Consider the following 144,179-nt stretch of genomic DNA (forward strand, 5'->3'; position numbering starts at 1 on the left):
TATATTGATTTAAAAATTTTACGACGTGTTTTGTGTGATAAAGCAATATGCGAAGGGGCGGATCATCTCATTAATATGAAAGCTTTCCACACCTGAGAAAGACAAAGAACCTCCCTAATGGCCCTATTAGGAGCTTATCAGGGCCCATCATTCTGACCACCCTTGCACAAAGAATGATGAGATTTAAAAAAGAATGGCTTTTAAAATTGTTTGGATTTATTTACAACACAACATAATCCAAAGATACACAACAAAAAGTACCATGTTCATGTACAGAGACATGTACTGTGAACGTTGAAGTCAGCAGGACTCAGTGGCATCTAGGCCCTGAAAAAAAAAAAAAAAAGTGAACATACTGATATCAAGAGAAAGGCCTGCACGATTTTGGGAATACATTTTAGATTTTTCTTGTTAAAATTGCTTTTTAAAATTCACAGAATACACACACACACTCACACAAATGTTTCCAACAATATATTATACAGTATAATGAACACCAGGTTTGTTGTGCCTTGTAGGTATAGGCTATGCGCAGTGCTGCATAAAATAATAACAATATAGCAGCCTATATATATTTTCAAAAAGATTTCAGTAACAACTAAGCTAGAGAAAAATATATTGATTATCATGTTACTTCAAATGTTTCCATCCGTTATGATGATATGAAATGAGATAATAATAAAAACATGAAGCCGTTTGGTGCGTTTTGCTTTCATTCAAAATATGATGTGTACATTCAAACGTGATCGCGCAGGAAAATATGATACATTCAAACGCGATCAATATCAAAAATATGATACATTCAAACGCGATCGCGCTCAAATATAAAACATTATGGTTACCATATACATATCTACGTTTGAGCAGATATCCACAAACACAGTAACAGTAAACACGGGTCTAAATATTATAATATTCCCCATATATCTAGCAACAGTTCAACTGCAACGTGACATTTATGCAACAATAACAAACTAATATGTAAGAATTTCTTACCTTACATCTTTCTTGTCTTCAAATCGCGTTCTTCTTCTTCTGAGGTAGCCTAAATCCAATGTAAGCTCAGGCACGTCTTTCAAACTCGACGAAAAGTGAAGTGAAGTGTTTTGTTGTTGAGGTAATGAGCGAGACGCGGTCCATGTGGAGATTTGCATGTGAATATCTTTTACGCGAGTGGGCGTGGCCAAATTAACTGTAATGAGGAAGCGTTTGAGAAGCTGGACATCTTGTTGGTTTTATACAAATTACTTAAACAGAGAATATTTGTTTTCGTTTTGAATCCGATCATTTAAAAGTACACACTTAAATGTTTATAAAGGTGTATGGCTCATAAATGTGTGACAAGTATTCGCTGAGTTTTGTTTCAGTTTATAGACGTGCTCAAGAAAAAAAAGTTCACCGCGACGGAGAGGCAGAACGCACACCCTGTTTATTTTCTTTATTTTACAAAAGCACAATGTTTTGGTTTGATTGTAAGTGGACACATACAAAAGTAGAAATATCACAGATTCTTTTTTTATATTTCTTTTTTCTGTATGACTATAAATGACTGAGTAATTTAAGTTTATAGTGCTACAATGTGGAGAAAATCCAGCAAAACGCGCCCGCGTGTTTGTCGACCTCAGAGGGTTAACTGTAATGATTTTACATTTGTTTCGCTGGACGAATTAAATGTTGGTCAGACCAGTTACAGAACAAGGTAATCTCGATAATTGATAAAATAAATGTACATGCGACTTATGAATTATGACCATGAGTCATAAATATTAATATTCCCAAAATTCCCCATATTCTTGAGCTAATTCATATTTACCCAGAGTCGTATACGCTACAAACTTTCACCAAAAACTAACATCCCAAATGAAGCTAACACAACTGGCAGGACGGTGTCTTGTTACAGGGAACACAAAGAGTTTTTACGATCGAAAGGTATGTGGCTGCATGTACAAGAGAGGGACAATGGGAAGAAACAACCTTCCAAGCAGACTTCGCTGCATTAATCAGAGACGAACTGAGCTAGAAATGAACGTGCATCCCAGAAACTGTGTGAATGAGTGTGATGTTTTGTGCCCCATTATGTATACACCATGGTATGTATTTTATTATACAACCAACGGTCAATGTAACCTTACCTGTTTTATGTCTCCAATCTAATTAATCCTCATTTGATGACTCACGCTTTGATGTACATCACCTTCTCTTAGAATGCAGTGTGGATTTGTTATATCTATCTGAGTATTAATTAACAGAAAAGAGGTAAGGCAGATTTGAGATAGCGTCATAAATCTTCACCACAGAGGAAACTCCCGCCAGACAGTCCACCCTTCTCAATGGTACAGCAAACCCAGAGAGGGGTGGCCATTATCAGGCTTTATAAGAGACATACCACAGTGACCGCCCTCTCTTCTCAGCGCTTCTCATCCGACAACAACGCAGTTTATGCTGTTACTGCCCCCACTGGGGCCCAGCTCCCTGGGCCCAACAGGCCTGAGCAATGCTTTCATACTCCCAAAAGGGAGTTAGACTTTTCTTCAATCCAGAAAACAACTGCAACTTTACCATCACTGACGCAACGATCCACTCCTGGTCTTCTCGGCACTTGGGGACGCCGCGCCGTCCCGTCCCGCGTGCCCTCAGCAGGCCAGGGCAGCAGGCTTCGACTCACAACAGCCATGTGCTCGAAGCCACCATGCTCTTCTTCAATGCCACAGACCCATCAACGAATTCGATCTTCAACCACTTCAAGAATTGTCCACAATTGCAACTGCCATGAAGGTATACTTTAATGAAGTGCTCTGAAGATAAGCTTATGGTTCTTTTCAATGTTAAATAGATATTTTCCATATTTCTATTTCCTGCTTCCAGTTCCACATCACTCACCCCTTTACCTATGCATGTATGGATGAATGTATGTATGTTTGTTTGTTTGTTTAGTTTAGTTTAGTTATGTTTGTGATTTAGTTAATAAAACTTGTGCACAATTATGCATTTGGTTTCTGATCCTCTGTTTGCATACAAAGTCCCTTTTACGATTTTGATTCTGTTACATGCTAATTGCTGTACACGATAAGAAATAATTATTTTTCAGTGACCCTGAAAGATACACTTTTCTTAGAATAAAAGAATAATCGAAGAGTTCGTTGGAACTGATTAATTGATTGTAATATTAATTTGGCTTACCTCAAAGTTAATCTAATTAACTGACCCAAATATTAACAATTAATTATAATTGGTAATTATGGATTTTTATTAATATTTCCCCTTTGAGCTAATATTATTACAGGTCGCACTTGGCCTTGACCAACCTCCTTACCAAGGTAAGTAACAGTTCCTTTGCCAAATTCACATTTTGCTAAATTAAGTGTCAAATTTGCTTTAGCAAGTCGCTCAAACACTGTTCTCAACAGGCTAATGTGTTCTGTCCAACTCAACGAATACAACACCAGATCATCAAGATACGCGTTACAATTTGGTACATCATGTAAAACGATGTTAACGAGGCGCTGGAAAGTTGCTGGGGCATTTCTAAGCCCGAAAGCCATTGCCGTATACTGGAGGAAATTATCTGGAGGTGACAAAGGCTGAAATCTCTGAAGTTTTTGAGGTGAGTGGAACTTGCCAATATACTTTTAGCATATCAAGCTTCGTAACAAAACGTGCAGAACTGATGTTATCTATACAATCCTCCATCCGAGGTAACGGGTAACTGTCTGGCACAGTCACGGCATTTACCTTACGGTAATCTGTGCAGAATCTAAATGTGCCATTGGATTTGGGAACAAGTAGGCATGGAGAACTCCACGGACTGCAACTGGACTTGGCCAAACCATTTTCCAACATTTCCATTTTCCACTCTACCTCTTGACTCATAACAGATTTTTTCATTGAGTTTACACGATAAGCATGTTGCTTAATAGGACAAGCTCCATTCACATCAATATCATGTTTCAGAACATTTGTTTGTGTAGGAACATCACCAAACAGACATTTTAAATCAGAAAGTAATTTTACATTGTCTATTCTCTGATCCACAGTCAAATGATTAAGGTACGAGTGAATATCTTCTAAAATCTCAGAATTTGCCAACCTTACACCCTGCTGAAAAGCATAGCGAAGCACCACACCATCCGTGTCCTCCAAGATACCAGGAGATGACTTCCGGTCCACGGCTATCGCAACAGAAGAGACAGCGGGCCCTGCTGTCTGTTACGCAACATTCGCCATTGACGACCCTCTAGTATGATAAGCTTTCAACATGTTTAGATGGTAATTACAGGTTTTTCGTTTTCGATCAGGTGTACACAACATATAATCAGTTTCACTCATTCTCTTTTTCACAACATAGGGGCCAAAGAAACGATAGGGGCAGATAAAGATGATCCTGGGACAGGTAACAACACAAGCACTTCATCACCAGGTTGAAAAGATCGCGCTACTGATCGTTTATCATATGTACTCTTCATATCTTTCTGAGCATTTGCAAGCCATTCTCTAGCTAGCGACCAAGCAGTATGAAGACGATCTCGAAACTGGCTCACATAATCCAGTACACTAGTGTTTGTATTCGAATTAAGTGCTAAAATTCGTTCTTTAAGAACTTTCAACGGGCCTCTAACTTGGTGTCCGAACACAAGTTTGGCTGGACTAAAACCAAGAGATTCTTGAATGGTCTCTCTAACAGCAAACAGAACTAAGGGAACTCCCTCATCCCAATCGTTAGCAGTGTCATGGCAATATTTCTTAAGCATCGACTTAAAGATGAACTGAACTGGAATTTTGAGTAAAGGTGATATAACAGATGTATTTTATTTATTCTCATTGGTACAATTTTTAAAGTGGCAGAATTTGTTAAAAAGGATAAAATGGTATGTTGAAAAAGTTGTTGTTGTTACACGGGCGCCGCCATGTTGGATTTCAACATTCGGCTACGTCACTGGAATGGTAAGCTACTCCGTTGCTAACCAACACTAGCAGAGCAGCCATTGCATGCAGCCCCTGGATTTCGAGTCCGTAGTGAGCATTTTTTTAGCGACAGACTATTTAGAGAGTTGTACTTTCAATACAACCGGTTCACTGGTGAGGGTTAGGCTAAACCTGAGGCTATCCCGTCAATGTTAAACTTTTCAGGCTTTAGTACAGGGCAGACCGATAGACCAATGGCAAGTTCTAACACCACCGATGCTATCTATGTTACCGCAGAGACAGGCAGAGGACAAGGCAAGAGGACAGAGAAGTATGTTAACTGTTATGATAGCAAGTTATGGCAAGCTAAGCAAAGGGCTGGATGTAACGTTGTCACACACACAAAACATAGGCTACATATTCACTTACACGCACATATAACGTGTAACGTTAGGCTTTATAGCGTTCAACAAAACTGAGACACTCATTAATTGAAATTGAGTTACAAAATCAAGCTAGATACCAAACGATCCAACCTAGGGAAAGAGCTAGCAGCTAACGTAAACACGTTGGAAGCATTTTTGTCAAACTCCACAAGCTAGCCACCACTCCTACCATAAACTGTATAAATCATGACTCGTCTCGATAATAATGCGTTTACTAGCTGCTAATTAAACCACAGCAGGTCTGTAAACAGATTCCAATACCTACCCACCCTGAAGCTAGCTGATGTCATCGTCTCAGGACACATTGTTGATACAGAGGGAGTTCAGTTTTTATTTTTATTTTTACGTTTCTTCATTCGGATCCATTTGCGATCCATTCCATTCTGAATAAACAAACAGCGCAGTTTACATGCTTCATCCTTGTTGCATTATTCATTAAGATATTAATTAATAAATGCACGCACAATTATCCGTTGACTTGATAAATGTTGCAGATATGTTTTATGCACAAACAAATGCCTTTCAACGTGCACAATTCAGAAGTAAATGAATGTGCAGCAAATTGTACAAATAGAGAGTGTAAGCCTACTATACGTGTTGTAGCCATTAAATAAGCTCATTTAGTTTCATTAAAATATTATTCTTTTTTATTATTATTATTATTTTCATCTATGTTGAATATAAAAAGTTAACAGCATGAGTAAGATAGGATGCGCAATATATGGAGAGATATGGAGCGGGTCAGACATGATTTTGACCACTTAATTAAGATTTGCATTGTAGAAAGCCTTTCTTTAAAGTGAATTTCGTTTTGTATAAATTGTATCTTAATTTTAATATTTTTTTCATCAACCAATTGCCTGTATTTAATAAGCAAATATAGCAGACATTATAATCATGGAGGCGTCTGCGCGGTCACTTGCATTGCACGTGAACTGGAGTGCATCTCATCCTAACTTAACCGAAACTCAGTGTATGCCTTACAGACATGAGAAATATAGAAAGCTTGAAATGTCTTTAAACGAAACAATTCAAAACGAAAAGAAATAGGCTACTCTCTGATTATGTAATTATGTGCATTTCTCTCTATAGGCGCGTTCACTACGGAGATGGTGATCGTCAACTTCATCTTTGCAGCTGACACTGTTTATTAATAAAAATCAATGCATGCGCATCACCGGATTTACAAATGCACATCTTGCTTGTTGCACGCACACATATTATGTAGGCTACATATTACGAAATAACGAGATATTATGTTGAAATAATTAGGCTAATTATTAATTATCATTATTAATAATAAATCTATAAGAATATTTGATTGAATGCTGAATGTTGCTTGTTCAATTGAATAAAATTAATACTTTAATTGTGATAATTAAAATAATTGATTATTAAATATATAAGTGGCCTATGTTTGCTCATTTATTAATACTATTTGTATATAATCTATCTAGCACCCCCTCAGCACCTGCGTTAAAAAATTATCTGGCGCCGCCCCTGGTTATAACGGCCCACGTATTAAAAAAATGGTAGTTTTAAATCGGGCTTGGGTTCATAATTACAGTTAATGTGTCGGGCCGGGCGTGTGGTGGTAGTCAGATACCCATGCCATTAAAATGACTCATTTTCGTCTGTGTTTAGGACCTGCAGCTGCAGCTGCCTATACATAGTTCCCACAGGCCGATTAATGTCACGTGACCTCCCCGGAGGCGCCATCTTTGAGGGCAAAAGCTGCTGTGTTTACATTGTTTTACCATACTGTCTATGAGTTTTACAAGCAAATTTCGAATATTTCTTTGCATTTATAATGTTACGAAAATCATGAAGAGACAAAGTGACAGAGATTATAAAGAGACTCTATTAACACAAGACAGAGAGAGGTACAATGCGAAAATTTCAGTCATAAATGGTGTGGATCCGTATGCGCTAACAAAGGAAGCACTGAGCACTGATTATGCAGCTTTGCCTCAGATACAGTATTATCATGTGTGGCATTATCTGGTATTGGCTAGGAGTTTTAATTCATGTGAGCAATTCCGAGCCTGGAAATATGTGCATGAATATGAATATAACGTATGAAAATAAATAAAACTCGCGTGCAAATTAATTAATGTAAGTTAATGAGGAACTACTTTATACGCGGGTTCTTTAGGGACATAATCTGAGATTGCCGTGCTGGAATGTGTGTGTGTGTGTGTGTGTGTGTGTGTGTGTGTGTGTGTGTGTGTGTGTGTGTGTGTGTGAGTGTGTGTGAGAGTGAGAGAGTCGCGGGCGCGATCGAACAGTGGAAACAATGTTCTTTTTGTATGTTTTTAATATCTCGTCATTTTGTTCATACAGGACATAATGCCCGTATGTTGTGACGTCATGTGGGAACTATGTATATACCTTCGCAGGTTCTACCATGCCGGTGACGTCATCGGAATTGCCAGCGTTCTTATACTAACAAACGCAATTTTTGTGTTGCTTAAAAAAACAGCTATATTGATATTTTTAATTCAAATTTTTTGTGTAATTTACTTTTAATTGTCATAAACAACACGTTATCAACGTTGATTATTTCAGTTCAGTTCATCTTTAAGGGTTTGGTTAAACCGCTCAAGTGCGTCCTGGCTCTGCGGATGGTATGCACTTGAGACTCGATGAGAAATTGCTAGTGATTCAAGTACTTGTTTAAAAAGTTTGGATAAAAAATTTGTACCTTAATCGGTTTGCACTACTTTTGGAAGTCCAAACGTGGAGAAGAATTTCACCAATGCCTTGCTGACTACAGGCACAGTGATTTTTCTTAAAGGAATCGTCTCTGGAAATCTGGTGGCCACACACATGATAGTTAGCAAAAACTGGTTACCAGACTTAGTTTTCGGTAATGGACTGACACAGTCAACCATCACATGTTCAAACGGTTCTCCAAATTGGAAATTTGTACATATTGGTTGTGGCTTTAATAATTTATACTTTTGTTAATTTACTTTATAGTTTAATGGTTTCCTTTTCTTTTTGTATAATAAATCATTTTCATTGGCAGTTTGTGGTTTGTGATTGTTTCTTGCCGCCTCCTATTATTCTTACAGATTTTGCCATATTTTTTAGTGTTACTCCTCTTGCTCCTAGACAAATCTTAGAGGGGTCGTAACAATAAGCAACACCAAATGATAGGCATGTGACCAAAAGAGCAAATCCTATTGGTTGACCAGTTTTCTTCACAGTTCGATGTAAAATAAATCAGATCACCTGATTTGATGACTGACAAAAATGTTGCATTTACAGTATGGCATGACATGCAGATGTTTGTGTTGTCCTGCAGAGAAGCATTCATATTTAAATGTTTATAACTCTGAACTTCCGCACCGAATAATCATCTCGGAGGATAACTATAACTAATAGGTTAACTAATTTGAGATTTTTACGAAACATATCCCAACACCGATTTTGAATCGGCGGTTTTCACACAAATTCACAGCATTGAACAACAGAAAGCTAAAAAAGGGTAAAAATTTTAAATAATAGATATCACCATGAAACTTCCTCAGTTGATTACTTTCACAAGTATATAAAAAAAATGTATTACAAGTTTTAGAAATTTGTATGTTTAATTATGCAAATTAGGCATTATCTCATTAAATATGCACGATTTTGCATATATTTTCGGTAGATAGATCTGAACATATGATAAAGCCAGGTGAAAAATTATTTTTTCATTTTGTTTACACACAAGATGAAAATAAAAACTCAGAGGGATTTCAGGATATATACTTGCATTACCTATAAAATCAAAATATACTGTCCATAGCCATAAAACATAGATTTTCACCATATTTTTTTTATTAAAATGTCACATAAATCAGGCCAGGAATGATTTATTAACAAATCCCTCTGAAAATATCTTCAGAATACTGCTAAGTGTATAACTGGAAAGTTTGGTGTACATAGGTGCTACATAGGCTGAGATGTTTCTACTGGAGAATGACAAAAACTCATTTTGAGAAAACGGCAGTTAAAGATTTAAATACTGATAGAAAGGAAATGCCCATATTTGGGTTACATAGCGTTGTGCAGGAGAATCAGAGCTTCACGGTGATACCGGTCAATACAGACTTCAGTAAACAGACGGAGCTCGGCGGCGTCGTGTTGTAATGCTAACTTCCTGGTAAATTCGGGAGAAACTTACAGCCGCAAGTAAACAAAATGTAATAAAATAAACATCTTAATGTATATTTTCAACATTTTCTTTATAGCAGCTTGAAAGAACACATATTGAAGGAGTAAACTAGCCAAAAAAACCTCAAAATTGACCACTGCATGAAAATCGATGTTTTTGCCTGCCGTGTCTCGCCTTAATTGTATTAACTGCCCTAATAACGTTAAAACATCATGAAAATAAAAAAATGACATGACAACTAATCGTTATAAAATCATTATTTATTTTATTAAAAGTTAAGAATCCAGGTTTGTTTATCAGTACCATAGCAACGCTAACTTCCGTTGGGATTTTCGGATAGAAACCGTCCGTAGCCTTTCGCAAGAGTTCAATTTTTTGAACGCATCCGGATGGCCAACGGACACGATTTTTTTCGCACCGCACTCGTTCGCACCTGGTTCGGACCCATTCGTATGCGGTCTGCGAATCTCCATAGGAAATGAATGACTTCCGGTCGTTTCGCTACCGTATCGGAGCTGATTTCAACTGCCAGTGTGAAGGCGGCGTTAGTGTTGTGATCCCATGACGTCAGAAAATTGCGCTAAAACACTCACTGAGTTTTTATTACTTGTTTTTTTTTTTTGCCTGAAAATTCTCACAGACATTGCTCTAATATGACATCGTCTTTACACTGAAGCAATTATCTGAGCCATATCTAGACACCAGAATTTGGGGTGGGCTCCTTTTACTTGGGTTAGCAAGCAACCATCTACTGTAGCAATTCCTTAGAAACCATCCAGACCACTGTAGATCACATCCAGAACTGTATAGCAACATGCTAACAACCCTTCAAACACTTTAACAACCACAATCATGTAACAATAGCCAGCAATCACCTACAACAACCTAGCTATGGCAGCATACCACTCACATTTTCTTTAGAAACTATGACAACCTCAGTTAGTTTGACCCATAATATTAGGCATTTTAGCATTTGTCACTTTCTTCTTGAGAGAGACCTTTGGATAGCTCTCTGATCCAGTTCAAGAAACAAAAAACAGAAAAGAACAAAATTTAAACAGGAACATAAAAATGAAAACGAGATCAAGTTTAAACAATCTGAACAGAAACGCTTACTAGAAATTACCATTAACCGGTTAATAACAATATTTTGTGGTTCTGTGTAAGATTTTTGGCAGTCAACCAATCATGATAGATAGATAGATAGATAGATAGATAGATAGATAGATAGATAGATAGATAGATAGAAAGATACTTTTATTCATCCCGAAGGAAATTTAAGGCATCCAGTAGCTTAGACAGCACATATCACACATTTAAAAATAAAAGTAATAATAATAAAACATACATAGGCTATATATATATATATATCTCCTCCTTGAACTGCCACCTTAACGTGGTGGAGGGGTTTGAGTACCCGAATGACCCTAGGAGCTATGTTGTCCGGGGCTATATGCCCCTGGTAGGGTCTCCCAAGGCAAACAGGTCCTAGGTGACGGGTCAGACTAAGAGCGGTTCAAAAGCCCTTTATGAGAAAAATTATATCAAGGACCGTGACGTCACCCGGTATGGCGCAGCCGGGGCCCCACCCTGGAACCAGGCCTGGGGTTGGGGCTCGTATGCGAGCGCCTGGTGGCCGGGCCTCCCCCCACGGGGGCGGGCCGGGCTCAGCCCGAAGGAGCGACGTGGGGCCGCCTTCCCGTGGGCTCACCACCTGCAGGAGGGACCGTAAGGGGTCGGTGCTGAGAGGATCGGGCGGCAGTCGAAGGCAGGGACCTCGGCAACCTGATCCCTGGACACGGAAGCTAGCTCTAGGGACGTGGAACGTCACCTCGCTGGCGGGGAAGGAGCCTGAGATTGTGCGTGAGGTTGAGAGGTTCCGACTAGAGATAGTTGGGATCACCTCTACGTACGGCTTGGGCTCTGGAACCACACTCCTCGAGAGAGGATGGACTCTTCACTACTCTGGAGTTGCCCATGGTGAGAGGCGGCGGGCTGGTGTGGGTTTGCTTATAGCCCCCCAGCTCAGCCGCCATGTGTTGGAGTTCACCCCGGTGAACGAGAGGGTCGTTTCCCTGCGCCTACGGGTCGGGGATAGGTCTCTCACTGTCGTGTGTGCCTACGGGCCAAACGGCAGTGCAGAGTACCCGGCCTTCTTGGGGTCTCTGGGAGGGGTGCTGGAAAGTGCTCCAACTGGGGACTCCGTCGTTCTACTGGGGGACTTCAATGCACACGTGGGCAACGACAGTGACACCTGGAGGGGCGTGATTGGGAGGAACGGCCCCCCCGATCTGAACCCGAGTGGTGTTCAGTTATTGGACTTCTGTGCTAGTTACAGTTTGTCCATAACGAACACCATGTTCAAGCATAAGGGTGTCCATCAGTACACGTGGCACCAGGACACCCTAGGCCGTAGGTCGATGATCGACTTTGTGGTCGTTTCATCTGACCTGCGGCCGTATGTCTTGGACACTCGGGTAAAGAGAGGGGCGGAGCTGTCAACTGATCACCACCCGGTGGTGAGTTGGATCCGATGGCGGGGGAGGAAGCTGGACAGACTCGGCAGACCCAAGTGTACTGTGAGGGTCTGCTGGGAACGTTTGGCCGAGTCTCCTGTCAGAGAGATCTTAAACTCCCACCTCCGGCAGAGCTTTGACCAGATCCCGAGGGAGGCTGGAGATATTGAGTCCGAGTGGACCATGTTCTCCACCTCCATTGTCGAAGCGGCCGCTCGGAGCTGTGGCCGTAAGGTCTCTGGTGCCTGTCGAGGCGGCAATCCCCGAACCCGGTGGTGGACACCGGAAGTAAGGGATGCCGTCAAGCTGAAGAAGGAGTCCTATCGGGCCTGGTTGGCTTGCGGGACTCCTAAGGCAGCTGACGGGTACCGGCAGGCCAAGCGAACTGCAGCCCGGGTGGTTGTGGAGGCAAAAACTCGGGCCTGGGAGGAGTTCGGTGAGGCCATGGAGAAAGACTATCGGCTGGCCTCGAAGAGATTCTGGCAAACCGTCCGGCGCCTCAGGAGAGGGAAGCAGTGCCCTACCAACGCTGTTTACAGTAGAGGTGGGGAGCTGTTGACTTCAACTGGGGATGTCGTTGGACGGTGGAAGGAATACTTCGAGGATCTCCTCAATCCCGCCGTCACGTCTTCCATTGAGAAGGCAGAGGCTGAGGGCTCAGAGGTGGACTCGTCCATCACCCGGGCTGAAGTCACCGAGGTAGTCAAGAAACTCCTCGGTGGCAAGGCACCGGGGGTGGATGAGATCCGCCCTGAGAACCTCAAGTCTCTGGATGTTGTGGGGCTGTCTTGGCTGACACGTCTCTGCAGCATCGCGTGGCGGTCGGGGACAGTGCCTCTGGGATGGCAGACCGGGGTGGTGGTCCCTCTTTTTAAGAAGGGGGACCGGAGGGTGTGTTCCAACTATAGGGGGATCACACTTCTCAGCCTCCCTGGGAAAGTCTATGCCAGGGTTCTGGAGAGGAGAATACGGCCGATAGTAGAACCTCGGATTCAGGAGGAACAGTGTGGTTTTCGTCCGGGCCGTGGAACACTGGACCAGCTTTATACCCTCTACAGGGTGCTGGAGGGTTCATGTGAGTTTGCCCAACCAGTCCACATGTGTTTTGTGGATTTGGAGAAGGCATTCGACTGTGTCCCTCGCGGCGGCCTGTGGAGGGTGCTCCGGGAGTATGGGGTCCGGGGTCCTTTGCTAAGGGCTGTCCGGTCCCTGTACGACCGAAGCAGGAGCTTGGTTCGCATTGCCGGCAGTAAGTCAGACTTCTTCCCGGTGCATGTTGGACTCCGGCAGGGCTGCCCTTTGTCGCCGGTTCTGTTCATAATTTTTATGGACAGAATTTCTAGGCGCAGCCAGGGGCCGGAGGGTGTCAGGTTTGGTGACAACACGATTTCATCTCTGCTCTTTGCGGATGATGTTGTCGTGTTGGCCTCATCAAATCAGGACCTTCAGCATGCATTGGGACGGTTTGCAGCTGAGTGTGAAGCGGCTGGGATGAGAATCAGCACCTCCAAATCCGAAGCCATGGTCCTCAGTCGGAAAAGGGTGGCTTGCTCACTTCAGGTTGGTGGAGAGTTCCTGCCTCAAGTGGAGGAGTTTAAGTATCTTGGGGTTTTGTTCACGAGTGAGGGAAGGATGGAACGGGAGATTGACAGACGGATCGGTGCAGCTTCTGCAGTAATGCGGTCGATGTACCGGTCTGTCGTGGTGAAGAAAGAGCTGAGCCGCAAGGCGAAGCTCTCGATTTACCGGTCAATCTACGTTCCTACTCTCACCTATGGTCATGAGCTTTGGGTCATGACCGAAAGGACAAGATCCCGGATACAGGCGGCCGAAATGAGCTTTCTCCGCAGGGTGGCTGGGCGATCCCTTAGAGATAGGGTGAGAAGCTCGGTCACTCGGGAGGAGCTCAGAGTAGAGCCGCTGCTCCTCCACATCGAGAGGGGTCAGCTGAGGTGGCTCGGGCATCTGTTTCGGATGCCTCCTGGACGCCTTCCCGGGAAGGTGTTCCGGGCGCGTCCCACTGGGAGGAGACCCCGGGGAAGACCTAGGTCACGCTGGAGGGACTATGTCTCCCGGCTGGCCTGGGAACGCCTCGGTGTCCCCCCGGAAGAGCTGGAAAAAGTGTCCGGGGAGAGGGAAGTCTGGGCATCTCTGCTTAGACTGCTGCCCCCGCGACCCGGCCCCGGATAAGCAGAGGAAGATGGATGGATGGATATATATATATATATATATATATATATATATATATATATATATATATATATATATATATATATATATTAAAAAATGTTAACTATTACTATGAATATTAACTATTGGCTGGCTATGAATAGGACAATACATGACAGAAAATAAATAATAAAATGAAGATGTTCATTATATAATTGACAGATAGCTGAGCGCCACAGACTCTTGCTTAAAAGTCCATCTCTCCCCTCCCCCTTTTTGTGGAATTGAAGAGCTGGATGGCCCTGGGGACAAAGGACCTCTTCAACATGTCTGTAGAGCATGACAGTGACAGAAGTCTGCCACTGAACCTGCTTGTCTGTTTAATGAACGTGCTATGTAGTGGGTGCATCCTGCAGCATCCTGCTCATTGTCCGTTTCTCTGCAGTAGCTGTGAGTGCTCTAGCTCAATGCCGACAACAGAGCCAGCTTTCTTTACCAGTCTGTTCAGTCGCCCAGCATCTCTCTTCTTAGTACTGCCTCCCCAGCACACCACAGCATAAAACAGGACACTGGCAATGATTTACTGGTAAAACATCCTGAGTAGCTTACTGCAGATATGGAATGACCGCAGTCTCCTCATGAAATAGAGCCGATTTTGCCCTTTCCGATACAGCGCATCCGAGTTGGCTGACCAGTCCAGCTTATTGTCCAAGTGTACCCCCAGGTACTTATATGTGCTGACAACCTCCACATTGACCCCCTCAATGGAGACTGGTTGCATGTGTGGCTTCGATCTCCTGAAATCCACCACCAACTCTTTGGTCTTTGTTACATTCAGCTGCAGATGGTTGAGCCTGCACCATTGCACAAAGTCATTAACCAGGTTCCTGTACTCGAACTCCTGTCCATCCTTGATACACCCCACAATTGCTGTGGCATCCGAAAACTTCTGCATGTGGCATGACTCCGAGTTGTAGCTGAAGTCAGAAGTGTACAGGGTCAACAGGAACGGTGAAAGCACAGTCCCCTGCGGCGCTCCAGTGCTACATACCACAGTCTCCGAGAAACAGTCCTTCAGCCTTACGAACTGTGGTCTCTCTGTCAGGTAGTCTGTTATCCAGGATACCAGGTGAGCATCAACCCCCATCTGCACCAGCTTATCCCTCAATCTGGCAGGCTGAATGGTGTTAATCCTCTGGGGTCTAAGGTGTTTTTGGGGTCCTTGAGATGTTCTGACATGCTCTTGCATTTGTGCTTTTTTCAGCTGCTTATAAACATATTAATGGCAAAGGTGTAATTATACTCTATTTAGCACAAACAGGGCTACCATAATATGTGTCAATAAGACTTCTGAATAATGCATTTTGTCGCCTAAAGTTTTTTCTTCAAAATTATGTGAAAATCATCCTTCCTAATCATTCACATAAAACAATACATTGATTTAAATTTTGAACAACACTTTTTGTTTGGAAAGGCAATATGCGGGTGGGCGTGATTCACACCTGAGGAGACAATGGGCCCCCGCATAATGAGGCTGCATACTTAATGAGCCTTTCATTCAGGTGTGTGACTGAGCCACAAGAAAGAATGCAAGGACAATATATATATATATATATATATATATATATATATATATATATATATATATATATATAGGCTTATAGAGAAGGCTTATATTGACCTTTTAAGATTTTGTTTACATCTATCTATCCTATATATATATATATATATATATTTATTTATTTTTTTGCTTTTTTATTAAAAAGGTTATACAATTACAACAACAATTAAAATTGTAACAATATTTCCAGTGTAATCTTTCTTTGTAAAAACTAAAGTATACATTTTATTATACGTAATTCAACTCATATGAGCAGAAATTGGCAACATTATAAGCTTATTTGATGTAGCAGTATTTTGCAGTAAAAACTATTTTTACTCATCTCAGTATAGCAATAGAGTTTAGTAAAAGCTGTTCATTCATTCACACACAGAAACGCGATTCATTTTTAAACAGTATTTTTGCCAGCTGTAGCTACATAACAGCGCGCATCTGTCCGTTCATTCATTCATACATAGAAACACGATTCATTTTTAAACAGTCTTTTTGCCAGCTGTAGCTACATAACAGCGCGCATCTGTGTGTTCATTCATTCATAGAAACACAATTCATATTTAAACAGTCTTTTTACCAGCTGTAGCTACATAACAGCACGCATCTGTGCGTTCATTCATTCAGCGTGTACAGACACTTGCGATTAGAACAAAGCAGATATAGAACTGACCTATTCCTCAGCCAGATCCCTTTGCTCCTCAAAATGAAACTTCCAGCACTTCTGAGGTAAATTTTCCAGGATTATTATCAAGATAGTATTATTCCTCACAGCATCGTAAAGTACATGAGTCTGAAAGTAAACTCGCTGTGTGTGTTATCCAGCTGATGTGGGCATTCACGGGTTTGCCTGGATCACCTCAGATTATTTGCGTTTGGGCGGAGTCACATTAAAACTTAATGAGCTGACATGAGAACGACTGACATCTCTCTCTTTTCATACATATTACATAAACTGAGAATATATTTTTTATATGAAATTACTTCATTTGAAAGAAGAGAATTCAAGCTTCATGCCTGTGTGTCTGTATGCCTGTCTGACTGAGAATTTGCTGAGTTACAGTTTATTTTCGGACGCGTTTCAGAATGGACTACACTGACAGAGAGAAAGCAGAACTCGCATCATGTTTATTTTTCTTTATTTGGCAAAAAGCACAACACTTTGTTTTTATTGTGAGTATACACAAAATAATAAACACTTAACAGGATCGAGTGATGTAAAACACAAGTATGTAAGATCAAAATCAACAGAGTATTTTTCGTCTCTGTTGCAATGATAAGGAAAAAAACTAGCCTATCGCGCCGGCGCGACAGCCGACCTCAGGGGGTTAAAGGCGCTAGAAAAATCAAAGAACATAATTCTCACAGCACTTCTCCCCTTGTCCAGATGAGAATGCACTATGTGCAGTAGGTATATGATGGCATCATCCACGCCCACCTTCTCCTGGTATGCAAACTGAAGCCGGTCAAGTGAGTGGTCTCAGGATGCGAAGTAGCAGTTGTTACATCGTCTTCATCATGTGTGAAGTTAGAGCGACTGGCCTAAAGTCATTTAGCTCACTGGGAAGCGATTTCTTAGGAACTGGGATAAGACATGATGTCTTCCACAGTGCTGGTACCTTCCCCAGACGGAGGCTAAGGTTGAAGACATGCTGTAGAGGCTCTGCCAATTCCGCCACACAGGCTTTGAGCAGTCTGGGACACACTTGGTCTGGACCAGCCGCTTTCCCTGGGCGAAGTCTACTCAGCTCTCCTCTAACCTGATAAGCCGTGATGATGGGAGGAAGTGGGGTCCCTTTGTTGAGTATTGGGGGGAGTGGAGCATCAGTGAATGCTGGTTGGTGACTATAGGCCGAAGTGCATGCATAGGGGAGGGGTACAGTTGATCGTGAAGATGAGCGAGAGGGTGGGGGGGCATGCTGTGAACAGATTAAGGTAGGTGGGGGGGAGGTGCGGTGGGGGGGTTGGGCAAGCCATTGCAGCGGTAACAGGGCAATCAAACCTGTTGTAGAACTGGTTGAGCTGGTTTGCTCTCACCACATCCCCTTCCACTATGCTACTTTTCTTCTTGCAGCCAGTAATAATTTTCATGCCCTCCCAGACCTCCTTCATGTTGTTCTCCTGCAACTTCTGCTCTACCCTCTTTCTGTATTCCTCCTTTGCCTCTTTCAGCTTGATCTTGAGTTCCCCCCTGTACGCACCTCAGCTTCGCCTGGTCCCCCTCTTTAAACGCTCTTTTCTTTTTATTGAGGAGGTCCTTGACATCACTGGTGATCCAAGGTTTATTATTTGGAGAGCAGCGTACAGTTCTTGTGGGAACTTTAATGTCCATACAGAAATTCAGGTAGTCAGTAGTGCAGTGTGTGACCCCCTCAATATCATCGCCATATGATTCCTGCAGAATTCAAATGGTACGGCCTATGCAAATGTGACATTGACGCATCCAATGAGAGAGTGCATCCAATGAGAAATGCCCGCGCTCAGTTATCAAGTCTTCCTTTGCAAGTCGCAAGGCAATGTGCTGGCATTAGTTGTTGGATCGCAGGAGTTTATCCAAGGATATGTTACCATGGCAGGATATATCCAGCGTGGTGTGTTTTGAAACCAGCGAGAATTGCAGGTTACTGTAGAACCACTACTATTTATTATTTTCCAGAAAAGAGAAAATATTTTTGTGTCATTATATTATTCAAATTTGTCCAAAATCAAGCAAAAAAATTGGGCTGCACGCAACAGTGTGCGTTGACATCCACGGACCTTCCTGATAATGAAAATTGCGTCACTCGGACACAGCCCGGGGCTTATGACAATCTTCTCCGTACCTCAAATTCAAAAACATTAGCCTTTTTTACACATTGTGTTTTGAATAAAGAAAACCCTGGACTTATTCAAAGAACCAGTTTTCTTATTTACCCTTGCACTGCAAACAAGCAGAGACAGTCTCCAAAATGTGTGCAGGACTTCATTCATGTTGAGGTGGATGGGAACTAATGTATGAGTTTTTGCCGACAGCTTAGTTACGAGTTAAGAGGTTAAAGGAACACTCCGACTTTTTGGGACTTTAGCTTATTCACAGTATCCCCCAGAGTTAGATAAGTCCATACATACCTTTTTCATTTCTGTGCGTTCTGTAAGTGTTATTTGACGCACCCACCGCTAGCCTAGCTTAGCAGAAAGACTGGATGTAAATGGATAAGGTAGCATACTAATCCCAATAAGTGACAAAATAATGCCAAATAACAAGCCTATATGAGACAGAGACCATTTTTAATCATATAAATACTGGGAACTATATTCTCACTAGGCGTAGGAGCACAGCTACTTGGGCGGAGTGGCTACTTGGGCGGAGTGATTAGCGCAGCACACGAGACGCCCTGTTGATGGTTCCGTAAACAAAGTAGCCACTCCGCCCAAGTAGCTGTGCTCTTACGCCTAGTGAGAATATAGTTCCCAGTATTTATACGATTAAAAATGGTCTCTGTCTCATAGCCTTGTTATTTGTACACGCTGTGACTATACAGATCACAACATGTAAATAGGAAAATGTTTGCATTATTTTGTCACTTATTGGGATTAGTAGTGGTGGGTGCGTCAAATAACACTTACAGAACGCACAGAAATGAAAAAGGTATGTATGGACTTATCTAACTCTGGGGGATACTGTGAATAAGCTAAAGTCCCAAAAAGTCGGAGTGTTCCTTTAAGTGAAAAGAATTAGTATACATTTTAATTCAAGCTCTGGTATAAAATATAGGCAAAATAACAATAACATTTTAACCGGTATTTTTTCTAATCAAACAATTTTCAAAACTATTATGTTACAGAAGGAACACATGCACAGAAACATTAAAATACTGTTTTTGCTCAGAGTGAACCAATTGATTGTTATTTATTTTTTCGTTTTTAATCCCTGCCTTTGAAAGACATTCATGGGAAGTTAAAAAAAAATCTTTCCATTGTGCCATTTTCTAATCATGATTTTCTGGTTGGCATAAATGAGGATATATGGGTGTCCAAAGCCTAACCGTACACTGCAGCCAGCTTGGTCTGTCTCCTCCAATCAGTTAGCAGGAAACTGCTGATTATAGGCTATTTAAGAATGACATCATCCCAGAAAATGAATAACCTCATTGGCTTTCATGTCTTCCTCTGGGCAGAGGTTGAGAAGCGCTCTGTGATGCCGTGCCTACCAGCTGCCTGCTGTGAGCACTATATAACTAACGACACCGGGCATGAGATACTAGTTTAGAAACAGATCAGTTGATTAAGGGCTGGCAAAGACATGGGAGGCAGACAGCACCGCTATGCACGGTAAACCCATTTGATTACTGTCATTAGCATCTAATGCAAACTTGTCTTGCTGAAAAACACACACACATACGCATACTTACACATCTTCGTACACCGCACAAGAATCCTTCAAATTTTTCCAAGGACCACAGTAGTTAACAGGGTTTGTTTTGATTGCCCAAAATCCTTACCATGTGTGTGAAAAAGGGGAATTGTGGGATATTTTCTTTAGCTGCTGAAGACTGTTAAACGACCCACATTGCTTGACTTTCATACAGGAGCAACAAACATATTCTAGCATGGACTCTTCACCTCTAAGGCACTCAGGGTTGGTTGAACCTCATCTTTATGCCCGAGTAACTCCCCACTGCTTTCCACTGCATTGACCAGAACCACAAGAGGGGGAACAAAACATATGTTCCAAAACCTAGCAACCTGCCTTGCTGTCTACTGCATACATAGGAAAACTGATTTTGAACACTCAACATAGATAGCAACCAGACAAAACGGCACTACTGCATGTGGCAAGTTCTAAATACTGTACTCTTTATATCATGTTGGTTTCAATGAAATTACTCTAAAAATGACATGTAGTGTAACCATGAAGTAAAAAAATGTGATAAAATGGAATTATGTAGCGATGCATACAAGTGTAACATGTTTTTAAATAACAGCAAATATAGGGTAGAGCCTTGTTTCTGTGCACCGCTTTTTTATTGGATGTTGAGATGTGGGCAGATGAACCTGTTCTTGCAGGGGTAGAGTTTAGTGGACTAAATGATTGGAGACATCCTGGATACGCCACCAGAGAGAAGTCTTTAATTTCACCGGAAGTTCCAGTTATGATATTTTGATACAAATACATAAATACATGGATGAAAAGGGAGTCGCACCACATAACATTTTAGGATAGCAGTATCACCCTGAAGTTTCTGACTTCATGTCTCCCCAAAAATCTAAAAACATATTTTTTTATATTAAAAATTAATCATTGTTTGATGTTTATTTTTATTTTATTTTTATTTGTAATGCATTCTAAAATAAATTAATAGATTTAGACCAAAGAAATGAACATCATGTCATAGACCCAGATGCAAAATTTATGCTTGGGGTTAGCATGCTGCTAAGCTAATAATGTTATTGTCAAACAAGCATATAAAACACACAGAAACGATAGGTCAAATAGCAAATATTAATATTAATAAAATATTTTAATTAATTCGACTGTGTTAATAAATTTTCAATATTTGAATATCTGGGAATACTTTCTCAATAAAGGATACATGGTAAGGTTCGATCACAAGAATGTGTGCAAAATAAGTGTCTATTGTCAATAGTGTACAGATGTATGCAGCATAGTTTAAAGTCATTTCAAAACAACTGTTGGTCAGTGAGTGAAATTTGTATGGGGATCTTCACATGAAATTCCTGATTGTGCAGTTACCTATTCAAATGAGTGAAATTCACCCATGGAATTAACAGAGCAACTGTAAATGTGACAGCACGTTAAGAATTTAGTTCAAATAACATCTATTGGACAGGTTTAATGTCAGAAGCACAACTATGATGTCTTGGCTGTCTTAGTTTGGAGCAGAGCTGAAGAGACAGACACAAGAAGACAGTAGTCTGCGAGTGGGCGCTGAGCAAGCGTGATATAATCTCCTATTCCACGCTACAGAAAAAGAAATTAAACAGCAGGAAAAAAGTGTAGTTTTATAGCTACCTACCTAAAACAGTTAATTACATATGGGAAATCTTTGCGGGATCTTTTTCGGCAGGCTGGTCTGTGAACAAACTCTGAGGTTTTTCGCAAGCTGCCTATTTTACCTTCTCCTCTGGGGCCGCTGGCACACACAGCAATACTATACATTGACAAATTCTCCCAAGTCACAGAGCCAGGAACACACAGAGCATGGACAAGAGTCTGCCAGTGCCTGGGAATAAAAGAGCCCTTCACCAGGTTCACCCCTGCCGCTCATCACAGGCAACTGGGTAAGAGAGAAACTCTCCGGGTGGAGCAAGGCCCTCTCTGTGCTGCTTAACCGACACAGCCCATACTTCCGAATTGCATGATAAACTGCCAGACCAAAAATACTGTGCTGTTTTTACAGTCTATCTGTGTGGGGTGTGAAGAGACTCAGTGTATGTGGACAGAGTTCATATAAAAGTGAGTTTGTTTCTCAGCCTCAATGCTTTCAGCAATAGTCCTCTCACAGATTCCCAATAAAGATGATGGAACACAGAGCTTAAGTGAAGTGCATTGTGTATGTAGGTACCTAAGGATGTGATGCAAGTTGTCATAAACAATGACATTATATATAGTCAGATTTGCATTTGTATCCATGGACTTTTAGTTATCTTTTCCTAGTTTCCTACATGTGTTTGTTCCCTGTTGTGTTGTTTCTCTCCTGTGGACTCTTTTCTTGTTGAATTACGTTCTTGTTTTTTTAATAAAGTTACTATGGTTGGTATTATATTCTCATCACCTCTTCCTTGCCTTTACCATATAAATATATCGTCACTGTCGCCGTCGGAATCCTCACATCTCCAAAACCATTATTTTTCAGGAAATTAAACATTGTATCATTAAAGTTGGTATTATACCTTATATTGCTATCATATACTGTTGTGTACCAACATTAACACAACATTTCCCCAAAATCATGTTTAATCGGAGATACAATATTTATGACTTGGGAGCAGGGAGATACGAGATTACGCTGTCATTGATAAGAATGGTAAGGACATAGACGTCGCTGCTGCCAGCAGTGTTCATCAAAGTCTGCGGATGCGTTGAGTCTTTTGACAAGTGACAAGGCTTTAAGAGCTAATCAAAGCTAATGATTGTGGTTACATACATCTTCCTAAACTCTGTTTTTAAACGTTTAAGTGAGTGATGCCAAAGTGAATACCAATATAAAACGATAAGCTGACTAGGCTGTCTAATAGGCGGAAATTAATCTGCACGCAAACAAAGTCGGTGGACGCGTAGAGCCTTTTGACAAGAGAAAAGGCTTCAATAGATAACCAAAGCTAACAACTGAGATTTAGTCTCCTAAACTCTTAGGAGAGTGTAAGAACTGATTTTCCTGTTAAAACAAAACTCACCCTGCAATAACGCCATAAAATGCACCCTGGACAGCGGACAACAAAGGCAGAGCACAGAACCTTGTACTGCCCAAACTTATCTCATTGTTCCCCTGTTTGACTTCAACTCATCCCCCCTCTCCCTCCTCAAGGCACTGAAAGTTCATTAAGAATGTCTATATATCACATATGATGTATCTTGTGAATATGTTGTTTTTCCTTTTCATGTTTGGTGTCATTTTAAAGGGCACAGTGCGATTGGTAAAATGGTCTTAATTTCATTGCAGTCATTGGTTTAATGAAAAAGATTGAAGAACTTAGGAGAATCCTGTATCTCCTCTCTGGCTGATATCTCTTTACGATATCTCAAGAAACCAGGTGCTACCCCCCTGGGGTACATGGATTGGCCCAACCAACTCTAAACAACATTTGTTTAACCCCTTTTGTTCTGGTCTGGTATTTAAGGTGAGGGGACAGAGCAATCATTGGGAATCTTTTACCGGGATCATCCCCCACACAGTAATGCATGGCAGTATTTTCCTGTTGGAAAATCCTGACACATTACTGTGTGTCTTTGTCAGGAGAACATTGCTTACTTTTAGATTCATCTTTGAGTAAATGTATATTTGAATTGGCTTTTAATAAATTACTTCTGTAATTGGCATAATACATTTTTACCTGACAAATAAATGTTACATCTTGATTTATTCTGAAGTATTCTGAAATCATTATTTTAATATATTTAAGGAGGCTGGTGCTACCGCAAACTTAGTTAAGGTAGGTCAAACTACAGGCACATGAATGAACGGAGCAGTAGGCACGTCATCTTGGAGACCTGTTGATTTCTGTCTATCACTGGTTTAGCAAGTTGTATGGAAATGGCTAAAATAAACTACACTCTCTAGTCCGTAAGCAGTAGGCGACTGACTTTAGGGGTATATTAGCAAACCCTACATCCTCTGACTCAAATCAGAATTAACAAGTTTGTGTCCGTGAGAAACACGAATTGGCCGACGTGATCTCTGTGCGGCATTCGGGTCCATAACGTATTAATAACTGAAAGTATGGGATAATCAGGATAATCAAAGATCTAAATTAATTCATAATCGATGTTTATGATTAATTTCTAATCAGAAATACGATCTAAATTTGATTATCATTTGAAATTGGAGTCAGATCAAACGTAGAGCTAAAGTAATACTAAAACTAAGTTCCAATAGATTAAGTAAACTTCACTGGAGCGCTGAAAAGACATACACGCTTTAAACCTTCGCCAGGCCGTTGGATTCCGTCGTTGGGCCAATGGGTGGTCCTTACAAAGTGGTGACCCCGACGTGATTCTCCAGGTTGCGAGTGTCTTTTCAGCGAAATATTGGGACTTGCAACAAGTAAGAGAAATAAGATGTCCTTCTCTTTCTTCAGCCGTTTGGTAAGTCAATTCTCTTTTGCCTTTTAGAAGTGTTGAGGGAAAATTCAGACGCACCTCATATAGACACATTTGTAGAATGGGTCGGCATACCCAGTTAGACCGGAGAACGCAAAATCTGGTGGGGCTTGAGAATTAGATAAAACCACATATCAGGGACATGATAGCGGCAGTGTAGATGAGAAAAGATATCCCTTGCTTTAACTTTACCTCCTTGTTTGCCAAAGCAACAAGTGATGAAACCTAAATTGGGATAACATCATCCAAATTTTATTCTGGTACTCAACAGAGGGTTGAAAACTAAAAACTTAAATTCTGAGGTAAATAATGTTGTTACATTTAATTATTTGCTTTGTTGCAACAACATTGCAACACTGGAAATAAGAAAATGGTCACGCTAACTTGTGAAAAAATCTTGTGATTTGATGAGCTAAAAGATAACAAGTAAAATTGTCTCACTTGAATCCTTTGTGTGTGAAGTGTAAAGTTGGACAAAACAGTGCAATGCAATTAGAATATTTCAAAAGAAATTATCTGGGAAAATGATTCCAGTCCTAGAGAACAGCTGCTATGCAGGAGTCCTAGGCTGAAATTTGGAAAAATACGCTAAATTTTAAAACTGATGCATATAATGACAATTATTGTGTTACTAGAGGCTTGTAACCAGGCCTGATAGTGTCAGAGGACATGCACAGCTTGTCCTTATCTTATGAGATAATTTAGACAAAGACCTATATGAATTACATCAAAGTAATCATGGTTCTTTGAAAATCTTTTAATAGTGTCAAAAAGTTCATGACTGATGCCCCATATATGGTTTAAACAACACCATTTAAGGCTCAGTCTTATAAAGCATAGCTTATATAAGACTTTGCAATCACTGATTTCTTGTATGTTTTTGAGGTCTCAAAAGAGACTGACAAAAGTAACAAACCATAAAACAATCTTGGCGCCCTCCATGAGACCTGTTTGTCCAACCTTTCTTTCATATTCAAATAAGATTCTTAAAAGAATGCAACTGATAACATCTCAGCCTAAAACAAGATAATTGTGTCCAATTCTAAATTGTAGTCACAAAAATCTTTAAATTGAGCAATGATTTGACCCATGTTTCTCAATGCCTGCAGTCCATTGAATGTTCACAGCATCGAAGCAGCTGTAACTGGTTTCCAGTTTGGGTTGTTGCTGTGTACACAATGCTAATGCCAGCACAGCTGGAGCTGCAGGGCCAATCACCTTCTAAAAGATCAGTGAGAAGATAACAAGTCAGTTTGGACAAATTACTCAGTAGAAACCCCCGAGACCAGTAAATAAAATTGGTTTGATTTATACAATTTTATAAAATATAATTTATATTATGACCAGATTGTAATATATATTATATTGTAATGGCCAAGAATGGCTTTAATCTCGTGATGATTCAGCATTGGGTTAGAAGAAAAAAGAATGTTTAATGAGAATTAAAAGAATCAGAATGTAGAAAGATGGTACGTGTATGTAGGGAACAAGAAGGAGGAACACTACTAGTGTTGGGAGGAATGAGATAATAAATGGTTAGAGAAAGTATTGGTAAGAAAGGAAACTGAAAGGAAGAATGAATCAGAAAGAATTTCTTTACCTTCTATTTGTGCAAGAATCTTTAATGAGAGAAATTAATGCTCAGTATATACCAACTAAAATGATCAACCTGATTACCATGTCTTAAATGTCCATCCAAAGCCACAGGATGATTTAATTTTGATCTAACAGATCTTTAACCCAGTAACAAGGGGAGGTACAAATTTAAATTTTCTCTTGCAACAAAACCACAAACGAAGTGGTGCAAGTGTTAAAAAAAAAACTCCTCTCTGGGAGCTTCAGCTCACATGGAATCTGATCAGGGAAGGTATTTTACTGGACATGTAAGAACAGTTGTGTGAAATGTAAACATCAGGCAGAAAATCTACAGTCTTTATGGACCACAGAGATCCAAATGGTCAAGAGTTGAATGGCACCATAAATTCCAAAGGCTAAAACAAACAAGCACAGCACCACACCTGGTGATCTAATTGCTCTAAACACAGATCTGGCTAGTGTAAATAAACAGCAACATGTAAAGAGATTTCCCTGGCAGACCTGAGGGTCTTAATGCTCACAACACAGCAGACTGTGTGAGTTTAGATGCAATAGCAGTAAGATCTGACCATTATCACTGTTTAATTGACCTTTTCTTTGCAAACACATGATCATGAGAATGATACATGTCTTTGTAAACAAAAACAAATTTTCTTCTAATGGCGTAAAATCTTAACAGATCAAAGCCATCAGTAACAACTGTCTGGCTAAAGCCATCAAATAAATATTGAGATAGACCATCTATCTTAAATGCAATTTGTATAAAGGCTCAAGATTAAACTGTGTTTTCCTCTCTAGGTCTATTTCCCTACAGGCTGACAAATGACTTTCTTTAGAACCAGATTCCACAAGGGTCTGGTTCTGCCTGCCTTAAGCAGGACACACAACTTTACATTAGGAGATGGGGGTGGAGAAACTTCCAAGGGGCCGCTCACACCTCACAACACTACAGAAGCAGCTCCTGTATGTGGCCTCCCGGTGTAGCACTGGAACTAAATTATGCAACACAAATTATGGTAGGATAAAACACCACCCATCTCCTGTACACAAACATACACAATACACACCATCACTATGACAATCTTAGAACATCTCTACCTGGCATAGATCATAAGACTATCCAGGCCAAAATTATTCACATCATGCAATACATCATTCACCTTCATACATATAGGACAAGGGAAATTATTTTAATAATTTCTTTTCAGCATTACATTCTTGTCAACTTCCTGTATGTAAATATTGTGCTGTGCATAGGACATGCATGGCTGTGGTCACACATCAATTGATTTAAATCCACATAAAAAATCTAATTGAGACCCATTAATACAGCTGGTCTTTGGACAAAATATTTATTATGTCCAGTCGTTGGCAATTGTTGAAAACCAGGAGGGCCCCCTAGTTTCCAACAAATGACTAATGACAATCTAAACAGCTAAATCTAAAATGCAGGCATTTATATCTGTCAACTAAACGATTCCCAGTCAGACCTGCACTATTGAGTGTGACCTAGTCTGTACATCAAATGCACAGAGGATAATTACAAAAGTTAAACCAGAGAATTTAAATCTCTGTTTCTATACATTTCATTCTCTAATTGAATCTATTAAAACATTAAGTTTCATTGATGATTTGCACTTATAACAACTAATGTAGACAATTTTATAATTATGAAATTGTGTATTTCCATGTTTAATTATGTGATATACTCTAATTACTCTAATTATGCATAACACTAGTAAATATACTAGTTATGGTGACTTTCTGCTACCCGTCCTTGATTCATCCAGACCAAGTCTAAATCCCACTACCAGATCATTGCGGTAGTGAAGAATTTGGTGATCAAATTACACATGTTCATTAAATATATGATTTTGAAAAAGAGACCATATTTACCACTCGCACCTTTGACTTTTGGGTTTCATATTTTTGAGTACATCATGTTTTGTTATCTTGTGTTCTTGTGTTTATCCAATAACTTTTCCTCATCTTACAATAACCACAAATACATCAGTGTTCAATTATTGCATGGTCATTCAAAAGTTGTTCAGGTGTCTTACACGCAGTGGAGCGTCATCAGTGAAATGATTCCTTCAACAATGGAGTTCTGATCTACCCGGCAAATGAAACCTTCTGCTTGAAGGTGACCGAGGACTTCTCAAATGGTCAGTTAAAACATCCTAGGGAGGACAAAGATGTTTCCGCAAAGCGTTATAATGACACTTTCCAATGACACTTTCTGATCATGCTGACCAAAGCAAACAGACTTGATACAACGAGATCATTCTACAGACTGAATACCAACGCAGCCAAGTGCAGGTGGAAGCGAACCCGGCCAAGAGGGTCATGACACCCAGTCCGGCTGCTGCAGCATCCACGAATTCTGCCACGCTTTCATTTTAATGTTCAACCTGTCTTAATGCTGTTATTTCAGGTGACGACTGGATTCCTGCACCAATCGACGAACGCTGCAAACTACAGTGGTCAGCCCTATATGAACACTCAGAGAATAACACTGAAAATGTGGCAACAGGAAAATGTCCAAAACATGTCCCCTTAGGCCTGATCTAAATCTGTCCCAAGGGGCCAGGGGCCGTCTGTAAGAACTGATTTTCCTGTTAAAACAAAACTCACCCTGCAATAACGCCATAAAATGCACCCTGGACAGCGGACAACAAAGGCAGAGCACAGAACCTTGTACTGCCCAAACTTATCTCATTGTTCCCCTGTTTGACTTCAACTCATCCCCCCTCTCCCTCCTCAAGGCACTGAAAGTTCATTAAGAATGTCTATATATCACATATGATGTATCTTGTGAATATGTTGTTTTTCCTTTTCATGTTTGGTGTCATTTTAAAGGGCACAGTGCGATTGGTAAAATGGTCTTAATTTCATTGCAGTCATTGGTTTAATGAAAAAGATTGAAGAACTTAGGAGAATCCTGTATCTCCTCTCTGGCTGATATCTCTTTACGATATCTCAAGAAACCAGGTGCTACCCCCCTGGGGTACATGGATTGGCCCAACCAACTCTAAACAACATTTGTTTAACCCCTTTTGTTCTGGTCTGGTATTTAAGGTGAGGGGACAGAGCAATCATTGGGAATCTTTTACCGGGATCATCCCCCACACAGTAATGCATGGCAGTATTTTCCTGTTGGAAAATCCTGACACATTACTGTGTGTCTTTGTCAGGAGAACATTGCTTACTTTTAGATTCATCTTTGAGTAAATGTATATTTGAATTGGCTTTTAATAAATTACTTCTGTAATTGGCATAATACATTTTTACCTGACAAATAAATGTTACATCTTGATTTATTCTGAAGTATTCTGAAATCATTATTTTAATATATTTAAGGAGGCTGGTGCTACCGCAAACTTAGTTAAGGTAGGTCAAACTACAGGCACATGAATGAACGGAGCAGTAGGCACGTCATCTTGGAGACCTGTTGATTTCTGTCTATCACTGGTTTAGCAAGTTGTATGGAAATGGCTAAAATAAACTACACTCTCTAGTCCGTAAGCAGTAGGCGACTGACTTTAGGGGTATATTAGCAAACCCTACATCCTCTGACTCAAATCAGAATTAACAAGTTTGTGTCCGTGAGAAACACGAATTGGCCGACGTGATCTCTGTGCGGCATTCGGGTCCATAACGTATTAATAACTGAAAGTATGGGATAATCAGGATAATCAAAGATCTAAATTAATTCATAATCGATGTTTATGATTAATTTCTAATCAGAAATACGATCTAAATTTGATTATCATTTGAAATTGGAGTCAGATCAAACGTAGAGCTAAAGTAATACTAAAACTAAGTTCCAATAGATTAAGTAAACTTCACTGGAGCGCTGAAAAGACATACACGCTTTAAACCTTCGCCAGGCCGTTGGATTCCGTCGTTGGGCCAATGGGTGGTCCTTACAAGAGTTACATCTTCATCATACATCTTCCTAAACTCTATTTTAAAGGTTTAAGAGCTATAAGTGATGCAATACAAAAAACGATGAGCTGACTAGACTATCTAATAGACGGAAATTAGCCTTATCTGCATGCAAACTTACCTTCATGGCTCACAGGACTTCTACACCGAAGCATTATAGCTATTGATTTTAACAAAACAGTCCTACTCAAATGTATCTAACCTAACTATTTTCACTCGTTATTGTCTAAAAAACAGACAGAGTTATCTAAAGATAGGCTTACTTGGTGCCAGTAGACAGCCCTTTTTACTCCCATAAATAAAAAACCTTGCTACTGGGGGTATTTTACATGCACAGTGCCAAGAGAGGCATAGTCTAGAAGTAGGCCTAACAGCTGAATATTCGAGTCAGTAAAATAATAATAAAAACAATAATTTAATGGTAGTATCCAAAACATTCAATTCAAGTATTATATTAGATACATTTTAAAACTTCAATGCACATGTATAATAAGCCTAGTAATAAGTAGATATTTAAAATACATCAATAACTGATATCATAGTTTAACAATAAAATCATAGTTAAAGGGATGGTTCGGAGTAAAATCAACCTAGGGTCCTTTGCACCATGACCTCAAAGTCAAAAAAGCACGTAAAAGTCCTGGCAGAAAGCGATGCATAAGGATGTAGAGTAACGGCGCCCAGTTCCAGGAATGCACTAATATTTTGTTGGTAGTACCAGTTTGCAACAATTATTAGTTAAAACTAATTTTAAGTTAAAACTGTTAGTTGTCAACACTTAGGAAAAAATAATAATTCGTTGTTACTAGGGGTGTAAGAAAAAATCAATACACATGAGTATCGCGATATTTTATTTTGCAATACTGTATCGATTTTCAAAAACGCAATATCGATTTTTTTTTTGTTTTGTTTTGTTTTTTTTTACGTCCAAAAATATTCATGGTAAGACGGTGGTTCACGTTTATGTTGTTTAAAAGGCTCGCCGAACGGTGCGTGTCCACTAGCACGGAGCGAGCGGAGCAAGCGTTTTCAATTCATTCCTATGGAAGTCGAGCTTCACGCTCAGCAGTGCATTTTGGGATTGACAGCGGACCGGAGAAAGCGTTGAGAGCGACTGAGAGCGTCAAAAGGTTGGGCAGTTCTCGACTTTATGCAAATATCAAGCGAAAAACGCGGTCGGCAGTTTATGATGGAAGTAAATCATTTTGTTTACAAATTAGATGCTTTGCAGTTGTTTATATGTTAAAGATTTTATTTTGGATGTGTTTATTGTTATTATATTGGCTGGGTTTATAAAATTGAAAGGATCTTTGCTTGGTGCATTTGGAAACAAAGCTTGTCTATTTCTAAATGTAATCGCGTGCATGATGATTATACTGTCCGTGTGTTGAAAAAACCAAACACACTCGTAACAGACACACCCCAAAGCGGAGACGTTACAGCGTTGCCAGCGGCACCGAGCGTAGTTTTGCCGCTGTAGTGGACGCGCACCGTGAAGCTGCGTTCACACCAAACGCGAATAGACGCTAATTCGCCTCATTCGCGCGTCCAGTTCTTTTAAAATCTTTTATCACATAAAAACTTGATTTCAATAGGCCCATATGACACATTCATTTTGTTCACTTTCATTCATTTTCGTCCAGTTCACGTTGTTGTTTTGTATTGTGACAGGGGCTATGTATTTTCTTTTATTATGGCCTACTTGAGAAATATAAAAATTTGCTCACTAAGAACCTGTGAAGCACAATACCAAACTGGCAGTCTGATTTTCTGTGAACTGAATTGTTTACCTAAAGTAAACTTCTTTGACTTTTATGCACATCATGTCTTTTTTTAAATATTATTTTTTCTAAAATTATAGTCCTACTTTAAAAAAATCCCAATATATCGCCTTATGCACAGTATCGAAATATATTGCAATATATTGAATCGTGACCCATGTATCGTGATACGTATCGTATCGCCAGATTCTTGCAAATACACAGCCCTAGTTGTTACACTACATCCTTATGCATCGCTTTCTGCTAAGACTTTTACGGGCTTTTCCCAAATCACGGAAGTGACCTCGACGTCCGGGTTAGCGGTAGCATGAGCCATCAGGCAAGTGTTTTTTTAAATAAACTCCTGATGTACTTACAAACTTTAAAATGCCTCGATTTATGAGTACAGAACCTATTTGTACTACTGTAGAAGTTTGATACCATTCTGGGCATTATTAGTGGGGTAATTTACGAGATACAACCTTGGATCCATTAGCGCTTGCACTAAGCCATTCGGCTGATATCTCTAAATAAGCTCTAACTTTAATATTCTTTGACCAATGGAAATAAGGCTTCTGGTTGATTTTACTCCGAACCATCCCTTTAAGGCTTGCTTTACTAAGCCCATTGCTGAGTGTATTTGTGTTTGTGAGTAGGGTGAGCCCTTGTCTGTGTGTCTGTGTGCATGTATCTGTGAGGGTCTGTGTGTGTTGTTACATTGCCATCATATTGACTGTGTTAATACTGCATCCTATATTAAGCTAGTGAAGCAAATTGTCATTAAAGCTATGAAAGTCCTTTGGGTGACTTCCTTCAGGTCTTGGAGATGTTTGAATTTCAGCTCTTTGATCTTCAGGCAGTCTGAATAGAGTGGGGTGACTGTGTGGCTGTCTGAGGTGGAGTTTCGGAGTTGGTGACTCGGATGTGGATGCCAGTCATCAGAGAGGTTGATTTTGAAGTCTATCGTTCCATTGCTGTTGTACCTAATAGCACAAAATATAACACAACAACATAATCACTGTAAGATTTCATAAAACAATATGCAACATCATAATGTCATGCCTACAGTATACTGGTAAGACATAAGATTTACATTGGTAATTACCTGATGTCTCTGATAGCATGGACAGTTGGGTAACCAGGCCTTACTCCAGGGTGCAAAGACTTGCAGAGCCTCAGTTTGGTGAAGTCCTGGAAGAAGGTGTGTTCGATATACTTGACTTCATATGGATGAGGCTTCACACGGCCCTCTTCATCAGGTTAACATACTCCGCTGGGAGCTGCACATCCTGGTCCCTCAGACGCCTCTCGATGACGCTGTGAACGGAGTCGCATTCCATCTGAGTGTAGCCTGTGGGCCGGGTTAGGATTAGGATCCTTCAGTTCTCTCTCTTTCTCTGACTCTTTATGTTCATGTTTAATCACGTCACTAACTGGGGGGTGGAGCAGGCATTTAGTAAACCACTTAACGTGAGGGAAGCAGGCTTATATATAGACACCTGGGGTCCTTAGACCGGGACCGTGTCAATTTACTGCTGGCTCTGGTGTGGTGAATCAGTGATTCAAGTGCTGTCTTTGAGTGTTCAGGTACGTTCAAAAGCATTTTACTTGTCTGTCGTTTTTCACTGTGGTTTAGTATGTCAAGCGAATGTTTGTTTTCATAGTGAGTGGATGAGCTGACGCTGATTGAGCCGCGGTGCAACATTGTTTCCTTGGGAGACCATGAATGGGCAAGCGAACTATGGCAAAGTAATGCCCCCACATGGAAAGAACCTATATGAGGATATATGAGCATATATGAAACCTATATGCAGTTTATATGCACATATATGCTGCATATATACAGCATATATGCACATATATGATAATATATATGCGTATATATGCCACATATAGGCAAAATTGAGGTGCATATATGTGCATATACAGGCCATATAGGTCTCCTGTATTGCTTTTTTATATCCACATATAAGCCCCATATGTACATACAAGATATGTCTCCTATATAGCTCATGGCAGGATGGTAATTATGTAGCTCATATCTCACTTTGGCAACTGTCATACATGATGCCTAGCTCATATAGGCACATCTATCAATTCGAAGCTCACGGAGCTGAGAAGATCAAAAAGATAATTTTTTTTTCTGTTCATTTTTTTGTCTTATTTTTGTTCTTGTTGTTAAGTAAATAAATAATGTAAATTTATGTATTTTGGGTTTTTATTTATGTTGCCTATAGCTATGGATTTTAATAATTTTACTAATATATAGGTAAACAAATAGGTGCATATATAGGTGAACATATAGGTGCATATATACGTGCATATATGCACACATATATGTACACATATATGTACACATAATATAATATAGGAAAACGGCCAATTTTATATATGTCACATATATTAAAAACCTATATCAAAACCTATATTAAAACATATATGTTTATATAGGTTCTTTCCATGTGGGCCAAACTACTTCCGTGTTTAACAAGCGTCGGCTGGATACTGTGACTGCAGTGGGATGTTTACATCCAACTTAGTGTTTCCCATTCACTGTTAATGCTACGACAGGTATGTTTAAAATTTCCCTTTGTTGTTTTAACTAATATGTATATAGGAGTGTATTTGTCTTGTATGCTTAGTATATGAAGACAGTTCAATGTAATATTGACCACCTTTGTTTATGAGGCCATTTTGTCATGTAATGTGTGAAGACTGCATCTAAAACGTGATTTGTGATTTGATTGTGGGGTGCTGTTTATAGCATAGGTAGTTATTATTATTTATTTTATTTTATTTTATTTTATTTTATTTTATTTTATTTTATTTTATTTTATTTGTTGTTGTGTTCTTCTAGTCTGTTGGCTATAGCTGTTGTTGTATGTGAGTGCATGAATTGTACGTCACAGGCTAGAGTGGGTTTATTTACTTATTTCTTTTTTTCTTTTTTCTATTTGTATTTTGTTTATCCCCAGTTCCTTTGTTTGTCTTTTTTTATATTTTTGTAAACAGCCTCTGTGTGGGCAGAGACAGGGTAGTGCAAGAGACTTCACTGGAAAGTGGGTTTTGGTTTTTCTTTTTTTTTTCTTTTTTTTTTTCTCTTGCTCAAGACGTTTGCTGTGCCGTGTAGTATGAACCTTAATGTCTTTTAACCATATTTATTCGAGTGCTGTGAGTTTACAGTGTGTAGACGTTGAGCTCTAGTGTGTGCTAATTAAAAGGCTCTGTGCCTCTGTTCACGGGTGGTAGTGAGAACTTAGCCTTCTCTTAGTGCTATCTCAAACCGCTCTACTGGCTCCCATACTGATGGCCTGGTGAATTCTAGTTCTACTTATTTGTTTGATTTATTTTTTGTTTTCTTTCAGGCCAACCAACACCTTCAACTATTTATTAATAAAGATTGTATTTTTATACTTTTCTACGAACCTGTGTTTGTACATTTTATTGGGGCAGAGTTCCCCTTGCTCTGACACTTGCACTAACCAGCTAAGCTCAAGGGGTGGCGTAGTCAGTTGTACAATTAGGGGGCGCTACATTTTGGCACAGTCGGCAGGGTTTCTTTTTATTCTTTGAAGTGTTGTTGGTGGGTTGGCCATATTGAGCAGCACCGTTGTGTGTGTGTGTGTGTGTGTGTGTGTGTGTGTGTGTGTGTGTGTGTGTGTGTGTGTGTGTGTGTGTGTTTAAGTGTGTAGTGTGTGTGGAGAACAGCAGTTGGCAGCATGATGGACCCGGATGACGTCGGTGGAGGATTGGATGTGGAGCTGCAGCAACTGCGGGAGCGTGTGGCCCAGCTTCAAGTTGAAAATGAGAGACTGTTAGGTGCACAAGGAAGCGATGCTGGCGGGAGTGGTCCCCTGCCAGTACGAAGAGAGCAGGCCGTATATCTGCCCAGAGAGAGGCGGTGCTCTAAATTCTCCGGCTCTGTAACAGCTGGGTCACTTTCTATTGAAGAGTGGAGTGAAGAAGCTCAAAGTTGCATTAGGTCGAGGTACATGTCTGATTTGGAAAAGGCAATGTTTTTGTATGACCATTTAGAGGGCGAAGCCCGAAGTGAGATTAAATATCGACCTGTAGCTGTAAGAGAAAATCCTACAGAAATCATTTTAGTCTTAAAAGAGGTGTATGGATGTTCTAACTCATATGTATATTGGCAGCAGCGTTTCTTTGATAGAAAACAAAGAGAAAATGAGTCATTATTTGAGTTTTCCTATGCATTAATGGAGCTTATGGAAAAGGTGAAACAGTCCAAGGGGGATTCAAATACTAATCCGGACATAGTGTTAAGAGACTAATTTTGTGAGAATGTGCGAGATCATATGCTGCGAAGGGAACTTAAAAGACTGGTACGGGCTGACGGGTGTTTGTCTCTCCTGGATGTAAGACGGGAGGCCACTAGATGGGTGGAGGAGGGACAGACAAATCATGACAGGAGTCACCGCGTACTGGGGCGTAGTAGCGAAACATCTTATATGTCTCAGTTTGACTCCACTGTTGCTCAACCCTCTGAAATGGCGGAGTTAAAGGAAAAGCCCAACTAGATATGCTGGTCCAACATTTGGGACAGTCTACTGGTAAACCTTACGCCCCTCAGTTAAATAGGGAAGGCCGTTTTAAACGTGCTCCTTATGGTCAGCCTATCTGCATAAGATGTGATCGACCTGGACATATAGCCCGGTATTGTCAGTCTGCTCCTTCTAGCAACAGACGACCTACCTCTCACACGTTATCAGATTCCACCAGTCAGCCAGTGCCCCTTGCAAGTAGTTCTAATAGCCAGCTGGGAAACTAGAACCCCCCAGTGTGCAGAGCCGCACACTGGGAGGGGAGGGTTCTGGCTCTGTATGTCCTTCCTTTCTTGGACAGTTAGTGGGGAAATGTCCTGTGTTGAGTATGGTTATGGGAGGTGTGGCAGTTCATTGTTTAATTGACACTGGATCAATGGTTACAACTGTAACAGAGTTTTTTAGTAAGCATTTTAGTCATTTACAGAGGAAAGATTGCAAGTGGTTAGGCCTTAAGGCAGCTAATGGGCTAGACATACCTTACACTGGCTATATTGAATTGGATGTGGTCGTTTTAGGACAGCGTATTCTGTGGATGGGGATATTGATTGTCAGGGATCCACCAAATGGGACCCTCCAAGATCACAAGGTACTGTAGCTACCCCTGGTATATTGGGTATGAACATACTTTCAGAGTGCTACAGGGTTCTCTTTGAGCAGCATGGTTCGCAGCTCTTCCACTCCCCTCTAGTTAAGTCGGAGGCCCCAGCAGCTCTACGGGCCCTGCGACATTGTGAGATGGTCCAGACCCTCTTCAACGCCCCTAAGCTGTTTAAGATTAAAGTCCAGGGAAGGTCTCCGATCTGCCTTGGGGCCGGTGCCCTGACTATGGTTCCAGTTACATGCCCTCAGCTGGAGACCGCTGAGTTCTTGCTTGAGCCGTTAGGTTTTGAAGATGGACAATTGCCTGAAGGTCTTCTGGTGTCTCCCACCCTGGTCTCTGCCAAAAAAAGGCCTTTTGTATGCCCCTGTAGTCAATGTTGGGTGTACTGTAGTGTGGCTTTCCCCCCGTCGTGTTGTTGGGACTGTGCAAGCAGTGGTGGCGACCTCGGTTGGAAACAAATCTGTTGCCGTTGAGCCCTCATGGGAAGAGTGTTGCGCTTATGTCTTTGCCCAGGAGGCAATCACTTGTTCCAGTGTCCCTGAATCTGTTCTCCCTGAACAGAGGGGCTGACTCCACAGCAGGTTGTCCCTCTTTGCCCGGTATGAAAGTATTTTCTCCACTGGTGATGGAGATTTGGGATGTACCTCCCTGATTGCTCATGAGATTCCGTTAGTTGATGATGCCCCAGTCCGTCAGCCCTATCGACGAATTCCGCCCTCTCAGTATGAGACCGTGAAGGCACACATCCAACAGCTCCTAGATAGCCAAGTTATAAGAGAAAACAGCAGCCCATACTCTTCCCCCATCATCCTGGTAACAAAGAAAGATGGGAGTCTTCGTCTTTGTGTGGATTACCGGCAGTTGAACTCCAAGACCCGTCGTGATGCCTACCCTCTCCCCAGGATAGAAGAGTCCTTAGATGCCCTGTGTAAGATATTTGTAATTTGTAGTGATTACAATTTAGCTCAAAGGAATTATTAATTAATTTATAGGGAATTCAAAAGAGTCACTTATTACAACCGAGCAAATGACTCGTTCGCGGTTCATTTGAACTGGCTGCAATTATCAACTCTGCAACGGATATAAATATCCGAACTATAGTGAAACACTATATAGTTAGCAAGGTAACTTAGATCAGAAGTTTAAGACATTAAATTTGTAAGCACAATAACACAAGTAATATTTCTCTTTAAAATACAAACAAGACTTTATTGATTATTCTAACACATACAACTAATATCTAACACAGACACACACATTCATACGCGTTGCAGAAAGAAAGAGAGTAAGGAAAGATTAAGTTTTAAGAGTGAGTTTAGGAGTGAGATGATGTAATCCCAAGTTTCTATGCACTTATAAAACACAACCTGAATGAACCATCAATCATTAGTTTAACCCTTTTATCGTTTCCTAGGTTATTAAATCAGTATCAAATACACCAGTTCAGTTTAAGAGTCTGGAGGCAGTACTTGCTTGTTTTTGCTTTTGGGGATTCCCTTTTGTAAAGGGTTTTCCCGGTCCGTTCGTTGGCTGGTCTCCGCGTGCCTGATGTCTGGGTCACGTGGTCAGTCACGTGCCGTGCTGGCGGAATGAAAGTCTTTGTTTGAAGCTGGCTTTGCAGAAGAAACGTGGCTCGAAATCTTGTCGCAAAACTTAACTTAGAACCGAGACTCACAACGGAAAAGAAAGGAAACTAAGAAAATAAAGGAAATTGAGAAGAGTAGATGATGGCTTGAATGAAGCTGTTTAACCCATGTTCTTCAGATCTTGATTTGGGTTATTTCGTCTGCGCGTTTTACATGGTTACTGATCTGTCTTAGATCTTCATCTCCCGCTGCATTTTTGGTTCTGCACTGAAACTCTAAACTTTGTTCTGGTGTTAAGATTTTAAACTCAAATGTCCGCCCAGCCTCCTGGATCAGTTCTAACCAATTAGACACTGTCTTTGTTTAGGAGGTGGCGTTCTCTTCACTTCTTATCATAAATCAAGCTTATCTGTGCTCTCCTTACTCTCTAAGCTCTAGCAAAGAGTACAGAGGCCACAGCTAAGACATTATTACTATTATAAGAATCCGAAACATTTTCCACAGATTTCAATCAAGCCATCCTTTGAATTAAGAACATATGATAATATCGATATGAAACACAACACATTTTCATTAAAAAATCTAACAATTATAACAATTACATGAATTGTATGGCATCTAAGCATATCAGATACACCCATCTATTGTAGGAACAATATAGAATCATGTCGTTGCATGATGCTTGATCTATAAGTCCATTGAAAATTGTTCTTGAATGATTTTATTTATGTTATAGGTAAAATCTCAGCTCTGTGGTTTGAAACGATTTTACACCCTGAGGTCTATCAGAGGTCCTTACGGAGGGGGTAGTCTGGAATGTTGTGGGCTCGAGCAGCTTCTGCTGTTATCTTGATCGGGCTGAATTGTGCTATCTCTGAGCCAATCATTCTTTTCCAAGCTATCTTACATTGACCAGTTCTTTCTTTAGTTAGGCTCATCTTCTTTGAAGCTTGCATGGCCATAAAGTTCTTAGCTGGGGGTTTTCGTTGGTCAACGGAGACTGGCTGGCTGGAGCCTTCTTTTATGGCTCTGGGGTTGGTGATTTGGTGTCTGGAATGTTCAGTTCTGTGAGAAATTATGTTTGAACAATTCACCTGGAAGATTCATTTGTGTTTGTTTCGCACTCAATCCTACACCTGTCTGGGGCAAGATGGGTTTCCACCCTTGATCTCGCAAGCAGGTATAACCAAGTCCCAGTGGCAGATAAAGATAAGTCGAAGACTGCCTTTTGCACCCCATTTGGCCTCTTTGAGTTTAATAGGATGCCATTCAGGCTCTGCAATGCTCCAGGCACCTTCCAGCGTCTTATGGAGCGCATGTTTGGAGATTGCCGTAATAAATCAGTTCTCCTGTACCTTGATAATGTGTATTCTCCACTACGGTGGAACAACATCTTGAGCGGCTAGGAGAAGTGTTCGCTCGCCTTCAAAATCAGAACCTGAAGGTCAAGTTGTCCAAGTGTCGATTCTTCCAGCATCAAGTGAGCTATTTGGGGCATGTGGTCTCTGCTGAAGAGGTGGCTATTGATCCTGCAAAGATCGAGGTGGTAAAAGAGTGGCGGCGCCCAGGCCACCTGGCTGAATTGAGATCTTTTCTTGGCTTTGCAAGATATTATCAGCAGTTCGTGGAAGGCTTCTCTAAGCTTTCAGCCCCATTGCACCATCTTGTGGGGAGGCTCAGTGGACCACGGCGGAAGGGGAAGACTCCTCCAGTTCCTTTAACAACAGCATGGGATGATGGTTGTGAAAATGCATTTCAGTCTTTGAAGGAGAGACTTACCTCTGCCCCAGTCTTGGCCTATGCTGACTTTAAAAAGCCCTTTATTGTGGAAGTAGATGCCAGCCATGGGGGTTTGGGGGCGGTTCTCTCTCAAGAGTATGACGGGAAGGTTCGCCCGATTGCCTTTGCTAGCCGAGGGTTGAAACCCAACGAGAGAAATATGGAGAATTATAGCTCCATGAAGCTTGAACTTCTCGCAGTGAAATGGGCAGTGACAGAAAAGTATAGAGAATACTTGCTGGGGAATCATTTTACCATTCTGACAGATAATAATCCTCTGAGCCATCTGCAGACTGCCAAGCTGGGGGCGACCGAACAGAGGTGGGCCGCTCAACTTGCATCTTTTAACTTTACTATCAAGTACCGCTCAGGGAAGAACAACCAAAATGCTGATGCACTATCCCGGCAATACCTGGACCATTTTGCTGTTGGGACAGACGTTCCATTGCTGGGAGCCCTGGCTGGTATGGGCCAGCCACCTAAGCTCAAGGGGTGGCGTAGTCAGTTGTACAATTAGGGGGCGCTACATGAGTATGCCCTTTCTCAATGTACTTCTGAATGATGACTTTGTTTTTCTTCATGGAGAACAGAAGAAGTGCATTGCTTAGGACTGAATTCCGGTTCTGATACCCGCAGCCGTCACTCTACAGAATAAATGTGTCAGGCTCAGTGTGTGCAGAGAGGTAGTCGACAATGCATGAAACAAACTCACTGGCAGACAGGGATCCCTCGCCTTCATGCCAGACATAACATGTGGCACTGTGTGTCAGCATGTTGTACACGGTGAAATTGTGAACTGCAAGCTTTGTTTTGTAACACAAGGCAGAGGCTTTTAGCTTTGGGCACAAAAGGAAGGCTTGTAAGTCCATGCATACGACAATGATGTTGTTGCTGGCCTTGCTTTTGTCGGACAACTTTTTGGCGTGGGCCTCTTCTTTTTGAAGGAGGTGGTGCTGCCACTCCTCATCAGGTAAGTTGCTGGTCTTGAAAGCACAACAGATGTTGCACTGGTCCTTTTTGGTGTGGTAAAGACCTAGGTTGAGATGCTTGAACTCATCTGCGAACACTTGCCTTGACAAAGGTGTTACATTCTTCTCTGCTGCAGCGCAACAATACACTGCATACAGATCAGCCATCGACTGAAACACAGGTTCCAGATACTGTTTGGATGTTGTGGATCTGCAGTAGTGTGAGGGCACCTTTGGGAGGTCCTGCAAAAAGCTGCAAATTAATTCACGGCCTGCCACTGAACGGCGTGCGTTGCTGTGTGTTTGTCCCTCTGTGTCTGCTTGCGTGTGTCCCTCCTTTGCCCAGTTACGGGCAGACTACTCGCCTATTCCTAAGGTAGACAAAAACATACCTTTGCAGATGCGTCTTCTCTGCCCGCTGACCCGTAAAAAAAAAACAGGGAATTTGATCTTTGGGAATTTTCAGCCCCCTTTCTCCTTTGCATGGGGACCACATCAATTAGACCATGCACATACACCCTCTTCTCCTCCCAGGTCATTATGTTGCCAAAAGTCATTGAAAATGTTATTCCTCTCGGCTCACCGACTGCACTTCAGTGACGTTTAGCTGACTTGGCACATGCTTCTGATGAACATCTAGGCCCCATAGCCTGTGGCTCCCTCATTATTTCCTTCTGCTTCTTTTTTCCAACAAATGACTTCCCAACCATTCTTATTTTCTTGTTGATGACTTTCTTCAGCTCTCAGTCTTTTCCTTGGAGGTGTGTCTTCCTCAGCATCTGAGCACGAATTCTCTGCATCCGAGTCCTCTTCGCTTCCACCATGGAAAACTTCAAAATACACGCACAAACCAAACGTGCATGAATGAGTTACATTTTTATAAACTGTCAACAGTGAGGGCTATAGTTGAAGGACCTTATCCAATTTAATGAGAAATTTAAGAAAGCATCTAACCTACCCGTGTCAAACTGCACCTGCTCTGGAGCTAGCTGCTCTATTAGGGCCCTTGCCTGATCATATTGCACATTGACCATCTGACAGAGTTCCTCTAAGGACACAGACATGGTTGCTGCAAAAAATAAAATGAATAAAGGTCAAATGATCGTTTCCCTAAGTTATACGGCATGTTCACATATGATAATGAGGCAAGAAGCCAGCTAGCTTGCTTAAAGTGATGGACATGATGGCAAAGGCAGCTACTTGTTGAAAATGACGGCATGCCTTGACATTGTAAGATACAATCCTTACATAATACATTAAATTATTATGTTGTTCCTCAGACAAGCGGCAGAACTAGCGGGGGTCGAGATTCTTTTTCTTTAAGCCCCACGAAAATCACGTTATCTATCTCACCAAACATGACGACAAAACCACTGCATAGTAGCTAACTAAGTCAACAGCAGGCAATTTGTGTGCTTAAAATTCATCCTTTATCCTAGTCAGAAACAAAACCATGGAATATTTAAATCAACAAGATAGCTACCGTCTGTAAAGACTGAGACCAAATCAGACACAATTTGGTATATGTACCATAAAAATCTCAAGACTTCACTCTGGGATCTGTGGCCCATCCCCCCAAACAGGCCAAGAAGCTCTTCTAGTTGTCATGACCACAATCAGATAAGGTTTTATGGGTGTTAAAGAATGTGGCCAAATGCAAGAGAGAGACCATGGAAAGACAGAAACAATCTGCAAAACAAACTCTCCTGCATTCATTTAGCAATGAACTGACTAACATGAAATTAACATACATTCCAGAACATTTTGTGAATGATTTACTGGCTTGGGTACTATTATGTATATACTTTGATATATATTTGATTATACAACCAAAGTGAGTGACTCTCACTTAATTCTCGCTGAGAAGGAGAGATAAACCCTATTAATCATATGTATTCTATGTATAACCTCTTGAGAAATGTGTAGACATGTATCTAACTCTCCCACCTCATGATTTTCAGACTTTGTTGCATACTATGGTTTACCAAAATCAGATGTGTGGCGTATTTGGTCTCTATAAACTCCAATCTGCGTCCCCAATTTGTTAAAGGGATACTTCACCTCTGGAAAGATGAATGTGTATTTAAAATAGATAATTTATGTAGAAGAAATGTGAAGAAATTCTTGAATTTGGAGCTTTCTAGACTGAGAAAAGCCAGAAAATGTATTTTTGGCTTATGTTGATGAAAGACAACAACTCCCAGAATGCACTTGCTTCGCTGCCCTAGGAGGCCACTCCCAAGCCACGCCTACCGGTTAGAGAGCGCAGTTGAAAACAACAAGGTTAGGCTACTAGTGAGTCTCCGTGACGAGTTTGCCCGGGATTTCGAGATCGCCCAAAATGTCCGGGATTCGGCTTTTGCGTTCTACAGTCGCCATTCACTATGTTTACTGTGGCGAGCAGGACGAGGCTGAGGGCCGCGGGAGAACGGCGCGAGGCCGGTGGCGTCATTACTGAGACGAGCCGGTCTCGTATCTCTCACGGAGGAGCGGGAATTTTCGAAGCAATGTTAAAACGCACATCAACCGATTTCTTGTTTAGCGTTCATGTAAACTTTACATTTAGATTCACCAATCAGAATGAATTCAGTTAGATTGAAACAAAAGGTGTGCATGTAAACAATGAATGGCGACCGCAGAAAGCAAAAGCCGAATCCCGGACATTTTGGACGATCTCAACGGCCGGACATGTCTGGGAAAAAGAGGGTGGTAACCCCTACTACTCAGTTTTCTCCTACTACTCAGCTTTCTCCACAGAATAAGAGCCTGCTAGCTTAGCTTCCAAAGAAAGACGACTGACACTGTGTGTACATTCTGTGAGTGAGATCCCACCCTCTATGGGCGGGTTGAAAACATGCGGGACAGCCCCTCCTACTGCCTGTAGTCTTTAGCCTCTGGCCAGAAAATCCTCTGATGACGCAAAATGACGATTTTTGCGTCATCGGAGGATTTTTTCCAGACAAAAAATACATAAATCTCTCGTCTCATGGGGATATGAGGGTGGAAACCACGGTAATTCAAAAATATTACAGGTTTTCTACTAATACAAAGCTTAATGCTAAATCCTGAAGTATCCCTTTAATTTACATTACATTTTGCTAACTTTGTGACGCATTAGAATTATTAGAATCTTGAAGATTATTTTTTTAAACACCCAATGAAAGTACACATTGCAAATGAGCATGCTTGAACAAAGGTCATAAAAAATACATTTTCCCTCCAAAGGAAGACACTTCTTATTGGTTCTTATACCTCCAAATGGGTGTGCCATCTTCACGCTTTAAAAGTCACTGACCACAAGATACCGCCCTCTTAGCTCTTGCCCTCGGACCTAAACTGCAGCTCCAAGTGAATCCTGCGGGGGATCCTGTGAATCCAAGTGAATACCCCCCCCCCCCACACCGGGCCTGCAGACCGAGTCAGACTGCCTTTCCTAACCCTCTGAGGTCGGCAAACGCGCCGGCGCGTTTTGCTGGATTTTATTCACATTGTAGCACTATAAACTTAAATTACTCCATAATTTATGGTCATACAGGAAACAGAAATATAAAAAAGAATCTGTGATATTTTTACTTTTGTATGTGTCCACTTACAATCAAATCAAAACATTGTGCTTTTGTAAAATAAAGAAAATAAACAGGGTGTGCGTTCTGCCTCTCCGTCGCGGTGAACTTTTTTTTCTGGAGCACGTCTATAAACTGAAACAAAACTCAGTGAATACTTGTCACACATTTATGAGCCATATACTTTTATAAACATTTAAGTGTGTACTTTTAAATGATCGGATTTAAACTGAAAACAAATATTCTCTGTTTAAATAATTTGTATAAAACCAACAAGGTGTCCAGCTTCTCAAACGCTTCCTAATTATTTTTAATTTGAACACAAAAAGATATTCACATGCAAATCTCCACATGGAACGCGATCGCACTCATTACCTCAGAAACAAAACACCAAAACACTTCACAAGTCTCTGCTTTTCGTCGAGTTTGGAAGACGCGCCTGAGCTTACATTGGATTTACCTCAGAAGAAGAAGAACGCGATTTGAAGACAAGAAAGATGTAAGGTAAGAAATTCTTACATATTAGTTTGTTATTGTTGCATAAATTTCACATTGCAGTTGAACTGTTGCTAGATATATGGTGAATATTATAGTACCCGTGTTTACTGTTACTGTGTTTGTGGATATCTGCTCAAATGTATATATGTATATGGTAACCATAATGTTTTATATTTGAGCGCGATCGCGTTTGAATGTATCATATTTTGGATCGCGATCGCGTTTGAAAAGCACCAAACGGCTTCATGTTTTTACTATTATCTCATTTCATATCATCATAACGAATGGAAACATTTGAAGTAACATGATAATCAATATATTTTTCTCTAGCTTAGTTGTTACTGAAATATTTTGGAAGATTTATAGGCTGCTATTGTTATTATTATTTTATGCAGCACTGCGCATAGCCTATGCCTACAAGGCACAACAAACCTGGTGTTCATTATATTATATATTGTTGGAAACATTTATGTGTGTGTGTGTGTGTGTATTCTGTGAATTTTAAAAAGCAATTTTAACCAGAAAAATCTAAAATGTATTCCCAAAATCGTGCAGGCCTTTCTCTTGATATCAGTATGATATCATCATAACATAATGATACATTTGCAAGTCATTAGTTAATGATTCATTAAAGCAGGCAACTGGAAGTTGAAGTACATGACTTTGACCAACTGTGGTAATTAACACATTAATTTACACTTTTAGTTAATAAAATAAGTTATTAAGGAATTAATACATTATGACACATTTAATTAATAACAATTCATATATTACTTAATCTATTAATCATTTAGAATCTTTATTAGTTGCTGATGCAGTAATCATTAATTAATGGTTTAGTTCTTCATGAGTCATACATTAACACATTATTATCTGTGCATTAGTTAAGCATGAATTAATGCAGATTAGTGCACCCGTATTGTAAAGTGTTACCCCTTATTTCAGTGAGAATTCTTTTTTGTATTTTCACAAACCATGCATAAATGTCATTATCTCAAAACAACAAACTTTTACACACATGCTGCTGATATATTATTGTAGCAGAGTTTGTGCTGAATACAGTGTAATTAGACTTTAGCCATGAAAATGTCAGTAACAGAAATAAGCACAAATGTCAGAGCATGTCAGAACACCTCCAGGGCCCAGAAAACAGCTCAGACCCCAGAGGGTTAAATCCAACCAAGAAGGAAACGGACAACTCTTGCCTTAAGGATGCCGTGTGTACCAGCATGGCCTCAACAGGCCCAGGGCAGGAGGCTTCGAAGCATCCAGGACATGTGCTCACTCCAGCATCAAGGACAACTTCAGGAGTTCAGTGACGTCATTCAACACGAACAAAGTCCCTCGCAACTCTCACCATGTGCTCTTTGTGTCCTGCCGGTCCAGAACATGTAGGCCACAATCTGCACTCCAGCCATGACAATACAGCGACAACAGCGACAATACAAGTTCATCCTATCTTCTTCATCCAACGGAGAAGAAACTATTGCAACTTGCACCATGACTTTTGACACTCAAGGACCCAACAACAAATTCAATCTTCAACCACTTCAAGAACTGACCATGCAAGTATAAATTTCATGAGGTGCTCTGAAATAAGCTGATGGTTCTTTTCATACTGAAATAGATCTTGCTCCATAGTTCTATTTCCTGTTTCCGGTTCCACATCACTCACCCCTTTACCTATGCACGTATGTATGTATGTATGAATGAATGTATGTATGTTTGTTTAGTGTTAGTTATGTTTGTGATTTAGTTAATAAAACTTGTGCACAATTATGAATTTGATTTCTGATCCTCTGTTTGCATACAAAGTCCCTTTTACGATCTTGATCTTGTTACAGTATGCTCTAATTGCTGTACATGCTAAGGAATAATTATTTTTCAGTGACCATGAAAGATACCATTTTCTTAGAATAAATGAATAATCAAAGAGTTCGTTGGAACTGATTAATTGATTGTAATATTAATTGGCTTACCTCAAAGTTAATCTAATTAACTGACCCAAATATTAATTATGGATTATTATTAATATTTCCCCTTTGAGCTAATATCGTTACACGTCCTAGCATCCTCATACATTACACCTTAGCACTACCATTACTTCAAGATCGAGATAAAACTGTTATATAATATATAAACTGTTATTATATAATTCATATAACTGAATCATGAATAACCAGTGTTTTGAGGACATTTACCTCAGAGGACGTGTTGCTCGACGAGGATTTCTTAATTGTTGCGACTTTCAATCTTGAGGAGACAAAATGCCACGAGGCTCCCGCGGAGTGAAGAAGAGGTGGAGTTACGAGACTTCTCAGACAGTTGAAGTGTCCAATGGAGTTAAGAGATTTGCTCTCAAGCTATTTTCAACACTTTAGATTGGTTAATAATTTGTAAAAATAACAGCCCCACATGGGGACTGATCAATAGCATAGATTTGTGAAAAAAATATGAAATTGACCAAATTTGGACAAATGAGGTTTCCGCCCGACAGCGACGATCGATGTACAGTAGTAACGAGTCCACTGGAGGCAAGCTTGGAGACCCCTAATGCAGTTCATTTAAAATATTCTCAAACAATTCAAAAACAAAGGCATGGCACTTTGAACATAAAAATTAACATGAACATGAAAACTCACTAGACAGTGCTTATGTAACACAGGTTAAATAAAGGTAATTATCCTTTAAAAAAAAAAAAGAAAAAAGAAAAAATGGCCTCTGAATCAATAGCTTTCTTTCTTATACAGACACGTGGCCAACAATGACGATGGTGAACTCTTTGTGATCGATTTATTTCTTTTGCTCTCACACAGGCGCACCTCAACTACAGGCGTGCGTGATCATAAAATGGCGTCGGTGAACAAGTAGAATGTATTCCTCTATTCAGTCGGCTTCTTATTCAGAATGCATCAAATTAATTAAATCTCGAACTTTCTCATACTTTTTCAAAGATTTTCAATCTAAGATTTATAAAATGGATCACAACGATCAGATTGCGTCTGCTCCTCTCAATCAAGCTCGTCTCTTCTGTCATCGCGCATGCTCGTCTACACCCATTGCGCAAATGACAAAGAGCTCTCATTGGTTGATCACTGAGCTTTTATCTGGAATTCATTTGCATATTTTTTATATTCTTAATTTTTACATCTCTTATTGACTTTTATTAAGGGAATATGATATCACTATATTGTGTATAAATTAAATAATTACCTTTATTTAACCTGTGTTACACTTACAACAACAATACTTGACCTAGTAACAAGGTAAACATGCGGCCTTAAATATACAAGGACTAATGATAAGACAAGGGACATCTGTGCACATGATTGTGCAATGACAACATGACACATTCACATGGTGAACACATGGCAGGAAAACGTCTAGGTTACGTATGTAACCCTCGTTCTCTGAGTAGGGAACGGAGAGGTTACGTCGGATGACGAAGAATGGGGTTTCGCTTAGAAAGCCTATCATCTTCGAGTATATAAAACGAGCCAATGGCAAGGAAATGCCATGGGCCTGCGGAATTTGCATAGCGTAACTCCGCCCCACCCTGGGGGTTTATAAGGAAGTGCGCTGGCAACATGCAGATATGTCTTCGCTGAGGAGCCGAGACTGAACTCAGGCGTTCCAGCGGTACAGCGGAAGTGGCAGGGAGACGTAACATCTCCGTTCCCTACTCAGGGAACGAGGGTTACATACGTAACCGAGACGTTCCCTTTCGTAGTCACTCCGAGTTACGTCGGATGACGACGAATGGGGTTCCCAGTGTAATCACGCCACCTCTCGACTGTCTTCCAGTGCCCTGCGTAAGTCTGAGCTCCCTGTCGTGAGACTGGCACGGACGAAGGACTCCTACTTAACACAGGAATACCAAGGTACACTGGGAAGCATAACTCAGTGGAAATATGCAATCATGCCCAGCCCGAAGGGGGGGACTTGGAATACACATATGACCGCGAAGGGCTGCATATGGAGAATCACTGGGGTGTCCAGCCGCAGGTGGAATATTTCAACCCCAGGGGTGGTAAGGTGGCTTGCCAAGGGAAAGACACATGCTCAGAGAGGCTTACAGTGGAAATACACATGTGGGGGTCGCCCGGAGGGGGAACCATGCACATGGAGGCACCTAGCCAAGTGCAAAGCTGCCGGTGGCATAACTCTGGCGTTGACGTCGTCAGTGCTGGAGGAGACTCGGGGCTTATGAGGCTCACCTGAGGAATATCACACGTATCCCGTCCGTGGAGAGGAATGGCGAGCAAGCGAAGACACCTGAGCAGAATCTAGCACTGGCTAGTTGAAGCGAGTACATGAGAAGAAACTGGCTCAACTCAGAGATTGTTGAATCTCGCGAATGTGTTAGGTGTCGGCCAGCCTGCAGCTCTGCAGATGTCTGTTAGCGAGGCGCCATGCACTAGAGCCCAAGAGGATGCCACACTCCGAGTGGAGTGGGCCGTCACACCAAGGGGGCATGGTCGACCTTGCTGCTGGTAAGCCAAAGCAATGGCGTCCACTATCCCAAGGCTGGGTCTGCCTCCTCCAAGGGCAGCGCTTGCAGGTTCACCACCTGATCTCGAAAGGGTGTGGTGGGAACCTTGGGCACATATCCAGGCCGGGGTCTCAGGATCACGTGAGAGTTAGCCGGTCCGAATTCCAGGCACGCTTCGTCAACCGAAAATGCCTGCAGGTCCCCTACCCTCTTGATGGAGGCCAATGCAACCAGGAGCGCTGTCTTCATTGACAGGAACTTAAGCTCCACTGATTGCAGAGGCTCAAAGGGAGCACTCTGCAGGGCAGTTAAAACCACTGAGAGGTCCCAAGAGGGTACGAGGGGAGGACGAGGAGGATTCAGTCTCCTCGCTCCCCTCAGGAACCTGACGATCAGGTCGTGCTTTCACAAGGACTTACCATCAACTGCGTCGTGATGTGCGGCAATGGCGGCAACATACACTTTCAGGGTGGAGGGAGACAGCCTTCGCTCCAACCCTTCTTGCAGGAAGGAAAGCACGACACTGATGGGGCATTTCGTGGGTTCTAGATGTTTAGAAGAACACCGGTTGACGAAGAGGTTCCACTTCAGCGCATAGGCATGTCTCGTGGACGATACTCTAGCGGAAGTGATGGTAGCCACCACCGCTGGTGGTAGGGTACTCAAACCTACCTCGTCCCGTCCAGGAGCCATACGTGGAGGTTCCAAAGATCGGACCGAGGGTGCCATAAGGTGCCCCGTCCCTGAGAAAGCAGGTCCTTCCTCTGAGGAATTGGCCAGGGAGGTGCTGTCGCGAGGAGTACTAGTTCTGGGAACCAAGTGCGGTTGTGCCAATACGGGGCAACCAATATTACCTGCTCCTCGTCCTCCCTGATCTTGCGCAAGGTTTGCGCAAGAAGGCTCACTGGGGGAAACGCATACTTGCGAAGGCCCCGCGGCCAGCTGTGCGCCAGTGCATGCGTGCCGAGCGTGCCCTCGGTCAGGGAATAAAACAGGTCGCAATGGGACGAGTCGTGGGAGGCAAACAGATCTACCTGTGCGTCCCCGAACTGATCCCAAATCAGCTGAACTGTCTGGGGATGGAGTCTCCATTCTCCAGCGAGAGGCCGAAGCCGAGACAGCTCCCCATTGCACATGGCACCCCAACCCGTGGCGGAGGCTTCTGTCGATACAACAACATGCCTGGAAGCTCGTTCTAAGGGAACTCCGGCCCGTAGAAAATTGAGGTTCGACCACGGGGAGAAGGTCTGACGGCAGGTCGGAGTCACTGGGACTCGGAGCGTGCCGTGTTGCCATGCCCACCTCGGGACTCAATCGCGAAGCCAAAGCTGAAGCAGTCTCATATGAAGCAAACCGAGCGGCGTTACTGCGGCTGCGGATGCCATATGCCCCAGGAGCCTCTGAAATAGTTTCAGTGGGACCGCACTCTTGCCCTCGAACTGACGAAGGCAAGTCAGCAGTGACTGCGCGTGCTCGCTCGTAAGCTGTGCGCACATGGCGACCGAGTCGATTTCCATACCGAGAAAAGAGATCCTCTGCACTGGGCAGAGTTTGCTCTTCTCCTAGTTGACCCGAAGGCCCAGACGAGCTAGGTGCCGGAGCACAAGATCCCTGTGTTCGCAAACCTGGTCTCGAGAGTGAGCTAGAATCATGGTCTGTGGTCTGTGTCGAAAGAAATGGTCTGTGTCGAGGAAGAATGGAGACATGGAAGTAAGCGTCCTTCAAGGTTGATCGCTGCAAACAAATCCTGTGGCCGTACGCATTCGAAAAGGCGTTTGGCCGTGAGCATCTTGAACGGCAGCCTGTGAAGGGAGCGGTTCAGGACGCGCCGGTCCAGGATAGGTCGTAATCCACCGGATTTCTTCAGTACAATGAAGTAGGGGCTGTAGAAGCCGGACTTCATTTCGGCTGGAGGGACAGTCTCGATCGCACCCTTCGCCAGTAGGGTGGCGACATCCGCTCTCATGACAGGCGCATTGCCACCGACCATAGTGAAGCGGACTCCCCTGAAGTGGGGAGAAGACCGCGCAAACTGAATCGCGTAGCCGAGCCTGATGGTCCTCGCGACCCAGCGGGACAGACCGGGAAGCTCTAACCAGGCTCCCAGAAACTGAACCAGCGGGGTCATGTGGACCACAGACGTACCCTCGGTGGTGCAGCGAGGCGGAATGACCGGCCCAGGCGTGGGTGGCATAGCGGCCCGGTGCGGGGGCACGGTCATTAGCCGCGTCCTGCCAGAGGAGGCCAGGGGAGGACCAGTCTCCTGAAAAGAACTCAGTACCATCTCTGAGCAGCCCGTCTCAGGAGCGCCGCTTGGCCTGGCGTTTGGCGGGGCGCGGGGTGGGAGAGGGCTGTGGCGCCTTCCTTCGGCTTCCTCCACGACGCGACCCGGAAGCAGATGGCTGCTGGGGCCGATCGGGAGGGGCGGGAACCACAGGAGGGCGCCCTCGGCGGCGAGCAGGCTGAGGCACCTGTGCCGACGACTGCGCTGCCGAAGCAGCGGGCCGCCGGGGCAGGACGTGTTTTAAAGCCTCAGTCTGATTCTGGGCAGTCGAGAACTGCTGGGCAAAGTCCTCGACTGCACCGCCGAAGAGGCCAGCCTGGGATATGGGGGTGCCGAGGAACCGGGTCCGCTCGGCCTCCCGCATATCAGCCAGGTTAAGCCACAGGTGTCGTTCCTGGACCACACAAGTGGACATCACCTGACTCATGCAACTCATCAAAGAGTGCTGGGTCAGTCCTCCCCTCGTGCATGTCACATAACAACTGGGCCTGGTAGACCTGCAGTGTCGCCATGGCATGCAGTGAGGAGGCTGCCTGCCCCGCAGCTCTATAGGCCTTCGCCACGAGAGTGGAGGAGAACCTACAGGCCATGGAGGGGTGCTTTGGGTCGCCACGGGAAGAAGCACTCTGAGGACACAGTTGCATCGCAACGGAGCGTTCAACCTGGGGAACCCCAGTGTACCCTTTGGCAGCCGCCTGATCGAGAGGAGGCAAGGCGAAGGAGGTCGCCGAGCGATCACGGGAAGACAATGGTCCTGTAACACAAAGGAGACAGCCCGCGCATGTAATTAAAAATTGCTCAAACTCCTCGTGACCAAACCCCATTTGTCGTTGTCTGACTTGATTAGATTAACGCAAATTCTAATACACAAAACACCTCTATTGTCTCACAATGCCGCCAGGCAGGACGTGCGGACCCAAATGGCGCATGCATCGATTGCCCTCCTTGGAATCACGAGTCTGCCATCTTTACACCCCCTGGAGATCGTTGAGACACTGATTAACAGCTCAGCACAACAGAGCATTATCTACCGGACTAATTCAATCAACACTAGTAATGCGCACACACATAGACTCTATCCCGTGCTCGAACCCTCAAGACTGTCCGCACACACACACAAGGAAACACACACAGATCCTACCATTGTATGGATCGAAATCATCTTGCGAAATGTTTAAAATGTATTCTCGTGATGTAGGCATGATCCTTTGTCCATTGAGTGCAAACACACATACATACATACATACATACTGGTCTTCCCCCTCAGGAAAGAAAGGAGGAGGGGGGAGCAGACGCAGTTCACGCACCGGACACACAAGCTGTGAACTTTCAGTACCCCTTTACACACACAGAGAAGCTCGGATGTGCGGGCATTATGATCAAAAATCACCCTTTTCCAAATGTATTCTTGAAATGTATTTGTTTTATGTGATGGTCCTTATAAATCGGACCGCTATAACCTAGTTTTATGATATACTCAAAGAATGAAATGCTTGTTATAGTGAAAAATCTTATATCTTTACGACTTTAAATCATGACATAGTCGTCCACGGTATTGTTCTCTTCCAAAAATCTCAACGGTAGTGAATCTTTAACTCAAAATCTCCGAAGACGCATTCTTTTATTAATTCCGATGTTATTAATATTGGGACCAAATTTAACTTCTCCATAACTGTTAGAAGGGGGGCGTGAGCCTCCGCAAAAACGTCAGGAGGTAGTCACCATCGTCCTCCCAGGCGATTGGGTCATACACCTCAAGAGGCGTGAGCTCAGCTCCTTCTAAATGCCGCGTAACTCTGGAAACATTGCAGTCTGCCAGAGAGAGGAAGAAGACCACGCCTCCTTCCTTCAAGGAAACCTTCGCTCGCTTTTATTTTCATTTTCTTCCAAGTTTTATTTTCTTAACTATTTTACTCCAGTAAATAGTCTGTTTCAACCAACAACGAAACCAACTTAAAGCTAAGATCAACTTGCTAAGTTTCGCTCGTTTCAAGTTGCCATAGCAACGACAACGCCGTGAACCGCTGCTCCGGTGAACACGTGACCCAGGCGCTTTTTGGTCTGCACCTACGCGACACACACGCACCAGGAAGGCCGACAAAGAGTAACGTAGACTTTAAATTTGTAATCTGAAGTGCTGTTTCAAATGTCTAATATTACTGTGCCTATTGGGTTTTTGTTGTGAACGATTGAACTGTTTCTTCCTATCTCGCAATTCTCTCACTCACACTGACTCACACTTCTTCACATACACCTAAATACATGCCCACGTGGTTCTGGACAAAAACACCAGACCACGTGCTCCAACACACCCACACACACGAAGTCATTCTTAAAATCACTCTTAACCACTTTTGCTCATCTCTCTCTCTCTCTCTCTCTCTCTCTCTCTCTCTCTCTCTCTCTCTCTCTCTCTTATATTCTCCTTTTCTTCCCCTATATTAACCTTTGATTCTTATGTTTATTTTGTTGTTTTTCTTATTGCGATCGTATATTGTTTTGTTTATGCATATCTACTCCTGTGTGATTTTAAAGTAGTTAGTTCATTTAAATAAACTTGTTAAATCATTTGAATCAAGTTTGCTTTGTTTGTTTCAAATCCGAGTCCCTGAGTAGTGCAGGTCTTACCTTAAGCTCTACGGTCAATTTTACTATTGAAAGAAATCTCAAATTGTCTAAACACGAGGATAATTATTTTCTTTGTGGCCACAGGAAAAGTGTTATCTTTTGGTGTTAAAGACGCTAGATTTCCGTTCAGAAATTGTACAATTCGTGTGCTGGACGCACATTTTGTACAATAAATGAACATTCTTCAACTTATACCTAAAATTTCCCCAAATTGAAACATAGTTCTATCTGCCTATATCATTAATTACAACGAGAAATCGTGTAATTGTTGATATACGTTGAAGTTGACCTACTCCCTAGTTGGGAATTATTGAATTCATGTAAGCAACATATGCATATTCTCATTAATGCTAATTTGAGCTAATTATTTCCCCAAAATAAGTCATTGTTGTTACATATTTATGGTGTTGGAATGCGGCCACTCTCATACTCGGTTTGATACAGATTGTGCAAGTTTTGTATTCATGCGTGATTTTGAAAGTTTAACAATTTTGTGCTACTGGAGACAGAAAGAATATATATTCTATTGTAAATCGTTCGTAACGATAAAATACGGGTTATAAAATTCTGGTTTTGCTCACCAGAAAGAAAACCCCGTTTCAGCGTCTGTACAGACCAGAAACAGATCCGCCGAGATCTTATTAAATTGTTTGCAGTGTGTTTGTGTTTGCAAAGATCTGCCGTGATCTTTAAAAAGAAGTATTTGCAGCGTGGTTTGGTGTACGTGCGAAGGCCTGCACGTTTGAAATTGTGCGTTCTGAAACTTTCTCCAAATACCGCCCGGTGACGTGTTCCGCGTAAGCTCAACACTGCCACCGCGTGGTCAACCACAGGTACAGACCTGTTGGTCATTTTTCTTCCGCTTTGATTTTGGTGATTCAAAAATTTGCGGTCGTTGATATCTAAGAAAGTTGTTTAAATACATATTTGTATTTCCCGCGCGCTGAGTTCGTTAAAACAACCCTTTTTGGACTGAGACATTTTATGGTGAATTGTCAAATTCCCAAAAACGGAACCGGAAATCATAGGGTGTCTCGATCCAAAAAGCACTGATAGTTCACCCGGAAGAGGACAGTGCCCCCTCGCGGCCACACCCCTCTGGGTCAACTATCCCTCTCCTGTTCGAATTCTCTACTCTGCTGTGTTTCCATTTCTAAATCTGCCTTAATGATTCTGTTTGGTTTTATTCCCATTTCATAATCATTTAATAACAAATTCAATGTTATAGTGATTATTTTATTTTAGAGATCTTTCTATTTCTCTAAAACAACAGAACTTTTTCTCTCCAAAGGTAGTTAGATTTGAAGTGAAATTTGAACTTAATTTAATTTTGGTTATTCCCATTGTCACATTCCAGTCATTTTAGCCTTGAGAAGGACACTGCCCCCTGGTGGCTGAGCCTTCTCAAGTCAGCTATCTGCCTGCTACAAATTTAGAGATTTATTAAATTTAATAACTTCAGTTATTGTAATCACTAAAGGAATCGATTCTAATTCACTTGTGACTCTTCCTCAGGCTTAGTTGGATGTGATCTTGAACCAATTTTGAATTAAGATTGTAAATTGTGTCAAACAATTAGGGTGCACCACAGAGAGACGCCCCCCTTGAGGCCGTAATAAGCCACTGCAGCAGCCTACCACCCCCTCTTCTGGTTTCCACCTGCATTGAGGTCACTGCTGAACTTCCATCGGGTTAGGTTATTTCAGAATAACTCTCATTCTATCCAAACTCCTTTCTACTGTAAACATTAGGTGGCGAAAGCCGTCCACACCTTTATTTTGTTTCTTCCCTTTTGGGTTAGTTTAATTTTCTTTCTCTCTTTAACATTTTATTTTATTATCATTGTTTTCATTTACCTGTCACAGGCCACCTGGTTTTTGTCCTATTTTCCACCTAACTCACTTTGGTGTAAGCCAGAAATCGTAAACTCACTTTAAGCTACTCTGCTCACTCCATTTTGTGTGTCATAGGCAAGACTCTCAGCACCTGCAGTGGACTGTGGGAGCCCGGTTGGACCTCCGTGGGTCGGGTTGGCCAGCTGACGTTACCAACACTGACCGTGCGGTGACTCTTGAGTTTCTCTTATCTCTGCCCCGGCGGCGGCACGCAGTAGTGACATCAGCAATCCGGTGTCTCGGAGTGCCAGCCTCCACGCCGACGCAAAAGTTAATTGTTGGGACCGCTGCACAAACCACCGACAGCCCCTGTCACTCCAGCGTACGCTGGTGGGTTCTGGGCAGCACCCACCTTTACATTGCAATCGGTTGGCTGGTACCTCCGGGACTACTAGGATTGTGCTTACGGTCACTCTGTTTGAGTGGGCGTGGCCGTGAGCGGAGTAACAGAGAATCCAAGGTCACGGCGGTCAGGTGTTTGGGCGCCAGAAAGGTTGACTGCGCTCCGCGGGGGCCGGCTGGGTTGACCTCCGTCCATTTCAGGTAAACTGAACTTTGATAATCAAAAGAAAAAAAAAAAGAAAAACCAACCCTTTGCCTTCCTCATAGATTGCATAATCTTAAATATTTTTCCCCTAAGGCACATCCTTCGTGCTATTAGTGTCCAAATTGCAGCCCAGACCAAATCACTGACATTTTTGTTAATTTTGTTTCTTCCTTCCCTTTCAATCCTCGCCTACTCTGCTTTGCATGCTCTGTTGCAACTTGTCTTGCAGAGTACCAACGAGACCCCAAAAGGCTAAGTAATCAGAGGGACAACGAACAGCCTCTATTTTCGGGCCCTGTGCGGACCCGCCTAACTGTCTAAAGTCAGTTAGCCAAAGTTCTATAGACGGCACACCGTCCTATAGTTTATTAGTCTCGCGACTCGATTGCATTGGCCCTTCTTGTGTGTCTTGTGTGTTGTGTTTCTCTCGCCTACAGTGAGTCAAAATGTCCCGTGCATCCAGTCCTGCGGAACACTGGAATAGCCTCGAGGCGTGGTTAACCGCCATAACTACAGGCTGTCTACCCAAGGACTTCGGTGACCCAAAACTCCTGACACAACAGGAGCTGGACGACAAAGTGGACCAGATCATGGCCCAGGACCCCACGCAAGCCTACAGTGCAAAAGACTGGAGTCGCATCATCGGGAGTCTCTCCCACTACCTATTGTCCCAGGCACGTCTGCTGGAGGAGGACAAGGCCAAGCTGGAAAAGGACACCGCCGGACTAAGGACTCAGCTGAAGGAGGCCTGCACACAAAAGGAACAAGCACAACAGCGTCTGGAGGAGCTACTTCTGGAGGATGAGGATGACACCCGGCCGGAACTACAACAGGAAGTGGAAAGACTACAACAGGCCCTGGAGGACCTGCGTCTGGACACGGACAGGACAGTGGAGGCGGAGAAACAGACCACTGCAGCCCTCAATGACGATCTGATACGTGGAGAGGCTCAGCTAGAAAGAGCACTCACAGAAATAAAGGACAAAGAAGCAAGAATTAAGGCTTGTGAGACGTTGTTGCAGAAAGCCCGAGCTGAAATTAACGAGCTCATCCAACAGAGACAGGATCTCAAAGACGAGCTGGACATTGTCCACCGCGAACTCAAACATGCGTACGGACTGCAAGGTGGACTGGGGGGGGGGACACATGCCACTTCGTCTCCCCTCACCAGCGAACCTGCACTTCACCACCAAACGCTTAAAGAAGAAGAGGAAAGCCGACGTCATGACACTATCCCACCTGCTGGCCCCGTCCTGGAAGGACGAGTCGGTCAACGCGCAGTGTCTAAAGAGCTGGACAAACTGGCAAGAAACATCCCTGTGTTCAACCCAAGTCCAGCAGGGGGCAGCGACGTGCATTCTTATCTAACAGACATTGATTTTCACTTACAAACTGTTGCAAACATCATGACATGGGACAAGCTGTATCTTCTTCGAATCACCGCCGGTCGTGCCGTCCGAAGCTTCCTAGACCGCCAACCAGAATCGGTCAAGGCGGACTACACGCAACTACGACAAGCTCTGATTCGAGAATATTCTGACCCCGAATCCGGCCAAGGCGTAATAGCGGCAATGGATCTCAAGCAAGCAAGACTGGAAACACCCCAGGCTTATTATGACCGTCTGCGACAAGCATACTTTGGCCCGCAGAATATGGCGGGGATGGAAGATGATATTAATTTCAAAACCCTCTTCCTGCGGAATCTCCATCCAAGCCAAAGCTCGCATTTGGGCGTTCTCGTCTGTCCCCGGACCCTGTCAATCCAACAACTACGTGACCTGGCTCACAAAGCGTACGTAAAACAAAAGACTCTGTCTGAAAAGCCTGGGAAATACCCCACAGTTTGCCCTGTCGCTGCACCTTTTCCAGAACTGAACTTAGAAGGTGCAAAGCCTACCAACTACGAACCCGGCAACAGACAGCCACGACCGTTCCAAGCTGGCAGAGGACAGCGTGGGCGGGGGGAAGCCCGCTCAAAACCGCGAAATGACCGTTTCGGGGAATCCTGGGACCGGCAGCGCTTCTCCCACAACAAAAAGGGAGGGGGCAGCTGGGATGCCGACCGACACCCCAAAAAGGGTCGACTCCGATCTCCCCGAGATACAAGCCCAGAGAACCGGCCACGGGACCCCTCCCGACAGGACACCGGTAAGCCCAAGGCAGAGCCCAAATCCAACAAAAACAGTGCAGCCACGTCCGAAGCAGAAGAACTTCTGAACGTCCTGAGAGACTTTCTCAAAAAGAAACCCCACAAAGAAGACAAAGACAAACCAGACACTGCATGACTAACCCACAGGCCTGAAACCAATGCTATACGCACTGACAGCCCATCTACCACTGCTGTCAAACCCCACACTGCTGAAATTGCTGTTACACTACCTAATGACAGCTCCACTCACTCCCTCCAGCTGACAGCCCCAAAAAACACTACTGTCAAACCACAAACTGTTGAACGTGCTGTTACATCACCAAACGACAGCGTCACTCACTACAACCAGCTGACAACGCCACTTCCTGAACGGGACTGCAGCAGCTCTCATGATAAAGTACCAGACAGTGCTGTCTTGCTGATCTGCACCCACGGCAAGCCACCTGACACCTACCCTCATTGCTTGTCAATCAACACGCAAGGTTCAACACCGCAACTTCTGGGCAACCTAATTGAAAGAGGAGTGGCACGAAAACTGTACTTAACAGTTACCTTGGAAAAGGAAATGCAGATCGAAGCACTGGTGGACACCGGCTCTGATCTAACGCTTATTTCTGTTCAGCTGTTTGAAAAACTCAAATCTGAAACTCAAAGACAAAACAGAACTCTTAAATTCCACACGTGTGAGCTGAACGTGCAGTCATACAGCCAGAATGACATCCAGCTAAAGAACGTGGCTCCCATTCACCTGACAATCGGTCCGATGAGCATAGTCCACCCTGTCTACATTTCGCCCATGAACACTTATCAATTTCTCGTAGGCAAGGACCTGCTGGACCGCTTTGAACCTTTATTAGACCTCAAGCACCTACAAGTGTGGGCGCAGGTGCGCGAACCTCACCCCCTTCAGCCACAAAACTCCATCGAACCAGACTGTCAAGCCACAGGGTTCACGGAAGTTCCATCAGCCAGACACGAGGACAAAGTCCCCACAGCTGATCAGGGTTCAAGTTCGCTTCTCTGCACGTTCAGAACAACGCCAGACTCTGATAATTACTGCCCTCAAGTACACACTCCCCTGCAGTTGCAGGATGTGACCACAACAGACATTACCCTGGCAATATGGGCAGATAACTCAGCCATAAGCCTCTCACTATTCAATGCAATCATTGAAAAAACTCCAGACCTGCCCTACACCTGCAAACGCACCCGTTTTCCTTTGAACCCAGACCCATCCTCAATGACATCTGCCAAAGGGATCTGTGCCTTGAACTTGACATGGAATCACCGGCACTTGACCCATTACTTCCTGATCCTGGAGGATCCAGCCCACGACGTCTACATTGGAGCCGACATCTTGATTCGCCTCAAGGCTCATGTGGACATGTTTAACGAGGTTGTATGGGCACCGTCAACTTCACAGCCACCTGTTCCAGTCATTCACGACAACCTACTGTCAGGACAGACCATCCCAGAGGTCTGCACTCTCATCAACGAACAGGAAACGGTTGTACCTGCTTACACTAAAGGAGTCAGTGTGCGGCTCAACCTGCGACAAGGCCAAACCCTAAACCACACACTGGCTTTCTTCCAACCTTCACCCGAATGTGTGGAACTCGGACTCACCCTCGAAGCCACACCCCTCACTGAAGTGTCATCTCGAATAGTCTACATTCTGTTCAACAATTGTACAGCAGCTGACATCAGCATCCCCAAAGCCTACCGACTGGGATGGCTAGTCAGCCAAGACTTTCATGACTTTGAACTGATATTACCCGTCATAGGGCCCATTCCATCTGCACTGATATCTGAAGGGCACACTGACAACACAGTGCTCACAACACCCTTCCAATTAATTACCTTAACATCTGTCATGTCAGTGGCCAAAGACAAGGTATGCAGAACGGAGCTCACAGAGGACGAACACCTCGCAGTGTACACAGTCTCTCACCAGCCTGTCAATGAGACTGACGCACCTGCCATGCCATTCGAGACCAACCCGACTGATGACAAACCATCAGAAGAACCATACCAAGGTTTTGAATCACAAGTGCAGCAAATTCTACAAGATGCTGATGCACTGCAGGACAATGCCGACCGCCAAAAGCTACGACAAGTCCTGTATAAATTCAAAGAACACTTTGCCAAAGATTCTCTAGACTGTGGTCTCACCAACCTCCACACGGTGCGCATCCCAACGCACCCCAACGCTCCTCCCACCTTCGTCAAGCAATACAAAATTCCCATCGCCTCACATGAACCAGTGCAAGAAATCATCGAATCCATGCTTGAAAAAGGGGTAATAAGAAATTGTAATAGCACCTACTCCGCCCCTATTTGGCCTGTGCTCAAGCCAAATGGCAAGTGGCGACCAACCGTCGATTATCGCAAACTAAATCAACAAGTGCCACTGTCACGGTGGCCCATGACTCAGCTGCAACAGGAAATTCCCCGAATCAGAGGAGCCACCATCTTCTCAACACTCGATGTGGCCTCGGGATTCTGGACAATTCCAGTACACCCAGACGACCAACACAAGTTGGCATTCACCTTCGGCAACCGCCAGTACACCTTCAACAGGTGCCCGTTTGGGTATGCAAACTCACCAGCTGAATTCAACATCTTCCTCAACAAAGCCTGCCCAGACGCCAGGTTGAGAGGTAACCTGATTTACGTCGACGATGTACTCATGAAAAGCACAACGGTGGCCGACCACATAATAGAAATTGACTATGTTTTGAACCAGCTAGCCGTTGCCGGCGCCAAAATAGCACTCCACAAAGGACAGTGGTGTCGCAAAAAGGTAAACTACGTGGGTTTGCTCATCGGACCTCATGGCATTGAACCACAATCAAACCGTATTCATGCCATTCAGAACATCAAGCCTCCCACTAACGTCTCTGAACTTCGAAGCTTCCTGGGAGTATGCAACTACTCCAGGCAGTTCATCGAACATTATTCAGACATCGCCAGGCCTCTCACAGCTCTGTTGAAAAAGGACTGCCCGTTCGTCTGGTCAGACGCCCAAGAACACGCCATGGCAGAGCTCAAAAGACATTTATGCTCAGCCCCATGCCTTGCCTACCCTGATCCACAAAAATAATTCCACCTTGAAGCTGGGTTTTCAGACCAATGTCTCAGTGCCGGCCTATACCAACAGCATGACCAAGACAAAAAGGTGGTCGCATATGCCAGCAAAACACTTCTCCCTCCAGAATGCAAATTCTCTGACTGTGAGAAAGCTTTGCTCTGTACAGTATGGGCGATTCAGCGCTTCTCCAACTACATTGGAGCACAGAAGGTCATCATAGAGACTTGCCACCAGCCCGTCATGTTCCTTAACAGCCAACGGATAAGAGACGGTGTTGTCACCAACTCACGCATAGCTACATGGCTAATGGCTCTCCAAGGACGAAATGTCGAAGCCAGATATGCACAAAGTCACAAATCTGCTCTGGGTAACGGCTTGGCGGCATGCCAAAACTGCTCTGACGACTCTCCGGCTCCAACGCCTCATACACCTGAGCCCCAGCAGCCACAACTGACCTGCCACAGGTACTTTGACAAGAATGCGTGCGAAGACATGCCCACAGCTTATGTCGACGGATGTTCCTACAACAGCGAGGGCATCCTAAAAGCAGGCGCAGGGATACTGTGGACAAACAACCACCCATGCCCACCCCAACACTTCAAGCTGGGCCCCCAGTCATCACAATATGCAGAAATAGCAGCAATTCTCATCACTCTGCAAATCGCAGCATCCCATAACCTCAAAGAACTGCTCATCTGCACAGACTCGAACTATGCCAGACTCAGTTTTGTATGCCATCTCCAAACCTGGAAACAAAATGGTTTCAAAACTGCTAACAACAAACCAGTCAAGCACCAACACCTATTCCAAGAATGTGATAACATCACAACGACGCACGATCTCACCGTCTACTGGAAGAAGGTCAAAGGACACTCCAAACTACCGGGACAAGACAAAGACTTAAATGACCACACTGACGCCCTCGCAAAAACGGGCGCCCTTCACGGAGAACCGTGGTCATCCCCAACACCCAAACCCACCCCAGAGATTGCAGTGCTAACCCGCAGCAAGCGACCCTTACCTGCTGCACAACCAGCTTCACAGCTGCTATCGCTAACTCCGCAAATTTCCAACAACGACATTGCGGATATGCAAGCATCAGACACTGCCATAAAGACAATTAAATCATACCTCCACCTCCCCACCACCTGCCCTATCACACCTTCGGATCTCACTGAAAACTCTGATCTAAGACACCTTTATAACTCCAGACATATGCTACATGTGCGTGATGACATTCTGTGGTTTGTCACCGATGACACTACTTCGCCCAAGCTCGTCGTGCCCCGATGTCAAAGGGGGGAGATGATGAACCACGCCCACAACGCACCATATGCTGGACACCACGGTACCAGAGCCACATATGAGACACTTAGGCAGGTGGCATACTGGCCATGTATGCAGCAGGATGTGGCAGAGTATGTGAGAGAATGCCTGGTCTGCTGTCAGTTTCACCCAACAAACCTGACACACAGAGCCCCGTTGCAACGCAGGGGAATCACATTTCCCTGGTCAGACCTTCAAATTGACTGGGTAGGACCACTCCCAAGATCATCACGAGGGAATAAGTACTTTCTCACGGTTGTGTGCCAGTTTACCAAGTGGGTAGAGTGCTTGCCGGCACCTAACGACACTGCCCAAACAACGGCATACCTCCTGATGAACCACATCTTCTCCCGATTCGGCCTACCACTCCGAGTCAACTCAGATCGAGGAACTCATTTTACCGCAGAGATCATGCAAAAGATCTGGAAAATTCTAGGGGTACAAGCTAAACTTCACATCAGCCACCATCCGATCTCATCCGGACAGGTAGAAAGGTCTAACCGAACGGTGGTCGCCATGTTGAGAAAATATGTGTCGACTAACCAGAAAGACTGGGATGTGAAACTTCCCCTGGTGCTGATGGCTATCCGAGCCACACCGCAGGAATCAACCAGAGTGCCTCCATTCGAACTCATGACTGGGCGGCAGATGACCCTGCCATTACACCTGTTGTACCAACCGGGAGACCACAACCTCGTCACTGCCTATACCACGTCCCAATATCTGGACGAGCTCCATAGACATTTGAAAACAACTTTCGCTTTCGCCCAGCAACACCTGAAAACCAGCGCTGAGGGCCAGAAAGCGTATTACGACCAAAAGGCATCGCACCAAGAACTCAGCGTGGGCGACAAAATTCTGTACTACAGTTTCGCCTTGCCTCCCAAACAACTGTCAAAAAAGTTTCTGCCTCACTGGAGTGGCCCTCATGAAATTGTGAACAAACTCTCCCCCGTAGCGTATCAAATCCAGCTGAAAAGGGGACCAAAAGAGCCAGTCCTCAAATGGGTCCACCGCAACCAGATTAAGAGATATGTGACCACTAGCAGGAACAGACAGGAAGGGCCTAATGCAAGCTAACCTCAACCGCCGTCGTTACAGGAAAAGAAGACTGGACCCTCCGACGGGACAACCCTCGCTGACCTGTGCCTTTTCTCTTTCCCCTTTGCTCTTCCACACCTCTCTCTCTCTTGCCTATAATAGGATGCTGCTGTGGATCGTCATCATGTGCTTCCCGACGACCGAAAGCCAGCCGCCACCTGACCTCGTCTCCTCAGCTCCGGCCTCGGGAATTGTGTTGAGAGAGCAGCCCGGACTGCTCATAACGAACTGTCGGACACACACCCAGAAGGTGTACGTGCGACTCGACCCTCGAAACGTCTACCGGGCACACTACCCAAAGACAGCCGTCCTGTACAGCTGGGCAGGTGCCAAATGGACGGAGGCCGCCCTCAAACACGCTGAAGCCGATATCGAACACATGCTGAACCAACTCGAGAAGATGACCCTCACCCAGGCTGAATTGAGCGGGCACAACAGGCGCTCCAAACGTTTCCTAGGAGCCCTGCTTGGAGCCGCTGCTGCCGTAGGCACCCTGTTCAACATTGGTATGTCCAGTGTCAACGCCGTGAACATCGCCACGGTACGACGACAGGTAGCAGAAATCCAGACGGAACTTCCACAACTGAAAGATCAACTCACCACACAGAGCGCATCTTTGACCACCATAGGCAAGACACTGAGAGGCACGGTCACCGTCCTCAACACACATAGCGTCATGCTGAACAGGACTGTGAGCTCCATGAAACAGATGTTCACAGTCTTCCAGAACGATTTTGCCCAGACCCAATTGGTCACCGCATTAATGGGCGACATGCTCAGAGAAGTGAGCTCTTCCATAGACAATTTAGCCATGGGCAGGATTCCACCATACCTGGTACCCCTGAGTCTGGTCCAGACCGTGCTGGCTTCCGCCATCACCACACCTGCCGATCCTATACAAACCCATCTTGCCTACTCCTTAGGAAGTGCCATCCCCCTGTATGTGGACCCGGCGCAGCGAGAAGTGGGTTTCCTCCTAAACTTACCCATTATCGAGTCAAGCCGAATCTACCGACTTAAAGACGTGGTGAACATTGGATTTTGGCAGGGAAATACCCAATTTAAGGTACGGACCCCAGAGGTGGTAGCGTACCACGACAGCGACCCACAGCTGTACCTAGCCCCTAACTTGCACATGTGCACCCTCACAAAAGACATACACTACCTCTGCCCTAGCAAACCTTTCCTCCGGGATAACACCGATGGGATCTGCGGTCTCCAACAGCTGGCTAGCGACGCCCGTTGTCCGGCTGACGCGAAATCTCGCAACCAAGTCACCGAGACGCAAGCTGAAATTGTAGGGAACCGATGGCTCGTGAACACTCCAGTACGCTCAGCGACACTGACCTACGATCAACACGACACTGCTACACGTGTCAACCTGCTGAACCAAAGCATGTGGATTCAAGTCCCACGAGGAGCCATCCTCCACCTGGATGACCTCGCCTTGTACCATCTCCCAAGTGAAGAGTACCAAGCCGAACTAGAGATTCCATCCTTCTTTAGGGACCGCAACTTCACACTAGATCCAGAACTGGAAAGTTGGATCGCGAAAGAGGGGTCGCAACTCATCGACATAGCCCCACTGGACTCAGCCCTTCAGGCCTTGTCTCGACAACCTATTCTGAAAACTTCACCTGTGGTCCAAACATGGACAGCAGCCGACACCGCCCTATGCATCACCAGCATCCTCGGACATGCCCTAGCTTTGGGCTTGGCCTATATCCTGTACCGAAGGATCAACGCCATCCGAACCTCCACAGCCAAACTCACAGAAGCAGTCTCCGTCAGCTTCAGGAGAAACCCCCGGAAGGACAACGCCGCACCCGAGAATACTGAGGACCTCATCGGATTCAACCTGCAGTCTGAACAACCCCTCTTTACTGCCTCCTCCTAGCCATGCACCTGCCATCTGACCTTTGTTACTGTGATGACTCGACTAGACCTATACACGCCCGTCAACTCATCAAAGGGGGAATGTAACACAAAGGAGACAGCCCGCGCATGTAATTAAAAATTGCTCAAACTCCTCGTGACCAAACCCCATTTGTCGTTGTCTGACTTGATTAGATTAACGCAAATTCTAATACACAAAACACCTCTATTGTCTCACAATGCCGCCAGGCAGGACGTGCGGACCCAAATGGCGCATGCATCGATTGCCCTCCTTGGAATCACGAGTCTGCCATCTTTACACCCCCTGGAGATCGTTGAGACACTGATTAACAGCTCAGCACAACAGAGCATTATCTACCGGACTAATTCAATCAACACTAGTAATGCGCACACACATAGACTCTATCCCGTGCTCGAACCCTCAAGACTGTCCGCACACACACACAAGGAAACACACACAGATCCTACCATTGTATGGATCGAAATCATCTTGCGAAATGTTTAAAATGTATTCTCGTGATGTAGGCATGATCCTTTGTCCATTGAGTGCAAACACACATACATACATACTGGTCTTCCCCCTCAGGAAAGAAAGGAGGAGGGGGGAGCAGACGCAGTTCACGCACCGGACACACAAGCTGTGAACTTTCAGTACCCCTTTACACACACAGAGAAGCTCGGATGTGCGGGCATTATGATCAAAAATCACCCTTTTCCAAATGTATTCTTGAAATGTATTTGTTTTATGTGATGGTCCTTATAAATCGGACCGCTATAACCTAGTTTTATGATATACTCAAAGAATGAAATGCTTGTTATAGTGAAAAATCTTATATCTTTACGACTTTAAATCATGACATAGTCGTCCACGGTATTGTTCTCTTCCAAAAATCTCAACGGTAGTGAATCTTTAACTCAAAATCTCCGAAGACGCATTCTTTTATTAATTCCGATGTTATTAATATTGGGACCAAATTTAACTTCTCCATAACTGTTAGAAGGGGGGCGTGAGCCTCCGCAAAAACGTCAGGAGGTAGTCACCATCGTCCTCCCAGGCGATTGGGTCATACACCTCAAGAGGCGTGAGCTCAGCTCCTTCAAAATGCCGCGTAACTCTGGAAACATTGCAGTCTGCCAGAGAGAGGAAGAAGACCACGCCTCCTTCCTTCAAGGAAACCTTCGCTCGCTTTTATTTTCATTTTCTTCCAAGTTTTATTTTCTTAACTATTTTACTCCAGTAAATAGTCTGTTTCAACCAACAACGAAACCAACTTAAAGCTAAGATCAACTTGCTAAGTTTCGCTCGTTTCAAGTTGCCATAGCAACGACAACGCCGTGAACCGCTGCTCCGGTGAACACGTGACCCAGGCGCTTTTTGGTCTGCACCTACGCGACACACACGCACCAGGAAGGCCGACAAAGAGTAACGTAGACTTTAAATTTGTAATCTGAAGTGCTGTTTCAAATGTCTAATATTACTGTGCCTATTGGGTTTTTGTTGTGAACGATTGAACTGTTTCTTCCTATCTCGCAATTCTCTCACTCACACTGACTCACACTTCTTCACATACACCTAAATACATGCCCACGTGGTTCTGGACAAAAACACCAGACCACGTGCTCCAACACACCCACACACACGAAGTCATTCTTAAAATCACTCTTAACCACTTTTGCTCATCTCTCTCTCTCTCTCTCTCTCTCTCTCTCTCTTATATTCTGCTTTTCTTCCCCTATATTAACCTTTGATTCTTATGTTTATTTTGTTGTTTTTCTTATTGCGATCGTATATTGTTTTGTTTATGCATATCTACTCCTGTGTGATTTTAAAGTAGTTAGTTCATTTAAATAAACTTGTTAAATCATTTGAATCAAGTTTGCTTTGTTTGTTTCAAATCCGAGTCCCTGAGTAGTGCAGGTCTTACCTTAAGCTCTACGGTCAATTTTACTATTGAAAGAAATCTCAAATTGTCTAAACACGAGGATAATTATTTTCTTTGTGGCCACAGGAAAAGTGTTATCTTTTGGTGTTAAAGACGCTAGATTTCCGTTCAGAAATTGTACAATTCGTGTGCTGGACGCACATTTTGTACAATAAATGAACATTCTTCAACTTATACCTAAAATTTCCCCAAATTGAAACATAGTTCTATCTGCCTATATCATTAATTACAACGAGAAATCGTGTAATTGTTGATATACGTTGAAGTTGACCTACTCCCTAGTTGGGAATTATTGAATTCATGTAAGCAACATATGCATATTCTCATTAATGCTAATTTGAGCTAATTATTTCCCCAAAATAAGTCATTGTTGTTACAGTCCCTTGCAGGACCTCGTGACCTCCTCATGCACATCCGGGAAGAAAGGCATTGGGGTTGGGCGGCGACGAGGGTCAGTGGCTGCTCCCAAAAACCAATCGTCCAGCCGCGAGCGCACTGGACCAGGTGGCGGGGACCACTCTAGACCAATGGCCGCGGCTGCCCGGAAAAGCATGGCTGTCAGCTCGGGATCAGACTCGGGCAATGCTGGGACACCCGAGGGTGGCAGCACAGCCGAATCGTCACTTCCCAAGGACTCCTGCCCACCTTGTGATGGAGCGCCGAATGAGACCTGCGCCAAGTCAGTGGACTGTACTGCAGGCTCATTCGGAACACTCGCGGGTTGCACAGTGCTAGAGGGGGGTGTGGAGCGTGGAATAGTCGGCGCTTTGTTCCACACCGTAACCCTCAGGTCACCCTGGCCGCCAGCCGAACTACTAGCTCTCATGGAGCTCGTAGATCGGGGTGCGGGTGAGGGGATTCTACCACAAAGGTCATTGAGTCTAGACCGCAACCGTGCGATGGGCATGTTCCCACAATGGGAACATGACTCATCCACAAACGCTGCCTTTGCGTGCTCAACACCCAGACACACAAGACAGCGATTGTGCCCATCAGAGTCAGAGATGTACAGACTGCAACCAGAAATGCACGGGCGAGGCATCTTTAAAAAGACGTGCCGCGTGCAATGCTCTTTTGTGAAAGGAAATTTCTCCACAAATGCTGAAGCGACCAGGGAGATGAACACACAAACAGATAAGCAGGGAATGTGCACTCGCTGGAACTCGCTGTCACACCAACACTTGGAGAGAGGCTCGTCTCGAAGAGAATGAAGAGATGAACTCAGAATTGGCTGTGGAGTGAAGAATCAACTTGGCTCCGAAGCGAAAACATATCTACATGTTGCCAGCGCACTTCCTTATATACCCCCAGGGTGGGGCGGAGTTACGCTATGCAAATTCCGCAGACCCATGGCATTTCCTTGCCATTGGCATGTTTTATATACTCGAAGATGATATCTTTCTAAACGAAACCCCATTCGTCGTCATCCGACGTAACTCGGAGTGACTATGAAAGGGAACTTCTGATCCACACTCATGTTCAGTAGGTGGCGGTAAAGCACTTAATAAGCTGGTTTGCCAAGCGCCAATAAAAACATAAGAAGAAGAAGAAGAAGAAGAAGAACAAGAAGAACACATGGCAGGATCACATGAGGGCAAGGGAATGACATGACAAGACATGAAACATGAACCATGAACCATGAACCAAAAACCAAACCTACCTGTGACATATATATATATATATATATATATATATATATATATATATATATATATATATATATATTAGGGCTGTCAATCGATTAAAAATTTTAATCGATTAATCGCATGATTGTCATGAGTTAACTCGTGATTAATCGCACATTTTTTATTTGTTCTAAATGTACCTTAAATTAATATTTTTCAAGTTTGTAATACTCTAATCAACGTGGGCATGGATAAATATGGATGCTTTATGCAAATGTATGTTTATTATTAAAACCATAGTCAACATAGAGCATGAAGACGAGACATGTTTCAGAGGTCATAGATGTTTTTCAAAGAACTTGTTCATGTCTATTAGACACATGTAGAAAGAACAAAGAAATACCAGGTTCCCATTACTTCTCTTTCTTTGCACTGAGCAATTAACACAAACATGTTTAGATTTTTGCATGACAGGGCAGCTCTTCTGAAAATGCTAAATGTACATTTATTATTTATTATTAGGCTACATTATAGTTTGTCTCTCTCTGTGCCCATTTTGATGAAGCTAAATTCTCAATAAAACTGTTTTCATTGGTTTATTTTACTGTTTCTGTTGTCAAACAACGGAATGAATATGAAATATTGACTGAAACGCGACCCTTTAAGACATAATCAGCTCTCCCTTCCAAGATGTTAATCTGCACAAAAATCCTGATAATCGAGCCGTCGTCTGATGAAATCAAATACACATAAGATAAACACAATATCTGTTTTGCGATTTCGGCTATACTTGCATGTAAAATTAGAGAAGCAACATCATATCTGTGTTAACTGAATTAAAGCGCTGCTCCTCTCTCCAGCGTGAGACGCAGAGAGAGAGCGAGAGAGAGAGAGAGAGGCACGCGCGCGTGCTGGGAGAGCAGTACCGGCGGTACAGGTAGATTCTCAGAAACTAAATAAGGTTTGGGCGCTTTGTTGAAGGGAAAAAAATCGCTAAATGGGTCTGCAATGTCGCTAAGTTGGCAACACTGTGTATCTTCATTTCTCCAACTAGGTTTTGGGCCACGGGTCAAACAGAAAATACGCGCTGCGTTAATCGAGCGTTAAAAAAAATAGTGCCGTTAATATGATTTTGCGTTATCGCGTTATTAACGAGCTAACTTTGACAGCCCTAATATATATATATATATATATATATATATATATACACTCACCTAAAGGATTATTAGGAACACCATATTAATACTGTGTTTGACCCCCTTTCGCCTTCAGAACTGCCTTAATTCTACGTGGCATTGATTCAACAAGGTGCTGAAAGCATTCTTTAGAAATGTTGGCCCATATTGATAGGATAGCATCTTGCAGTTGATGGAGATTTGTGGGATGCACATCCAGGGCACGAAGCTCCCGTTCCACCACATCCCAAAGATGCTCTTTTGGGTTGAGATCTGGTGACTGTGGGGGCCATTTTAGTACAGTGAACTCATTGTCATGTTCAAGAAACCAATTTGAAATGATTCGAGCTTTGTGACATGGTGCATTATCCTGCTGGAAGTAGTCATCAGAGGATGGGTACATGGTGGTCATAAAGGGATGGACATGGTCAGAAACAATGCTCAGGTAGGCCGTGGCATTTTAACAATGCCCAATTGGCACTAAGGGGCCTAAAGTGTGCCAAGAAAACATCCCCCACACCATTACACCACCACCACCACCAGCCTGCACAGTGGTAACAAGGCATGATGGATCCATGTTCTCATTCTGTTTACGCCAAATTCTGACTCTACCATCTGAATGTCTCAACAGAAATCGAGACTCATCAGACCAGGCAACATTTTTCCAGCCTTCAACTGCCCAATTTTGGTGAGCTCGTGCAAAGAGAGCCTCTTTTTCCTATTTGTAGTGGAGATGAGTGGTACCCGGTGGGGTCTTCTGCTGTCGTAGCCCATCCACCTCAAGGTTGTGCGTGTTGTGGCTTCACAAATGCTTTGCTGCATACCTCGGTTGTAACGAGTGGTTATTTCAGTCAAAGTTGCTCTTCTATCAGCTTGAATCAGTCGGCCCATTTACCTCTGACCTCTAGCATCAACAAGGCATTTTCGCCCACATGACTGCCACATACTGGATGTTTTTCCCTTTTCACACCATTCTTTGTAAACCCTAGAAATGGTTGTGCGTGAAAATCCCAGTAACTGAGCAGATTGTGAAATACTCAGACTGGCCCATCTGGCACCAACAACCATGCCACGCTCAAAATTGCTTAAATCACCTTTCTTTCCCATTCTGACATTCAGTTTGGAGTTCAGGAGATTGTCTTGACCAGGACCACATCCCTAAATGCGTTGAAGCAACTGCCATGTGATTGGTTGATTAGATAATTGCATTAATGAAAAATTGAACAGGTGTTCCTAATAATCCTTTAGGTGAGTGTATATGTTTAAAACTTTCAGCTTTTAAAATGTATTCAAATTGTAATAATATTTCACAATATTACTGTTTTTATGGTATTTTCGATCAAATAAATACAGCCTTGGTAAGCATATGAGACTTATTTCTCAATGAAGAAAGAAATGTTTGTGTCCAGATGGTGTAGTTACAGCATCTACCAGCAGGGGCTAATGGAACCATGCTAACAAGCTATACCTTGACATCTTTCTCTGGACACATGGCATTTAAAACTATGGCAAAAAAAGAAATGCCTCAGTACTAAGTGGCCACCGGTAATGGTAACAGCTTGCAGGTCACATACTTGCGAGGCTGCATACACAAGCCAAGCAGCTCCCTTTTAGATGAATTGGAAAGCTATCAGTTATATTACACCTCCTTGGTTTACACAGGTGCCCTGCGAGTAACCGCAGGTGTACAGTAGTTCAGCACATTAACTATGAACATGATCCTCTAACATTTCACAACCAAAAAACTTTTGTTAACATTGTAAAGTGTGCTTGTGCTATCATTCTTGTGCTATCATTCATGCAGTTTAGTGTGTCTTACAGTAAGTGAACAAATACTGGGGTCACTTCATGGACCTCATACACAAAAAAGAGAATAGACAATCCACACATTCAGTGGATATTAGATGACATTTACAGAGTAAAACAAGCGCGCACACACACATTGATAGCCAGTAAGGGCACAATGTCACTGTGTTAATGCCTGCTTGCACTGGTTTCTTAGCCAGCATAAATCCCAGCAGGAAAAAAGAAGCTTCTTGTCCACTTAATGGTCTCTGTTTATACACTCATCCCTAATGCATTTTCTCCAGCAGTACTGTTTTTGTCTTGAGCTCTATATCTTTTCTCTTTCTCTCTTTTTTAAAATATACAGTTGCTGTGCTTGTTGGCAGATTAAAAGTTACCTGTACTTCCATTGTTTATGTTACCTACTTGTTTTCCTGATACCGAACTATGTGTATACCGTATGTTCACCATGTTGCTTTGCCAATAAGCATGCCCTTACGAAAAAGAAGTATACTTCAATTTAATTTGATCAAGTATACTTAAGTCAGGGATGGGCAACTTCGGTCCAGGAGGGCCACTGTCCTACAGAGTTTAGCTCCAACCCTGATAAAACTCTCGTGCCTGGAGCTTTCTAGTAATCCTGAGGAACTTGATTAGCTTGTTCAGGTGGGTTTGATTAGGGTTGGAGCTAAACTCTGTAGGACAGTGGCCTTCCAGGACCGAAGTTGCTTATCCCTTACTTAAGTAATGTTCAAGTATATTTCAAGTATACTTAATGTAGTAAGTATACTAATATCAATGTGTACTTGTAGTAAACTTGTAAGTGTACTATTTCAATACTGCCAGGGGCTAAATTGGCCCACTTTTAGTATATAAAAGTATACATTTAACCCTTGTGTGGTGTTCATATTTTTGTTACTCAGTCAGTGTTCGTGGGTCTGGTGGACCTGCTGCATTTTTGGGTTTTTAATTCAACACAATCAAAAATGTTATATTAAAATACTCAACAGATGTTTACTTCATCCCAATTACAAGCAATATAAACAGCATATATGGTTAATATTTTCTCTTTACCTTTGTTAGATCACATTTAAGAATCGCAACCTCGTGTGGGAATGGCAGGAGAAGAAACACAAAACTCACTCTTGCACTCTTTCACACTTACACACAATCTCTCTCTCACACGCACTCACACACACACTCATGCACACACATACACACACCCACAACACACACACCCACAACACACACACAGACACACACAAAACACACACCCCCCCCCACACACACATACACACACACTCACTTGGATATGTGGTGTACGGTCACTCTCCATATAGGCATAATGGTTTTCTAATGTACAAACTGTATAATCTATCCCCCTACACTAACCCTACCCCTAAACCTACCAATCACAGAAAACTTTTGCCATTTTTTGAATTTCAAAAAACACCATTTAGTATGTTTTAGTATGAGGACACAGATGTCGTCATAAACCATGTTTACGTTGTAATACCCATGTCATTACACACATTTGTGTCTTCATAAACCATATACAAGAACATACACACGCTAACAGCAGGCCCTGACAGGAGGAGGACAGAGTAAAGGTACACAGGACCTACAATTTCCACACTTTTATTAGCCCCGGGTCCAGTGGACCCGAACATCCATATAAATGTGTTGGGGGGGTGTACAGTGTGTTTTCATTGAAAATGTGTTCTGATATATATTCCTCACAGAAAATGAGCCAAGGCCAATGAGTCTCAGTTTGAAAAAATAATTAATTGTATCATTTTTCTTCTGATAAAAAATGAAAACGGGTCCCGAACACCATACAAGGGTGTACTATAAGTGTAACAGTAGTAAACTTTAAGTACACAACTAGGTTTCTCATTTGTAATGCATCTGTACTACAAGTGAACTTATAAGTATATTAGTAGTTTACTATTTTAACACAAGTAGTAAATTTTTTAGTTTATGAAAGTACACACTGACGTGTACTCTCAGTAAACTACTAGTTTAGCTGTTTATACTGCAAGTATACTTGTAAGTTTTCTTTAAGTGAACATAACATTATACTTATAGTTTACTATTTATATATTATTGTTTGCACTTGCAGTATACTACTATGTTCAGATGTATATGAATGCAAATGTAATATTTTTTTATACTTGAAAAATACCTTTAACTGCACTTTAATTTTAAAAATATTTTATTAGCTTCATGCATCCTTTTTTTATCAACACTTGATGTTGGTAAGTTTCATAAAGAAAGGCAACATTATAAACAAAAACTTTGATAAAATCACATTTTTGTTAAAGACTACGTCTTGATCAGATTCAGAACGATGATCAAAACAGATTGAGTGGATCGAGTCCAATACCCCCAAAGCTTCACAGTCATTTTCTCTTTATGGGTTACGCTTCATTTCATTTGGTAACATTAAGCAGTTTTGATTTACACGCTGTTTAATGTTTGATGATCACGTTACTTTACATTTGAGTGAGCAATCTTATATCACTTGTTTCAGCTTCTTCTTCTCCTTTGTTTTGATCCGGAGATGCTGTACTAGAAGATGTGGCATGGTGTCGCCTACCATATAACAGTGAAAACGTGGATAGTGTTGTGGTTTAAATCTTTTCAGGGGAATGACTTCAAAGATATTTGACATCAGAAAAAATTAGACTTTATTAACAAACAAAGCCGAGTGTCCCTCTGCAGAAAAGACCCTCCAGAAAAATTGCCCAGCAAACGTATATACCCTCTCCTTGTCCCAAACATGGTAATACATTCTATAGGTATTTTGAGAAATAGTTTTGTACCATGTGACATTACTGAAATAGAATTTTCTGCTGTAACAACAGCTTGTGCTCTCAGGTTCCAAAGTCAGCCAAAGTCACCCACAGACAAGGAAATAATAGTGTACAAAAATCAGTTAAATTACTTATTTTCTAAATAATAAAATCTTCAACATTCCCTCCTCTGGGGCTTATTTAAGCCCCACATTCGCTATCCTTTCCAGAGTGTAGTTTCAAAATCCAGTCCCCTCAGTTATACTACCTTAGTGACTAAATTAAGTCACTCATTCTTAGTTCCAATGACTGAAATTATGCCACCACACTCCGGTGGAGCAATCGAGCCAAACATCTTTCTCCATACATTTTTCTCTCTTTCAGTTGTTTTTTCTTTTTCAATGGAGAAAGTAAAAGACTCGAATCCTCCCTAATAAACCATCAAACATTGTTACAAGTGTGTGGATGAAATTGGTTCAGCATTGTCTAATTGTCACAGTTATGTAGAATATGTCAAACACAAAAATCCCTTATACAATTAAAAGTTCTTCTTGCGGTGTAGATATCCTCTTCGACCCAGACACCCAGGATCTGGCTTATTCATTTTCTTCTTCATCCTTATTTGAGGTACTTCAATCAATGTCCAATGATTGTAAATCTTAATTTGGTTTATAAGCTCAATCTTAATAATATATGATTTATTTGCCCTCTCAAATTAGTTTTCATTATCTTCTTAATATGGGAAGTAAACAACAGAATAATAACCCTCTTTCAATATTGCAACTCCAAAAAACATTTCTAATCTTTTAAATCAGGCTTTCCTTAACTTTTTTTTTTATTCAATTGTAAAGTCATTCTACTTTTTTCATGTAATTGTTTTCATTATTATAAAGGCAAATCATTATAATAAATCTTTGCTGATTATAGATGAATAAATGCATGTTTATTTCGCATAATCCATAGGAATTCTTATTTAAAATAGGGCTGGGTAAAAATAACTTTATCTCTTTTTTATTTGCTTATTATTTTTATGAAGGAACGTCAATTCACTTATTTTTAAAGAATCAATTTTTTAGTCAGTCATGTTTTAGTTGATGTACAACCATAACACTGTAGTGCAGCTACATTAAATCACAATTTTCTTCATTATAACGTTTTACATTTCAAATTCTGTCTACTTTATTACCAAATTTAAACAATAAATATCTCACGTGTTGCAGCTTTTTCTCATTATAGCTCCTCAGTTCAAGCATTCCTTAACTGAATACCTTTTCTTCCTTTCTACTAATTTCTAAATGAACTATCATGAATAAACTTAATTATGTCACATGTAATCACTCAAACTAAAAAAGCTTTAAGAGCAATGTTACATTTACTTCATAAAAGTCATTCAATGAACTCATTAGACAATTAGAAAAAATAACTCTCGAAAATAACTTTTTGCACTGTCTTACATATTCATTGTATTGTCATTTCTTTTTTCTGTATAACTAAATGAATCTATACGTTCTCAACCATTTCAAACATAAAGCATTATAACTTAATTATTGTTAAAACTTCCTTTTCTGTAATTTAAGTTTCTGCATACAATTAATGTTAATTTTCAATTTTTCTGGAATGACTGCTAAACCATTATTTAACTTAATTCTGATAGAATTTCAAATCTAAGAAATACTTCTTTGGTCTTAAATTTAATTACTTCTCTTGACCCTCCTCTGTTGATCTCATTGCCTTTACCCATCTCTATCTTGTTCATATAATTTATTACCAAGAGTTTTATTAGTCCTTCTGGTACTGATATATAGCCTATTTTTGTCACTGTTCCTTTCCTACCTTTATTTTTGTCACAAATTTCTCTTGTGTACAGTCAAAAATTGCAAAAAATGCCTTTTATTTAATTTTCCTTATTCTTTTCCTTATTCTTAATTTAGCCTTTTAATTATTCTCCTTCCTTATTCTTTAATCCCAAAAAATGCCTTTTATTTAATTTTCCTTATTCTTTTCCTTATTCTTAATTTAGCCTTTTAATTATTCTCCTTCCTTATTCTTTAATCCCTCCTTACTCCCCCCTTGCGCACTAGTTGAAAACTATGCGCGTTCAAAAAGTATGTTTTTGTGCAATAACCTGTCATTCTTACCCTCCTCTGATACCATATAAATTGTTTATAGGGCCTGTTTGTTATTGAGTTCGAACAACTTACAATTGAGGTGGTCGTTCCATTAGCACTATAAATCAGTCAATAGCATATTGAATCAAATCATAATTCAAATCATAAATTAAATCAAATATTTGGTAATAGTCAGTGTTAATCTTTTCTTTAATTTTCAACTGTAGCCTTAAATTAATTATGTATACCCGTTTTATTGACAAATTACATTCGAGTACCCATTATGATCTATTTTAAAATGTCATTTAGGTCTATTTGTATTTTCCTTCATGACTTGTCTTAATTCGCACTGTGCTATGACAGTTACTTGAATTAGTCGCTTATCATTCATTATTTTCGTTTGTTTTCTGATTTTTCATTATCGTTTTTACGTTGTTTTTGATATATTCTTTAATTCAATAATTTTCTTTCTGGGGTTATTATTAAGTTGCTACTAGTGTATTCAATGGCTTTAACATTAAATTTAAAGACAGTTTGGTTGATGTTGACTATTGTTTGAACTTGTACTCATCTCTGTTGATTTTCTTCTTTGCACAACTCCTTGCAAGTTTCTTATTCTGCAACTTTTCATTTAAAGTTCTTCTTATCATTTGCTTCTTTTTCCATTCATGTTGATCATTCTGTTAGCCGTCTTAACAGTCATTACATGTTTCACCAGGGTGACTCTTTACGAGCCGTTGCATGGACTTCCCTCGGAGGTGAGGGGGCTGTTACTAGCACAAGCCCTCTTGATCCCTCACTTCCTGTTGTGGAGAGTAGAGGCTTGTTGGTGTATCTTAAATTGAGAGGCATGGACTCAAATGTCACTTTGCTGATCAATGTTCAAGATTCTTCTGAGATGACAAAGCACAGTCACTGGTTCTTTTTGTAATCGTCCCAGAACCCTTCCTGGAATTGAACTGTTCTCATCTGCGAATGCAACCTTCATTATTTCTTTTTAGTTTTGTTAGTGACAACAACATTTTAAATCATCTGCTCCATTGTCCTTCTTGGTGTCACCTGTAAAATGATCATGTGGGCTGAGTGGTGTTCTGGCCTCTTTTGTGTGTTTTCTGCTCATTAGCAGTAGGGCTTTACCCCTATATTACTTTTTACAATTAGTCAATTCAGCTCAGTTATCTCATTGTTTTGAGTCCCACTATCAGCATACTAGTTATCAGACTTGGACAACACTCAACCCACTTTGCAACAAGACAAAAGTTACAAGACAATATTTCAGACATTTGACAAAACGTCAGCTCCTTCATGATATTCTGAAAAGAAAGTCAGATGTGTTATGCTCCATCATGATATTCTGAAAGGAAAGTCAGATGTGTTAGGCGCTGCGCAAAATATAGTACTGTTTTGTTTTCTTTTACAAATTTTTTCCCATTTTCTTTTTCTATTGTCACTACAGTTTCGACTTGGATATTAACCAAATCCATCCATGGTCATTATTTTATTGGGCAGAATATGCCCTGTGGGCCCACATATGAAATTTAGATACAGCTGTAGGCAAAATAATTGATTTGCCTTGGTGTACACCCATTCATTCATAATCAGTCACTCATCGGCCATCACACATTCTTCTTCCGCAGGTTGTGCTCTAAATGCGGAACTTACAAATTTAGCTGTGGAATTCCAAAGGTCTGACAGACAACATCACAACAGCTATTCAAACACTATTCAGAATTGTCAGTTATGTTAATGCTTAGTTTACCACTGTTGTTATAATCCCTTTTTTCTTGTTTTTTCCCAAACTCTAATAGATTAAATATTTCAGAATAATAGGCCTTAGTATGGTGCAGTTGAGAGTAAGACAGCCAATTGTAATTTCTCAAATGCATTTTGTCATTTGTTTGGTCTACTTTTTCATTTTCTTTTTGTTTTTTGCTCATGAGCTTCTTTAAGAATACAATTGGAGATCTCTGCCTAATCTTGGATCCATGGCCAATAACATTTCCATCTCATTTTCCCAGTTTTGACAGCATTTTTAATTTCATAATTTTTGGACTTTTGGAGTTATTTATCCTTCTCCAATTTATCTCTATAAAAAATTAAAACAAGATGGAGTGACCAGTACCATTGTTTTGCAAACAAAAATAATCATTCTCTGACATTTTGTGTTTTTTTTTTCTTTGCCAGAGAATAATTCTATCATGCTTTTAGCCCTATAGTTGTCTAATATAATAGCCCTCACTATACCAAATCCAGCCTCAGTTTGAACTATTTGGTGAGTTGAGCACTCACTTCTCTGTATTTTCTTTTCTTATAGAGCTGGACCTATTGAAAGAGCAGAGAGGGTTAGTTTAGCAGAGAATATAAAGAATTGCTATGAGACCAGTGAATAATCAGAATGAATAATGCTAATATAATAATGAACTAAATTTGAAGCAGTCTCTAGAGTGTTCATAAGGTTTGTCACACCTGTGGTGCCGTAAGTGTCAGTTCTTCTGTTTTTAGATCAGTGTTCGTTGACATGTTTTTCAGCCTTGCTGCCACTCAATGGTCATTGCAGAGTTGAGAATATGCTCTGCTGCTTCTCTGTCTCTTCTCAGTTTGGGATTTTGATCAATCCTGTAACAGTTTTGCATCTCAGGATTAGTCTTTGTCTTTAGGAAAAGTCTCAAGTGAAAGATTCACCTTTTCCAGTCTTTCCATTAACTCAGTCTTTTTGGGTCTTTTTGAACTTCAGGAGGGGAGCTGAGAACCCCTCACCCACTCTCTTCTTCTCTGCGTCAGTGTCTCTGCATTCATGTCTTTGCCCTTTGCCCTCTTGTTGCTTCCACAGGGCTCTGTTTCCATCTGCAATTTGAACACTCAGAGATCTGTATGAGTCAAATTGAACTTTTACATATAAGCTATTAGCTCTTTATCTACATTCCACTTTTTTAACCTGCATCTTTTCACTATTTCTTTTATATAAAAATCTCACTGGTTGACCATAGCAGTTCCCTCATTCTATTAGTAAGCAGTTCTTCATTGCAGGAAAAAGCAAGCTAGTTCTGTTTTTCTATATCAGCTATAATATAACTCTGATGATCTGAGAATAATTCAATTAAATAATTTTCCCTATCATAAAATCAGACTTCTTCTATATTTGCATGCTGTGTTCACAATAATCTAGTATGTTTCTCAACAAACATCAAGGAATTCTTCTTATTTTTTACTCTCATCAACTTCTGTAAAGTATTTTTGACTTTTGAAACTTGGTCACTCAATCTTGCTATCCCTTCTGCAATGCACCAATTATTTTTCTCTTAACACAAACTTATTAATCTGCAATGGAATACTTTTCCCACTCTGTCTTCAGGGATAATGAGATGCAAATTTTAGACATCTTCAGATATAATATATAATATATTAAGCACGTGCAATCTTATTTATATTCATCTATTAATATCTATCATTACATTTATTGATTAACCATATATCTTATTATTTTAACTTATTTTATACTACTATATTCTTTATAGTTAATGTCTTGAAACAATTGTTTTCCCTTACTTTTCTTTCTTTTTTAATACACACCATTTCAGTCCCTTCATTCACAGGTCAGTCACACATTCTCTGTCCCTCCAAGCAACCAGGGTCAGAGGTCACTTATTTTCAACCACAGGCACAGTCACAGGATCCTACAGGCACACCAACATGATCTAACACACTTATTTTTTTCCCTTCTCTGTCAGATCTGAACAATACATTAAAATATTCACTAATCAACACAATGACACTTTTAACTATCCTATTCCATAAACCTCTGTGATTCACTTCCTCAACACAACAGAGTGAAATAAGACCTTAATTCCCCTGAACAGACTCTTATTAGATTAATAAGGTACCCGGAAATTGACTTTATCTGCAATCATGCTCATTTGTATCCTTCAAGGCCCTCTTACAAATGTCTGCAGATCAACCATCTATAGGCTATAAGCTAAACTACACCTGTATCAATCAATGCCCACTTACAGGTATAACACATCAATAACTGATATCCTTATATCAGTACGCTTGTCATCCATCGAGGCCCTCTTGACAAGTAACACAAAACTTAACTGATATCCTTATCAGTGAATTCAAACCCTCTGTGTGCATGCTTTTTGCTCATCATCCTTCAAGGCCCACTTGATGAACAAACACAGAACCTTACGTACGTACGTACGTACGTACGTACGTCAAAACTCTTTGCGCTAAATCAGCATCACCAGTAGTTATAGAATCCACTCAGGATTAAACAAGCACTAGCAAACACTATTGGGAGCCCCCCCCGCGCTTTTACCAACTACTTGACATCTACAAAGACAATGCATGCAATTTTTCTGATATCAAACACTCTTTTTCACTTTTTAAGTTCTTTAAATTTGGAGAAGCTTTTCTTACCACATCCGGGCCACTGGTGACTTACACACACCTTATTCAAAAGCAAAAACTGCTCACCTCAAAGTACAGCGGCCACTGTTGTCTGTGTGAGTCACCAGCGATCCCTTCGTGGCTCCTTCAGCTCCTAAGCCACGTCCTGCTGGGGTCGCCATTTGTTGTGGTTTAAATCTTTTCAGGGGAATGACTTCAAAGATATTTGACATCAGAAAAAATTAGACTTTATTAACAAACAAAGCCGAGTGTCCCTCTGCAGAAAAGACCCTCCAGAAAAATTGCCCAGCAAACGTATATACCCTCTCCTTGTCCCAAACATGGTAATACATTCTATAGGTATTTTGAGAAATAGTTTTGTACCATGTGACATTACTGAAATAGAATTTTCTGCTGTAACAACAGCTTGTGCTCTCAGGTTCCAAAGTCAGCCAAAGTCACCCACAGACAAGGAAATAATAGTGTACAAAAATCAGTTAAATTACTTATTTTCTAAATAATAAAATCTTCAACAATAGCTGGACAATTCAGTCAATGGTGGGGAAAGAGTAAAGTAGAATTCAAGTAAATTCCTATGTACACTTTCAGTGGACTAGCCTACACAAAAATTCAGATATGCAGAATTAAAAAACATATCTGTTTTATATCAATATTCTAATCAATATTTTTAAACAATGTAAGTTTCATAAGACTATGAAAAACTATGTAAAAAAGTATATTTAATAGGCTACCTTATCAAAAGAGTTAACACAACTACAAGCCAAGTATTCTTTGAATACTTAATTATACTTTACAGTATTTCTCGATCAAAAGATTGAGTACAAGTACAGGCCAGATATACTTTTCTCTCAGTATAAGTCAAGTACACTTAAGTGTAATTTTAAGTATATTTCTGAGAAGTACATAGTATATTTTTGAGAAGTATGTAAAATGTAGACTGAAAGTATACTTTCTTATTTTTAGTTTAAAAAAAGTATACTAATAGAACGCTTGAATAAACCTTTTTTTTTTTTGTAAGGGTGAGCCTCATGCTAAAACATGGTGAGGCTTTTTAAAATAAATACACTCACCAGATTAACCTGACACACATAGTGGAGTCGATGACTATTATCATAAGAGGTTAAAAGATTACGACAGGACAAAAAAATAAAAATAATAATAATAATAAGGTCAGGCATGTGTGTTGGCTGTATCATCAAAAATGGGATAATACCATTAAGCTATTGACTGGAGTAATGGCTGCTGAAAGTTCAGCTTTGCCATTGCAACAATAAATTACATTTAAAATGTTAAATTTAAAAAAAGTTATTTTGAATTGTAATAATATTTCACAATTTTACTGTCTTTACTGTATTTTTTCTCAAACAACTTTTTGATATTGTAAAATATCTCAATATTGTTGCATTATATTTAAGAAAAATGTCTGACTTCATATATGTCACGGAGTCAACTCAACAGAGCCATCACTTCCGCCCACTGCACCTGATCACTGCACTCCGCCCACCAGATCACTGTCACCTGAGTTGTGATCACCGGCACCTGCACGTCATGATTGCACTCCCTTTATCAGGCACTGTTTCCTGCACCTCAGTGTCTGGTCTCGTCTTACCAGCATACCTACCTGTGGATCTACTTACCCTAAGTCCAGTTGTTTCCCTTCGTCCCCATCCATCGTCGATCATCCTGTGTTTAATCATCAAAGTCATCATCTTCATCTGCCAAGACATTATTCAAGTTCAGCTAAGTGTTCACCATATCAGCATTATAATCATCATTCATCTCATCCTGCATCGCTCACTCCCCAGCAAACACATTTACGTTGTGGCAACGTCTGTGGCACGTTGCATTTCTGCTATGGCAACGTCGCTGTCTACGTGCTCGCAACATTGTAACAATGTAGAATTGTAAGACGCGACAGGGCTGTAGCAACGTTGTTGCGCGACATTCAGCAACTGAGAGACGACGTTCTGACAATATTTTTATATGCTACTTTATCCCCCATTTAGCATTTTGTTAGATAATTATATACTTTTTATCGTTTATTGATTATCTATATTATTATTTAATGGGGCTATCAACACCTGCAAGTGTACACTTTGAAGAGTAAAAATGACAGAAGGTTTCGTTAATTCCACTTTATTAAAACTGCATATGGTAATCAAATTGCACTTCCAAAAGTAATACATTTGTAAAAAAAGAAAAAAAAAAGAAATAAACGAATATACAAATTTATTTTAAGTATAATGAATAAAGCATAAAAAACAAAGGCAGATCAGAACATTTAATGAACAAAACCGGGTCTGTATGGCAGACAGTAGCCGAAAGCCGGACGATAAAGGTCGGTAACCGGGGAAACATCCACAAATCCAGAGGAGCAAAGAAACGAATGAGATAGCAGAAAAATCAAATGACAAACTAAACAGTGCAAGCGAGGCTACATTAATCACATTAGAAATTAAAGTTGTAGGTAGTGTTTGATAGCTGAGGTAGGATAAATTAAACGCAATACTCACGTATCCTTGCTTGATGTTGAACGAGAACACAATGAGCCCAACAGGTGGTTGGAATTTAAAAGGCTGATTTTCCCGCTTCAGGGCAGTGACGAGTACATTATGTAGTCCAGTCAGTGGTTGTCCAGACACCCTAGGCACAACCTTAAGCAATGGCCCTGAATGGTGGTTTAATGTCAACATTGTGACAACGCTGTAACAACCTTCACCACACAACGTATTTATAGCAACCTTTTGGCCATGTTGATAAAACGTTGTTAGAAGGTTGGCTACGTTGTGCCAATGTTCTGTGTTTGCTGGGTCTGCACTTTAATAAAGTTTGTTTGTTTGTACACTCTACCTTGTCTGCCTATTTATGGATGTGACAATATATACACTAAAAAACAACTTGACATATCATTGGAAAATAAATGCCTCAACCTTTTTTTTTTTTTTTTTTAAGAATGTCATATTTTGCTGCTGCTGAAAATGCAAAATGTACATGAGTGATCTGCAGTGTTGTGGGAAACGCATTACAAGTAACACAAGTTACGTAATCAGACTTTCTTTTTTTCTTTTTTTTTTTAGTAGTAACACTACTTTTAACTTTACAACTAAATTTCTGAGTTCCATTTTTCAAATAAGTAACAAGTTACTTTGATTACAGACGCCTCTCATGTTGAGAGAAATCGGGAGTGAGGTGCAGAGGCGTTGTGTGCGCTGAGCAAACATGATGGTTTTTGTAGTTCTAGACTAAATGTGAGCATGCATTCATCTCACTTGCACAAAAACATTCAGTAATTCTCAAAATGAATAAAAACAGTAAAATGCTAACTCAGAATTACATGCAAACCTGCAATTAAATGTTAAATTACACAAATATACTTTGTTTTTAATCTCACTATATTAACCAATGCTTTTGATGCTGACCTTTGAGCATCAAATTCAACCATAATAATTGTAAAGGGTTTTATAATATATTTTATCAAATAATTAATTGAAAACCCCCCTATTTTTTTTATGTGAACATCAATAGAATTATGTCAGTTCACCCGCCACACCAGCAGATGGCGCCTGAGCGCTCCCGTGAAGCACACTATAGAGACTAGGGCTATGTTCGAAACCGCATACTTCCCTACTATATAGTAGGGGAAAAGCAGTTGGCGAGCGAAAAAGTATGTACGAATCCTTAGTATGATGATCTACTGCTTCCAGATTTTCGAGAGCTCGTCCGATGGATACTTTTCTATCCCAGGAGGCCACGCGATAGCCTGGTAATACCAAATTCTGCTACTTCGCTTTGCTTCGTAGACAGAGTCTGGCATGGCATAATTGAAATCGTGAGGGGGCGCTTGTCTGAAGTTTAAAATCATTGGTTACCCGTAAGCCAATCACATAACGTTTGGTTATGGCGTGTTATGTGCATGCTCAGCCGCATCTAACTTCCACTGTAAACACATGTATGATGCGAAAACAAAACCATCGAGCAAAATACCGGAGTGAACATGGCTGTGAACAACTTTTGCATATTTTTATTTGTTCTTTTTTGTTCGACTTTTGTTTGTTTATTTGTTCGACTTTTGCAGACTTTTATTTGTTCTTTTACTAATTGATTCATGTTTCTTAGTGTCATTATTTAATGAATGCATTAATTCACTTGACTGACTGAAAATTTGAATGTTTTCACTGCATTTATCTAGAGTGTATTCATGCATAGCTATGTCATTTGATAAAACAAATTACATTTTGCTTGTTTTATTAAATTATATAATTTTCAGTACAACAAAGGTAATATAATTAAGTATTGGCCAGCATTTATCATTATTATTGTGTGTAAGTTTTGGGGTTACATTTTTCGAGTATAAAATCAACAGTTTTCTCCAAAGGCGAGGTCTTTGAGCAGCTGCCCATCTCCTTTGTGCAAACATTACAAACGCTGTGGAAAACCATTCTAGGTAGGGCTGTCGAGTTACTGATGTTGTGAGGTGTCAATGCACCTGTCGCTCATATCATTTTTTTTTATTGCCAAACTTAGTTACATACAAGATCAGGGAAAGATACCATGGTTGTATATTTAACAATGAACAATCATAATGACAATAAAATAAAATAAATATAATGGGTCTGCATAAATCATAATATGAGATTTTATACACAGGAAAAAAGAACAATGACAAGGTTAAATATCTTTAAATAATTCATCATAATACATAAAATATATATATATATATTTTTTTTCTTATTTATAAGCCTGAGAGATGAAACGACACTCGGTTACTAACGTAATCTCGGTTCTCTCTAGAGAGGGAACGACTGTTGCGTAAGTTTAGAATATTGAATACTGAATACCGAGAATACTGAAGCAAGAAAGTTATCCTTAATTTTCCAAAAAATGTAAAACGCATTTGTTGCAACAGGCAGACATAGGCGAGACAGCTTGCATGCCCATTGGCTGCTCTGCAGCAACTGCTGCAACCTATCAGTGCATCTTGGCATGACTCCAGCGCCAATGGGAAGCCTTCCCGCGCCACGTCATGACCCGCCAAAATGGGTGTGGCCTAAGCCTATAAATACCCATCGCCCAGGTTGCATAATGATTTCAATCGACTAGAAGCGAAACCATAAGGCAGCACAAGCACGGCAGGTTACGCAACACTCGCTCCCTCTCTAGAGAGAACCGAGGTTACGTTAGTAACCGAGTGTCGTTCTCTTATGAGAGTACTCTCGTGTTGCGTAAGTTTAGCTTACGCTACGGGAACCCCATGTAAAACGTTGTGCGTGCGGAATTCCAACACTAATGACCCAAGGGCAGAATGCCCGGGGCTCATGTAAAGTGGAAAAAACACGAAGTGGCAGAACGGGGAGGGACGACTCAGTAATGTGAGAGAGGTGCGCACACATACAGTTAAGGCAGTACATCAACCTCAAAACTGCATAAGCCCACAGGATGTTGCAGCATATCAACAGTCTAATCAAACTGAGTTGGGTAGACAATGTTAATATGGTATAATCAGACTGAGAACAGCCAGTAAGGCCAGAAAAGCGGGCACTTCTAGGTTATAAAACCTTACAAATGTAGACAGTGAGACCCAGCCTGCTGCCATACAAATGTCATGAAGTGAGACCCCACTTGTCCATGCCCACGACGAGGCCATGCCTCTAGTCGAGTGGGCTCTAACCCCCAAGGGGCAATCCAGGCCCTTGGACGCATAAGCTGACACGATAGCGTCCACTATCCATCTGGACAGGGCTGGACTGGGACAAAAAATATAACCCAATACTAAATTAACCCACTATATGATCATAAACACCACCCATCTTTGCACGCCCTTATGCATACCAACTCCTATTCATTAAAACCACTAATGCTATGTAATGAGTGAGTAGGAACGCATGAGAGTTAACAGAGGAAATGAGTAAAAATTTGACATTTATTAATACAGTTGAACTATACTACACAGTGATGAATCCTAAAACAAGCTATAAGCGGCTCTTGCATAGCAATACAAGTGTTTCTTACAGGATTTTTGTTAAAACTATGGTGGTGTGACCTCGGTCCTTCTAGGGGGGTTTGGGGGCATGCCCCCCCGTGAGAAAAATTTGTGTATTTTAATGTTAAATTCATCAATTTGGTGCACTTTGAGAGTTCAAAATTAAAAGCTCCAACCCATATTCAGTGTGCAAATTAAACATTAAAATTCAAACCTCTTTTAGTTACAGTGTCTATTTACATTACACCTACTACATAATAATAGTTATAATATTACTGTCGGTCACAGAAGCCCTACGGATCGCAAAAGCTGCTTCCAAATCTTCAGTCCTCATTCTCCTGGATCTGTCTGCTGCCTTCGACACTGTAAATCATCAGATCCTTATGTCCAGCCTCTCATCACTGGGCATCACAGGTACTCCTCTCCACTGGTTTGAGTCCTATCTCACAGGTAGGTCCTTCAGGGTCGCATGGAGAGGCGAGGTATCCAGAGCACATCAGCTGACCACAGGGGTTCCTCAGGGTTCAGTTCTTGGTCCCCTCCTCTTCTCCATCTACACCACATCACTGGGACACATCATACAGGCACACGGCTTCTCCTACCACTGCTATGCTGATGACACACAGCTCTTCCTCTCGTTTCAACCAGATGATCCCACAGTAGCTGCACGGATCTCAAGCTGTCTGGCGGACATCTCGACATGGATGAAGGAACATCACCTGCAGCTCAACCTGGCAAAGACTGAGCTTCTCGTCCTCCCTGCCAATCCGTCTCTACAGCACGACTTCACTATCCAGCTAGACTCCTCATCAATCACCCCATCAAGGTCGGTCAGAAATCTTGGAGTAACGTTTGATGACCAGCTGACTTTCACAGATCACATTTCAAAGACAACCCGATCATGCAGGTTTGCACTGCACAACATCAGGAAGATCAGGCCTTTCCTTACTGAGCATGCAACACAACTTCTCGTCCAGGCCCTGGTCATTTCTAGGCTTGACTACTGCAATGCTCTTCTGGCTGGACTTCCATCATGTGCAACCAAACCTCTACATATGATCCAGAACGCTGCAGCTCGTCTTGTCTTCAACGAGCCCAAGAGGGCACACGTCACTCCTCTGTTCATCTCTCTGCACTGGCTACCTCTCGCTGCTCGCATCAAGTTCAAGGCATTGACGCTTGCTTACAGATCTATCACAGGCTCAGCTCCCTCCTACTTTCACTCACTCCTACGAGCCTACATCCCTACCAGAAGCCTACAATCGGCCAACGAGCGACGTCTCGTGGTTCCATCACAGAAAGCCACAAAATCTCTTTCCAGAACATTCTCATACACAGTTCCATGCTGGTGGAACACTCTCCCCACCCTCATCCGGAATGCAGAATCCCTGACAACATTCAAAAGACAACTGAAAACCCATCTCTTCCGTGAGCACTTAACCTCTTAAAAAAAAACAAAAAAAAAAAAAAAAACTTCCCGTTCCTCGCTTACGGGGCTTATGCTACTCTGAATAATGCCTGAACTTCGTATTTTGAGCACTTCTTGCGTTGTTTTTGCCTCTTCATGATGACTCGCTTAACTTAGTCCTAATCTGTAAGTCGCTTTGGATAAAAGCGTCTGCTAAATGACTAAATGTAAATGTAAATGTAATATTAATCCAATGACAGTAATAGCCATATTTTGTAAAACAAATGCACTAAAAAATAAAGGAAACTTTCATAATTAGTTTTGTACCAATTTCTATACTTGAAAGAGATAAGCACATGATCTTTTATTTTGACGCAAACTGCATCAAGCTTTTATTTTGGCGGAAAACATGGTTTACAAACGCCTCTCATTAAATTTCTAGTGAATTGCGTAATCGTCAGCTATGCAGATGTGGAAATAATCTGTAACTGGGTTATGGGTTCCTACACTCATGACATAGCCTAATAAGTGTTTTGAAAGTAGTTCTGCTTACCGCAGGCTCTACACTTTCTCATCTCTCTCCTGATCCTCACTATCCTCATCTGCCGCTGGAGCTGATGAAGGTCAGAAAACATATATTTTGACTGTAACACACAGCAGATGGTCAGATCACCAGCTCTATCTCTCTATATGTTAATGTACTGAAATTAGCCTGTCTTCTGCTCTGAGACCTAATTAAATCACTGGTGTCCTAATCCACAAACACCTCTATTGCCTCAAGATTCTGCCTTCCTGGATACCAGACCCAACGGCGCCGATAAATGGCGCAAATCATTAACTGCCTAATCTGAAAACAGAGATTCCTTACTGCTGACCTCGGAATTATGGCTTGGCGAACATCCGCTGACCAATAAGAGCAATCTCGAGAGAACCCCAAGGATCCTCTCTCTGACATTCATTTACATTTAGACACTCAGTCAACACGTAAGAAAACAACCAGACTCTGTTCGACCGCTAATCTAATCAAAAACTAGTAACACGCACACACATAGACTCTCATCCCGTGCTCGGGGACAAAGTTCAACGCAGCAGGATGAACCTTCAGTGACTCTTCCAGCACACACACACAAGGAAACACACACAGATCCTACCACGTGTGAATCAAAATCATCTTGTGAAATGTTTAAAATGTATTCTCTTGATGTATGCATGATCCCTTGTCCCAAATATTATGCCTATATAGTTTATTGATTTGTAATCCATTTGATGTGACTATAATCGCGAAAAATCATGTATCCGTGGGTGACTATGTCATAAAGATACCATTCGTGGTATCATTGTGCTCCATAAATCCCAACGGTGTGGAATCTTTAACCCAAAATCTCCGAAGACGCATTATTTTATTAAATCCAGTGTTATTAACGATAGGAACAAGTTTAGCTTCTCCATAACTATTAAGAAGGGGCGTGAGCCTCCGCAAAACGTCAGGAGGTAGTCACAATCACCCTTCCAGGCGATTGGGTCATGCACCTAAAGAGGCTGGGCTTAACCCCTTCAAAATGCCGCGCTTCTCTGATCTCAGTGCACATCGCCAGAGAGAGAGAAACGACACGCCTTCTTCCATCCTTGGAAGCTTCGTTCTCGTTTATTTTCATTTTTCTTCCAAGTTTTATTTTCTTGAAACTACTTTTACTTCAGTTGATAGTCTCCTTCAACCAACCAACGAAATCAACTTAAAGCTAAAATCATCTTGCTAAGTTTTCGCTCGTTTCCAGTCGCCATAGCAACCAGACGCTGTGACCTCTGTTTTGGTGACCACGTGACCAGACGCTTTGTCTACTCCGACTCGACGCACGGACACACAAAGGCCGAGCTTCACCCCGAGTAACGTAGATTTTAAATTTACAATCTGAAGTGCTGTTTAAAGTGTCTAACATTACTGTGTCTATTGGGGTTCGTGTGAAGGACTGAACTGTTCTACCTATCTCTAATTTCTCTTCACCCACACTTACACACTCTTTGACGCACACATCTGCACATACACACATACACGCCCACCTTCACGTGGTCCTAGACAGCAACACACGGCCACGTGCTGCTAAAGGCGTGCTCCTACACACACACACACGCACACCTCTCCTTACCACGCTCTCAGTGTACACACACAAAACCCATTCTTAAAATTCTCTCTCTCTCTCTCTCTCTCTCTCTCTCTCTCTCTCTCTCTCTCTCTCTCTTATATTCTCCCTTTTTCTTCCCCTGCTCTAACCTCTGATCTTACGTTTATTTTGTTATATTCCTTATTTGCGATCGTATATTGTTTTGTTTATGCATATTTACTCCTGTGTGATTTAAAATTAGTATATGTAACCAGTAGCTCGTTTGAATAAACTTTGTTAAATCATTTGAATTAAGTTTGCCTGTTTGTTTCAATACTGAGTCCCTGAGTAGTGCAGATCTTTACCTCTTAACGCTCTACGATAAATTTTACTATTGAAAGAAATCTCAAATGGTCTAAAACACTAAGATAAGTTATTTTCTTGTGGCCACAGAAAAGAAATTGTCTATCAGTGTTAAAGACGTGAGATTTCCGTTCAGATATTGTACCTTTTGTGTGCTGGACATACAGTTCGTACAATAAATGAACATTCTCCAACTTATACCTACAATTTCCCCAAATTGAACCTATTCTACCCATCTATATCAGGGAGTACTACAAGTAATTGTGTAACCGCTGATATAAGCCGAGGTTTTGACCAATTCCCTATTTGGTAATTCTTTAATTCATGTAAGCAACATATGCATATTCACATTAAGGCTAATTTGAGCTAATTAATTCCCTAACATAAGTCATTGTTGTTACATGACACATAAAGCGTCTGCTTTAAGGGCCTGGTTCTATTTTTTCACGCTATTTATCTGCACATTCCTTGCGTTTCTTCTCCATCTATTTTGACAGATACACACTGACACTGCTGCACGCTCACTTAAAGTTGTGATTGGGCCAGCCCAGTGTCAATCAAGAAAAGAACCAATGGGCCGCTGATCTGCGTGTTTCATGGGCTGGTCTGTCAGAAAAAAAAAACTAACACGGACTTTTTTTGACCAGTGCATTACACCGGCACAAACCCAGCGCCGCCAATTAAGCAAAACAAAACGAATGGGCCTCCGATGTACAAATTTTATGGGCCGTTAAAAAATAAAATAATAATAATAATAATACAAATTATGTATTTATGAGATCGGCCCAAAAAGCGCGTCGGCCCACCGGGAAAATGATATGCCCAATGGCCAGTCCAGCCGTGCATCTGGACAGGGTCTGTTTCAAGATGGCTAGCCCTTTGACGCGGCCACCGAACGAAACGAAAAGCTGCTCCGTTTGCCTAAAGGCAGCAGAGCACTGCACATAAATCCTTAAAGCCCTTACTGGGCAAAGGAGGTTAACCCTCTGGGGTCTAAGGTGTTTTTGGGGTCCTAGAGATGTTCTGACATGCCCTGACATTTGTGCTTTTTTTAATTGCTTATAAACATATTAATGGCAAAGGTGTAATTACACTCTATTTAACACAAACAGGGCTACCATAATATGTGAACAACATGTATGTACATGTTTGTATTTTTGAGAAAATAATGTTTATGCATGGTTATTGAAAAAAACTAAAAATTAAAGTTTCTGAAATAAGGCCTCAAAATACATACTAAATATGTCTCCACAAGACTTCTGAATAATACATTTTGTCGCCTAGAGTTTTTTCTTCAAAATGATGTGAAAATCATCCTTCCTAATCATTCACATAAAACAATACATTGATTTAAATTTTGTAAGACACTTTTTGTTTGGAAAGGCAATATGCGAGTGGGCATGATTCACACCTGAGAAGACAACGACCCGCAAATGTATAATATCCAAGGTAAACATTTCTAGTAATTGTGCAGTTAATTGTTCTCATACTGTATTTTCAGATTTGGAATATATTCTCTACCCAAATCTGTCACTAATAAAACACAATAAAAATTATTTAAAGAGAAGGCTTATATTGAACTTTTAAGATTTTGTTTACATCTATCCTTGTATATATATATATATATATATATATATATATATATATATATATATATATATATATATATATATATATTAGAGGTGGGCATAGATTAATTTTTTTAATCTAGATTAATTTTGAAATTAATCTAGATTAATCTAGATTAACATGGCTCATTTGAATTCTGCCGAAGGCATTCAGAATATGTGTGCTACCCAAATAATGACTATAAAAGTAAGTCTTTGAGAACGGGTTTCTCAAGCCAGGTGGCGCATTAGACCAGGGGCTCATCTCCTGTTTCCAAAATGCATCACAAACTGCTTGAGAAAGCTGTTCTACTCATAGACTGTAAAAAGTTACTACTGTACTGTTACCGTCCGTAGGCAACATTAGGTAGGCCTATGTTATTATCAACTACTATAGGCTATCAATTAGGGATGGGCGATATGGCCTAAAATCCATATTGTGATATACATTGCAGCCTCTTGCGATAACGATATTATAATAAAACCATTTCAGAACAGGTTACACAGACCCTGCTAAACAACTGCTAAATGTTTTTTTTTTTTTTAAAGGGTGCATGTAGTTTTGAGAACATATATTGTGCAAAACTGTAAGTATACAACATAATTTTGCAGATAAATAAAATTTAAGTACACTAGCTGCAGAGACTTAAGTAGGTCTAATGTTTATTATGGCTTGGAGCTTATGAAACCCCAAATTTAAAATTAGAATATTCTAACTGATGTCTTTTCAGTTAAAAAGAAACACAACAATGATTCTTTAAATCGGGCGCAGACAGAGATTATGTTCTACACCACTCAGATATATTGGGAATAATACGCGTGCGCTGGTATTCAGTGATAGCCTATGTTTCGTTTTGAATTTGAGGTGGTAGAACGGATTAGTCGTGTGTTAACTTACCGAACTGTTACACCACACAGTCTACGTCGGACGGCTTAAATCCGAACCAAGTCCAAATAATGGATGTTCCACCGATCTTTTACACCAGCTTTAACTTTCAGCCGTGTTTACTTAAGATGACGACGAATATGATGCGTTGCAGCCGGGTGTACCTCGCGGCTGCATGTAGATTGCGTCATCATAGCTTGTGTAGCTTGAGCCAGCTCCCAACCCAACTTGGAGAATAGATTAACGGCGATATTTTTTTATCGCGTGATTCGCTGCGTTAACGCCGATAACGGCCCACCACTAATATATATATATATATTATATATATATATATATATATATATATATATATATGCTATTTTATTAAAAAGGTTATACAATTACAACAACAATTAAAATTGTAACAATATTTCCAGTGTAATCTTTCTTTGTAAAAACTAAAGTATACATTTTATCATACGTATTTCAAAGTTAAGGATTCATTAGTTTGAATAAAGCCTACATTTGTTACGAAAGGATAGAGGGGACAATAGCAAGTAAAACAGGTCTTTATTAGAATATAAAGCACAAGTCTCAGAGTGAAAGGGATGCAGACAAAGTTCCCAGAAGTGTTGGAAGATCGCCGGTACAGTTCTCAAGAGAGGTGTGTAGATCACAAGATCCTTCTCAATGCGATGGAACACTTAGATGAAGATGCAGGCAAGGCAGCGCAGGCTTGCGTGGACAACTCGATCAGATGGTCAGACGTGAAGTGATGAACCCAGTGTTGGTGAAGAGTGAAGACTTTAACTGTAACGACGGACTTCCAGACGAAGACAAGGCAGGAGACACGAGGAGCCGAAGAAACGGGAACACAACAGGCAACATCCACAAAACAACGATCTGACAAACACAAGATGCATGAGGTGAGTATAAATAGGCAGTGGTAATGCACAACACCTGTTGCTGATCTCCCGGAGGACAATCAGTGGCCACGCCCACACACACACACATTCATTCACAAAACACGCACACACAGTGCAAGGGAGCGTCAATGAATTCCTCAACCGTGACAGTACCCCCCCTCCTAGGAACGCCTCCTGGCGTTCCCAGACCCCCTTACCTGGCGATTGTAATCATCGATAAGGGAGTGATCCAGGATGTCCCTAGCAGGCACCCAACTTCTCTCCTCCGGACCGTAACCCTCCCAGTCCACCAGGTACTGGAATCCGCGTCCCCTCCGTCTCGAGTCCAGAATTCGATTTACCGAATAAGTGGGTTCCCCATCTACGAGTCGCGGCGGTGGGGGAACCGGGGCTGGCGGATTAATGGGTGAATAAAATACGGGTTTCAATTTGGAAACATGGAACACGGGATGAATTCTTCTGTACGCAGAATGGAGTTTGAGGCGAACTGTCACCGGGCTAATGATCTTGGTGACAGGAAATGGGCCAATGAATTTGGGAGCTAGCTTATTAGAAACGGAGCGGAGTAGAATGTTCTTAGTAGAAAGCCACACTTTGGAACCGACGACATACACGGGAGGTCTTGACCGGTGGCGATCGGCCTTAACCTTGGTGCGCGCCCTTACTTGGAGCAGAGTCTCACGGGCTCTGGTCCATGTACGGTGACACCTCTGGACAAAAGCGTGAGCGGAGGGGACCGCGACTTCGGATTCCAGACTAGGAAAAATAGGTGGCTGGTACCCTAAGCTACCCTCAAACGGAGATAGGCCCGTAGATGACACAGGTAACGAGTTGTGTGCGTACTCCACCATTGAGAGTTGTTGACACCAAGAGGAAGGATTCTTGGCGGCAACACATCGCAACATTCTCTCCAGATCTTGGTTGGCCCTCTCGGTCTGTCCGTTGCTCTGGGGGTGGTAACCCGAAGATAGACTGACAGTGGCCCCCAGTAATTTACAAAATTCTTGCCAAAATTTGGAGACAAATTGGGATCCCCTGTCAGAAACCACGTCTGTCGGGAGGCCATGTAACCGAAAGACGTGATCGATGACAGTCACCGCTGTTTCCTTGGCTGAAGGCAATTTGGGCAAGGGAATAAAATGAGTCGCCTTCGAGAACCGGTCCACTACGGTTAAAACAACCGTATTGCCTTGGGAGGGTGGGAGGGCGGTAACAAAATCTAGCGCTATGTGGGACCAGGGTCTCGAAGGGACAGACAGCGGTTGAAGAAGCCCATCTGGGGGTCGATTGGAAGTCTTACCAACCGCACAGGTCGAACAGGCCAAAACAAAATCTCGAATGTCGCAAGCCATAGATGGCCACCAGAATCGTTGCTTAACTAGAAATCTAGTACGGTTTACTCCTGGGTGACAGGCCACATTGGAACAATGACCCCACTGAATAACGTCGGACCGTAATCCCTCCGGCACAAACAAACGGTTCGGTGGGCACCGAGACGGAGGCGTTACCCCTTCTAAGGCCGTCTTGACCCTCGATTCGACCTCCCATCGGAGTGTGGAGATGAATAGAGTCTCCGGTAAAATGCACTTGGGAGTAGACGGGCGTTCGGATGGATCAAAAATACGAGATAAAGAATCGGGTTTGATGTTTTTAGAACCCGGGCGGTACGAAAGAGTAAAATCAAAACGACCGAAAAAAAGAGCCCACCGAGCCTGCCTGGAGTTGAGTCTTTTGGCAGATTGAATATATTCTAAGTTCTTGTGATCGGTCCAGACGATAAAAGGTACCCCCGACCCTTCTAACCAATGTCGCCATTCTTCCAATGCTAACTTGACTGCCAACAACTCCCTGTTACCAATGTCATAGTTACGTTCAGTAGGAGACAAACGATGAGAAAAAAACGCGCAAGGATGCATCTTGTCGTCTGAAGAAGAGCGCTGAGAGAGCACTGCGCCTACCCCCACCTCTGACGCATCGACCTCCACCACGAACTGACGTGATAGATCAGGGGTCGTAAGAATGGGAGCCGAAACGAAGCGGCTCTTCAGGTTGGCGAATACAGCTTCGGCTGTTTCGGACCATCTGAACGTCGTTCTGGGGGAGGTCAAGGCAGTCAGAGGCGCGGCTAGTTGGCTGTAATTACGGATGAAACGTCGGTAAAAATTGGCGAACCCCAGAAACCTCTGTAGGGCCTTACGGGAATCTGGACTTGGCCAATCCACCACAGCCTTAACTTTGTCAGGATCCATGCGCACTCCCTCAGATGAAATGATGTAACCTAGGAAAGGGACAGACTGTGCATGAAAAGCGCATTTCTCCGCCTTGACAAAAAGCCCATTCTCTAGCAACCTCTGAAGCACTCGTCTGACGTGCTGAACGTGTTCCTGGAGAGACGAAGAAAAAATCAATATGTCATCCAGGTAGACATAAATGAACTGATCGACCATGTCTCTCAGCACATCATTGACGAGTGCCTGGAAGACCGCTGGGCTATTGGAAAGCCCGAAAGGCATAACCAAGTATTCAAAGTGCCCTCTGGGGGTGTTAAAAGCGGTCTTCCATTCATCCCCCTTCCTGATGCGGACCAAATGATAAGCGTTACGTAAGTCCAGTTTTGTGAAGACCGACGCTCCCTGCAACCTCTCGAAGGCTGAAGACATCAGCGGCAAAGGATAAGTATTCTTTACCGTGATGTTGTTCAACCCTTGGTAATCAATGCAAGTTCGCAGAGAACCGTCCTTCTTCCCCAAAAAAAGAACCCCGCCCCCGCTGGAGAAGAGGAAGGTCGGATGAACTTGGATGCCAGAGAATCAGAAATATATTTCTCCATGGCCTCCCTCTCGGGAACAGACAGAGAGTAAAGCTTGCCCTTAGGCGGAGACGTACCTGGCAGTAGATCTATCGCACAGTCATAGGGACGATGCGGAGGAAGAGAAGACCCTCTGGACTTACTGAACACTTCCTTCAGGTCGAGGTACTCAGCGGGCACGTTTGACAAATTCACCGACTCTTCCTGCAAGACAGAACAAGACAGAGACGAACCAGCAGACACTAAACAAGACGCATAACACTCAGTGCTCCAGGCAGAAACGGAATTATGTCCCCAGTTCACCCTGGGGTTGTGCTGCACCAGCCAGGGGTGACCGAGGACAATGGGAACCTGAGGGGAGTCCATGAGGAGAAATGACAGTTCTTCGGAATGATTGCCGGATGTGGTGAGTGTTATCAGAGCGGTGGTGTGAGATACTGTGGGTAACTGTTGTCCGTTGAGTGCGCTGACTGAGATCTGGTTAGCGAGTGGTGTGGTGGGAATCTGAAGCTGTTGTGCAAGTGACCAGTCCATAAAGTTACCTTCCGCGCCGGAGTCGAGAAGAGCTTGACAGTGATGTGACCGAGTTGCCCACTGCAATCTCACCGGGAGGAGGGTGGAAGAGGTTTTCTGGATGGAGACCCCGCCCGACAGGATCCTCTTCTTCACTGCCGGGCACGCTCTTTTACTGGGCAATTATTGAGAAAATGTCCAGCTCCGCCACAGTAGAGACACAAACCTCGGGACCTCCTTCTCTCTCTCTCCTCCCGGGAGAGCCGGGCTCGACCCACCTGCATGGGCTCGTGATCGTCGACGGGGCTGACCGCATCACGAGCGTTGAGTGGGGGGATCCCAAAACTCCTCTGTGTAGGTGTCGTACGAGTGTGTAGTTCCAACCGATGCAGGCGTGCATCCACTCTTAAGGCCAGTTCGATCAGGTCGTCGAGCCTCCCTGGCAGATCCAGGGTATAAATCTCGCGTTGGATGCGGTCAGCCAGCCCATGCAGGAAGATGTCCCATTGCGCCTCCTCGTTCCAGCGGCACTCTGCGGAGAGGGTGCGAAACTCAATGGAATAGTCGGCGACGGATCTTTCTCCCTGGCGGATGTCTGCCAGCTGGCGAGCCGCCTCTCTGCCTGCGACTGCCCGATCAAACACCCTCTTCATCTCCTCCGAGAGTGCCGCGAACGAGTCACAACAGGATCGATGGTTCTCCCACACCGCCGTCCCCCATAGCGCCGCACGCCCGGACAGCAGTGTGAGCACGAAGGCCACCTTCGAATCTTCAGTGCAAAAAGTCTGGGGTTGGAGAGCAAAAAACATAGAGCACTTGGTCAAGAAAGCTCTACAATAACTTGGCTCACCAGAATAACTCTCCGGCGTCGGAAGACGCGGCTCATGTTGACGGGCGGGTGCGGGCGGTGCGGGGGGGACCGGCGGTGGGTTGGGCGCAATGGGCTGTGTCAGTTGTTGAATCTGTTGGGTGAGCCCGGACACCTGCGCTACCAATGCCTGCACCGCTCTTCCAGTTGCGGCGAGATTCTCCTCCTGCCGCTCCATACGGGCTGTGTTGTGTGCGAAGTAATCTGTGACTTCAGATCCGCTTGCTGCCCCCTGCATGGTCAGATCGTTCTGTTACGAAAGGATAGAGGGGACAATAGCAAGTAAAACAGGTCTTTATTAGAATATAAAGCACAAGTCTCAGAGTGAAAGGGATGCAGACAAAGTTCCCAGAAGTGTTGGAAGATCGCCGGTACAGTTCTCAAGAGAGGTGTGTAGATCACAAGATCCTTCTCAATGTGATGGAACACTTAGATGAAGATGCAGGCAAGGCAGCGCAGACTTGCGTGGACAACTCGATCAGATGGTCAGACGTGAAGTGATGAACCCAGTGTTGGTGAAGAGTGAAGACTTTAACTGTAACGACGGACTTCCAGACGAAGACAAGGCAGGAGACACGAGGAGCCGAAGAAACGGGAACACAACAGGCAACATCCACAAAACAACGATCTGACAAACACAAGATGCATGAGGTGAGTATAAATAGGCAGTGGTAATGCACAACACCTGTTGCTGATCTCCCGGAGGACAATCAGTGGCCACGCCCACACACACACACATTCATTCACAAAACACGCACACACAGTGCAAGGGAGCGTCAATGAATTCCTCAACCGTGACAACATTGGAACAAACACTATAACATCTTATAACATAGTACATTTATATTTAACATATGAGCAGAAATTGGCAACATTATAAGCTTATTTGATGTGGCAGTATTTTACAGTAAAAAAAATTATAATCTATCCGATTTTTGTAGTCGATTTTTACTCATCTCAGTATAGCAATAGAGTTTGGTAAAAGCTGTTCATTCATTCACACACAAAAACGCGATTCATTTTGAAACAGTATTTGTGCCAGCTGTAGTAGCTACACAACAGCGCGCATCTGTGCATTCATTCATTCACACACAGAAACGCGATTCATATTTAAACAGTCTTTTTGCGTGTACAGACACAATTGCGATTAGAACAAAGCAAATATAGAACTGAGCTATTCCTCAGCCGGATCCGTTGCTCCTCGAAATGAAACTTCCAGCACTTCTGAGGTAAATTTTCCAGGATTATTATTAAGATAGTGTAGCATATGAGCAGATCATTCATTCATTGGTTCTGAATTAATGAATCATGGCTCGTTGAATCTGAACACAAATGCACATTCCTTCTTGCTTTTACACTCTGAACCCCCGAATGCAAATCACTTGTGTTGGCTCCAGCTAGTCTGCCATAGACGCATTAATTGCGTGGCTTGGTGGCCACTTTTATGGCTCTCCCGACACTTTATGGCACCCTGGAGTATTACCAGAACAACACGACACCGCATCTCCGAGCTTCGCAAGCCTCAAAGAGATGCACAGAAGAGATAAGAACTTTCTCCTGCTACGTGAAATTACACACACACACACACACACACACACACACACACACACACACACAAACAAGCATTCGGGCCTGCATGTTTGGTTAGCCCTTTTATGTGATAGTTATGATTTTCTGATTTGTAACTTGGAAGTGTTTCTCCTATTTAATGTTCTCAAATAGAATCATGGTCTTGTTACCCGAACCCACTTTACAACCCCCGGGAGACTGAGAAAGCACCTCACACACACACACACACACACACACACACACACACAAACACAAACGCCACACATGGACCCCTTTTGATGAAAAGTGCCTTTAAATGTATTAAATGTATTCCTTGTTGTGCTTAGATGTCTTCACGTCATACTGGAAGTACTGACAATTTTATTGTGTGTTAATCAAACTTAAAATTGCCTATAATCGTGCATTTGATTGTAACTTTATATTCCTACTACTTTTATCCTTGGTCTCTCTTTAACCGCCTCGTTCAGACTGAACCAACCGTATACAGGAGATTACAGGAAAATGTATTATTCTGTCTGTACCATCTTGCTGGAGTGTTCTGCTGAATTTTTATACTATCATAAACTATGCAGATAAGTTCTCTTGACAAGACAAAGAGAATTTTTCCCGCTCGAGATACTCTAAAGTGATTGGTCCACGTATGCAAAGTAGGCGTGAACCCATCTTTTCCATAAAGACCGACTCAGGAAATTTCTCGGAGCACTTCGTCTGAGAGAGTTTCTGGTTCCATGGCTCCTTAGGGAGCTCTTCTCCGTTTCTCTTTTCTTTTTCTTTAAGTCTTTTCTTTATTTGTCGTCTCCGGACTTTTCCTATGTTCAGTGAAGTGAACGTTACTGGCGTCTTAACTTTGAGAGACTTTAAAATCCCCGCGACCATGCTCACCCGGAAGAGACGAGAAAGCACGCCCCGCTCTTAAGGAAACACACGCACGGCTCTGCTTTCCTCAGCAACACAACAGACTATATGCAAGTATAAGCTTAATCGAGCTTTTAATGCTTTTAAGGTTGTCTGCCCCTGCTTAAGGTGATTTTGATTGCTTGGTGTCTCTCACGAGTTGACTGTGAAAATTGTCATCCTGACATTTTTGCTTTCACTTTCTCTCGCTCGTCCTCTCTCCCTCTCTCTCATTCTTCCTCACCTCTCTCATCGTCTGATCTCTGTAATTCTCTTATTCTCTGTCAATTCGTGTTTGTAATGTTTTTCGTTTTATTTGTTTCGGGTGTATATACATATATTCTGTGTGAATCGTAGTCAAGTCAAGTCAAGTCATCTTCATTTATATAGCGCTTTTAACAATGTAGATTGTTTCAAAGCAGCTTTACAGAGATAAACGTATAATTTATGGTAACAGAGATTGTTTTGGCTTTATAGTGGCTCTTTAGTAAAGTTATTTTCCAGCTAAGGTTAGGTTGATTCGCTTCCGTCGCTTCCGTCGCTAAGACGACACAATTCTCTCTACACAGACTTTAAACGCGGACCTGTGAGAAACGCTGATGGCGTTCACATGCGCATTAAGAATTTGTTCTATAGTTATGTGCGTTTGAATATATGTGCGCAGGTTTGGAATTCCCTAAAAACCAAGCCTAAACAAAGTACTGGTGTTTCCTTATAATTTTTGATACAGAATTTTATTTTATTTTATCAATTCGGGGTAGATACGCGAATTGAGTTTCCCGACAACGCTTTATCTGTAGAGTGGTAAAGGGATCCTCCATAGGGAGAGACTAGTTGGCACTTCAGCACTGCGTTGTCATCGGGTCCAGGCGAAGGTCCTTCATCAGATCTGGATACGGCCTGGATCCGGCAGGCTGCAGGAAAACCTCGGGATAAACAAAGACACTAAAATTAGCGTAGATGCCATTCTTCTTATGATGTAACGAGTACATCAGGATTTATGGGAAGTGTTCCCGGTTCCAGCTGACCTAATCTATGCAGCCTAACATTGAATTATAGAAGTCTATAATGTATTATGTGAATGCTATGTCAAAGAGATGTGTCTTTAATCTAGCTTTGAACTGAAAGAGTGTGTCTGCTTCCCGGACAATGTTAGGAAGACTGTTCCAAAGTTTTGGTGCTAAATAGGAGAAGGATCTACCGCCAGCAGTCGATTTTGATATTCTAGGTATTATCAACTGGCCGGAATTTTGAGATCGCAATAGACATGAAGGACTATAATGCGTTAAGAGCTCGCTCAAGTACTGCGGAGCTAAACCATTTAGTGCTTTGTACGTGATCAGCAATATTTTAAAATTGATGCGATGTTTAATAGGGAGCCAGTGCAGTTTTGACAGAACCGGGCTAATATGATCATACTTCATGGTTCTGGGGTGCGTTTCCCGAAAGCATCGTTGGCCAACTATGGTCGCAAGTTCCGTCGTTACCAATAGAGTTCAATGGACATTGCGATGAACTTGCGACCATAGTTGGCCAACGATGCTTTCGGGAAACGCACCCCTGGTAAGAACTCGAGCTGCTGCGTTTTGAACTAGCTGTAGTTTGTTTATTAAGCGTGCAGGGCAACCACCCAGTAGAGCATTACAATAATCTGTACAATAATTAACCATTTAAACACCTCGACTGTTACACCTGTTGGTCTTTTCTTCTTTCCTATTTTACCTGTCTCATATTATACTTTACCCATATTTTTCTGTCAAAAGGAAATTTCGGATCACAATTATTAATTTCGTTTACCTGCATTTTACTTGAAAAGAAAATACTGGTTTATGATTATTAATTGTCAAATTCTAATTTGATTTTAAAAAAGGAAAGATTAAATTAAGTTTGAAGTTTTATTTTCCTAAACAGGTAATTTCTAATGATTTCTCGATTTATTTTTAATAAATCTAATTTCATGATTGTTCCTAATTTCTAAATTTCTCTTTTAGATCTAATCACGTCAGGTGAATAAGTCTTGAACTGTAAAAGTTAAGAACTTATTCCACCAAGATTTTCAAATATTGTTAGACTCATACTTGCTCATTTATTGTTATTGCGTTATATCCTCCTTTTCAAGTTGTGGTTATAACCTTAACCATTCTATTTTACTTATTTACCTCTGTATTTAATTTCCCTTTTTTTTTATTTTTGTCAATTATCGTTACTACTTTCTTTCATTTTATTCTAGCCTGGGAGGACACACCTTATCCTCTATAGGAGAGATTGCTATCTCACTACGAGTTTCAAATAAATCAGAGATAACCCTCTTACAACATTGTATTTTTGGGTGTTTAGTTGTTCGTCAATTATTAACCCCCTGAGGTCGGCTGTCGCGCCGGCGCGATAGGCTCGTTTTTTTCCGTATGAGTGCAAAAAAAAATAAAAAAAAAATAATAATTTTTATCTTATATGCTTGTGTTATACATCAATCGATCCTGTTTAGTGTGTATTTTTTTTGTGTATGCTCATAATAAAAACAAAGTGTTGTGCTTTTTGCCAAATAAAGAAAAATAAACATGATGCGAGTTCTGCCTACTCTCCGTCAGTGAAGTCAATTCTGAAACGCGTCCGAAAATGAACTGTAACTCAGCGAATACTCAGTCAAACAGGCATACAGTCACACAGGCATGAAGCTTGAATTTTCTTCTTTTAAATGAAGTAATTTTTATGAAAAACAAATATTCACAGTTTATGTAATATGTATGCAAAGAGAGAGATGTCAGTCGTTCTCATCTCAGCTAATTAAGTTTTAATGTGCTCCGCCCACGGAGAGCGCGCGCTATTCAAACGCAAATGTGAGGCGATCCAAACAAACCTGTGAAACGCCCACATCAGCTGGATAACACACACCGCGAGTTCACTTTCAGACTTATGTACTTTACGATGCTGTGAGGAATACTACTATCTTGATAATAATCCTGCAAAAATTTACCTCAGAAGTTCTGGAAGTATCATTTCGAGGAGCAAACGGATCCCGCTGAGGAATTAGGTCAGTTCTGTTTGCTTTGTTCTAATCTGAATGAATGAACGCACAGATGCGTGCTGTTGTGGAGCTACAGCTGGCAAAAATACTGTTTAAATATGAATTGCGTTTCTGTGTATGAATGAATGAACGAACGAACGCACAGATGCGTGCTGTTGTGGAGCTACTACAGCTGGCAAAAATACTGTTTAAATAATATGAATCGCGTTTGAATGAATGAACGCAAAGATGCGTGCTGTTGTGGAGCTACTACAGCTGGCAAAAATACTGTTTAAATATGAATTGCGTTTCTGTGTATGAATGAATGAACGAACGAACGCACAGATGCGTGCTGTTGTGGAGCTACTACAGCTGGCAAAAATACTGTTTAAATAATATGAATCGCGTTTGAATGAATGAACGCACAGATGCGCGCTGTTGTGGAGCTACTACAGCTGGCAAAAATACTGTTTAAATAATATGAATCGCGTTTGAATGAATGAACGCAGAGATGCGTGCTGTTGTGGAGCTACTACAGCTGGCAAAAATACTGTTTAAATATGAATTGCGTTTCTGTGTATGAATGAATGAACGAACGAATGCACAGATGCGCGCTGTTGTGGAGCTACTACAGCTGGCAAAAATACTGTTTTAATATGAATCGCGAATACAAAGAAAGATTACACTGGAAATATTGTTACAATTTTAAATGTTGTTGTAATTGTATAACCTTAATTGTATAAAAAATATTTATATATAAGGATAGATGTAAACAAAATCTTAAAAGGTCATTATAAGCCTTCTCTTTAAATAATTTTATTATGCTTTATTAGTGACACATTTGGGAAGAGAATATATTCCAAATCTGAAAATACAGTATGAGAACAATTAACTGCACAATTACTAGAAATGTTTACCTTGGATATTGTACAATTTGCAAGCAAAATTTGTGGAAAAAAACAACAAACCAGTTATATATTGTCCTTGCATTTTTGTGGCTCATTCACACACCTGAATGAAAGGCTCATTACGTATGCAGCCTCATTATGCGGGCCCCATTGACTCCACAGGTGTGAATCACGCCCACCCGCATATGGCCTTTCCAAACAAAAAGTGTTTTACAAGATTTAAATCAATGTATTGTGTTATGTGAATGATTAGGCAGGATGATTTTCACATAATTTTGAAGAAAAAATTCTAGGCAACGTCATCCATTTGTCAAAAGTCTTATTTACATATATTTAGAATGTGTTTTATGGCCTTATTTCAGAAACTTTAGTTTTTTGTTTTTGAAAAAACCATGCATAAACATTATTCTATCAAAAATACAAACATGTACATGCAAGTTGTTCATATATTATGGTAGCCCTGTTTGTGCTAAATATAGTGAATTTACACCTTTGCCATTAATATGTTTATAAGCAACTGAAAAAAGCACAAATGTCAGGGCATGTCAGAACATCTCAAGGACCCCAAAAACCCCTCAGACCCCAGAGGGTTAATTCTACATTCGTAGTTCGACACAAAGGCTTCAGAGCCATTTGCGGGCCCACTCTCCTTCCTCTTCCTCCTTTACACGTCTTTCCTGTTCTGTCCTGTTTTATTCCATCCCCTTTCTTCACATTTGTAGGGAACATACCTGGAAGAACCATCAATCGATTCTAAAAGAAAGAGAAAGATAATCTTTCCAAAGAAATCTTTAGGTATTTGATTTTTAATCAAACCCTCTCTGTTCTCCATACTCTGCCTACATTGGAAAGGTGCAGCGCTGAAATCGACCATCTGACCCAACAGCGAGATGACGTCAACGACGAGCTCTACGCGGTCAGAGATGAACTCCAGCACATTTTCCAACAGAAACCAGAGCCAAGAAGGGAGAGACCTCCCTCAGCATCACTCCTGCTGAGCAGAACAGAGTCCTCCATCCAAGAACTGGCATACAGGGAAAGAAGTGAATGGCCACAACCCAAAACGTCACAGGCCTTCACCACAGAAATGTTCACTGCCAACAAGCAACGAGAGCTCATCCAGGCAGACTCCAAAGCTGCACAGGGAATGACCTGTAAAGATCTCAACCAGCTGGTTAAGAATATCACTCAGTTCAACCCGAACTCCACGGAGGGCCCCGACATCCAGGCCCACATCCGAGATATCAACTTCCACCTTGAGGTGAGACCACATGTGACTGACAGAGACAGGTTTTACCTCCTCAGATCGACATCCAGTCCAGAGGTACGAAGTTTCCTAGACCGACAACCTGCTCATGTCAAGTCAAATTACCAGCTGCTATGTGAGACACTGATTAAGGAATTCACAGGCCCAGAGTCGGAACATGGTGTGTTAATCGCCTTGGAAACCAAACAAGGTCGACAAGAGACTCCTCAAGCCTACTACCACCGTTTTCGACGAGCCTTCTTTGGTGCACATAACTCACCTGAACATGAAGAGGATGTGAATTTCAAAACCCTCTTCCTGAGAAACCTGCACCCTGGATTGAGTCATCATCTTGGTCTTGTGGCCTGCGCAGACACAATGAAAATCCAACAGCTACATGACCTGACACACAAGGCCCACATCAAACAAAAGATGTCCTCAAAGAAAGGTTTGAAAACATCCACAGTTTCAAACTCCTTCAGCCAAGACACAAGCCTTGCACTGGAAGACAACCAGTTGCATGACAACACCACAGTTCTTCGTAAGAAGCACAGAGAACATGACTCCCATGCCGATGACAGATACCACATCAACCACATGGAAAAGTCATGGGACCAGCCACACTTCTCAAGCAACCCACAAGAAGGAAACCACTGGAAACCTAACTGGACATCCAAAGGCCATCAACCAATGCATCCAAAAGCACTCCATGTGGGTACTCAACAACGAAACCCACCTTGGCACCACTCAGTTAACCCTCTGGGGTCTGAGGTGTTTTCTGGGCCTTGGAGGTGTTCTGACATGCTCTGACATTTGTGCTTATTTCTGTTACTTGTGACATTTTCATGGCTAAAGTCTAATTACACTGTATTCAGCACAAACTCTGCTACAGTAATATATCAGCAGCATGTGTGTAAAAGTTTGTTGTTTTGAGATAATGACATTTATGCGTGGTTTGTGAAAATACAAAAAAAAATTCTCACTGAAATAAGGTCATGAAACCCATACTGATTATTTCTTCACAAGACTTTTGAAAATTGTATGACGTAGCCTAGAATATTTGCTCCAAAACTATGTGAAAATCACCCTGACTGCTCATTCAAATAAGACAATATATTGATTTAAAAAAATTACGACGTGTTTTGTGTGAAAAAGCTTTATGTAAGCTCATTAATATGTAACCTTTTCACACCCGAGAAAGACAAAGACACTCCCTAATGGCCCTATTAGGAGCTATCAGGCCCTATCATTCTGAGCAACCTTGCACAAAGAATGAGGAGATTTAAAAAAGAATGGCTTTTAGATTTTTTAGATTTTTTGGATTTATTTACAACACATAATCCAAAGATACAAAACAAATGACAAAAAAGCACTCATTGAAAACAATTATCCAAAGACAGAGACCTTTGTGCCATTCCTAAAAACATTGTACATACCTTTCATTTCCAAGGTGTTTGATTTTCACTTTACCATGTTCATGTACAGAGACTCATGTGAGTCATGAAGTCAGCAGGAGTGGCATCTGGGCCCTGAAAAAAAAAAAAAGTGAACATACTGATATCAAGAGAAACTATAGGCCTGCACGATTTTGGGAATAAATTTTAGATTTTTCTGGTTAAAATTGCTTTTTAAAATTCACAGAATACACACATACACACACACATAAATGTTTCCAACAATATATTATATAATGAACACCAGGTTTGTTGTGCCTTGTAGGCATAGGCTATGCGCAGTGCTGCATAAAATAATAATAACAATAACCATATCAGCCTATAAATCTTCCAAAATATTTCAGTAACAACTAAGCTAGAGAAAAATATATTGATTATCATGTTACTTCAAATGTTTCCATTCGTTATGATGATATGAAATGAGATAATAGTAAAAACATGAAGCCGTTTGGTGCTTTTCAAACGCGATCGCGCTCAAATATAAAACATTATGGTTACCATATACATATATACATTTGAGCAGATATCCACAAACACAGTAACAGTAAACACGGGTCTAAATATTATAATACTCACCATATATCTAGCAACAGTTCAACTGCAATGTGAAATTTATGCAACAATAACAAACTAATATGTAAGAATTTCATACCTTACATCTTTCTTGTCTTCAAATCGCGTTCTTCTTCTTCTGAGGTAATTTCAATGTAAGCTCACGGCGCGTCTTTCAAACTCGACGAAAAGCAGAGACTTGTGAAGTGTTTTGGTGTTTTGTTTCTGAGGTAACGAGCGCGTTCGCGTTCCATGTGGAGATTTGCATGTGAATGTATTTTGCGCGAGTGGACGTGGCCAAATTAACTGTAATGAGCAAGCGTTTGAGAAGCTGGACATCTTGTTGGTTTTATACAAATTACTTAAACAGAGAATATTTGTTTTCAGTTTGAATCAGATCATTTAAAAGTACACACTTAAATGTTTATAAAGGTATATGGCTCATAAATGTGTGACAAGTATTCGCTGAGTTTTGTTTCAGTTTATAGACGTGCTCAAGAAAAAAAAGTTCACCGCGACGGAGAGGCAGAACGCACAGCCTGTTTATTTTCTTTATTTTACAAAAGCACAATGTTTTGATTTGATTGTAAGTGGACACCTACAAAAGTAAAACTATCACAGATTCTTTTTTTATATTTCTTTTTTTCTGTATGACCATAAATGACGGAGTAATTTAAGTTTATAGTGCTACAATGTGAAGAAAATACGGCAAAACGCGCCGACGCGTTTGCCGACCTCAGAGGGTTAAGCACAACACTGAGTGTGCCCAAGAACAAGACAGTTTACCCTCAGAAGACATGGAGCAACTAATGAGGCAACTGGAAGTGTTCCTAGAAAACAGGCTGAACACGGATGACCAACAAGATGAGTCAAATTTGCTATGACTAGCGATGGAACGGAAGACCACCGATTCATCTGATACACCTTCATAATGAAGATGACGACCACTTGTTCTACAACAACACAGAACAAAGTGGTCTCTCACAGTCAACCACTGACAAACACCCAGAGGTACTAGGAAACACTATCCTGGCTACCCATCACTCATAAAGAAACCACCAAACGAGCTCCAAACTCAAGAACCCTGTGTGTGCTACAGCAACAACAGTAAGCACAGAAGGTCAGAAAGTCTGTCACAACCAGAAGGCATCATCGGAGGAATGCAACAACGGAGACCAAGTTTCGCACTACAGCTTCACGCATCCATGCCAAACTACCTCCCCATGTCTGCCAGAGAACTTCCTGCCTTACTGGATTGACTCCCAGCAGATCACAGAAGCTCCCTTTTCCAAGGCAAAGAGGCAACAAGCTCATCAAAGCTAAGCCATCAAGCAAAGGAGGGAGCAAAACAGACTGAAACAGATCTGACCATACATACATACATACATGCATGCATACATGCATACATGCACTACACAATACCCCTAACATACTCACTAACATACAGAAGTTATAAGTCATATCAGGAACACTCAACTGCTTTGTTTTGTTTTACCTCTTCCTTCCTTTCCTTCTTCTTTTATTAGGTAAAATGCCTGTCCACCTTATAAGGTTCAAGGTCACAATAATAGGATTGACACACCACGCCTAATATTTGTAAGTCACCTTAAAACGAATGTGAGCCAGAGAACTCCCTGCATCATTCGTATCACAAATTGAAAGGTAAATTGGTCCAAACCTAGAACAATTTAGAAGAGAATAAAACAAACAAAATCAAATTTAGTCACAAAGTTGATTGATCACCATCCCAAAACAAACTAGGATAACGGTCCTAAAATTGAACTAAACGTTATTCAACGTGATTGACTATATTTAGAGAGCGAACCTGTTTGTGCCTAGATAATCCAATGCCCTGCACCAGTAAAGTGACCAGTCATGGAGGTGTTGTCTTGTTGTTTGCTGTGTGTGTTTGCTTCCTCTACCGTTTCTCCAGCGTTCACTGATGTTTTCTTCTCAACACATCTTTGAACGAAGGGGGGATATGTAACGACTACGAGAATGAACCAAACACAATTGAAGCTTTTAGGTGATTTTGTTCATACATAATCCCACAAAGAGTCTTCACATTCCAAACTCAAATCAGCAACCCAGAGCCATAAATCACCCACCGGCTCCAGAGAGTCGGCTAACCAAAGACTTTTATTGGTTAACTTAAGGAAGAACGTTGTCAACGTCTGATAATTTTGCAAGACAGATCTGTCAGAAATGGTTCTGCTCAGGGCCCTACCAAGAGGTCACCTGACCCCTGCGACTAACAGACCCCGTCTTTCTTAAGGACCAAGGTCCTATGAGCAATGGACAAAACAGACCCCATCTGTCTTAAGGACCTCTGAATGACCTCAGGGTGTAAAATCTTTTCAAACCACAGAACTGAGGTTTTTACCTATAACAATACATAAAATCATTCAAGAACAATTTTCAATGGACTTATGATCAAACATCATGCAATTACAGAATTCTAAGTTGTTTCTACATGTGTTGTCTCACCTGTGTGTGTTTAATATGCCTTGATCCCATATAATTCATGTAATCGTTATAACTATGAGGTGTGTGAATGAAAGTGTGTACTGTTTCATATCAATGCTATCTTACGAACATAACTAGCAAGATGGCTTGATTGAAATCTGTGTAAAATGTTTTTTATTCTTATAATAGTCATGATGTCTAAACTATGGCCTCTGTACTCTCTGCTAGAGCTTGGAGAGTAAGGAGATCCCAGATAACGCATGATTTACGATGAGACAAATAAAGCCAGTGTCTAATTGGTCCGATCTCTTCAGGAGGTGAGACAAACTTTTGAGTTTAAAATCTTAGACCCGAAACAAAGTTCTCTCTCTATCTCTGTGCTCTCACTGTCTGTGTTCACCCTCAAGAAACGCTCTGCTAGCACTCTCAAGAGAGATGGGCAGAAAAAGATGAAGATCTAAATCAGACCAGTAACCATGTAGACGCGAAGAGACAACAAACCCAAATTAAGATCAGAAGAACGGGTTCAACAGCTTTATTCAAGCCATCTTACTACTCTTGTCTCAATTTTCTTTCTTTTCTGAGTTTTCCTTTATTTTCGTTGTGAGTCTCGTTTCTAAGTTAAGTTTTGCTGCAAAAGTTTCCGTCCACGATTCACGGCTGCAACGCACGCTTTCAACTTCAAAGACGCTTCAACAATCCGCCATCCACACCACGTGAGTGGCCGCCACAGACATCGAGCCAAGTATGAGGAGACCAGCCACGAACGAACTCGAGGAAACCCCCTTTGACGCTGACCAAAGGGAATCCCCAAAGCAAAGACAATGTAATGATATTAGCTCAAAGGGGAAATATTAACAATAATCCATAATTACCAATTATGATTAATTATTAATATTTGGGTCAGTAAATCATTCACACAGTTTCTGGGATGCATGTTCATTTATAGATCAGTTTGTCTACGATTAAATGAACGCAGGAGACTCTGTTCTGATATCTGTGGCTGAGTTAGTTACTTGTTAGCATTCCTAAGAGCCATAAAAACCATCCTATCTGATCGCAGCCATGGCAACCAGGGTAACTGAGATCTTCTTGCCCTGTTTTGGGGGCTGGGACACAGATTCCCCGAGTGAGTTCTAAATATCAGTTGTTAAACTATAACAAATATTCGTGTCTGACTTGTCTCAGTTGTTACACCGGGTATGCCAATAAATAGCATAACGGTGGTTACACCCATCATTGGTTGATAATCATGATAATTCATGTTACCCATGGTCATATTTATTACCTAAGTCATTCAATTAATTAGAAAATGTATGTATATAATGATATACTTAACATATATCCATTTGAAATGTTTAAAAAGGCGATTATTTGCAATTTTTGGTGATATATCCGTCATCTTCGATTTTGGGCCTGTGCAGCCTGGGAAAAAATCGGAAACAGGTAGTTTTGCTAACTATAGGGTCTGAAGAAGTAAAAAAAACTTAATTTGCAAAAATCTATATGAAATGTTCCAAACACTTTATTGTCACAGGTCGGGGTGGACTTCCCTCCCCTTCACAACGTACCACCTCGAGGAGTTACCCAGAGACACGACAGACCAGACAAGATATTGATCAAAAACGTATATTTTATTTAGTTAAAAAACAAGTCCAATCTCCACTCCAGCAGGTCGCGTGGGTAGTTCACCCAACAGTTCCTCTCGACCAGAGGTAAACGATGGAGCAAACACTGATGGGGTTTCGCACAGTGGTTCCTCTTCAGCCGGACGTAAGTAATGGGGCGGGTACTGGTAGGGGTTTCGCACAGCAACTCCTCTTCGGCTGGAGGTAAGTAATGGCTCAGGACACTGGCAGGGGTTTGCACAGCAACTCCTCTTCGGCTGGAGGTAAGTAATGGCTCAGGCACTGGCAGGGGTTTGCACAGCAACTCCTCTTCGGCTGGAGGTAAGTAATGGCTCAGGCACTGGCAGGGGTTTGCACAGCAACTCCTCTTAGGCTGGAGGTAAGTAATGGCTCAGGCACTGGCAGGGATTTGCACAGCAACTCCTCTTCGGCTGGAGGTAAGTAATGGCTCAGGCACTGGCAGGAATTTGCACCGCAACTCCTCTTCGGCTGGAGGTAGGTAATGGCTCAGGCACTGGCAGGGATTTGCACAGCAACTCCTCTTCGGCTGGAGGTAAGTAATGGCTCAGGCACTGGCAGGGATTTGCACAGCAACTCCTCTTCGGCTGGAGGTAAGTAATGGCTCAGGCACTGGCAGGGATTTGCACAGCAACTCCTCTTCGACTGGAGGTAAGTAATGGCTCAGGCACTGGCAGGGATTTGCACAGCAACTCCTCTTTGGCTGGAAGTAAGTAACGGCTCAGGCACTGGCAGGGATTTGCACAGCAACTCCTCTTCGGCTGGAGGTAAGTAACGGCTCAGGCACTGGCAGGGATTTGCACAGCAACTCCTCTTCGGCTGGAGGTAAGTAACGGCTCAGGCACTGGCAGGGGTTTGCACCGTGACTCCTCTTCGGCTGGAGGTAAGTAATGGCTCAGGCACTGGCAGGGATTTGCACAGCGACTCCTCTTCGACTGGAGGTAAGTAATGGCTCAGGCACTGGCAGGGATTTGCACAGCAACTCCTCTTCGGCTGGAAGTAAGTAATGGCTCAGGCACTGGCAGGGATTTGCACAGCAACTCCTCTTCGGCTGGAGGTAAGTAATGGCTCAGGCACTGGCAGGGATTTGCACAGCAACTCCTCTTCGGCTGGAGGTAAGTAATGGCGCACGTGCTAGTGGGAAATTGACAGCAAAGGAAGGGGATTACTCGTCTCACAGGACAGCATCAATTATTTGAGTGTCGCCTCTCTTTGGGATAGAGGGGAGGATCGGGCAGGGGAAGCGTCAGCCGCGCTCCAGCACTTCGTCGCAGATGACCACCGAGGAACTCTCTCGTTCCCTCCCCGGGACACACTCACTAGCTGGGGGCAGCTCCCCCTCCACAACCGTCGAGTCGCAACAACAGTCGCTCTCTTCCCCACAGAACGGTGTTGGCCACTTCCACTAACAGGGCAATCCTCAGAGCAGCGATGGCAGTATTCGATAGCAGGGGGGCGGTTTCTCTATGTTCACAGAACAATCATGGCAAATAGAAAGCTTGGCATTCAACAACAGAATCTTCTTACCCCAGAGCAGCGATGGCAGTATTCAATAGCAGAGGGCAGTTTCTTTATGTTCACAGAACCACAGAGGTGAATACAGGTTTCAATCGGCAACAGCATTCAATAGCAGACGAACAATTTCTCTATGTTCACAGAACAATCATGGTGGATAGAAGACTTGACATTCAGCAACTGAATCTTCTTACCACAGAGCAGAGATGTCAATATTCGATGACAGAGGGCAGTCTCTCTATGTTCACAGAACCACAGAAGTGGATGCAGATTTCAATCATCAACAGCTGAGCCTTCTCTCCACAGGACAGCAACAACAGCATTCAATAGCAGAGGGCAGTTTCTCTATGTTCACAGAACAATCGTGATGAATAGAAGACTTGACATTCAACATCTGAATCTTCTTACCGCAAAGCAGCGATGGCAGTATTCAATGGCAGAGGGCAGTTTCTCTATATTCCCAGAACAGCAGTGGTAAGTACAGGTTTCAACGGTCAGCTGCTGAGCCCTCTTCCCACAGGACAGTAGTTACAGCATACAATGGCCGAGGACAGTTTCTCTATGTTCACAGAACAATCATGGTGAATAGAAGATTTAACAATCAGCAACTGGATCTTCTTACCACAGAGCAGTGATGGCAGTATTCGATGATAGAGGGCAGTTTCTCTATGTTCACAGAACCACAGAAGTGAATACAGGTTTCAATCTTCAACAGCATTCATAGATCTCTCATAAATCCTCTTCCAGTCAGACGAGTTCGAGCTGCATTCCTGCACAGCATATGCTCAACACACAGCAGTTAGTTAATTTCAGTTTGGCCTTCAGAACCCACGAGTAGACGACTGGAGAACAGGCAGACATAAACTTCAGTTTCCACACCAGTGCACAATTCAGTCCCTTCAAATGATCACACGTGTTCACTTCACATTAGGCACTGCAACTCACATTAAATCACAGTGAATAGGGTCTCTTGTCGTGGTCCCAGCCGACTCTCTCCACCCCACTGGCAAACTGTACATCCAAGCTGTGTAGACGGTTGACTATGGAAACACAACTGGCATTGAAAAGTTTCAGAATAGAACTCACCGGACGCCGGGGCAGTTTCACCACATACTAGCAGGTGGCGAGCGCTACAGGCATAACCTCCTAATAGGACTGGCAGATAACACTTGTCTGTTCGTTGAATTCACACAGTTCAATCATATCGCTGCGTTCCAGCTCTTCCTTTACTCACAGTCCTCTCCGTTCTTTATCGTTCTGCCCTCTCGTGCACTGCCCGATGTGATCAGTGAATCGACAACAACAGATTTCCTCCAGTCTGCGTCCGCCCAAGAGTCTTCTTACCCCAAAACTCCAGCACAAAACTTAGACTTCGCTGCCAAACTGCACAAAAGAACTTTTCAAAAGGACTACCCTTCCTGCCCATCAACCGGATCCTTTTATAATCCCCCGCGTGGCTCAATCTCTGCTCATCGCCCAGCTGTCACTCGGTTTCCTAATCAGCGAGCTCCGTCAGACTGTTTACACAGGAAGACCCGGAACCGTTCCGGTGTTACATCGAACTTGCTCCCCCTGGAAACAAGTATAGAGCGGGGCAGTTCCACTTAATCGTCACCCCGTGACATTATTTTGCTACATATGGCCCTGCACTACAGCTCTTGTAGGAAAGAGAGCACCGCCGTTACCTCACAATCTAGCGGGTTTAAGTCATGAGCTGAGCACCATTCAGCGAACACTGACCATTTAGACGCATAGAGCTGTCTAGTAGACGGAGCTCTAGCCTGTGTGATCGTGTTCAGCATTCCCTCTGGGAGGTGAAAAGATGATAGTTGATCGCCCACACATGTAGGGCCCACAGCTCGGGGTACGGGTGCCAAACTGCGCCCTGGGCCTGGGACAACAGGTCCTTCCTCAGCGGAATCGGTCATGGAGAGAAATGGTTCCCAGAACTGATTCTCCCATAGCGGGGCTACCAGGAGTATCGACACTTGCTCTCCCTGATTCTCTTGATTACCTGCGGTAACAAGGCGACCGGGGAAATGCATAGAGAGGGCGCCTGGGCCAGTTTAGGGCCAGCACGTCCCTTTCTTTTGAAAAGAACATCGGGCAGTGATCGTTGGTTTGCGACATGAATAGGTCTACCTCTGCTCTGCCGAAAATGTCCCAGATATTTTGCACCGTCATAAGATGCAGAGACCACTCCCCTGGGGAGAGCTTGGCCCTGGATAGCATATCTGGGCCCACGTTCAGGACGCCCGGCACATGAGCCGCTTTCAGCGAGCGCAAGTTGTGATGGCCCCATATGAGGAGGCGTCTTGCTATTGCAAGAAGGTTCCGGGACTTGAGGCCGCCCTGGCGGTTTATATTGGACACCACTGACGTGTTGTCTGTTCTGACCAGAACGTGGTGGTTCCTTAACACGGGGAAACAGAACTGAAGGGCGTTTTGGACCGCTTTCATCTCTAGACAGTTTATGTGTAGACGCTTCTCTGCGTCTGACCACAAGCCCATGGAAGGTCTCCTTTCGTAAAGGGCGCCCCAACCCGTGTTGGAAGCATCTGTCGAGACTACTTTGATTTGTGAGGCAGCGCCCAGGTTCACGCCGGTCTGGTACCAGCCGGTTCTCATCCACGGTTTCAGAGCTGCTGCGCATGTCTGATTCACAGTGAGACGAAGCAAACCTGACGTCCACGCTCGCGCTGGTACACGCCGTTTCAGCCACAGCTGAAAGGGGCGCTTGTGTAGCAGACCCAGTCGCAGCACCGTCGAGGCTGAGGCCATGAGACCCATCATCCTCTGAAACGCTCTGAGGGGAAGATTCTTCCCTACAGTGAATGTCGCTGCAAAGCGCTGGATCGCTGCCACGCGTTCTCGCGTCATGCGCGCCACCATAGACCTGGAGTCCAACTCCATCCCCAAAAAGGATATTTCCTGGCTGGGGGATAGAATACTCTTGGCCCAGTTGACTCTGAGACCCAGCTGTTCCAGATGGGCCAGCAGTAATGCTTTGTGTAACACCCGTTCCTCCTTTGACTGTGCTAAGTTTAGCCAGTCGTCCAGATGCGCCGCGAGCGCTGCATCCATGCACTTCGTAAATGTACGAGGTGCTAAAGACAGGCCGAACGGAAGGATGGTGTACTGATAAGCCTGGCCCTCGAAGGCGAATCTCAAGAATGGCTTGTGACGGGCTGCTATTTGGATCTGAAAATATAAATATATTAATATATAAATATATATTCGACCTGGGCTGTGAAGCGCGGCGGTCTGCGAGCGAATTGTAGCGAGTAGCCCCGTTTCACTATCTTTAGCACCCAATTTGAAACCCCTGGGATCAATTCCCATGCTTTTGTGTGAATTGACAGGGGTAGAATGAAATCTGGGCTCCGGTCGCTCATGTTCGGGGACCCGGAGACCCAGCCATGATGACATCGTTTATTCACCATGTTTATTTCGAATGGGGCAGACAGTACTTCGTGCGGTGGCTCTGTAACTGGCACCCTGGTCATAAAGACGGGAAGATGTTGTATTACAGACACAGCTGTGAGGGCTCGCTGTGCGAGGCACGGCCGATCAAGGCTGAAGTGGTCCGACAGGCTTTAGTAGATAGAGTCGACTTGGCCCGCCATCCAGCAGAGGGCGGACACAAGTGCGTTGCTACTGCTTCCTCTACCGGAGGAACAGAGAGATATCCCCTGTCTTTCGCGCCATCGATCACGGAGAGCGCCGAAGAGACAGAGGACCTAAGCCTGGCCGAGTACAGGGCTCCCCACGACCTGGAGAACTCATCGTGCAGCTCGGGGAGGAAGGGAGCGGGCCTCGAAACAGGTGCAGAGCGGCGTCCTGTCAGGAAGCAGCCATCCAATCTGTTGGGCGCGGGCTCCTGGGGCGTGGTCCATTCAAGGCTGAGGTCCTCGACGGCCTTTGTGAGAAGGCGGAGAAGCTCAGCGATGACGGAAGCCCTCACGCTGGACTCCTGTGTTGACGGGGCAGGGTCAGGGATAGAGCCCGACCATTCCTCGCTCCCGGACACCAGGAGAGAGCAGCTGTCGTCCTCCACGACATCCCGCTCCATCACCTTGACCGCCGCGGGGCGCTGACCGTCAAGGAAGGAGACGGGGGACTCCGAGAAGGAGGCTCGCGGGGACGCCGCCTGCAAGTTCTCCTTCACCAAAGGTTCTGGTGGCCTTTGAGAGCGCCGCTTCTTACAGCGCAGCCCAACCAAAGGCATGGGAGAAGCGGACTTGATGGCGAACAAAGCCTGTCGAGCCCACAGGGTCGAAAGAGGCAATGACTCGCATTCCTGGCAGCCTCCATCAGCGAGCGTGTGGTCCACGTGTTCCTTTCCGAGGCAGGAAGCGCACATCACGTGGCGGTCCCCGTCGCTGAGAACGGCTCTGCACGAGCCGCAGAACATAGGTGGCATTTAGAAATGCCTTTGCTCTTTCAGAGAGGAAAAACGTGTGTGTCGCAGCGGTGAACACACACGGAGCAGTAAAGGATATAAGCGCCGTATAGCGCAGTAGGTACGGCGAGTGAAGGTGGCGAAAATCCAGCCGGTGTCCTCAAAACTCGAGCTCGTCCAGCTGAAAGTGCCTTTCTACGACGCAGCTTCTTCTCTCAGAGATCCAGCGAAGTAAAGTCACTCGCTGAAGGAGACAAAATCATTGTGCAACCTGGGCGATGGGTATTTATAGGCTTAGGCCACACCCATTTTGGCGGGTCATGATGTGGCACGGGAAGGCTTCCCATTGGCGCTGGAGTCATGCCAAGACGCACTGATAGGTTGCAGCAGTTGCTGCAGAGCATCCAATGGGCGCGCGAGCTGTCTCACCTATGTCTGCCTGCTGCAGCAAATGCGTTTTACATTTTGGAAAATTAAGGATAATTTTCTTTCTTCAGTATTCTCGAGAAAAGGAGTTTTCCCGTAGCATAAGCTAAACTTACGCAACACGAGAGTACTCTCGTAAGAGAACGAGAGGTAAATTCAACAAGAAAAAGAGGGAAACATTAAGGAGATTTAAGCCACTTTTGCTTGTGGGTGAAAAATTTCGATAAAATAAAGAAATTAACAAAATATTCAAGAGATGACGATTTCGGGTTTTCGTAATAAAAATTATATCGTTAGGGATAAAACTGGCTCATATTAGTAGGGTTTAAAATATAAGAAATCAACCCTAAATCTATTCACAAAATAATAGGCAGTTGTTTCTTCAACAAGACACAAAATGCGTAAGTTTCGTCAATATCAAGATATTTACAGATAGATGAATTAAACCTGTCGCTCATATCTTTTAAGTTGTTGCGCTTGTCGTAGGTCACATTAAAACGTCAACATGGCGGATGATGTATGGCTCGCATTCATACTGAACGAGATCTGGCTATAAAGTACCTATACTCTTTTAGCGCTCGTTAAGTAAGTACTTATTGAAATTACGTACCTAATCAGTGAGTATGCGGCTTCGAACGCAGCCTAGCTTTCTCCCGGGTGCGATCTCAGAAGTAAACTGACGCGCCAAGGGAACGACACTCATTTTGTCCGTCTCTTTTATTGTTTCGCAGGTAAAATAAGATACACTTTAAACATTCTTCTGACTGTTCACATGATAATGGGAAGGTTAAAGAAAATAAATGTGAAGAGTTTTGTGATTTTTCCATGTTCTAATGTGTCTGTACGAATTTAATTAACCCGAGGGTCATGAATGCAAGCGATTAATTGTTTATTAAATGCATTCAAAATATTAAAAGTTATACAGCATTATTATAATGTTTGAACAAATTGGCAATGCGAAGTTGCTTGTTATTTCTGTGTTTTAGAGGAGTTATGTATATCTGTTGCATTAACCATTCAATCGCCATTTTGAGTGCTTTGCAAACACACGCTTGTGTGACACGATGCAATAATGGTGAAACGGTGTATGTAAACTAACATTAAGGTTCTAAAAGCATCAGTAGTTTATGTATTTCTCTTATGTGTGTTTGAGCAGCTCATTTGTGTTTGGGCATCTTTTAGTTATACGAGTAAAGAGTGACATTTATGTGAATCTTTATTGCTTTATTCTGTACACACTATTCTTTATATACAATATGTAACTCATATATTGCCTTTACACAGGCTATGGGACACAGGTGTGTATGTATGATTCATAGCACATGTCAGTTAATGTACAGATGAAGTTATTTTTGTACGTAATGCTTACAGTTACTAAAAAGTTTTATGATCTCAGAAGTAAACTGACGCGCCAAGGGAACAACACTTATTTTGTCTGTCTCTTTTATTGTTTCGCAGTGTTTCTATAGGTATACACACAGTGCTTCACACTGCCTGTGTGTCCTTTGCTGCCAGCCCAGATATCCCCTAAGGTCTGAGGCCGGTAACATAAGCAAAAATTACTTTAGAAAAAATCACATTTGTGTTTCTTTTTTTATTAATTGCTGAAGTAAGAGTGTTGAACTGTATTATCTTGCTTCCTATTCTTCTGCAATCCAGAATGTAAGCACAGCTGAAAGGTTTGTTTGAGCTGCATCCTCTAATGTACAGGTGTAAATTTGCATTTCCCTCAGCCTGAGGCTTATTCATTTCACTTTTGGTGTGAAAGGGCCTTTACATTTGCCAAAAATATAACTTTTTTGTTTATAAAAAACAAACAAGCAAGCACAGCTTAGATGAGGAAAAGTAACACAAAAGTAACACAACACATTACTTTCCATAAAAAGTAACTAAGTATTGCATTACTTAGTTACATTTTTGGGGAGTAATGGAATATTGTAATGCATTACTTTTAAAAGTAACTTTCGCCACCAGTGGTGATCTTTGATTTATTTGTGATTACCCAGTTCATTACATCAGCTTTATTGAGATTATTTATTTCACTGCTTTGGAAGCAGACAGTGCCTAGTGATTATGATACACTATTGTCCCAGAGCTGTGATTGGGATCGTGGGATGTGGACAGGCATGTTGGTTTCAAACACTTATCCAAGTCTAGTTTTTTATATTTGGGTGTACTCTCTGTGTTTTCCTACAATTTGATATGTAATGTGTGTGTACAAATACATACTTAGATACATCACAATCAAGTTTCAATGGAAATGACATTAAAACATTTTAGTTTACCATATATGCAGTATTATTCAGTATTACACTTTAATCTTATTTAAAATAAAATAGAAGCATGAAAATTGTATTTAAGTCCTAATAAGTGGGTCAAAAAAGAGCTCTTAAGTTCAGCTAATTGCATTTGAAATAAATTTAAACTATAATACATTTTCACTTAATTGCTTTTAGTGTTCTTGGCAGCTGTAGGCCAGCTTTCATTTAAAGCTTATCAGCACCAGTTATTTTGTGTGCTATTTTGGTTTTGCCCCTGTTGTTTTGATTGGGATAATTTCAATATTTTGTTAAAATGTAAAGTGACATGCTCATTTGGAATACATTAATTTAGGAAATCAAAACCATGTTTCCCCTCTGTTAATATCTTTCAGATGGGTTTTTGTACTGCTAGAATTGTAAAGAGGAGACCAAGACACTGAGTATGTCTTTGTGGGTTACGCTGGTCGGCCAGTGTGATTCGTTTGATATTCAGCCTGTTGGAGGAAAATGCCTGCCAAAACCAGCAATGACAGACAGACCATGGACTCACAGACCAACGTGAAAGATAAAGTGGGCTCATATTTCATTGTGTAAGTGGCAAAGGTTCAGCATCTGTGTGATCTCTGCCAGAGACTCTCAGAAAACTTTATATAACTCTCTTTCATTCTCTGCAGTCTAAAACTTGACTAATGAAAAAACTTAAAATTAAAATTTAAAAAAAATATTCAAAAAAAGGCCACAAACAAACACTATGTAACTTTTGAAAACTGCATGCATTTTGCGAAAGAACACTGTTTTGGTAGTGCTTAGGCTCTGCTTGACTATGTGGATGAATATGGTTCTTTGTCATAACTAAAAAAGAGAGAGACATTATCCTACTGCTCATAAAACATTCACTATAGACTTAAGAGATATAACCAGTTTATGTGGATAGTATCGCAAGCTGATTAGCTGAAAACATTACTGCAGCTTTATGCATTAATAGACACAGTACTTCAACAACCCATAATAAATCTACCCTTCACAGGAGATAATGCTTTTCAATTAACTCTGTTAGAGAGCTATAAACTGTATGGCAATTTATCTGTTCGATAAAATACCTTACTCACCTGTTGAGTAATAAAAAAACGCTATCTTTGTGTCACTTTCTCAATGTTTTGGTAACACTTTACAATAAGGTTCATTAGTTAACATTAGTTAATGTATTAACTAACATGAACTAAATATGAGCAATACATTTCTTACTATACTTGCTAATCTTTGTTAACGTTAGTTATTGTAATTGTAAAGTGTTACCAACATTTTCAATCTCTCAGTTCTCAAGCCAGTGTTCTCACTTTAGATTATCGCTTTATTACCAGCTCTGTTGCGTTTTCTTTTTGCCAGCAGACTCTCCTCTGGTCAGTTTTTTTTTTTTTTTTACTGGTGATTCCCTGGAGGTCTTTAGACATAGCATGCTCCATGTCAACCTTTCTCGCCCGTTGTGACAACTAACCTATGCCACTCCTGCACAATACATTTCAAAAACTGCGTCTTAATTCAGAGGCTGCATCCTTCGAAGGCCGATTGCATCACAGCGGCACAACGAAGGCTGTCTCAATTCAAAGGCTTTTTTAAAATGTTGTTTTTGTGTCTGTGTAATTATTTTCTGATAAAAAAGATACAACTCAAGATTTTTTAAGAAAACAATAAATAGTAAAATAGTCAATAAAATCGGTATTAGTCACGTTTTCCTGACACCACTTATAAATAATTAAATGTATTTGTACTTGGTTGCTTTGTCCGAAGAGAGCGTGAACTCCTGTCCCAGGAGGTAATAAAGAAGGGCCCATCGGATGGCTAAACTTCCTTTGCAATGACGCTGTATCAAGTCTCTCTATTGGAGAATTTCCAACTCGAATACAGCTCGGGCTGTTCCTCTTCTCTGACCACCTTGAACAGGACCGCACCCATGTCTGTCTGAAATGTCTCTCTGCAATAAAAAGGGGAGATCAAAGTTATGGTATTGCAAGAATGGCCCACCACACAGAGCAGCCTTCGCTTTGGTTAGAGCCTGTTGGCACAGCTTTGACCTCTGGACAGGATCCGTGGCAATATTGATCCTTTTTTGTGAGATCAGTCAGTGGGCTGGTGAGCTCAGAAGAAACCTTTATAATATCCCGCTAGCTCCAGGAACTGTCTCACATCCTCTTTGGTCTTAGGACTTGGGCAGGCTGCAATCATGGCAGTCTTATCAATTTGGGGACGCACCTGCCCATGTCCCAAGTGGAAGCCGAAGTGGAACCTCCACATGTCCAATTACACACTTCCTCGGGTTCGCAGTGAGTCCAGCCACCCTCATCGATTGCAGGACAGCGCGTAGATGTTCCAGATGCAGCTGCTAATCATTACTATAGATAATGATATCATCCAGATATACAGTGGCATATGCAGAATGTGGTGGGAGGATTTTGTCCATGAGACGCTGGAAGGTAGAAGGAACCCCAAACAACCTGAACGGAAGGGTAACAAATTGGCATAATCCGAACGCCATTGTTAAGGCTGTGTTTTCCTTAGATTAGGGGTGTGGAACGTTGGTCCTGCCGAGTTTAGTTCCAACCCTAATCAAACACACCTGAACAAGCTTTTTTCCGGGTTGGAGCTAAACTGCAGGACACTGGCCCTCCTAGACCAACATTCCCCACCCCTCCTTTAGATAATGGCAATAAGGGTGTGTCACATATGACACATTTTAACAGCTCTATTTATTAAAATGAATATATGAAAACGTAAACAGAAACGGACTGAGCTGTCCGGGAACCAAACCTATCAGGCTCACCCAATTGCTGTAAGATTCTTCTATTAGGCCCAACCCAAGTATTGCTTTTAACTCATTCTGTACCACTTTTTTTTTCTTGTGTTCAGGTAAATGATAGGGTCTGCTGCGTGCCATCAACCTTGGGGCTCAAATCCAATGTCCCTTGTCGCATCAGGCTTTGATGAATTGGAGGGGTGCGTTGCTCCGCTACCTGAGAATGAGGATAGGAGGAGAGAGAAAAAAAGTTGAGGGAGAAGGGCACGCCATCGGGTGATCCTCCACCAGCTGGATGGCCAGGTTCAGCGAGATTGGGCGGTAGTGCTGGAGCCACTTGGTAGTCCTACCCTGCAGTCGAGTGATCACTTCCTCGACGCCGTGGGTCTGGGTCATCAGCCACTTGTAGCTGGAGCTGTTGGGACATCACAAAAGTCCATCTGCTGTACCCCAGCTCCCCTGACCGGAAGCGTTGCCGGTGTTGTTTGTTGGAGCGGTCGACCCATTTGAGGATGGCCTGCTTGAGGTCATAGCATGCCAGAAGGTTCTCCACAGGCAACTGTTGTCCTGCTTCCTGTGCTTCCCAGACAGCACCAGACAGTGGATATGGGTCCACCCACATGCCTCTGCCGTTTTCTCAAACAGGTCCAAGAATGACTCCGGGTTGTCTTGCGGACCCATTTTAACTAGAGGCACATGGGAGATGGTGGAGGTTGCATCCAGGTGGGGTGCAAGGATGGTGGGGGTAAGCTCCGGATGACCCGGCGGTCCTTCTCCTGTGCCTAGACCAACAGATGGAAGCGATCCTCCTGTTCCAGTCTGAGGTCCCTTAAGGGCTTAATATTGCATTTGGTGTAGACCGGTGAGCGATTTGACCAGCTCCGCATGTGGCAGTTTTTGTGCTGGCAGCATGGCGGTGTGCCAACTTCTTCGTCACAGGTTTTAGGCTCCAAGTTAAACAGGTTCACAGTTAAAAAGACAGAGAAGTCAGGTCAGCGAGTTAGATCATTATTTTTATTCTCTCTATCTCTTTCAGAACAAATAAACATTGTGCATTCACAAAACAAACAGTCTTTCTCTGACAATCCAATATGGGTCTCTTCCTCTTCCCAGGTCTGTGGGCCGCTTATATCCTGTCTCTCTGCCAGTTACTGAAATTAGAGACAGGTGTTATTCATAATGCACATGACCCACTTCTCTCCAAGTGCAGACTCCGCTTTACTCAACCCCCCTCGCCACAGTATTAAATAGCTAATTAAAAAATATTAAATATTTATAAAGGTTAAATATATTCTAAAAGCATGTCATGTATCTTAAGTTGGGAAAATTAAGGTTCTATTTCTGCATTAATCTCTGCCAGTGGAGTTTGATTCTTCCTATTCATCTCGGTTTTATGTCAAAATAGCAAGTTATGAAATGCCTTGAGCAAATGGCTGTGATTTCTGGAGTTTCTGAAGGAGAAAGGCTTTGATGGTCACAGTTGTGTTTATGAGAACGGAACGTTTTCCCAAATTAGGGGATCTGCAAAATCTTTGGGAAAATGCAAGCCCTTCCACAAAAGCTGAGCTGTCTGGCTACACCACAGGGGTTGTTGCCACTCGAACACTTTCCTTCAAGGCAACGATCCATGTCTTGGCTGCATACAATTTAATTTTCATTTTTATGGTTTAGAACCGAAGGAATTTTAGGACTAGTTTTGAATCATTTTGAACAGACTGAAAATTCATTAAACACTTGATTATGATTGATTTTTTCCCATCTTTTTGATAAGACATTTCATTCTTACTTTATTTTTTTTATATCTTTAATGTACTCAGTTAATTTATTACATATTTTAATAATATATTTATTTATTTTTTTGTTGCATAAATTATTCATAAATATGTTATCATACACAAAATGCGAGGTGTATTTCCAGAAGTAATATATTATTTTAATAATCCTGTTTTGAAATTTTACCAGCCCCTTAGATTCAAATTATAGTTCAGCATCCTTAGTTTTCATCCAAAATTTTGATTTTATTTAATTTTTAGTTCACAAGTGTGAATTTTAATCGAATTAGCCACATGCACGGCTAATTCGATTAAAATTCACACTTGTGAACTAAAAATTAAATAAAATCTAAATTTTGCCCAGCCTTACTTCCCTGGAATGAATGTTGAAAGATAAGTCTAATATTGAGCTGATGGCACTTTTAAAATATCCATTCTTTGTCTTTTTGAAGCAGTGTTCGCTCATGACATGCTGGCTAATGACTCCTGTTTTGTCCCTGACAGAGCGTTCAGTCACAGGTGTCATCCTCCGACACGTCTGCACACATTTCATCCACTTCAGCAGTCTGATGGGATATGAATGCAAGTGTGACCATGGCAATGGCTGTTGCCAGGCAACAGCAGCCCTCTTTAAGACGGATTAAATGCTGGCGGGGCGGAACAAATTACAGTAATGGGTCATAAAGAGGTCCCATGTGTCTCAGCTTCACGCAGTGGGTAACATATGAGCATGTGGCCCATGTGCTTCTCATCAATTTATCTTACTCTTACTTGCTCTCTCTCCCTTCTAAGCTTTCCTGTTAAATTGACGGTGCCTCACTTTACCTGAGGCCAGTCGAAGGGACTGACTTTTTGCAGATCCTGTATGTAGCCTCATGTTATAAATAAAGAATAATACATGTTTCTGCATGTATTAGAAGGTCATGTGCTGTCTGTGCTTGCGTGCATCAAGTATGACGTATATGTCTGAAGTTATTATTTGATATCATTTAAATGTATTATAAAAAGCCTATTTAAGTAAACTTCACAAGTTAATAGTGGCTGTTGATAATAAACCCACATAAGTGAGCAGCAAAATCTAGACAAGCATTTTATTCTTACCCTGAAAATGATAGCCTATTAAAATTAGTAGTCTTCACAGTTTTTTGCGGTTTGAACAGTAGCTCAGGTAGGTCAAAAAACACATGTGGAGAAGTGTTAGGATAATGCAACATCAGCAATCACAGACATTCACATTTGGACGGACGGACGTTTGTTGTGCCTTCACACCCATGCCCGACAAGTTCAGCCACAAGTGCCTCTCCATAGCCACTAATGCTGCCATGAAGTGGCTGATGGCACGGGCCGTCTCCTGAGTGGCCAGAAGAGACAAGTCTGCAGCTTGATGCAGCTCTTTAATGTCTTCAAGCACGACCTCCCTGGTATTGTCAAGATCTTTTAATATGTCGGCCTAGTATGCCTGAATGATGCCAATAGTTTGCAGGCATGCACCAGCCCGACCCACCGCCATATATGCCTTGCCCATCAACGCAGACAGGGTTTGGTCGGCAGTCTTGAGGGATGCCGCAGTGCCGGGTGAGAGACATTATGCTAATGTCTCTTTAACCCGCGGCATCACCCCATAACCCAAACCATAGCCCCACTCCTTCCGTTCTGTTTAGTTTGGCCACTGCTCTGGTCACAACCTCCAGCAGCTCCTCAAAAGCAGGGGAATGAGGTGGTGAGTCCTCTAATTCTCCTGCCTCGATGCTCAAAACGTCTAACTCCTCAGAGACAGATTGTTCAAGCATCGGGTTCTCATCCTGGGTGGAAGAAGCGTTCTGAGTGGCAGCAGCTCACAATTTGCACAGACAGCACCCTCGAGCGCTGCCCGTTCATGTTCCACTCCGAGGCACATAACACAGAGTGAGGATGTGTCCCCATCCGTGATGTACCAAGGACAGGGAGACGCACACTGCCTGTGTTGCCTGTCACTCACCATTTGTTTTGGATAAAGAAGTGAGAATGCTTTTCACAGTAGGACAACCAACACCAAATAAGACTGACAGAAGAACAGAAGCTGGCACTATTGTGTGCCGGCGTCCCTTTGTAGCTTCCGTGTACGCCGTCACATGTGACGTCATGACGTAACACCATTCGAGATTGGACTAGTTTCACACATGCTTCAGAAGCTATCACTCTGAAGGCATTCCCCAAAGTGTCATCTTCGACACAGCGCAAGTTCCCTCGAAAGGGAACATCTTTGTTTGACCAGCTGTGAAGTAAGAGTACGTCAATTAACCATTCTGATGGAGGTGTGGAGGTGTTCTGACATGCGCTGACATTTGTGCTTTTTTCTGTGCTATTTTCATGTTTGATTGCACTGTATTCAGCACAAACTCTGCTACAATAATATGTCAGCAGCATGCATGTAAAAGTTTGTAGTTTTGAGATAATGACATTTATGCATGGTTTGTGAAAAAAAAAAAAAGTCACTGAAAGAAGGTCATGAAACCCATACTGATTATTTCTTCACAAGACTTTCGAAAATTGTATAACGTAGCCTAGAATATTTGCTCCAAAACTATGTGAAAATCATCCTGCCTACTCATTCAGATAAAACAATATATTGATTTAAAATTTGTAATAATATATATATATATATATATATATATATATATATATATATATATATAAAAACGAACACCAGGTTCAGTGCTTTTATGCAGTGCTGCATACAATTATAATAACAATAGCCTATAGCAGGCGGCTTATAAATCGTTAAAAAGGAACACTTCATTAACACTACTGTCAGGATACAGGCACGGAGACAGAGGTAAGTGAATCCAAACACAGCTTTATTCAAGTTGACAATAGTGCAAGGTGAGTATTCAGTGGTCTATTCCTGTTGGAGGCTTGAACTTGAACTGCGGGTGTGGTGAGCATTTTATAGAGCTTGCTGATGAGGCTGCTGATTGTGAACAGGTGCAGGTGATTATACTCAGGGGAGAGTAATTGCAGGTGCGCCAAAGAGGATTCAGGGGAATGTAGTGCAGAGATAGACGGTGAACGTGACATAACCCCCCCCCTCCCGCTAGGCGCGACCAGCGCCGTACAAATATACCAACAAATGGGGTGGGAGGGTGTGCATCCTGGACTCCAGGACGGTCCAGGCGGAGCAGGCTGGTCAGGGGGCCATGGCAGAACCGACCCTTCGGGCGGCCATGGCGGAGACGACCCTTCGGGCGGCCATGGCGGAGACGACCCTTCGGGCGGCCATGGTGGCACTGGGAACCTCGTCGGAGAGACCTCCGTGGTCCCCCTAGCAGGTATACTGCGCCCCCCAAAATTTTAATGGGGAAATTGAAAGGAAAGGGGGGGGGGGGGGTCCGGCAGCAAAGAGGGTCTTGGGCTGGGTAGGACCAGCGGTGAAGAGGGTTTTAGGCTGGGAAGGACCAGCGGTGAAGAGGGCTTTGAGCTAAGCGGGACCAGCGGCGAAGGAAACTCTGGGCTGGACAGGACTGGCGCAGGATCAGCGGGCTCTGGAGCAGGATCAACGGGCTCTGGTGCAGGATCAACGGGCTCTGGTGCAGGATCAACGGGCTCTGGGCTGGGCAGGACCAGCGGATTGGAAAACTCAGGGCTGGATGGGACCAGCATATCAGGAAACTCGGGGCTGGACGGGACCAGCATATCAGGAAACTCAGGGCTGGACGGGACCAGCATATCAGGAAACTCGGGGCTGGACGGGACCAGCAGGGAAAACGCCCTTGGGAAGACTGGCTCTGGCTCTTGTTCGAAGACTGGCTCTGGCTCTTGCTCGAAGACTGGCTCTGGCTCTTGCTCAAAGACTGGCTCTGGCTCTTGCTCAAAGACTGGCTCTGGCTCTTGCTCAAAGACTGGCTCTGGCTCTTGCTCGACAGGGCAGGCGACTTCTTTAGTCGGAACTGGACTCGGAACTGGTTCTGGCTCATCTGGGCCGACGACTGGCTCTGGCTCGGCGGGCATGACGCTCTCAGTCTCAGTCTCGGCGGGCATGACGCTCTCAGTCTCAGGCTCGGCGGGCATGACGTTCTCAGTCTCAGGCTCGGCTGGACTGGCGTGAAGTGAAGGCTCGGCAGGACTGAGGGTGGAAACATGTGGCTCAGGAGAGGATGGAGCTGAGGTAGCCGACAGGGAGGCATGTGCGGCCCAGACACACATAATAGCAGCAACATACAGGGAAAGGGTAGTTTCTTCAACCTCAACTGGACAGACATGAAGAGCAGACAGCTCAGGGGTGGCCTCCAGAATTTGGGGAATGCAGGAAGTCTTCTTCCTCCTCCGTTTACGAGAGCGAGGGGGGCGCTGCAGCGAATGATGGCTCTGGGTCGGCAGGATTGACGTGAAGCTCTGGCTTGACTGGGCAGACAATTGGTTCGGTGGGTTTGGTGGAGCGTGGAGCAGACCTGCGAGCTCCCCAGACGGACATCAAAGCGGAGTCAAATAACTTAGACGTCAGGTCGGCACTATTGGAAACCAGTTTTCGGGCTCTGGGCCAGACAATCCCCCCGTCTGGTCCGGGACGAACACAGAGTTCCTGCTCAGTGAGTTTGACTGGGCTGATGAGGTGAGGATCAGGCTGGGTGCGAAGATCAGGCTGGACACGAAGATCTGGCTGGACGCGAAGATCTGGATGGATGTCTCCCACAGTGAGTGAGGAACCACACACCCACAGCGTGCGGTCAATGAATTTGACGAGAGGTAGGTTGAGATCATCTAACAACAGTATCTGGGCGAGTGGATCGTCTAACCTGCTCCAGAACTGCTGTTGAAGGAAGTCCTCATCCCAGCTCCCATCCTGGTAAAGGTGCAGGAAAACTTCAGCAAATTCCTCCAGAGTACTACCATTCTGGTCGAACATAGTGGATTCCTTGGGGTTCGCGGAAGCGCTGTCTGCGGGCTGTGTAGGATCCATAGCGGTATATGGTCAAGCCTTCTGTCAGGATACAGGCACTGAGACAGAGGTAAGTGAATCCAAACACAGCTTTATTCAAGTTGACAATAGTGCAAGGTGAGTATTCACTGAGTTCAAATGCAGTGAAGATCACTCGGTGCAGGGCAGACAGCAGGTAAGCATGTTCACTTCAGGTTTGTAGATACCAAACAGTCACAGTTCATAAATACTTGTCTTTTCTCCTTCAGATGCAGTCAATAGTAAGCAAGCTCGGAGGAAACACTGGAAGCTCGGGAGAACAACGGATCACAGGAAATAGGAACGCAAACAGGATTCCTGGAGACAGCAGAACAATGAAACAGAGGATAGTGTTTCACAGGTGAGTATACGTTACATCTTGGAAGCATCAGAGGTTCAGGAGACAATGGTCTATTCCTGTTAGAGGCTTGACCTTGAACTGAGGCTGTGGTGAGTATTTTATAGAGCTTGCTGATGAGGCTGCTGATTGTGAACAGGTGCAGGTGATTATGCTCAGGGGAGAGTAATTGCAGGTGCGCCAAAGAGGATTCTGGGGAATGTAGTGCAGAGATAGACGGTGAACGTGACAACTACACTAGAGAAAAATCATTTGATTATCATATGTTACTTCAAATGTTTCCATTCGTTATGACGTTATGAAATGAGATTGGAGTAAAAACATGAAGCTTAATGTTTTCCGCGTTTTGCTTTTCAAACGCACAGCACGTGCAGAGAACATTTACTGAAGCGATCTAGCCGCTCCAAACTATGAAACATTTGTAACGACTGGGCTATTGAATCATTCGTTCGTTTGGTCTGATCGAACAAATTCGGACTCTCTGTGTTTTCTAAGCACATCTCTTCCAAACACATTCTCTGCAAAGCTTACTAAAGCTTTTAACCTCCTGACTCCCAAATACAAATCATACGCCGGCTCCAGCTAGTCTGCAACAAATGGTCTTTCGCGACACTTTATGGCACCCTGGAGTATTACCAGAACAACACGACACCATCTCCTAGCTTTGCAAAGCTTAAAAGAATTTCAAACTCCCTATCTCTCAGCCGGAGAGATAACAAAACTTTCTATAGACATTCCCTACACACAAACGTTTCTTTACACTCATCATGTAAGTCATTACTAAGATGTATTTGATAGGTTTGTGCGTTGCATAACTGGTTAGCCCTGTTATGTGATGGTTATGATTTTCTGATTTGTAACTTGGAAGTGTTACACAGGATAGAAGATAGTGCAACTTAGGATAGAAATATCCTTTTAATATATGTACAATTCCATTATACATGTGTGATTAGTTTTTGCTTTATAATAGAGGTGTAGTTTTCTAATGTGTAATCTTGAATCAAAAGTGTTTTAGTTTAAGAATGTCACCAACATTCTCTGGCAATTGCCTTCCGCCCACTTTGTTTTTATTGCCCTAACGGAATGTCAAGCAAGATGAGATTCTAGGAGAGGAGTAGGAATAAAGTGTTAATCCTACATTTTCTATATGTATCACCACTTAAAAAATGTATAAACAATGATTTGATTTTCCCATATCAAATTTGTGTATCTGCAATTTTATCGTGTGTTAATCAAACGTAAAATGCCTGTAATCGTGCATTTGATTGTAACTTGGCATCCTTAACTGTTTTATATTTCATTCTTGGTATCTGTTTAACCGTCTTGCTTTGACTGAACCACTCATACATAGGAGATTACAGTAAAATGTATTGTTCTGTGTGTACAATCTTTCTGGGTAGAAATGATTAAATTTTATACCATCATAAACTATGCAAATAAGTTCTCCTGGCAAGACAAAGAAAAGAAAAAAAGGCCACACCAGTGGCCTGCTGGAGGTCATTTTGTAGGGCTCTGGCAGTGCTCATCATGTTCCTCCTCGCATAAAGGAGCAGATACCGGTCCTGCTGATGGGTTAAGGACCTTCTACGGCCCTGTCCAGCTCTCCTAGAGTAGCTGTCTGTCTTCCTGGAATCTCCTCCATGCTCTTGAGACTGTGCTGGGAGACACAGCAAACCTTCTGACAATGGCACGTATTGATGAGCCATCCTGAAGGAGCTGGACTGCCTGCGCAACCTCTGTAGGGTCCAGGTATCGCCTCATGCTACCAGTAGTGACACTGACCCTAGCCAAATGCAAAACTGGTGAAAAACAGTCCGAACAGATGAGTAGGGAAAAAATGTCAGTGACCTCCACCCTTAAAACCATTCCTGTTTTGGGGGTTGTCTTACTGTTGCCCATCTAGTGCACCTGCTGTTAATTTCATTAACACTAAAGCAGCTGAAACTGATTACAAACCCCCTCTGTTACTTAACTGACCAGATCAATATCCCAGGAGTTTAACTGACTTGATGCTATTCTCTGATTAAAAAGTGTTCCCTTTATTTTTTTGAGCAGTGTATTAATGACGGACCATAACCCGTTGTGGTAGTCATTCATATACGATCGATCTATTTTCAGCTTCGATAATTTGATGTAACTGTAATATGCAATATATTAGTCATATTCATGATTAATTATTAAAATCCCCTATAGATCATTTGTGACCCTGGATCACAAAACCAGTCTTAAGTTGCACGGGTATATTTGTGGCAATAGCCAACAAAACATTGTATGGATCAAAATTATAGATTTTTCTTTTATGCCAAAAATCATTAGGATATTAAGTAAAGATCATGTTCCAAGAAGATATTTTGTAAATTTCCCACGTTAAATATATAAAAAAATGATTTTTGTGAGTGGATGCAGTACAATCGCCAATAGAAATGGAGAACTTTAAAGGAGATTTTCTCAATGTTTCGATTTTTCTGCACCCTCAGATTCCAGATTTTCAAATAGTTGTATCTCAGCCAAATATTGTCCTATCCTAACAAACCATACATCAATGGAAAGATTATGTATTTAGCTTTCAGATTATGTATAAATCTCAATTTTAATAAAATTACCCATAAGACTGGTTTTGTGGTCCAGGGTCACATTTGAGCTAATGCTAATGTACTACCCAGTGCGGTTACACATTATTGTTACTATATTATACATATCTATGTTTGAGCAGATATCCACACAGTTGTAACAGGCTCAGGCCTGTGTACTACTACTACACTCCACCAGAGGCGATAGGGTGCTTTAGTGGATGGTATATAACCAGATGGGTAGTAGAACAAGTCAGATTGGAATTCAGTCTAGCTACTCTCTTGAAGTGGATTGTGAGATCAACAGTGGTTCAAAGCAATCGTATTCGTCGGGGGGTGTGGAGCGGAGATGGCAGGAAGTGACGTAGGAGTAGGAAGTGAGATGGAGATGGGAGAAGAGGACGCGGGAGAAACTAACAGTGGAGAATGGTATACAATAGTTCGAAACTTCAAAAGGAAAAAGAAAGATGAAAACCTTAATGATGATAATCGTTGGGATTCGGATGTGGAGAGTGTTGTCAGTACATCTCAAACTAGAGGGGAAGAGTTTAAGGTAAAACTTCAGTTTGATTCTCCCGGCTCAGTTAACCCATTGAAATTGACGAAAGCTTTACATGATACCGTAGGTACTGTGAGTATTAAGCCACTTAGAGATGGTAGTTTGCTGATTACTTGTTCTGATGCCAAACAGAGAGATGACATGATTAAAATGACTAGTTTGGAAGGAAAGAAAATCAAATGTTTTGTTTTCGGGCAAAAGAAAACAGTACAAGGAGTTATTACAGGAATTTCAACTGACTTAACTACTGAAGAAATCTTGGAAAATGTATCCGGAGCTAAAGTAGTGAAGGCTAGGAGATTGCTGTATTTCAAGAATGGAACAAAACATGAGAGCTTATCTATTTTACTGCAATTTCAGGAAGAAGTGTTGCCAACAAGAGTTAAAGTAGGGTTCATGAGCTTTCAGGTACGACCATATGTTCCTCCTCCCCTAAGGTGTTTTAAATGCCAACGATTTGGTCATGTAGCAGCGGTGTGTAGAGGCAAACAGCGATGTGGTAAATGTGGAGGAGAGGATCATGAATATGGCAAATGTAACGAAGGTACAAAAAACAAATGCTGCAATTGTGGGGGTGAACATAGTGCTGCGTATAAAGGATGTGAGGCGCATAAACGAGCGGCGGAAGTGCAGAGAATCCGAGTTGAAGGAAAGATGACATATGCTGAAGCCATTAAAGTAACTAATGCAAAAAGGAATGTGACAGTATCACCAATAGTGAGAATGGCTGAACGGAGACAGGGTCAGAGTTCTGAACAGAGACCGGAGCGGAGTTTTGAGCAGAGACCGGAACGGAGTTTTGAACAGAGACCGGAGCGGAGTTCTGAGCAGAGACCGGAACAGAGTTTTGAACAGAGACCGGAGCGGAGTTCTGAGCAGAGACCGGAACAGAGTTTTGAACAGAGGCAGGATCAGAGTTCTAACAATACAAGAAGATATTATGATAGGCATACAGCAATCAAATCAAATATTGGAGTGGATAGTGTTGTGTTTGTAGCATTTCTAGCAGAAGTAGTGAATTGCTCAGCTCAAACACAAAGCAGAACAGAGAGGATTAAAATTATCATAAAGGCAGCACAAAAATATCTTAATTTGGGGGAATTAACAGTAGATGCAATAAATGAAACACTCATAGCAGGGACACAGGAAACTCAGTCAACATGTGGAGAATCATAATGGTTTTTGCAATTTTGCAATGGAATGCTCGGAGTCTTTGCTCTAATGGACAGGAATTTAAAAAGTATATTGAAGAAAGGAGTGAGAAACCAAATGTTATTTGTGTGCAAGAAACATGGCTTAGGCCTCAATTAGATTTTATACTACATGGATATGTGGCTATACGTAGGGATAGGGAAAGCAGTAATGGAGGTGGTGTAGTTATGTTTGTTCAACAGGGAATAGGATATAGGATTATAAATATAAGTAAAGATTCTGAGGCAATTGTAATTGAAGTATGGATAGGAAAAATGAACATATGGATAGTGAATTATTATAATCCATGTGGGAAGCTAAATAAAGGGGTGCTTGAAAAGATAATTGGTGGAGAAATGCATAAGACAGTTTGGTGTGGCGACTTTAATGCGCATAGCACACTTTGGGGTGGTACACACACTGATTATAACGGAAGTGTAGTGGAAGAATTTATAGAAGATCAAGATCTAGTTTGCTTGAATGATGGAAGAGTTACTAGAATAGATGTAGCAAGAAGATTGGAATCTCCAATTGATCTTACTCTGGTATCTAAACAAATAGCAAGAGTTAGTAAGTGGGATGTAATGCACGATAACACAGTAGGTAGTGACCATTACCCAATAATTTGTGAAATAGGAGTGGGTCCAGTTCAGTTGGAGGAAATAGATTTCCCTAGATGGAAATTAAGAAATGCTAACTGGGCACTTTATAATACGACATGTAGTATGAGGTTAGAAGAAATTAGTCAAAATAGATATGATAGTATAGATGACTTTAATGCAAACGTTGTAGAAATCATGTATTCTACTGCAAAAGAAGTTATTGGTAAAGGAAGTGGATCAAAACAACATAAGACAGTCCCCTGGTGGTCGGATGAATGTAATAAAGCAATTAAGACAAGAAATAGAGCTTTTAGGAAAGTTAAAGGATCCTTCTCTTTTAATGACCTAATAGAATATAAAAAGGCACAAGCAGAAGTTAGACGGACAATTAGGAAAGCTAAACGAGATTACTGGAAGCAATTTTGCAATAAAATAGGAAGAGAAACGCATATTAGTCAAGTGTGGGGCATGATAAGAAGGATGGGAGGAATTAGGAGGGAGTATTCATTGCCAGCTATTAAATATAATAACAAAATTTTGATAACAAATAGGGATAAAGCGGAGGCTCTGGCGGAGACATTTGTTAAAGTGCATAGCTCTACAAATCTGACACCTGATGCAAAGAAAGGTAGAGAAGAAGTAATGAGAGGACACTATAATATCCTAATGGAAAAGGAGGATTTTAATGGAACATTGAATGTTTTCTTTTCTTTATTTGAACTGAAAAGAGCATTGGTAGGAGTCAAAGCAACGTCCCCTGGTAAAGATGAAATATGTTATAAAATGGTTGAAAACTTAAACCAACAAGCACAGTTGGTGATCCTGAAGTTATATAATAAGGTATGGGAGTTAGGGGTATTGCCTTCAGCATGGAAACATTCTGTTGTTATCCCAATTGGGAAACCAGGAAAAGATAAAGGTGTAACAACTAGTTATAGACCTATCGCATTAACATCTAATTTATGTAAAATAATGGAACGTATGGTCACAGACAGGTTAACTTACATATTAGAGAGTAGGAATTTGTTAATACCGCAACAGAGTGGTTTCCGTAGAGGGAGGACAACTATGGATCCAGTGATATGTTTGGAGGATGAAATTAGGAAGGCTCAGGTTAAAAAGGAAATAGTAGCTGCTGTCTTCTTTGATGTGGAGAAGGCCTATGACATGTTATGGAAAGAGGGTCTTCTTATTAAATTGGAATCCATGGGAATTGGTGGAAGAATGTTCAACTGGATCATGAATTTTCTGAAGGACAGGACTATAGAAGTAAGAATTGGAGTATCTTACTCTAATGTTTACTCTATAGAAAATGGGGTACCACAAGGCAGTGTATGTAGTCCTATTTTATTTAATATCATGATTAATGAGGTTTTTTCAGAGGTTGATGCTAGCATTGGAAGATCTCTATATGCAGATGATGGGGCAATATGGGTAAGGGGTCGTAATGCAGCATTTGTTGGAAAGAAGCTACAGACTGCAGTCAGTAATGTTGCGAACTGGGGAAACAGGTGGGGTTTTCGGTTTTCTGTAGATAAAACACAGGTTATTTGTTTCTCTAAGAAACGCAATACTCCTGCAATACAAGTTACCCTATATGGGCAATCAGTTAAACAGGTACAAAATATAAGGTTTTTAGGTGTAAGGAATGATCATAAGCTGACATTTGGAGATCATATACAGAGAAATGTTACTAAATGTAAAAAGGCAGTTAATGTTATGAGATGCCTGGTAGGAAGTGGTTGGGGTGCTAGTATGAATTCTCTTAAACATATTTATATTGCCTTAATTAGATCAACATTTGATTATGCATGCATTGCATTTAGCTCAGCTGCAAAATCTCATTTACAAAAGCTCGAACTGGTCCAAACACAAGCTCTCCGCCTATGTATTGGTGCATTCAAGACTTCGTCAATTCCAGCTCTCCAGGTGGAGGTAGGGGAGATGCCTTTATCCCTTAGACGTCTTCAGCTTGCCATGGTATATTGGGTAAATTTGCAGGGACATAAGCAGGGTCATCCAACCAAACCAGTGTTGAATGCATGTTGGGAACATGGAAGGAAGCAATTTAACAGTTTTGGATGGGTGGGAAACAGTCAAGCTGAGAAATTGGGACTTGTTGAATTAAATTACAGTTGTACAGTGGCGTTACCTGTTATTCCTCCTTGGATATTTCCATTACCAGTTGTGGATCTAGAAATCGCAAATATGTTAAAACAATACAAGGAATATGGTGTGATAAATGATTTGGTAAAACAATATCTAGGTATCAATTATAATGATAGTATTCAAATATTTACAGACGGATCAAAAGACCCAAGTACAGGAAAGACAGGAGCAGCAGTGTATATACCACATTTTCAGAAATCAATTTTAAAAAGAACTTCAGATCATTTAGCAGTGTACACTGTGGAGCTTTTAGCTATTTTACTAGCACTCACATGGATAGAGGAGGTTGGGCCTAATCAATATATTATATGTTCAGACTCTATGGCATCATTAATAAGTATTGCAAATTGCAAATCTGTTTGTAGGCCTGACTTGATTTATGAAATCTTTCATAGTTTATATAGATTACAAAATCTTAATATTACAGTGTGTTTTATGTGGGTCCCATCTCACGTTGAAATAGAGGGTAATGAAGAAGCTGATCGTTTGGCTAAGAAGACTCTCAAGTCAGATATACAATGGACAGTTCCATTAAGTAAAATGGAAATTAAATGTATCATTAAAACAAGAATCAATAGGTTATGGCAAGAACAATGGGAAAATGAGACAAAAGGTCGTTTTTTATATAAAATACAGAAACAAGTGAAAACAAGAAGGCAGGGTGGTTGGACACGAAGGGGGGAATCTGTTATCACAAGACTAAGAATTGGACACACAGGTCTTAATCATAATCTCAATCGTTTAGGGAAACACGCAACAGGACTATGCATTAATTGTGACAGGAGAGAAACGGTAGAGCATATATTAATAGAATGTGAAGCATACAGAACAGAACGAATCATACTGTTAGAACAAGTTAAAGAATTAGGTTTCACTCATTTATCAGTAGAGGGTTTACTTTCCTTTTCTACATCAAAACCATCAGCATGGCCAGCTATCATGAGATATCTTAAAGAAACAGACCTATTTGATCGAATTTAAGAATAACAAGAATATATATCTACTATTATTATTATTATTATTTTATTTTATTTATTTTTTTTTATTTTTTTTTTTATTATAATACATGTTAGTAGAAATCCGCATTGAAGCTCCACACCCCAAACAGTTGGTGGCGGTAATGCACCAAAATGGTATGCCAACCGCCAATAAAAGAAGAAGAAGAAGAAGAAGAAGAAGAACAAGTCAGATTTGTTGGGCAGAGGAAGCATGGCTTACCTGTTGTGTTACCACAAACCACTTTAAGTCCTGATTGGGAAACTTTGGTTTCAAGCTCAATCAAAGTAAGATTTATTTATTCTACATAGTTTTTGGGTGTGGTTTCTGTATTAGTTTGTAACCATTGCACATACTTTTCCTGTGTTCTTTACGATTGTTTGCTAACTGGATGCACTGCTAATGTCAAGTTTGTATCTTTTTGTTGTTGTTGTAGAAGGACTCTTTGTAGCCACTAACCTTTATAGTACTGCCGTTCATTCATTGGAGATCAAAAGAGGATTTCCGTTCACAAACTGTTTCATTACTTCACCTTGTGGATCGCTTGGATCTTATGCACAAGGATTGTAACGAGACCACCATCTTCATCTTCAACAGACTATATTGGGTATCCATGGACTATACCAGATAAGGCTTTCACGTAACTTTGGACTCATGCTATGTGGTTGCACTGACTCCAGATCCATACCCCATGCTGTTGAGCCTGTTTACATCAAAACAGTTTGTTTTCTTTCTTCTATACTCATTGTTTGTTTTGTTTTCCACATTCACCCAGGTCTACTGTATTTTTGGGTGGTTTACATAAACTGACAAAAACACATTTTACTGCCTGACTCGTTCATGTAATTTATACCTGGTTTAGTCTAGTGCTATGTAAAAGTAAGTTGGTGGTTCCCTTCCTAAAAATCAGACTTATAGCAGTCCTAAACTTAACGTGGTTGAGGCAGTTATACAGTATTTAACAGTAAACATGTGTCTAAACATTATAATATTCACCATATCAGAGTAAACTCATACTAGCCTACTTTTATCATGCCGTGTTTTATTATCGAAAAACATCCTTGTCGTACATTTATAGAAATTTAGCATTGAAAGGTTGCCTACCTGTCTAGTTCACATTTCAACATGTTTCTGTCTATATATATATATATATATATATATATATAAAATATGTGTGTGTGTGTGTGTGTGTGTGTGTGTGTATGTAACACTACTGTTAAAAGTGCATAAATCAGCAAGACCTGGGCTCCAGCAATTGATGGTGAGTTGGCTGGATTTTCTCTGGTATTTCTACAGAAACTATAATTTGTGTCACGTGCCTCCAATAATGTAGCATAAACTATACACAAATTAGTGTACACATTACCCTTGATTAAATACAATGCTACTTCACTATTTGTTATGGACTGTTTTCTTCCTACAACAATACTGTAATCAAATTACTGGATGAACATATAGAATGAAACAAATACAAAAGTAGTAACAAATAGAGACTTATTTATTTTACCTTTTTTTTAAAACAAAAACCTTAAACATAACAATAAAATAAAATGTCCCCTTCTTTTTAGAATAAATAAAATGAAACTTTTAAATTACAGAATGAACACAGAGCAAGGGAAAAAAAACAGTCTCAGGTGGATAATACCAGTTATTAGTTGCAGTTGTATACCTGTATGAATTCAAAACTGTAACTTGAATCACATATTCACCCTTTACATGCTTACATGTTCATAAACCATGCGCTTGGATTTCGTTGGGGCCCAAATTCGGTGGTGCATATAATGTCAGTCACAAACGGATGACACAGTTTTCAAAGTACACAGTCAAACTGGTTACTCACTCAGTTACTCCACTCTGTTACAGCAAAACTCTCCATCTGGCACAGAGAAGTGGTTACGTGAAGCTTGTGTCCTCGTCTCCTCGAGAGGAACAGGAAAACAGTCCAATGCTGAAAAAAGTGATGCGTCACACACCAGAAAATGGCAGACGAATCAGATGCACGAAAGCTGGCATTCTCTCTCCTTTAACAAGTTGTAAGGTCTATTTTCGGCATAGAACCGCCTGAAAATACTCTGATGCTGTTTGACTCTTCTTGGTCCTTGAATCCCGAGAATTAATAGAGAAACACTATAGTCCTTTCCAGCGAAACATAAAATGACGGCTGCTACGATGATCAGAGCAGACTTAACGCATATAACTGTTAGTCTTTAAACACAGAGAAAACGTTCCCATTGTCACAATATATATATATTAATATATCTGAATGTGATCAAGGACACAGACACTATCGCTAGATATACTTTAACAGCATGTGTTTAAGTTTTCTGTCTTACGCCGTCAAACAGCGTGCTGCTCATCTCTGTACGTTCAGCTTCTCTCCTACCCATTCTGTTTGGCTGATAGTGAACACAACAAAACTCAATGGAACAACTCATTGGTTATTTGAAATACATCACAATACCTTTACATGACAATATACATAAAATAAATACAAATTAAAATCCAACAAATTAAAATAAATGTGTATTCACAGGGTTACATATAGATATACATGTACGACATTAGGCTTCATATTTTACTCCAATCTCATTTCATAACGTACATTTTAGTCTGGCACCAGTTTAACTAGTAGCTACAATGTAAAGTTTATACAACAATAACATGCTTACTATTATGAGTGGAAATATCTTACCTTAAAAATCTTCTCATCTTCAAATTGTGTTCTTCTAATTCTTTTGAGGTAAATCCAAGCTAAACAGCACAGCACAAACACAGTCTTCCAAACTCTATGAAAAGCAGAGGAGTAAGTTACTGAAGTCTCTGATTCTTTGTTTTGAGGTGATGGGACGTTTACAGGCCTTGCGTTCCTTCGCGTGGACTATTTGCATGTCAAACGCTCGTGCGCGTGTGTGTGGTCACATTAGAGGTAATGAGGACCCGTTTGAGAAACTGTACATGTCGTTGCTTTCATACGGATTACTTAAATAGAGAGTATTTGATTTTGATATAATTTACATAATTTATAAATACAGACTCCAAGCTTTGAAAAGACATAAATCTTAAGTCTGTGTGACAAACATTTACTGAGTTACAGGTCACTTTCTGTTGCGTTTCAGAATGAACTTCACATTAACTCTAATGTGACCACGCCCACACGCGCACGAGCGATTGACATGCAAATGATCCACGCGGAACGCAGACCTGTAAACGCCCTCATTACCTCAAAACAAAGACTTCGGTAACTTACTCCTCTGCTTTTCATCGAGTTTGGAAGACTGTGTTTGTGCTGTGCTGTTTCACTTGGATTTACCTCAGAAGAATTAGAAGAACGCGATTTGAAGGTGATAAGATTTTTAAGGTAAGACATGTTAAACTGGTGGTGCCAGATTAAAATGTATGTTATGAAATGAGATTGAAGTAAAAACATGAACTAAGCCTAATATCGTACATGTATATGTATCTAGAAATAGACAACATGTTGAAATGTGAACTAGACTGGTAGGCAATACATGTCCGACACAAGGATGTTTTTATATTCTATAATAAAACACAGCATGGTAAAAGTAGGCTAGTATGAGTGTATACTATGGTGAATATTATAATGTTTAGAACCGTGTTTACTGTTAAATACTGTGTTTATGGGTATCTGCTGAAACATAGATGTATAACAATAATTAGTTTAATAGTTTTGAGTGGCTTGATCGCTTCAGTA

Source organism: Scardinius erythrophthalmus, assembly GCF_964197995.2.
Source record: "Scardinius erythrophthalmus genome assembly, chromosome: 10".
Taxonomy (NCBI): domain Eukaryota; kingdom Metazoa; phylum Chordata; class Actinopteri; order Cypriniformes; family Leuciscidae; genus Scardinius; species Scardinius erythrophthalmus.